At 41.7% G+C, this 124,094-nt stretch overlaps 14 protein-coding genes across 18 annotated transcripts; 10 read left to right on the top strand and 4 right to left on the bottom strand.

Annotated features, from left to right (window-relative positions):
- Positions 1-2,647: 2,647 nt before the first annotated feature.
- Positions 2,648-6,315, top strand: rusf1 (RUS family member 1). The gene is made up of 14 exons (XM_061090021.1): positions 2,648-2,962; positions 3,043-3,120; positions 3,218-3,332; positions 3,704-3,749; positions 3,836-3,868; positions 3,973-4,078; positions 4,319-4,420; positions 4,866-4,936; positions 5,053-5,237; positions 5,329-5,389; positions 5,477-5,541; positions 5,647-5,778; positions 5,884-5,949; positions 6,061-6,315. The coding sequence occupies exons 1-14, from the start codon at positions 2,813-2,815 to the stop codon at positions 6,144-6,146; spliced, it is 1,296 nt and encodes a 431-aa protein (XP_060946004.1). The 5' UTR covers positions 2,648-2,812; the 3' UTR covers positions 6,147-6,315.
- A 403-nt stretch (positions 6,316-6,718) lies between these two features.
- zgc:153292 (uncharacterized protein LOC100003014 homolog) lies at positions 6,719-13,956 on the top strand. Of its 3 annotated transcripts, none has more exons than XM_061089513.1 (12): positions 6,719-6,851; positions 7,788-7,989; positions 8,170-8,202; positions 8,421-8,530; positions 9,371-9,479; positions 9,664-9,696; positions 10,055-10,087; positions 10,274-10,507; positions 11,383-11,486; positions 12,362-12,527; positions 12,623-12,671; positions 12,873-13,956. In XM_061089513.1, exons 1-11 carry the CDS (start codon positions 6,787-6,789, stop codon positions 12,665-12,667), a joined length of 1,134 nt encoding a protein of 377 aa, XP_060945496.1. In that variant the 5' UTR covers positions 6,719-6,786; the 3' UTR covers positions 12,668-12,671; positions 12,873-13,956. The 3 variants fall into 3 exon arrangements, with proteins under 3 accessions (XP_060945496.1, XP_060945494.1, XP_060945495.1); XM_061089511.1 differs by having other exon boundaries at positions 12,869-13,956; XM_061089512.1 differs by having other exon boundaries at positions 12,623-12,675.
- Positions 13,957-14,880: 924 nt separating this feature from the next.
- Positions 14,881-19,303, top strand: elob (elongin B). Its single transcript, XM_061089551.1, has 4 exons — positions 14,881-14,978; positions 16,437-16,571; positions 17,553-17,661; positions 17,866-19,303. Exons 1-4 carry the CDS (start codon positions 14,976-14,978, stop codon positions 17,976-17,978), a joined length of 360 nt encoding a protein of 119 aa, XP_060945534.1. The 5' UTR covers positions 14,881-14,975; the 3' UTR covers positions 17,979-19,303.
- Positions 19,304-20,033: 730 nt separating this feature from the next.
- Positions 20,034-21,805, top strand: LOC133023149 (uncharacterized). Its single transcript, XM_061090108.1, has 3 exons — positions 20,034-20,472; positions 20,679-20,910; positions 21,021-21,805. The coding sequence occupies exons 1-3, from the start codon at positions 20,158-20,160 to the stop codon at positions 21,734-21,736; spliced, it is 1,263 nt and encodes a 420-aa protein (XP_060946091.1). The 5' UTR covers positions 20,034-20,157; the 3' UTR covers positions 21,737-21,805.
- A 122-nt stretch (positions 21,806-21,927) lies between these two features.
- On the bottom strand, positions 21,928-27,515 carry si:dkey-66i24.7 (uncharacterized). Its single transcript, XM_061090110.1, has 2 exons — positions 27,356-27,515; positions 21,928-23,320 (listed from the first exon to the last, which is right to left on the bottom strand). The coding sequence occupies exons 1-2, from the start codon at positions 27,447-27,449 to the stop codon at positions 22,701-22,703; spliced, it is 714 nt and encodes a 237-aa protein (XP_060946093.1). The 5' UTR covers positions 27,450-27,515; the 3' UTR covers positions 21,928-22,700.
- A 356-nt stretch (positions 27,516-27,871) lies between these two features.
- On the top strand, positions 27,872-35,123 carry armc5 (armadillo repeat containing 5). Its single transcript, XM_061089631.1, has 8 exons — positions 27,872-28,109; positions 28,963-29,368; positions 29,462-29,492; positions 29,896-30,006; positions 30,616-31,492; positions 31,613-32,172; positions 32,757-32,889; positions 33,165-35,123. Exons 2-8 carry the CDS (start codon positions 28,970-28,972, stop codon positions 34,636-34,638), a joined length of 3,585 nt encoding a protein of 1,194 aa, XP_060945614.1. The 5' UTR covers positions 27,872-28,109; positions 28,963-28,969; the 3' UTR covers positions 34,639-35,123.
- Positions 35,124-37,085: 1,962 nt separating this feature from the next.
- On the bottom strand, positions 37,086-38,358 carry LOC133022744 (cytochrome c oxidase subunit 6A, mitochondrial). The gene is made up of 4 exons (XM_061089632.1): positions 38,239-38,358; positions 37,850-37,925; positions 37,395-37,537; positions 37,086-37,312 (listed from the first exon to the last, which is right to left on the bottom strand). The coding sequence occupies exons 2-4, from the start codon at positions 37,923-37,925 to the stop codon at positions 37,223-37,225; spliced, it is 309 nt and encodes a 102-aa protein (XP_060945615.1). The 5' UTR covers positions 38,239-38,358; the 3' UTR covers positions 37,086-37,222.
- A 3,722-nt stretch (positions 38,359-42,080) lies between these two features.
- LOC133022928 (spidroin-1) lies at positions 42,081-61,086 on the top strand. Its single transcript, XM_061089831.1, has 26 exons — positions 42,081-42,163; positions 47,000-47,097; positions 48,774-48,821; positions 49,101-49,127; positions 49,511-49,570; positions 49,662-49,694; positions 49,859-49,933; positions 50,037-50,111; positions 50,724-50,753; positions 51,030-51,074; positions 51,945-51,995; positions 53,153-53,803; positions 55,613-55,675; positions 55,789-55,836; positions 55,959-56,003; positions 57,028-57,078; positions 57,277-57,306; positions 57,409-57,447; positions 57,552-57,611; positions 57,899-57,943; positions 58,591-58,632; positions 58,771-58,830; positions 59,205-59,279; positions 60,216-60,254; positions 60,659-60,715; positions 60,994-61,086. The coding sequence occupies exons 1-26, from the start codon at positions 42,081-42,083 to the stop codon at positions 60,996-60,998; spliced, it is 1,935 nt and encodes a 644-aa protein (XP_060945814.1). The 3' UTR covers positions 60,999-61,086.
- A 469-nt stretch (positions 61,087-61,555) lies between these two features.
- On the bottom strand, positions 61,556-65,114 carry LOC133023182 (perforin-1-like). The gene is made up of 5 exons (XM_061090147.1): positions 65,098-65,114; positions 63,482-64,041; positions 63,225-63,363; positions 62,936-63,150; positions 61,556-62,832 (listed from the first exon to the last, which is right to left on the bottom strand). The coding sequence occupies exons 2-5, from the start codon at positions 64,012-64,014 to the stop codon at positions 61,953-61,955; spliced, it is 1,767 nt and encodes a 588-aa protein (XP_060946130.1). The 5' UTR covers positions 64,015-64,041; positions 65,098-65,114; the 3' UTR covers positions 61,556-61,952.
- Positions 65,115-69,407: 4,293 nt separating this feature from the next.
- Positions 69,408-75,067, top strand: paqr4a (progestin and adipoQ receptor family member IVa). The gene is made up of 3 exons (XM_061090870.1): positions 69,408-69,681; positions 73,259-73,477; positions 74,634-75,067. Exons 1-3 carry the CDS (start codon positions 69,408-69,410, stop codon positions 75,065-75,067), a joined length of 927 nt encoding a protein of 308 aa, XP_060946853.1.
- Positions 75,068-80,917: 5,850 nt separating this feature from the next.
- On the top strand, positions 80,918-89,010 carry coro1a (coronin, actin binding protein, 1A). The gene is made up of 11 exons (XM_061090321.1): positions 80,918-81,014; positions 82,161-82,364; positions 83,146-83,268; positions 83,395-83,524; positions 84,842-85,023; positions 85,649-85,768; positions 86,506-86,610; positions 86,716-86,861; positions 87,632-87,689; positions 87,783-87,998; positions 88,684-89,010. The coding sequence occupies exons 2-11, from the start codon at positions 82,167-82,169 to the stop codon at positions 88,774-88,776; spliced, it is 1,371 nt and encodes a 456-aa protein (XP_060946304.1). The 5' UTR covers positions 80,918-81,014; positions 82,161-82,166; the 3' UTR covers positions 88,777-89,010.
- Positions 89,011-90,201: 1,191 nt separating this feature from the next.
- Positions 90,202-91,297, bottom strand: cldni (claudin i). The gene is made up of 2 exons (XM_061090322.1): positions 91,166-91,297; positions 90,202-90,705 (listed from the first exon to the last, which is right to left on the bottom strand). The coding sequence occupies exons 1-2, from the start codon at positions 91,295-91,297 to the stop codon at positions 90,202-90,204; spliced, it is 636 nt and encodes a 211-aa protein (XP_060946305.1).
- Positions 91,298-95,235: 3,938 nt separating this feature from the next.
- ppp1caa (protein phosphatase 1, catalytic subunit, alpha isozyme a) lies at positions 95,236-103,145 on the top strand. 2 transcript variants are annotated; one of them, XM_061089593.1, is made up of 8 exons: positions 95,236-95,361; positions 95,612-95,723; positions 100,247-100,378; positions 100,605-100,835; positions 100,933-101,037; positions 101,125-101,348; positions 102,079-102,213; positions 102,529-103,145. In XM_061089593.1, the coding sequence occupies exons 2-8, from the start codon at positions 95,669-95,671 to the stop codon at positions 102,643-102,645; spliced, it is 999 nt and encodes a 332-aa protein (XP_060945576.1). In that variant the 5' UTR covers positions 95,236-95,361; positions 95,612-95,668; the 3' UTR covers positions 102,646-103,145. The 2 variants fall into 2 exon arrangements, with proteins under 2 accessions (XP_060945576.1, XP_060945575.1); XM_061089592.1 differs by having other exon boundaries at positions 95,236-95,383.
- A 5,026-nt stretch (positions 103,146-108,171) lies between these two features.
- kmt5c (lysine methyltransferase 5C) lies at positions 108,172-120,235 on the top strand. 2 transcript variants are annotated; one of them, XM_061090253.1, is made up of 9 exons: positions 108,172-108,431; positions 108,833-108,965; positions 109,400-109,565; positions 109,694-109,803; positions 109,946-110,109; positions 111,662-111,681; positions 111,899-112,035; positions 112,141-112,301; positions 113,344-120,235. In XM_061090253.1, exons 2-9 carry the CDS (start codon positions 108,853-108,855, stop codon positions 118,710-118,712), a joined length of 6,240 nt encoding a protein of 2,079 aa, XP_060946236.1. In that variant the 5' UTR covers positions 108,172-108,431; positions 108,833-108,852; the 3' UTR covers positions 118,713-120,235. The 2 variants fall into 2 exon arrangements, with proteins under 2 accessions (XP_060946236.1, XP_060946235.1); XM_061090252.1 differs by having other exon boundaries at positions 112,141-112,313.
- Positions 120,236-124,094: the final 3,859 nt, after the last annotated feature.

The following is a 124,094-nucleotide window of genomic DNA, read 5'->3' as shown; positions in this document are numbered from 1 at the left end:
CGTTCCAAGTATTTTCAGAACAATGCACCTGACCTCACGTGTATTATGACTCACCGGCCTCATGGAATGTGTTTGATTTAATATTGCTGCTTACATTCGGAAAAAATAATAATACAGAGTTATCACATATCTGAGCCCCAACAACGCAAAAAGGGAGTATGGGTAATTTTGAAGGGGTTAAAAAGTATCTCTTATCTTGCGAAATGTGAAAACTTTTATTACCATTTTCTGGCTGCTGCTTGGGTTTGTTTTTAAAACAGAATGATGAATAATGTTTTCCCAAACAACTCATCTGGTATCGATTACTTTTGTTTTCAGCTCCCATTTGAAATACAAGTCTAAACACATCCTCTCGAAAAAAAATCTGAATTTCAGTTTCTGTGGAAGGGGTGTGTGTTACAACAGGAAGCAGAAAGCACCCTGAACATCCACAGTTTAAAGTGTCCCCTGTTAACCACAAAAAAACAAAACAAAAACAGCCTGAGAACCTTGTGTCTTCGCACTTTGAACGCGCCGAAACCTCCTGTCGAATTGAAAAGCTGTCATTGATAAATGAAGACATTAAATTCTAATTAAACTTATGTCTGTTTCGATCAGACCACACTGTCATACTTGAAGTGTTTGTCACAGAGTGCACTGCAGCGTGTTGCACAAGGCTGTGAATCATCTGTGTTGAGAAAGTTTTGTTTTGTGGCTTCAGATTTACAGTCGACTGAAGTATCTGTTCTTTAAACGTACACAACTCAAAAGCTACACACATCAACCACTCAAAAGCTGGTTCTCTGAGACGAAAATGATTTAACAAAGACAACCTGACCAGTTGTTTAAACGCTATTAAACATCATTCATAGCCCAAATTTTAACCTGTAAATACAAACCTGAGTTTAAAAGGCACCGCTCTGAACCTGCTCCTCAGTCTCAGTCCACAAGTGTCTCCTTGGTTGATCCAGTGTTTTACTCAGGATAATGTTAAGTCTTAATAAGATAGTTGCCAGGTGTCTCGTCCTCTTGTCCCTGGTTTGAGTTCACACCTGCCACATGAGGGTTGTCTTTTCTTTCCTCCTTTAAAAAGTTTCAGTTAAGCATTCCACATGTGCTCATCCAAACATTATCCTGTCACTGTAGTAGGAGTGAGAAGCTGACCTGTCCCTGTGCCATATAAGTTGTTGAATGACAGGAATGAGAGCCGGGGGGTGAAACTGTGTGAAACCTCCACGCCTATTTTTCTTTTTTTTCTCTCCGTATCTTACCCTCCCACACAGATTAGTCAACCCCTTTGTTCACAAAGATATATTATATTCTGCTCCTTGAGTTTGAACTTCCTCTCTCTCTCTTTCGTTCGCTGTTAGACACTTTTACCACGTTTCTTTTTTCCTACCACATTCCTCATGACCCGGGGAAAGGCGTGTCTACACTTGTCTTGCCTTCTGGGTGAAACCGCCACAGACTCCACTGTGCTGAGTCCATGCTGCAGTCGTGAACAAGACACTGTTCACTCTCTTTTTATGCTCATTACAACAGAAAGAATCCCTCCTGCTTTAAACTCTTGTATCTAATCCAAGGGGTCGAACAAGGCCTCTTCGTGTGCTGAAGCTTTTATAGTCACCTGCCTTCCCCTGGTTTTGAGATAAGGGACAGAGTGTTAACTTGAAACCTCGGGACTGTGATTGATGAATACCTGACTGCATTTTTTTCAGGGCTGACGTCACCCAGTGTTCCCTGTACCACCTCATGCACAGCTGGATCTTCACTCATGGAGAACAACAAGAGCATGGGAGGATTCTTCTGTGGTGTTTCATCCTATCAGCTCCTGTTGACACCCAGGAACCAGAAAGACCATTTCAGTCTGGTCAATATAGCTGGAGGCAATCCCAGCTGGCATTGGGCGAGAGGCAGGACACACCCTGGATGGGTCACCAGCATATCGCCGGCATTTAGAGACAAAACCACTCACACACACATCCATTCCTTGCATGTCTGTGGACTCTAGAGTACCTGGAAGTAACCTCCGCAAACATGGGGACAACATGCACCCCACACAGAAAGGCCCTGGACAAACCAGGATAGAAGCTTCTTCCTGTGAGGTGGTTTACTACCATGCCACCCCTTGTCTTGCATCATTAACAAGTTGACACTCCTTCAAAACTGTAGAAACCGAAACACCAGCCTTCATAATTTTTTCATAATAATTGAGCCAGAAGAAATTAACATAAATAAATGCTGAATTAAGTGTAAATACTTAATTAACAATTGTAAGAGTGCAAGGGTATTTTAATTTTTTTCCTTTTTCCTTATATTTTTGTATCTTTTAATATGTCCTATTATATATTTTGTGTAATATATATTAATATAGTTATGAACACATTTTTCTTCATCTCTCTTCCTTTTATATGTAGTTCGATACATTTTCATCCCATACATTTTATGTCAAATTTGGATTATGACTTTATAATTATTATTTTACATCTCTGTTTGACCTGAGTGGTGATGCAGCTGCACATTTCGTTGTCAGAAATAATAATGGATTTAATAATTAAAATGTGTTGAATGTTGTTTGTAAAGTTCGACTCTCAGGTCACGTGGATGTTGGAGCGCCGCCTCCAACTCTCTCCACCAATGAGCGATTGCCAAACCGTGACGGCGGAAGTAAACACGGAGGCAGCCCAGAGGAAACGCGACACTTCGACTGGCTTCGATACAACCGTGTTCTCAGTCAAATGAACGATAGCTTAACGTTTCCCAGTGTTTGTGAGACCTCAGGGTTGCTTGTTAGTTTGTTCACTTCCGGTCTGCTCCGCTCCCCGCAGCCTGAATGGAGAAGGACACCGAGCCGCCTCTGGCCACAGAGAGATATGGCAGCGCAGGCTCCTGGAGGTACTCAGTGAAAGATGGAGTGGTAGAGAGGAGAAGAGAGGGACGTGAAGGTGCTTCCAGAAGAAACTCTATTGTTGGAGTGTTTAAAGTAAGACAGATTCACTGCATGTCCACGTAGCGAAACTGAGTGTTCAGCCCGTTGCTCACATTTACATCCTTGGGTTTCAGAGTGTGTTTCTGCCTCAAGGCTACCCAGAGAGCGTCAGTGATGACTACCTGCAGTACCAGTTCTGGGATACAGTGCAGGTACCTCTGAAGAACCACTGAGATCATCATCTTCATCATCTTCATCACCAGACTGAAACTCTCCACCCGCTCTCTCCTCCTCCCCCCCCCCCCTTAGGCTTTCGCCAGCTCCCTGTCTGGGACCCTGGCCACTCAGGCGTCTCTCCGAGGGGTCGGTGTTGGAAACCATGAGGCCACAGTGGCTGCAGCCACCGTCACCTGGCTATTGAGAGGTGATCCCTTTAGAAAACAACAAGAAAATACCACTAGAACCACGTTACCCAGCAGAACACACACCTCCACCGAGGGCCCTTGTCTCGCAACATTAGAGAAAGTGATGAAAAAAAAAAATCCTGGATCTGCCCTATGTCCACGCTAAAACTGTGACAGAAAAAGAGCTGTCCTCCATATGAAACCACATTTAAATCCTGCTTGATCCTGATTTTTACTTGGAGCCACACCAAGTTGCACAAACTCATAGATATCAGTCCTCACGATATGTTGGATTTATATCAATTAAGATCCATGAATCATAATCAACCAATAAATTGACAGACTTCTTGGATCGTCAGTGCATCTTGTGAAATTTTGTTCTCCCCTGCAGATGGGACGGGCATGCTGGGAAGAATCCTCTTCGCCTGGCAGAAAGGGTACGATCATGTTTTTGCTCTATTCAAGTAAAAGCTTGACAAGTGTCTCATTGTTTCCTGGTGGAACTTCTTTGTTTCTGTTACAGGAGTAAACTGGACTCTGAGGCCAAAAAATGGAGGTACTGTATGGAAGATGTACAGACACTTTATCTTAAAGACTTATTGAGTCTAAACATCTTAAAACTCACTTGATGTCGAATGTCCTCTGTCATCGTCTCTTCAGGCTTTTTGCAGATGTGCTCAACGACAGTGCTATGTTCATGGAGATATTGGCTCCATACTTTCCTGTTTTTTTCACCTCGATTGTGTGCATCGCTGGGATATTCAAGGTAAGATTAAATTAATTTGGTCATCCGTGATTAAAAACTCAAAATTACTATTTCTGAAGCTGAAAAAGTTAACATGAAGTTTAAATCAGAATGGTCCTAAGTAAAATTTGACATCTACACAAACTATGATCATTTTTGTGGTGTGTTTTTTATATAATTATTGCATTTCTGCTCAAGATTAACTCCCCTAAATAATTTGCAATAACAACAACTGAGCTCATATGTGTTTGTCTTCTCCAGTCCATTGTCGGAGTTGCAGGTGGAGCGACCAGAGCTGCTCTGACGGTTCATCAGGCTCGCAGAGACAACATGGCCGACATTTCTGCCAAAGATGGTAGTCAGGTACTTTTTTTTCAAAAGTTTTTGTCTCTATGTCTTTTTGTCATGGAGCCGTCCACAGTAAACAGTGAGAGTACAATGGCCTAAATCATGTTCCGTGTTCTACTCTAAATTTAGATTATATCAGGAAAAACAGCACTAAATTACCAGATACCATATACACTGTGTGTTCTATGTCATATTTCATTATACACAATGGAGTGCAATAGGCCTCTATCAAAGCAGACATGCCATAGAAGAAGAAACACTGGTGTGATGAATAACATTTACGACGGCTCTGCTCTGTTTGAAAACCCTGCACCAGAAAACCAAACATTTATCGATATATGTTCATGTAAAAATGCTGTTTTGAAAAGCCTGAAGTGCAGCTGTTTCCAAACTGCAGGTTTTACTTAGTTTTTACTGAAAATAATTCAAAACATCAGAACTTGTTTTTTATTTTCCACAGGAGACGTTAGTGAACTTGGCGGGACTGCTGATCAGCTTGATGCTCATTCCCCTCGTCACTAATAATCCAATGTATGTGAGAATTCATTTGAACTTGAAAGCACAAAGACATTTTAATTATATACGGAGGCTGTTGCGTCTTTTATGTTGTCTACCTCTGTTCTCATTCCCTCCATCTGCCCCCTCAGACTGACTCTCAGCCTCTTCTTCCTCTTCACCATCCTCCACCTTTTTGCCAATTACAAGGCTGTGCGTTCGGTTGTCATGGAAACCTTCAATGAGGCACGGCTTTCGATCGTGTTGCAGCAGTACCTGAAAGACAGAAGAGTCCTGAGTCCATTAGAGGCCAATCAGAGAGAGCCAGTTTTCTTTGGTAAAAGAAATTAACCCACATTTCATTATGTAGTTGCAATATGTTGATTATGCACATTGAAAATTATAAAAATTTGTTTTTTCCCCACCAGAGTTCAGCAAAAAAATGGTGCCAATTAGACTTGGAGTGAGGCTACAGGAGATTGGGCAAAGGTAGTTTCATCTATCAGTTCTAATATGACAAAAAAGTAAACACAGTAAAAGCTGAGTACAGATGCATTTTATCTAATTATTCTTTAGCCCAGAGGATCTTCAGATGGCTTTGACCCAAAAGAACATGCCTTACCTCTTAGGAGTGAGAAACGGTACGTCGGCCAGAGAGGACTTCTTCCCTCACAGAGAATCAGTGTGTTCAAGAGTCATGTTAAATACTTTGAAGGTTTTTTAAGACATCTGTCGTCCTTCCGCAGGGTGTGTGTGTGTTTGTTTGGGACCAGAGGCGTCGGTGCATGATGAAATAAGAGCCGTGTGTCAGGCTGTGTGGATCAGTAGCAAGTTGAGCCCTCTAACTTCCACAGAACCTGCTGCACAGCAACAGCAAAGTGAGTCTCTACGGCTAATTCTGTAATTAATTTACATTAATAGAGATTCTTCAAGGTAACAAATGATAAAACACTGCAAAATTTTGTTCATTTTTTTTTTTAAAGGTCACTGGGAAATGGTGCATGAGAGTCACAAGCTGATGGACACAATTTTTAATCCGTTTCTCAAAGGTGAGTCTACACAAAACAGTTTTAAACCACCCACCATCTGCTTGATCTTGTATATTTATCTTTTTTTTTATCAAGAATAATGAATCATGATTTTGCTCATATATTTTCCAGGTGTAGAAGCTGCAGGATGGGACACGAAACGGACTCTGCTGGACTGGGATGAGTGGAGGGTCGAGTGGAAATCTAAGAGCAGCTGAGCTGTGAGGCGTCTGCAGCCGATTCTCACTGTTTATATCCCATTTATTAAACAATTATATTTTTAAGTGCCCCTGTTTGATTCTATACGTTTCATCTTTCAAAATCTACATTTTGTACATGGATATTTTTGTTTTGTTATTGATGAATTAAAATCACAAAATTGTACAATGAGAGAGTAAATGTTTTTATTTTAATGATTTATTGAAAAGTCAAATCAAAAGTAAAACAAAACAAAAACCATTGCATCCGCCAGGGAAAGGGGGCGATATTGAGCCTTCTTTACCCAACCAACACAGCATGAAGAAGAACAAAAGAAAATGGTCATAAAGTTAGCAGCATTCTGAAGGGTAAGAGCGGAAAAAGGTTTGGCATAAACAGTATATAAGATTTGGTGATGGGTGAAGTTGAATTTCGAGGGTTGATACTAGAATAAAAAGATAATATATTCTGCTAAATATGTTTATCTACATAGATACGATGCGTGTTTTCAAACGTAAACCGAAATTTCGAATTTGTCGTGAGGCTTTTATTTTGAAAGTTTTAGCCGGATGTGTACACCATAGACTGTATATAAGGTATACACCCTTTTTGTCAATGTAAACAACTAAATCAGTCCGTCCGCTGGAGAACTGGTTTAAAATGGGGAGATATAAATGTGCCTACAACTGCGAAAGCTCCAGTGAATCAGATGTAAAGTTTTTTAAGTAAGTTTTCAATTTTGTCACCGTTTTTAGTCACAAACCAGCAGGTAGCAAGATAGCATAGTGAGGTGAATGTTAAGCTAGCAGCAATAAGGTTGGTTGGAAGTGTGATTCAGCTCGTCTTTAAGTTTTATTTACAGTAACTACGAGTTTTATTAAGTATAATAAAAATGTTCTAATGTACTCTGTAGTTGTATTGCCTTGTGCAGCCTGGGTAATGGAGGACAAGCCGCACTCCTGCAGGCGCTGTGTTTACTTTACTTTACTCTGTTGTTTTCATTAGACTTGATCAACCAGAAAACAAACATGGTTGGATCCTTAAAAATCGCAATGTAATGGAGGGAAATATACAGTCTAGATTCACTGAGGAAAGAAGGGTAATATTTGAACTGGACTTTCAGACACAAAGAAGTTAGATGTAAAGCTTAATAAAGCTCGTTCGTCACTGTACAAACATAAGATGTTTTTATATTCCTGAGTGAAAAGCTCACTGAGGTCCACAAATCAACAACACTTTAAACTGTGGTTTAACGTGTTGTTGACATTGACTCTGCTATTTGTTTTACATCAAACACACCCGGCCTCACTGTGTGTTCCATCAAGCTGCACAACATTTCACACGCTCCTGGATATGTCAGGTTTTTTTTTAAGATCCATGAATTGTACCTTGGGAAAACACAGTGAAAAGCTATTTCAAAGAAAGTGAAAAGAAAACAAACATATCTGGATCTGACCTCTGAATCGCAACAACATGTAAAGTCTTCTTCCCTGACCCAAAACACATCCTTCCACCAAGTCTCATGGAAATCTGCTAAGTTGTTTTTGTGTAATCTTGCTTTGAAACAAACCAACACAGAAACAGACTGAGGTGAAAACATCAGGTAATCCTGTTCAGGACATGGCTGCAATTTTGTTTCAATGAGTCGTGTGTTACAACAGGTTTCCTATTTACAATCCCCGCAAACTGAAGAAATGGCTCCTCAACATGAAGTGGAAGGACTGGACTCCCTCCCGCTTCTCTGTGCTGTGCATCAATCATTTTGAGGAGCAGTTCATCGACAGAACAGGCAAAAGTGTGAAACTCAAAGAAGATGCAGTTCCCACCATATTTTCATCCCCTGACAAGACACAGACAAGGAAGGTTTGTATGAACTTACTCCGTGTCAGTGGAACCAGTTAGAAACACAAATCAGCTGATCCTGAAAAATTGTTCCAGGACAAAACTTCTCCGAGGTTGCCTCTTTTTAACTGTAAAGTTCTAAACACAAATACATCTTCATCTGTTTGTAATAAATAATATTTAACTTTCTCCCTGGTGTAGGCTTCCATCAAACCCAAAAGTAAGAGAAAAAAGGTGAGATTTGACATTTTCGTTGTTTTTTCTCAAAATGAAACAGCTTTTGCTAAAATGAATCGTACTTAAAACTCGTTTCAATGACAGCAAGATAAGTGCTGTCTTTATTTGAGCCATTCTTCACTTCAGCACAACAGAGTTAATTTAATGTTTTATAAGCTTTATTAATACCAACTCCTGAACATCCTGTGTGTTGTTTCCTTGTTTTCTGAACCCAGACACATGCCTCCCCATCGGATCCTGGTCAGTCTCAAGCGAACTCCACTGTCACAGCAAAGAGAAATGTCGAAAACAAAGAGAGTTTACCAGCAGAGGAAGAGCCTGTGGGGTATGTTATTTATCAACAGAGACACTTTGCTTTACCCCTCCACTATTTCACTTTCTTTATGTGCATTATGTCAAATTTTCTATTTAAACCACACCAGATTAGAGGAAGCAATAATTAAAGGTTCTCTATCGAGCAATTTGTTGTAAATGATCCTAATATGACACACCATCGGAAATCAAGGACACATGATAAGTTGAAATTTGCTGCGACAGCAATGCTGCAGCTAGTAAGTTGATTTCCTTTTTATTGCTTAAAATCTTATGTTAGATTTGGCCTGTTTGAGCCAATAGCAGTTGGGTACCTCAGGGTGACATATAAGATACAAGCCAACACACTGTGGAAGGTAAATGTACTGAAGCTAAAAAGAAACACAACATGGAAAATAAACATACTAGAGCTGGAAACTACAATACAATAAAAAATGGTGCGAGTTCTTAAAGCCAGTGAATCTTCTGTCTTCCACTTTATAAAATGAAATGATTTGATACATATTTACTTTTAAAGGATTAGGTAAAAGATGTTCTACTCTGATTTCATAAATGTTCACATTGTGGATTTTTGAGCCAAATTAACAAAAATACCAAAACAGGCTCCAAAAACTGAAGCTGATCGTAGACTGAAAATAAAGACGGACAAAACATCTCTCCACTTCCTCTCACTATCCAGAAATGAAGCCAAATCAATTATTGATTAATTAAATGAATCTCAGCTGTCAATTGTGATGTATTGCCACGTTTTATATCATCAAATAATTAATTAGACAATTATTAAATTTTACAAGCAGTTCTGCAATAATTGTTTCCTCTTTAATGCGTTGAAGTTGTCTGTTTCTATGGTTAGAGACAAAGACACAATCAAATCTGACAAGTGGAGGATTATAGTGGATGAAGGGCTGATGAAGATTGAGTCATTTCCCCATTTCTTCCATGGAGATTACTGCGTCCCACGGGTAAGAGCTATGAGTGCAGATATGACATTTAGTATAATTCAACTGATTAGTGTAAATGTGTCCTATTTGCTAAATGATTTTGGACAAATCAATGAACTTTCGGTTGTCAGATGTTCAAATGGATTATTAAAATGAATGTTCCAATATTATATTTTGATCTATATTGTCCATTCATCACCAACAGGATATTCAATGGGCTCCAGATGATAATGTCAGTGTAAGTAGTTGACTTTAAACTTTCAAATTACTACCAACGCACTGGGTGGCTGTGGCTCAAGAGGTAGAGAGTTCGTCCTCCAACATGAAGGTCGGCAGTTCGATCCCCAGTCTTCCCCATCTGCATGCCGAAGTGTCCTTGGGCAAGATGCTGAACTGCGAGTTGCCCCTCATACAACAACAAAGTGCTGCTAATAGATGCACTGTATGAATGTGTGTGTGAATGGGTGAATGTAAAACTGTACTGCAAAGCGCTTTGAGTGGTCATCAAGACCAGAAAAGCGCTATACAAATACAAAACCATTTACCATTTAACCAATGTATTTTAATCAAATGGTTTTCTGTTTTTTTTTTCCCAGGCAGAATGTAAAGATCCTGAAAATGTGATCGAGGTACTGTATGTCTATTGCCTGAATGAAAGTATTCCACATCAGCTTTGTTAAATATAATCAGCCGTGTATCTCATTGTATGATGATATCAATCAATTACAAAATGTTGTTTTTATAGCCCATATTCACGAATCTTAGTTTGACTCATAGGGCTTGACGTGGTATGACATCATAATGTTTGATTCCAGGTGAAAGAGCCGTGGCAGTGGCTTGGTCTTGATGTCAGAGGACCCCTGCCCCAAACACTGAACGGACACAAATACATCATGACTGTGACAGATTACTACTCCAAGTGGGTGGAAGCTGTGCCAATAGAGTCGTGCCTCCCTCCGCATGTCGCAAAGCACATCGTGGACATCATCAATCACTTTGGATTCCCACTGAGAATCCTCTCCAGGCTGCCTCATGACATAGTCCACAAAGTGAGTGTATGACTGAACCACAAATATCAGAAGAAGTAGAAAAGTATTTCACATCAACATCAAAATTTTGCCCGAGACTTCCAAACATATATAAATATATTTTTCATCATTGAAGTGCCTGAAAATCAATTAATCATATATGTCTCATGTAAGGTTTTGGAATCATAATTTCATCTTTAAGTGGTTTATCATCCTCTCAAGAACAAGTCTGCTGTCGCACAATATGGCTGAAGATGTCGCTCAGAGGTTGTAAAAACAACAATCTTTCCCATCTCTACCATTGTTGAATGCAGACTAAATCATTTTAAATTTTTCGTGGTGGAAATAAATGACGGGGTTTCATTTCTCTGCGGCGACAACAAGTGTTGTATGGCTGAATGAAAACATTAGAAAAAGACCGTAAGCTATTTGAAAAGACAAATAGTCATGTAGGCTCAGGGGTGTTTCAGCTTGTTTTGCCACGAAATTAATAGGAAGTGCCGCAATGAGGAAAAGAAAGCAGAAGCAAATGTTTGGAGACCAGACAAATTAGTCTGGGGTGTCTTCAGGTGATTTCCAACGACCTTGAATGTTGTCACTTCATCAGAAATTGTCAAAATGAGGAACCTAATAAATTAACCTCGGGAGTGCCGCCATTTTATTGACCCTGTCATTCTCCTTACCGAACCTATCTGTGTGCCTATCATTTTTGACATTGACATGAGAGTGTGCTGCCTGCTTGTTCCTGAACTGGCCACACTGGCCAATCATAACTGAGGAAAATGAACTGTAGAGGAGAGATGGGGGGTTCTTAAGTAAAATCCTGTGATAATATTGTGTCCTGAACTGCCAGTCTCTGACATGGATATCTGTGTGTGAATGTGTCCTCCTGCCAGATCAACAGAGAACTGAAGGATCAGCTGAACGTCAGCGTCGCTCTTGTCGTCTATCATCAGCAGACAGGCATCGCAGATCTGATCACACAGCAGCTGATTAACAGGTCTGTTTTTATAATGTACTACAAAATTCAGTACACTTATTTTATTATCTTATTTAACTTAAAGATCTTATATGAATGATTTATTAAAATGCCCCCAAAAAACTAGACCTATGTTATTTATTTTGTTAACTACTGTACTACATTAATTCAAACAAGAGAATATATAATAATCATTTATTTCTCCCACACCTTGGATATTTGCTGTTGCATCATAAATAAGTTAATATGCAATATAAAAATGAAAATAGAATATACATTATATATACAGTGTTAACAGAATATGTACTGTGTGAGTTCAATGTTCAAACCCAGAGAATTTATTCGAGGTAACTGGATGTTTCATTTTGGTCGAAGGAAAAACACAGTGCTAGTCAATCAGCCAGTCAGCTGTTCCTCTCTTTGTATTGGTCATATGATTATTTACTGCAGTTTGCGGCAAAATGGGATTAAACTTAAATACAGTACAGAGAACATGATTTGATGAATCACTAAACTGTGTTTTTTATTATTGTTTGCATTGAGAGACCTCTAGTGGCCAAAGTTACATATTGTACGTTTAAGGAAATTAAATGTCACAGTTACAAATGTTAAAACTCGCGGCAATATTTCTCATCCTGTGACTAAATTGACCTTGCATTGACGCATGTCCCATCTTAAAATTGACTAAATATTCAGTTAGACACAGGAAAATTAAAATTCAGCAAAGAAGGATCAAGAAATGGGCCCAGAGTTACAGAGTACATACTGATACTGTCGCTCCTGCTCAGTTTTTATTTCAATTGCTTTTGATGTTTCTGAGAAATCTCCTGTGAATGTGTCTCTCATTATGTTTACAAATCAACACTGTAATGTTTCTTATCGCTGCCTCCCAAAAGGATGGTCAGTGATCTGATAGAAGAGCATGCAGCCGACTGGGACGTCTACCTGCCCGCCAAGGTTTTCAGTCTGTGTTTCAAAGAGCATCCGCTGACCAAGCAGAGGCCGTTTTCCATGCTCTGCTGTAGAGGACTGGAGCCTGTCCAATCCCCGAGAGGACTGGATGTAAGTTTTGGTTTTTAATGTTTTCAGTTTTGAGGAGATGTCATTTTATAGAAACTGTTCAATTAATTTTGTCTTCTTGCCTCGCTGTTCCACAGTTTGCTTATTCTAAGATCCGAGAGAGTGCTTTCGTGGTGAGATAGACGGGTGAGTTGAATGGATGACAAGAACAAACCATGTTTATACATAATACTTACTTCCCTCAGGGTGAGGAAGTTGGGTAATGTCTTATGAGTTTTTAGAGGTGTTTTCCAGAAGGGGAACTTTGAAGATAATCTCTGGGAAGCTTGAGAAATTTTACAAACAGGTCTTGAAACTCTAACAAAAACTCTTATTATTTGCAGGTAGATTTAAAGTGGAATACCAATCGGACGTATGAGAAACATGGATGAGGAATATTTTTGGGTCATTATAGTATTCTGACTTAGTCGAGGATCTTCACGCTGAAGTTACTGTACTTCACTTCATGGCTCCATTTTAGGAACTCGGGAATCCTGTTTTTTAAAACCTGGACAAGGACACTGCTGACAAGGACAGATCCTGGATATGAAGCTCCATTAAGTCTAAAAAAGAAAGCCATTTTCAGATTTGGATGTGTGTTTTTTTTTGTTCACGGCTTGGCTCGGGCCTTTCTTTGTAGAGTTACCATGTTTTCTCTGTGTCTACGGGTACTCTGGCTTCCTCCCACAGTCCAAAGACATACAGATTGAGGTTAGGTAGATTGGAGACTCAAAAAGTAGGTGTTAATGTGAGAGTGAATGGTTGTTTGTCTCCGTGTGTTGCCCTGTGATTGCTGGTGACCTTTCCAAGGTGCAGACCGGCTCTCGCCTAATGTCAGCCGGGATTGGCTCCAGCTCCCCAATGATGGCTCCAAGAATAAGCAGTATATATGTTGGATGGATGGATCATATTGTACGACCATAGACTGTAAATATACAAAACCTAGTAGAATGAGAGCAGCAGGCAGTTTGTTACCAAGAGCAGGTGACCATGGATTTCTATTATGACCAAAAGTGGATAAAAGTGATGGACCGTATTACAGTAAGTCTGAGCTTGAGCTATTGGAGGCTGATAGTTACAGCATTTTGTTTTACATTAGGATTTGATTGTGTCTTGTGCGATGGCTTCCTGTTTTCATGAATGGTTCTTCTAAAGCAGAGTCAGTCCAGACATTTGAAATGTCCAATTTCAAGCTGCTGTGCAGGAATTCGTTTTTGAAGTTTTTGTCTATAAAAAAGAAAAACAAATAAAAATAGGAGTGAGACAATCAAATTCATGTGTAATCAATTTGAATTCAAGACCAATTGTTCTGTCAGGACCATGACTTTTCTTTGGCTTAAATGAAGTAAGAATACATTGGTATGATCTGCACCTGTCTGTGGAGTCCATGAGATTGAAGTCCTGCAGTAAAACTACGGTATCTCAAACGAAAGCTTAAGAGCATGTGTTCTTTTTTCTAAACGTCACTCGGTAATCGACAACTTTAATTTAATTTTTTCACAACATAATTATTTGAAATTGTATGTTTAGGTGTCCTGTGACACCTGGCCTGATACGTGCGTGTGTCTGTCGTGCTGATGTTAGCTCAGCTGTCCAACTCTCTGTGGTGACAGCTGCTGTAAGGCTGAGAGGAGAAGAGAAGTCCTCTCACACAAAACACTTGTTTGTTTCCCCAGGGAGGAGGAAGTATTTCCTCCTACTGTACAACCGAGGGACGAATCAAGCTCATGAGAAACCACAGCACTTCAACAATTACTTTCTTTCTTGAATTATGTGGAGTTATTTTGAGTGCTGGGTCAATACCTCATAATTTATAAAAGTCAACTCGATGTACTTCAAATACAGAGAAGGTGTCATATGTACCTTGGTTTTTAATTATTAAAGCCATCCTTAGTAAAACAAATTGTCATTAAATCTGATCATTTAGAAAGGTAATCAATATCCCCAATTTCAATAAGGGGCCTGTTGTAAGATATCATCAGCCTTTCTTTGTCTCCTTGTGACTGCAGAGGGGATAATGACAGAATAGCGACAGCATCGGTTGCAGCCTGCGACAGGGTTTTTTTTGTTTTTTTTAACCACACCACAGAAAACATTGCACCATGAGCAAACTATTGTGTGAACTAGTTAGAATAAATAAAAAGCTTAAAAGTTTGGAAACCTCCGAAATAAATGATAATGTTTGTGGGTACATGTGTATCGAGCTTAAACTTAACAGGGTGATCACATCGTGCTTCAACCACATGAGAGACATTTTGAAAAGTAGATCTAGTAAACACAATAATTATATTTTAACCTCATGCATTATTGACTCCTGGACGAGGCCCTCCCTCGCCCCCTGCTGGCTGGTGTTGGACCCACAGCTGTCTGTGTCTGAAGCCCGATGCCGCTGTGAGCTGTAGTCGCTGCAGCGGAGGCGTTTTTTTCCCTGTGTGCAGCCAGCCGCAAGAAATGGTGAGTGAGGAAAACAGAAACATCTCCTAATGTAGCGTCCTGTTCCCTCGTCAGACCGACTTTAATCCGCCGCCATGTCCTTCGCTGTGGGCTCGAACCTGGGCCGCCAGTGGCCGAACGATCCCTGTCACTAAAAGCCACCGTCCAAGAGCTGCTGCCTTTGTTTAGCTAACCTCTGCTAACGGAGGCTAGCAGACCTGCGCTGGCTCATGTAAACACGTCAGTTCTCGCAAACAGGACGTGACAGGACAATGCTCGGGTCGTTCGTATCGTTACCGGAGAATGTCGAGATAAAGTCCTTTTGAAGACGTGACAGCTCAAGCATTTTTAAATGGCTAACTAGCCGCTAGGGAGCTAGCTAAAGTTGCCATTAGCTGCTGTAGCTCGGCTAGCGTTATTATCTACGACACAAACATTACTTTAGAATATTAGGTAGTGTTTGGAGTTGGATGTGGTGGTTTAACTTGTTTGGGGGGTTTTAAGACTTCGTTGCTTGTGGGGCCTAAAGTTCTCATGTCCTGTTTATTGAGGAAGCGACAGTAGCTAGCAGCAGGCGAATGGCTGCAGCTAGGCTACCTCGCCATGACGTGAGCTAGCAGCTGCAGCAGCACCGTGGGTCTTTAAACGCCAGGGGAGGAGAGACTGTAGTAAGGTTATGGAGCAGAGCTGAACTGTATCTTTACCAACTCACTGAAGCTGCTGTCAGGGTCAGATTCACCATCTGCCACACAGCGTCACCCTGTCACACCTGGCTGATACACGGACCTCTTAGTTATCAACTATCTAGTTTTACTAGTTTACAAACGTTATCTTGGGTTCCATCAAATGGATTAACGATCTGGGTTCTCGGGATCCCTATCTGGTTTGCTGGCTCAGTGGCGAGTGTACTGAGCCGCTTTCTTCGAGATCAGAACCACCACACATCAAGTCTGACACCAACCATATGTTTTCACTATTATTTGTTAATAAACCTTATATCTGATGAAGGCAGACGTTGTGCTGGGATGCATAGTAGATAGTGGTTGTCTTCCTTAGCCTCGGAAAAATCTGATTTACAAACTCAGTGACATATACATATGTCCTGACGATAGGATCACAGGTTTTAAGAGTGACTATAAATAACAGGTCTGAGCAGGTGTATGTGTAAGATTTTAAACAAAGTATAAAAAGTATAAATGACTACATGGCGATATCAACGTATGGGAAGAGGGAAGCGTAAAAATAGTTTTGAATCGTTGTGAAATGGTTGCGGGTCAGAGGAAGTCAGCTGAGTAGTAGATCAATTGTGATCAGATCACTCAGGGCGGATGTTAATACCACGTCTGAACGGGTCATAAATAAGTTACTCCACAGTCGTCATCATATTTGAGAAAGTTTTGTTTTTCTGATGTGAATGTTTGTTTGGTTGTATACTGATTCTGAATTCAACTCTTCATCTGTCCCCTGATCTCACCTCAGGATGTGTTTCTCATGATCCGACGTCACAAGGCGACCATCTTCACTGATGCCAAAGAGTCGACCACAGTCTATGAACTGAAGCGCATTGTGGAAGGCATTTTAAAGAGGCCCCCAGAAGATCAGAGGCTTTATAAGGTAAAATAAATGTACCTGCAACATCTTTTCAGTTGAGAGGGAAGTTAGTTAATCAAACAACACAAATTAAATCTCCAGTGATTCATAAATTTATAAATGACAAAAAAAAAGTTTGACCATGTGTTTATAGCATACAACTTTGTATATTTTGGTTCATACGCCTTCATTGGTTTAACATGTTTAGAGCAATATTAGGTCAAGAAAATGTAGAGGTGTGTAGTATGAAAATATATCATTTGAGGAAGTGTACCATTTTCAATGTTTAAAGAATTATTCAGTTATAATTTTAGTATTATCAGTGAATGATACTCGGCTGATTGTTTCAGTTGTTTTTGTTGTACCTGCTGTTTCTCATTAGAGAATTTCAGGTATAATTCTTTCCTCCCTGACACCGATACTAAAACCTGTACTTAGTGTTTCGGCCATTACCATCCCACACCAGTACTTGAATAATGTATTTTAACAGCTGTTTGCTGCTTAACCTATACAGAAATTATGATTTATATCATTGTTTTATGACACGGCTCAGGCTAAACCCTTTGAAAAGCAACTACATTCAGAGAAAAGATGCCATAGAAAATCACTTCTTCTACACGCTGCTCTAAAAACGGTACTCGTCAGTAGCAGTACAAAGCAACTGCGGTTTTGGAGTGGGGCAGAAGAAGTAATTTCCAGGAAAATTTATCCTGGATAAAACTAATTTACTTAAAAGGCGTGGTATCAGCTCAGTATGTACATACTCACCAAAGACCGATTCAGCATTTATGGCTGTATCTGAGGCCTCTCCAATGCTGTTGTCATTATCGGAATATATCTATTTTTCATCATTGTGATTTAACTTTTCCTATGAAATTACAGTAAATGAATTAGATTATATCATTATATACATCTTGTTGTTACAATTACCAGCAAAATTTCGTAAGGTTAAATGAAGTTAATGAACAACCGGCTCTACTTTACTTTGTTTATTTTCTTCACCAGGATGACGTGCTGCTTAATGATGGTCAAACTCTTGGAAATTGTGGCTTCACAAATCAAACGGCCCGACCTCAGTCCCCAGCCACAGTGGGGTTAGCTTTCCGTCTGGGTGGTAAGTAGTTCACCCTTTAACCAACCCCTATGTAAGACCATTTTCAGTCAGTGTTGTAGCCGTTGCACCAATTAATCCTTGTTTATTTCATGCCACGGTTTTGCGAGCTCCAATTATCTGCTGCCATCTGATTTGGTTTCCACCTGGTGTCTCTTCTCTCCCTCTTCACTGCTGTCACGTCCCCCCTCTCTGTCGTTCTCCCAGATGATTCATTTGAGCAGCTGAGGATCGAGTCCTTCTCCACTCCCCCTGAGCTCCCTGACGTCATGAAGCCCCAGGACTCTGGCAGCACAGCCAACGAGCAGGCTGTACAGTGAAGGGAGGGGCGGTAAAGCAGAGGGACGCACAGGGGGTCTGAGGGCGGACGCACAGGGGGAGTAAGGGGCTGAATTTTGGGGAAGCAATGCCTCAGCGGGGTGAATTTGACCTCACCTGTCTTCAGCGGGGCACAAACAAATTCAAACACTGATTCCCCTTGTTGTAAATGTGGGGGTGGGTGCTTCAAAGTGGTTCATTTGTTTCCTGAAATCGGAGCGCATGCTAAATTGATACTTTCACACAAGGCCCTTCAGAGATACCTGATGGACTTGTCATGACACTGTCAGTCATCCACAGAATTGGTCAAAGCTGAACATTAAGAATCGTACCTCGTATTTAATGAATTCTAGTCTTTATTTGGGGTAAGGCTGATGCTGCCTTACTTGTGTTTTTTATTTGCTGGCTTAAACGTGGGAGTTGATAAGGTGTGATATTTTTAGCCTTATATGTTTGTGTGTTTCTTTATTAAACTATTACTAGAATTTGACATGTTTTTGGTCTTTGGCCTGGATATGTTTTGAGACAATAGGTAGGATTTGTGAATTTCTAAGTTACTATCTGTATTTCAAGACCTTTTGAACAATATGATTCGGAAATGAACTGGATTCACTTGTCAGCAGGGGATCTGGATTTCTTCGTACCTTATCTATCAGTAGTTGTAGTTTTCATCCTGCGACTGCTCATAGAGACTCAAGGGGCTCAGTCGTGAGTATCTCCGACATGTAAAGCTTGTATGAACCTGGTGTTTAAAAGGAAGCGTGCCACAGACAAAGCAGCAAAAATATTGATTATTGATTCATTTCTATATTGACAACGGTTGGATATAACCAACTTTCCTTACCAGTGTTGATTGTAGCCCATGAAATCGAGGAGATTGGATTTTGTTGACTTCAATCATTGGGCCTAATTGATTAGTAAACATGAATTATTTTCAGTCCAACAGAAAGTTGTGTGATGAGTTATGGAACTGTGTCTGTAAGTAGTGGGCTGTACACGTCACGCTCTGTTTTCACCAGAATCACTGCCCTTTTATTTTTAGTTCATGCTGCAACTTGTGTTGTGTCATACACCATTAATCCCAAACTACACAACAGTAAGTGAGAAAACGAAATGAACTATTATGCACAACAAAAAAAATCAAATCAAAGTGTATAAAACATGGTCATGTGAGTCATCTAGAAAACTACAATAAAAAAAACACTGACTCTGGGATGTTGAATGAAATATCTAAAAGAAAAGCATTTGCAAATTGAGGCTGTTAAACAGTGGGACATGATCAAAGTTGCACTTGTAACTGATTTAACATTAAAACAACTGTTTTTCACCATTGTGCACTGTGGTGTTTTTGATTGTGAAGTCCGTGGTAAATATTTGGTGTGTGTAACTGCTGAAATAAAGTTACTGCTATATGTAATTCATGTAGTGCACACGTTGAAGCTAGTTCGATATGTTTAAAATAAAGAGACACCTATTGCCAGTCATAGAATGTTTGCAGTTTGCAAACACTTAGATTGAAGACCAGTTCAAACAAATTTCTATCAATTTACATTTGGAGAATCAGTAATAGACCACTATGCACAAAGATGCAACCAAATTACTAATTTGGTTGTTTCTTAATTAATAGTTTGGTAAATAAAAAACAAATGCCTAATACAATATCCCAGATAACAAATTTATGTTTTTGTCCACCTATAATAATAAATACATTTTATTTGTATCGGGCTTTACAAGGAACTTATAGACACTTTGTAAAGGATTAAAAGAAAAGACTAAAAGGCAAAATAAAAACTGCTCCAAAGCAAACATACAAAAAGTGGGATAAATTACCAATATTCTGTTGGTTGACTTATTGATCATTAAGTGAAATGCTGCTGTTAAAAACACTTAAATATAAGTGTATATAATACAAGTTACAAAGTGTAATAAACATAACGTTTTTGGACGATTCCGTTTTACAAACGTTGAATTATAAATGCCCACGGTTCCTAAACGCACCGCGCAACAACTTTCCCTGAACGGCACTCAAACGCAGCATACGTTAGCTCATTAGCTAACTTAGCGGTATGCTAACAACAACAACAACTGTCCACACCTCGTGTTTGTGCGACAAACGACAAAGCCGATGCCCCGTGGCCTTGCAGACTCGGGGGAAGTGGTGTGAAGGATCGCCCGGCACTGATGGACGCCAGTGAGTGTGTCCTGTCGGCGGGGAGAGCCGTGCTGGACATGGTGGGGCGGGAGTGGCAGCCTCTCTCCGCGGCCGAGCTGGAGCAGCGGCTGGACCTGGCGGTGGAGGAGATCCTGGAGGCTGAGCTGTTGTCCGAGCTCCGAGCTCAGCCTCCTCCGGCTGTGATCGTCCACTTACTGCAGACTCAACCCCAGGTGGGGCCCCAGGTCTCACCCCCAGCGGCGACAGCATGCGGCCCCCAGGTGGAGGAGACACCCGCAGAGCCCCAGGAACGACTGGAGTCTGTGGACAGTGCAGCGGTGAAGGTGACCATGATGTCCTCCATCATATCTGAGACTCTGTAAAGAACAATCTGTCAAAGGGAGCTTGGCTCCACTTGTTTGCACGTACTCTACCCCCCCCCCTCCCCATAAAAAAAGGTTTCATGATTATAAGTGTGTACATTGCACATTATAGGCTGTATATCTGCTGATGTTGGCTACTGTAACAGGATATTTTTCTTTTTCATTAGTACATCAAAGACCTGCTCCACAGCTCCAAATCCCAGGCTCGTCTGGTGGGTCGGGCTCGCGTCTCTCTGTCTCACACCATCCTGCTGTCCCTCACCCTGCTCTCCCAGCGGGTGAGCTACGGCTCAGTGTCCCGCCGCTTCCTCGTGGAGAAAGGAAACATCCACAAGATCTTCTTTTCCTTCTGTGAGCGTGTCAACACGCTGAAGGAGATGCAAATCAGATGGCCAGTTGGTGGGTTAATGACAGCAGGGGGGGGGGGGGGGAGTGATCTGCACAATGTTGTACATGATTGCAGAAACAGAAAATGATAAAGGTTGTGGTATCTTCTCTCTATTCTCCAGGCGAGGAGGCGGTGGACGCCCTTTTCCCGATCTCCAGTCAAGGGAAGGGGCAAGAAGATGGAGAGCAAAGTGTTCCTCAGGTGCTGGGAGTGTTGGGACACACTCGCATCCCTATCCGCCTGCCGATAGGGAAACATGACGTGGAGAGCACAGTGCCTGAGGTGAAGCGGGTGAAGGAGGAGGCCCATCCAGACTCCTGGTTAAACCTGGAGCTTTTATGTGACCGCAGAGGTCGGCTCCTCCATTGCAGAATCAGTAAAGGATCAGACGTTGACCGAGGCTGTGCTCTCAGAGACCAACTGAAACAGCATCCTGAACTGATGCCTCCGGGCTCCTGCCTTGTAGCCAGAGCTGGCTACCCACTCACCGCTCAGTTTTTAACTCCATATGTCACAAGTCAAGGCCCGAGAGAGCAGCTCTTCAACAAGACACTGGAGGAGCACTTTCACATTCTAGATCAGGCTGTTGCCAACCTGAGAGCCAGATTTCAGAGGCTTAGGTATTTGGATATTGGGAGCTACAATCGAGCCAAAGCTGTGGTGCTGACCGCCTGTGTGTTGCACAATGCGTTTTTGGACAGTGGATGGGTGGTTCAAGGAGAAGTGGAGAGAGAGGAAACCGTAACCCAAGAGGGGGAGGGGGACGTGGATTATGAGGGCGTATATAGACGTGACGCCATTTCAGATTTGTTGTTGAAAAGCTTTGAGTCTGGATGACATTTGTAAGGTCATCAAGACTCCGCCGTCAGCTCGTGTCACGACAATAAACTTCTTCTATGTCACCCCTTTAACGCCTGTTTTTTTAAAGTTTTGAGTTTACACATTTCACTCCAGAGAAAATCAAGAAACTGTGGAGTTCTTCAGTGCACGTCTGAATCCGCTTAAGAAAACGAGTGTTCACTCTCCTGTAAAATAAAGTTTTATTTTATCAAAAATCTTTGTCTGGGTCTGACTACACAGACAGAAATACATTTTTCAAGGAAAAAGAGGCTTCTTGGTTAGAATATTTGCGTGACCATGGTCTTTCTGTGTCGGGCTTCCCGTCACAGACAAAGACATGCAGATTAGGGGTTGATTGGAGACTAGTAAACTGTGAATGTGAGTATAAATGGTTGTTGTATCTGTTTGTTAGCCGTGTGATACACCGGCGACCTGTCCTGGATGAACCCGGCCTCTTGCCGTATGTCAGCTGGAAAGAGCTCCAGCCACCAGCAACCTTACAAGGATAAGAGGTACAGAGGGATGGATTTTCACCTTCACAGGAGTTTCACCTCATTTTACAAAGATAAATAAAAATGTAATCTGATCTGTCCAAGCAGAGTTTAGGACTGATGAAAACTTCTGTAATGAACATGGGCCTTTGTCCTGATATTCAGTTCCTCACCTGCTCCTCTGACCAGATCCCCCTGTCCATCACAGATTTCACAGGCTCACAGCGGATGCTATTCAAAGTTCTTCTCCTAACAGATCTGTCTCTAATCAGCCAACCTCCCTTCCCAAACGGTTTTCTTTGAAACATGTTCAGCTTCACAAAATGAACACTAGCAAAACTACTGTATAAACTGTAACAGAACAAATGTGCAAACATGTTCAATTTCTAAAAAAACATATAATACATAGTTTTCTCTGAACAATATCATAAAAGTTTTTGGTAAGAATTTCAGATCCACGTCTCGTTTCTTCAGGCCAAATGTCCGTCCTTCGACAGCTGTGTGCTGTTCTGCTGAGCCAGGTTGGAGATGGCCTGGGCCAGGTTGTTGATGGCCTCTATCTTCCTCTCCTCCAAGGCTTTCTGCTGGGCCCACATGTTCATCTTCCTCTCCTGCAGCTCCATGTACAGCTGCAGGACGTCCTGTGGGGGCCGGGCAGGGCAGGGTGTGGCTGTTGCTGTTGCTGTTGCAGGTGTGGGGAGGATAGGGATAAACTTCTTGCTGGCTATGACCCTTCCTACTTTGGACCCGCTGAGATTTGCCCTGCGCTGGGCTTCCACCTCCTCCCTTCTCTTGCCTAGGACCTCGTGCATGGCCTTGAAGAACTCCCAGTGGACCCTGGCCTCCCCGAGCCTCTTGGCCCGTTCCGCGTTCTTCCTGTAGGTGGCCAGCATGTTTCTCCACTTGAGATCACACTCGTACGCCTTCACAGTGACGTCCGTGACCTCCGACTCCCTCAGTTTGGCATTCACCTTTTCCGCCACCATCTCCCAGAGTTTCTTTTTCTTACACACTGGCTGGTCGAAATCCTGATCCATTTCCAGTCGGGTGTTGATGAGGTGCCACGTGGCCTGCATTGTCCAAATAAATTCTGCACAGGAAAACAAAAGGTGAATCATGTCATTGATAGGTATATAATTATGACCTTGTACTAAACATTTACACATATTTTAAAGTGTAACTTTACTCATAAGCTTTGTCTGAAGTGTCTCTTCCAGGAATTTCAACACATGACTTTAGATAGATAGATAGATGGATACTTTATTAATCCCGAGGGAAATTTAGAACATCCAGTAGCTTATACAGTTAACACTTAAACACCTTACTGACATACATACTTAAATCACATACGGAGAATATATACACAGATACAGGAATGGGATGCAATGATGTGATTGTGACAGTCAGTGTCCAGTAGAGAAGTGTTCTTGTGCTGCTGGAGTGGAAAGTACAATAAAAAAATATATATATATATATATATATATATACAGTGTTGGGAAGGATACTTTCAAAACGTATTCCGTTACAGAATACAGAATACATGCCCAAAAATGTAATCTGTAACGTATTCCATTACATTAACTAATCTAAGTAACGTATTCTGAATACTTGGAATACTTCCGGTTTGTAATGCAAGTGTATGATTGCGGCGTTGTTATAGTCAGTGGAGCAGCAGCAGTTTAAACTCTCTCTCCGCCGATGCGGCGGGCCAGCTGGATGTCCGGCTCCCATCCTCTCCCATCTCTGTGCCGGCCCCACCGGAGGCTGAAGGACCCCCCCCCCCCCTGCGCCAAGGCTGCCTCGCGCCGTGCAGCGATCGTTTCGGCGTCGAGTCTATTTTTTTTTGCGCTTGACGCGAGCGTATCGCTCCAGGAAACACACTGAAAAATGATTTTAAACGATATTGATGACATTTTATATGATATAAATGATAAAGTATGCATCCCATAGTTTGTATTCCCCTTCTGTTGTCCTGGAGTTTTAATTTTACCAATTTTACCGATCACATTATTAAATGCCCCCCTCTGCCCATCCACTACAGACACACAAGCAGTCATAAAGATAAAAAGAGAGGGGGGGGGGGGGGAGAATACGTAATTTACCCTCGACACCCGACATTGAACGGAGCAAACAGCGGAGAAGTTCTTGCAGATAGACAGTGTTGGGGAGTAACGGAATACATGTAACGGCGTTACGTATTTAGAATACAAATTATGAGTAACTGTATTCCGTTACAGTTACAAATTAAATAGATGGTATTCAGAATACAGTTACATTGTTGAAATCAGTGGATTACATGACGGTACTTCTCTGTTTCACGAGTTTAATCACTGTCTCGTAAATCCACCGGAGGCAAAGCCCCCAGGAAGCAGCTGGAGACCAGGGCTGCCGTAAGAGCGCCCGGACCCCGGCGGCGTGAAGAAGCCTCACCGCGACCGGCTCGGGACCGTTACAGGCCCGGGACCATGGCTCGGAGAGAGTTCCGTCGCTACCAGAAATCTACGGAGCTGCTGATCCGCAAGCTGCCCTTCCAGCGCCTGGTGAGAGAAGACCGACCTGCGCTTCCAGAGCTCCGCTGTCATGGCTCTGCAGGAGGCCAGCGAGGCACGCCGGGTTCACACCGGACGCTGAAGCGCCGGGCAGCGCTAATAATATCACCCGTTGACCCAGTAGTATAAAAGCATATAGTCACTTGTTGCTCCAACATTAACTGCAACAGCGTCCCAATTTAATTTCATCCATCTTCAAGAACTTCTCCGCTGTTTGCTCCGTTCAATGTCGGGTGTCGAGGGTAAATTACGTATTCTCCGCCCCCCCCCCCCCCTCTCTTTTTATCTTTATGACTGCTTGTGTGTCTGTATGGAGGGGGGCATTTAATAATGTGATCGGTCAAATTGGTAAATTTAAAACTCCAGGACAACAGAAGGGGAATACAAACTATGGGATGCATGCTTTATCATTTATATCATATAAAATATGTCATCAATATCGTTTAAAATCATTTTTCAGTGTGTTTCCTGGAGCGATATGCTCGTGTCAAGCGCAAAAAATAGACGTGACGCCGAAACGATCGCTGCACGGCGCGAGGCAGCCTTGGCCTCCGGTGGGACCCGCACAGAGGTGGGAGTGGATGGGAGCCGGACATCCAGAGGGCCCGCAGCATCGGTGGAGAGAGAGTTTAAACTGCTGCTGCTCCCCTGACTATAACAACGCCGCAATCATACACTTAAAAAATGCAATACAAACCGGAAGTATTCCAAGTATTCAGAATACGTTACTCAGATTAGTTAATGTAATGGAATACGTTACAGATTACATTTTTGTGCATGTATTCTGTATTCTGTAACGGAATACGTTTTGAAAGTATCCTTCCCAACACTGCAGATAGATGACATTAAATTGGGACGCTGTTGCAGTTAATGTTGGAGCAACAAGTGACTATATGCTTTTATACTACTGGGTCAACGGGTGATATTATTAGCGCTGCCCGGCGCTTCAGCGTCCGGTGTGAACCCGGCGTGCCTCGCTGGCCTCCTGCAGAGCCATGACAGCGGAGCTCTGGAAGCGCAGGTCGGTCTTCTCTCACCAGGCGCTGGAAGGGCAGCTTGCGGATCAGCAGCTCCGTAGATTTCTGGTAGCGACGGAAGTCTCTCAGAGCCTCGGTCCCGGCCCCGAGCCGGTAGCGGTGAGGCTTCTTCACGCCGCCGGGGGAAGGTGCGCTCTTACGGCAGCCCTGGTCTCCAGCTGCTTCCTGGGGGCTGTGCCGCCGGTGGATTTACGAGAGAGTGAATAAACTCGAGAAGTACCGTCATGTAATCCACTGATTTCAACAATGTAACTGTATTCTGAATACCATCTATTTAATTTGTAACTGTAACGGAATACAGTTACTCATAATTTGTATTCTAAATACGTAACGCCGTTACATGTATTCCGTTACTCCCCAACACTGTATATATATATATATATATATATATATATATATATATATATATATATATATATAAAACAACAAAAATATATACATATATAAATATATAAGAATAAGTAGTGGTAAAGTAAAGTCCGTGCATGGGGGTAAAGCCAGTAAAGGGATGGACAGTGGATAGGTATATAATAATAAGATGAGAGGAGAAGAGTAGAGAGTAGAGAGCAGGGGAGGGCAGACTGAGGTAGACTCATGCAGGGAAGATCACTCCCCCCCTCCTCTTCAGCATGGTGTTATATATACAGTCTATGGTTAAACGTAGTGTTTGGAGGCGGGGCAAAGATAAATCTGCACCCCATTTCTCTCTTCCATGCAAATATCAAAAACACACACATACAACATACCAATTAGCAGTCCTAAGTTATCTAGGTTGTCTAGCTTTAAGCGACGAATCCAGTGGCAGACCACACTTTTCAACAGAAATGTGTGAAGTAGAGGGCTTCACGTCTTCTAACACCACAGGTGTCCTGAGTCATTTGAACCTTATACCATGTCTGAGAAGGACTGTGGTCTCGAGCAATACGAAACACAGGCATAAGTGGAGAAGTCCTCTACTTCACACAGCATTTCTGTCTCAGCAGTGTGTGTGTGTGAGACTGAAGCAGCAATGTATGAGGGCATGGAGGGACAGTAGATGATGGGGGACGTCTCTGGAAAACAGACAATGTGTTGGTTCAGGGGTTTAGTTTGAGCATATATTTGAAAATGAGTGCAGCTTTCCAGATTCCCACTCATGAGTGATCCACTTTTGGTGGCGTCAACTTTACAAACTATATTTAAACCTAGACGTCCCAAATGTTTACCTCACGTTAGCATTGCAGCGTCCAAGACAGTTTTAAACACTAAGTTGTGATGTGATGATAAAAACAATTAGACTTATGTGTTTTCAAAGAACAGTTTGTAGTTAAACACACGCAGGTGTCTCTTTAAAGTTCGATCATTTCTCTGACAGTCTATCTGAATGGAGCATCTTTTTGAAGCTGCACGTCACCGGAGGGTCTCTAACTCTGATTCATGTGACTTGCTTGGTGTGAATCATGGTTGATGACTCCGCACCGACCGAGCACAGACAGCGCACTCATCGGGCCCTCCTCGCTTCACGCCATCACTGTTTAACTTCAAGCAGCGAACACGAACCTGCTTTAGTTCTGTCTCGGTCCGCGCTGGACTCCACCGGCTCCTTCCCATCCTGCCCGGTGCTCTGGATCACGATGGTCTCGATCACCTCCATCTCGTTAAAGCGAAAACCATCACCGTTAAAGTTGTTTATTTTTCTACCGCGGAGTTTAGCAACCCCTCGGAGGCACCGCTGCAATTCCTCGCACTGAGTAAAACGATGAAAATAACAACGTCGCTTTGCATCATGGGCCGTGTAGTCCTGTTTTCATTGAAACGCGCGGTCTTCTCTGTATCCGCGTCGACCGATTCAACTACAATCCCTAAACGCTCAGAGTCACTCCACGTCAGCCACCAATGCTCCGCTGCCACTGGGAATGTAGTTTTCTCACAAGTGGAAACTGGTTACTGTTCACTGACGAGCAGCGACTCCACGAACTACAAGTCCCACCACCTCGCTCTCCGCCCCGCCCCCTCGCTCCCTGCTCACTCCCTCGACCGCCCCTGTTTAGTTGTTTGGCTAAAGATGGCGTTAGCGGCTAACGCGGGCGATTGCATTCTGTTTCCTACAGATTGTTCGGCCCGCGGTGACAAAACACTGCCGCAGTAGAGCTCTGGTTCGTCAGGTGTTGTGCAAAAAGATGTTACACTGAGCAAATACACGGCCAGCCCGCGGAATAACGCTCGTTCGGCCTCCTCGCCATGTAGGCCTGCTTTGTAGGGAGTGGACCGAAGCGGCTGGAACTCCATCTCCCGACAGCGTCCGCGGCGTCAGGTGGTACAACTTCTCTTCTTCATGCTGGTAGCTGTAGTTTTCTCACTACAGCTGATTGTGTATTTGTCTTAAACTTTTTTTTTTTTTTTTTTTTTTTACAAATAAGAATGAACTCGCAGTAATACAAACATATTTCGCCCGTTGGGTAATTTGTGACGTATTTCTGAAGGTTATTTTATAAGCATGTTATCTGTGAATGTTTGACTGGAGGCCTCTTCACTGACACCTCACAGTGTTTTACACCTTTGAAAAAACTAGGAACAGGGTTCCTACGGTCATGAAAACCCCTGGAGAAGTCATGGAATTGTTAAATGTTTATTTCCAGGGCTGGAAAAGTGCTTGAAAAAATTTAATCCCAAAAGTTTTAGAGAAGTCATGAAAATTGGTTATATTCCTATTTTCATGTCGTTCATTTACGCTGAGTTTTAAATAATTCATATTCTTTTAAAAGAATTACGCTCAAAATATAAGCAGGCATACGCTCTCATACTAATTGAAAAGTTCGGTGGGGAAGCAGGTGGGAAAATGCACTATGCCAGGGAAGTGTAGATTCAACCATGCTTGGCCACAAATGGAAGAGTACATGCCATGGGTTACAGACAAAGACCTCAATCAAACTATTGTCTCTCATTCATTTGTGTCATTTAAGGTATACTGTTTGCTTTGAAATTCTCATTGTAAGCTTAAATACTACATTTTGTAACTTTTTCATGTACACACCTAGATCTCACAAAATGTTTGGTCATGGAAATTTGGTTTAAAGTTATTGAAAAGTCATGGAAAAGTCCTGTAAATCCATTGGTCAAAATGTGTATGAACCCTGAACTAAGTGAAGCTGTTTCCTGACTTCCAGACGGACCATGGCTGCAGCAGCGGTGCAAGGTGAAGGGAAACAGTCTCGAGCAGCCTCCAGAGAAGGTCATGCATCATCATCATCGTCCCCAGAGTCCTCCCTGTCCTGGTGCTTGGCTCACCTCTGCAAACCTCGACCTGGGGCCGACCATCCCGGCAGTGGCAAGACAGACTCAGGTGGTGGCAGGGAGACGGACAAGAGGTCCAGGACGGCTCAGTGGAGAGCCCTGGTCGCCATCCGCATGCAGCACATCAAGGGCGACGCTGGCATCTCCAGATTCCGGACTCAAGGGGGTCTCCCTCCCCTGTTGGACCTACTCAAAGACCCCGAGTGCTCCAGGAAAACACTGGACCTGGCCCTGAGCATCCTGGCAAACTGCTGCACCGATCTGAAGACGCGTATAGAGGTGGAGCTTAACAAATAACTACTCTTTAAAGCGGTTTTGACGAAAGCAGTAATTCAAATTAAATCATATTAAAATGTTTCTCTTCTATTTTAGGTGCGTAAACTTGATGGAATAAATACCGTTGGTGAGTGCTTTTACACATCCTCATGTCTCTTGAGTCCTATCCCTGAAATATATTTATCAAACCTTTATGACAGAGAAATGTAATTTTGGCTTAATATTTTACATTTTGACTGTAAACTTGATTATATAGAACTATGATTAAAAAGAAAACTAAACGCAGTCAAATTTCCAGAACTTGAAATAAACAACCTTGTTATGATAAAATGTAAACATAAATGCACATCTTTTCTTTAACGTTTATTCTGTCAAATAAATATTCTCGTATCTGATGTGGTGCCTTGTCTGTGAAACCCTTTTCATATCGACCGACGACCAACCAATAAATTGGTCCGGCTTTAGTGTTTCAGACATTAAAGGGATGGTATTTTTCTGAAAAATAAATACATATTTCTTGGTTCTTTCAGTGGGGATCCTGAAAAGAAATGTGGCCCAGGAGACCATCCAGAACCGAGCAGCCCGGTCTTTGGGGAACTTGGCCATGGATCCACAAAGCTGTGCACTCATCCACTCATCTGGTAAGTGTATTGTCAGTGTGTCTCCTCACACCACTTTAAGCCGACAGTTGAGCATTTATTATTAGTATTACTGATTATTATTTAATTGGTTGATGACAGTAATAAGATGTTCGCAATATCAGTCAAACATTGTGTTATCATTTTGGTATTCTGCTTATCGTTAGTAGACAGATATTCATACTGGGTCATCACATTTTTTATTCTTGTCACAGTTTGGCATATTGTGATGAAAGTAACAGATGAGACTCATACTCAAGAATTAAGTAACCTATCCAGCTTAAATTATCAGTCATTAAATTGATTGGTTAATCCAGTTGTTTAAAATGACTATTACCATTTTGATAATCGATTTAAACATGGACTTATTTGGCTTCTGGGCTTTTGTGCAGTTGGTTGACAGGACATATGGAAACGTGTCCATCTCCATTTCCCACAGGCACTTACCATAAATGTTCAGTGGATGGAAATAACATATGTACAATTCATCCAAATGTGTTATTATTTATAATGTTTAAACCTGAGGAGTCCCTGAGGTCACTGGTTTTTAAATTGGAAATGCTTATTGAAATGACCAAAGTCATATAATAAAACATTATTTTTTTCGTACAGGTGGTGTTCCTCTTCTCCTCCTCTGTGTGTCTCTTTCCTCCGCCCCGTCCTCCCCCACTGCTGCTCCACCAAAAGAACCCTGTCCTAAATTGGAGTGTGCTCAGTCGGCTGCTCGGGCCCTTGGCTACCTCTCGGATTCTCCCTCGAACCGCCTGTCTTTGCTCACCCAAGGGACCTTATCCGCTCTGGCTCCTCTCATCGCTCCAGAATATCCCGAGGGGCTGAGGCGGGTGGCACTCAAGACCATACACGAGCTGACCCGGGGCTGTGGCATTGAATGTGCCAGGGAGGTGTCCCGCTCTGGGGTCATCGCTCAACTCGGGGTCATGGCATTAGGGGAGGCTGGAAAACCTTTTGAGGAGTTGGCCCTGAAAACTTTGGCCAACATGTGCTCCCAAGGCTGCCTGCGTCCTCTGGTGGGATCACTGGACGTCATTCAGAAGTTCACAGAAGAAGTGAAAAAGGACCCGCTCAAGTCAGGAGTCTTCCTCAAGGCACTGTGCTTGTGCTGCAAGGAGGCGGTCAACCGGGCCAAGGTTAAGGAGAACGGGGGACTGGAGGTGTTGACTAGCTTTTTGTCCGCCCATCAGAATCATCCTCTTTCCTGGCTCATCATTCTGGCTTGTGTAGACTTTGTTTTCGATGAATCTGCCATGGAGCAATTGCAAGAGTTAGGGCTGGTCCCTCTGCTTATAGCACGACTAGTACAGCTCACCAGAGGAGAGGAACAATGTGCTGAGATAATGGATGTGAGCACGACGTCAAACATGTCTCCCACTGAGCTCCTGCCCACAGCAGGCTTTGACTCTTTCGACTTTCCTGCTCCTGAGAGCTGCAAGAAGGAGGAAGCTGGCTCGTCAAGCTTCCAAAGCCTCACGTATGGAAACAAAACACGCTGCTTTCTTTTTGTATTTTTTCTGTGAATGATTGTATTATCTTTACTTTTCTCTATTGTTCATCCACATCTTTATTGTGCTCCCCGTTGCCTTCTCCCCAGATCCTGGTTGGTGTCTGAGGGACTGATCTCCTCTGAGGGTGACCTGTTGGATTCCTCTGGTGTTGATGGGGAATGGGGCAATGTTCAGATCCCACCACCCTCATCCCCTCAAACCTCAGGCCCAACAAAGTTCTCATCCCCTCACAGAAGGAGGCAGCGGGCTCAATCGTCAGGTTCTGCGACTAAGGTCACTTCTGACACCCTTCCCTCTGCCCCCCGCCCCATGGCTTACCACCACCCTTACCACCCTGAACCCTGGACCACTGAGTCGCCCATCCTGCTGCTGCTGTCGTGCTTCTCCCACGCCACGGATCCAAGTGTCGCTCTAGTCAGCTCAGGCATCATGTCTGGCCTGCTCTACTACCTCACCCAGCACCAGGACCCCAGCAGCAGGTGCTTCCGTATGCTTTGCCGACTGAGCTGCAACCCGAACTGTCTGCAGGCGTTGGTCCGAACGGGATCAGTGGGATTGATTTACCACCATCTCTGTCAGAGAGAGGGAGGGCTCGAAGGGGAAGAGAGGCAAACGTGCCGCGTAAAAAACAAAGTTAAACAACTAGGTAAGATGAATATCTAAACAAGGGTTGAGTTGATATACAACACTTTATATAAATGATTAAATTAGTTAAAAGTTGGGACTCCTTTGTCAACAAGGGTTTCTATTCCAATGCAATAACCATAATATCACAACTCAGGGTTCCTGCTGTGCTTGAGTGAGAACTCTCTTTTATCCCAAATTCAAATTTTGTCTTGGCATTTGTATCTTTAAGGGCCCAAGGAAGTGCAGTGTCGATTTAGGTGCGAGTTGGACGCACAATATGTTGAATATCAATAAACTCTGACTAAACAGGCGACATAGGTAGCGTAGCCTTCATGACAATAACAACTTACTCTGTGTGAATAAACAGTTGAATGGTAGGTTTGGAATTAGTTATTCGTTTTTTTGGTGTTTTAATCCTTTTGTGTGAAATACAGCAGCACTTCCGACCATTGAGCTTTTTGCTTTAAGCATTTTAATCAATTTGTTAGCTTCTAGCTAACTGTAGGCTTACAATGAAGGTTAATGTTGCTTGTAAGCAAGCAGCTGAACATTTTTCAGTTTATACATGAGCAGTTTCTTACAGTGTGCTAAATGTCTGTGTAGGTGTTGCACTTCTCACCAATCTGCGTGTCCAGTGTGAGTCTGGCTTTGGCTCTGGGGTTCTTGCACATGTGATGATGTCAGGCTCCGATTCGGACAAGATGAACTGTGCACTGTCTCTGCCATTTATCAGCAGGTGAGTAGAGGATGAGTGCTTTGTAATCATGAGATTTTTAAAACTGAAATATTAACATTCCTTTTTTTTGTCCTTATTTTATATTTGATACTTTAAATTAAGTTCATATCCTGATAAAACATTTCCCTTTTACCTGTTTTCTGTTATTAAGAAAATAGTTTGCCTTTGCAAAGGCATTAACTAGTGACTGCTTTACTTTGATGACACTTGCCAACAGTAGAAAACCACAGAAAGGGTTGTATCTCAACTTAATGGACTGTCTTTCTCTTCAACAGCAACAAGTCCCTGTTGAAGAAACTTCTTTTGGACAGTGGTGGGCTGCTCTTGGCTCTGCAGCCACTTGGATGTGATGATGATGATGAAGATGATTTGGATGAAGGCAACCCTGCTGAATTTGGAAAGTTGCTTTCTGACTTGTTTAATTCAACCCATGCAGGTCAGACCTCTCAGGTTCACTCACTGTACTTTTCTCTCCTGAGTGAATGCCTGTCTACACTGACAAGTAACATGAAAACTGAAACGGACAAAAAACATCAAGCTGCAACACACTCAGTGAGTAAAATGGGCAGAGTTTTGCCACCTCCCTCAAAAAAGCCTCGGCTAACTGACAAATGTCCTTACAGTCTCTCAAACTTTGACCTGCTCTTGCTGCTGGACGATGGGACTCAGGTCCCAGCCAATAGGGAGGCTGTGGCTGGGGTGGAGGGGACAGAAAGGGTGGGCTCTGAGTACTTTAGAGCTCTGTTGAGAGGCGGATTTGGAGAAGCTCAGGGTAATGCAGGAGAACCCATCCGCATCAAAGATGTCAGCACGGGCATGTTGCTACCAGTGCTGCATTACCTACATGGATGTCGTCTCACCAAGGACAGAGAATCAACAAGGGAAGGTGATGAAGGAGAGAGTGGCAGACAGTGTCAGATTTTCGACTCATTGGTCCTTGAGGGACTGAGGAGCAGAAGCCAGTCAGCAGAAGACTTCCAGAAAACACCTTTAGGTGAGATGATGATTGGAGCTTGTCGATTTTTGGTGACGGAGCTGCAGAGAGAGTTGGAGGATCTCTGTGAGTCGTGTCTTCTGTCCTGCTCCACCAAGGCTGCTGCAACCAGAGCTAATCCGGCTCCTCCTACAGAAGACAATCCTGAAAGAGCAGCAGTTAAAATGGATCAAGAATACCACGAGTCTGCTGAGGAAAAACTGGCTCATCAAACGTCTGAGCTAGAGCTGTCCGGTTTTGAGATGCAAACCGAAGATTTACCAGGAGAGGCAAAGAAAGCGAACAGTTCCCCACAGCAAACGCACAATAAAAAAGCCTCATTTGTTGGAGCAGTTAAAAGAGGACACGGTTTAAGTTCCAAGACAGTCAAAAGTGTGAGTTCAGGTTCCAAATCAAGCTGTGGGGCAATTATGGACAAATCATTTAAATCAGAAGAGTCGAGGTTAAAACCAAAGAACCTAAATGAAAGTTCGGCCCAGCGTCTGAAATCAGCAGCTCAGGAGTCAGACGCTGATTCAGGAGGTGGGGCTCTGGCTTCTCTCCTCCTACAGGTGTACTGGTTTTCCCAGCGCTACAGTTACCCAGCGCTGGGTCGGGCCTGTTTGTCTCTGTTGCTGGGTTGTCAGGACAGTCCTCGACCCTTCTCGACCTCCTCCTTCGCTGCTGATTGCCTTCGCAGACTCGCCAGAGAGGCCGGCTGTGCAGAGACTCTGAAACAGGATATACTAAGTTTGGCAACAGTGGCTCTGAGTTGAGCAGGAAGTTCTTAGGCCACAGATATAATGGGGCTTGAAATAAACTTATTTTTAAGTTATCATTGTATTAAATTTATGAAATAACATCATAGGACATGTGCAGGTCATAATCTGAGGAACATGCTAGTAAAAGAACTGACTCTTGATTTATTTTCATAGTTTTACTGTATAAATGGTATAAAGTATAGCCTGTGCCAGCATGACAACATTTTGTTATAATTTTCCATTGACAGATTAACTTCTAATGACATTTGTATTGTGATTATTTTTAATTTAATTTTTTTGTTTTGGAAAAAGTCTAAGCACATGACTACAGTGCATCTGATAAATGTCATTTAGCTGGAAGTACTGGCATTATCAGGGTTGATAAGGAGCCAGTTGTTTATTTTGTACATAGAGATTATATGGAAAAAGCAGATATACAGTGTATAGGTTTAAACCTGCTGCATAGAAATGTATGCCTCTGAATATATTGGTGGAACATCCCTTTGCTCTCAGTTCCTTATTGTTTGAGTGTGTGGAAGCTGAATGGCGGCAGCAAGCTGACTGCATGTCTTCTGTGAACGTCAGTTGGTCATGACAGTTGTTGGTTTTAACTTGGCATACATCCACAAAGGCCCAACAGTCCCCTTAAGAAACCAACCACATTTAACTTTATCCAGATCCAGATGAATTATTCTTTAAAAAAATCGACAAATGTTGAAGGAATACTCCATTCTTGCAATGTTAAATAAAGTGAGATGTAATTCCTGGATCCACCTCCTGATCTGGACCACCAAACCCTACAATTTAATGGTTTCTTTGCTGACCCATACTGTGTCCTTCCACAAAGTTTTGTGGTAATCTGTCCAATATTTTTTGCACAATCGAACGCAGACAAAAACATAACCTTTTGGTGTAGGTAATAATTGTGTGTGTGCCACAATGTCAGCTTCGATCCTTAATATTACAAATGTCTATTTCATGCCTCACGTGAAGATATATGTGCAAATTGACCCACGTAATTTGCCTGTGAATATATTTACATGTGGCCTGAGCCATTAAAACACTTGTGCTACATGCCAGATAAGTTAAAATGTTTACAAAGAAAAGGTCTATTTTTTTCCTAAATGTTTAAAATATTCAATTCATATCTATGAGTCAGGTAATTTAGAAGCATTCATTAAGACTGAGGTAAAATGTTTTTTGTATGTATTGGGCCGCAATACATTTTCTTTTCTGGGAGATATTGGGATAAACTGTTAAAGTGTCATCCCATGTTCTTCCAATAACTTCCGTGGTGATCCGTCCAGTAGTTTTTTGCTAAATCTTGCTGACTAATAAACGAACAGAGGTAACAACCTCCTTGGAAGAGGAAAATATTTTATATAATATAAGGTCCAAATAATTTATTATAACACAGAACAATGTAGGTAATTTGCAAACATTACTTTTGTGCTTTTGTCAGGGACTATTTTTAGCAGTGGATTGGTGCAATTTCTGTTGTAGTTTGCATTTGCAGTGGCAGGATGGTCTTTGGGACTGACTCTAACTAAACTAATGATAAACTTTAAATTTAGCGTAAGAGAAGATCATGCCTATAAGCACAATCGTCTAACACGAGGAAATGTTGTTAGCATGTAGAGGTTTCACAGACTAGTCGACACTGCATGGTTGTAGACCCGTCTTTCGCCTGTGGGTTTAGCACTGTGCAGTAGTAAGGCAACTACAGCAGATATGCAGCAGGGGGCGCTATTTTCTTTTTGGGACATGTCAGTTCTCATTTATTACTCTTCACACATTAGTCTTGGGACTAAAACAGCAGACCAGAACCAGTATGGTTTGAGATTCAGATCCTTGACTGAAATCAACAGCGTGGAAATACTTTACCAGAGCAAATTAAATATGTGTAAGGCTGCCCTAAAGTTCAACAACAATACCAGTGCTGTGCTTCACCATCTAAATCTACACAGCTTACTGCTAACACTGTCAGCCCCAACAGAGTGGACTCCAAAGACGACAATAGGAGACTCCTCTAAACGTCATGTCACTCCCTCTCACACATTGACAAGGGAAGTAATCTCCCTTGATTAATGCACTAGTCGACTACTTTGTGGGAATAATTGACAACTACTTAAATGCAGTAGTTGTCAATGCCCCATTTGTAGGACTATTTGTTTGTTGGTTTTTGTATTGTCATGGGATTTTGTTATACTTAAAGCAACCTGATGCTCTAAAGCCCATAAATGCTTCATGTGAAAATGTTTGAATTTATCCAACTTCTAGTGGTAGTTTCAGAAAGGTCACAATGAAACCGCAGTCCAATATAACTGCTGAAATAGTTGAACATTGTCTGAATAATGAGATGTAAAACCACTATCTTCCCAGAAACACATTTAAAACCACTTCAGTGTTAATTAATTTGAGTAATACAGTCAATTAAAATAATGAAAAGGGACTCATTACGATGACATAGCACAAAGTAGTTTAATTCCTGTCTGGGTGTACTGTTTGACGGCGCTACTGCTTGGCCCCCTGATCTGGATAATGAAGCCGAGTACACTGCAGGCTGGAGTTTAAGCGTGCAGCAGGATGTGGCTGCTCCTCAGTGATGGCTGCTCTCGTAGCCGTCAGGCAGGGCATTAGCGTGAGGGTTGTGGAACAGAGAGTGGTTTCCATCACCCCAGGGAAATTTCTAAAGGGTAGAGAGCATTTCCTTGTTACTGGGAGTAAATCATGCTGAAAATGTGAGAGTGCGAGGGAAGGCCGAGACTCACCTTGGTGCGGATACGCAAGTGGGAATACGGCACAAATTCGGCCTGCTCATGTGAATGAGCCTGGCCCTTCATGTAAGAGTTGAGCCAGCACACGGAAACACCAGGTATGGCCAGCACGAAGCTCATGACCTTCCAGGTCTTTGCTGTGTAAAAAAAAAAAAAGTGAAAGAACAAGGCTGAAGCACAGAACACAGCCTGACATCTACTGAAACAATACAATTTTTTGTTTAAAAAGTGGCTGTGTCTTCATAAAACCTATAACGGTAATAAAACAGGTTGGTGCCAAAGTGCAGGATTGTGCAGGCTGGCTGCCAACTCTGCAGACATTTCACTTAAGGCAAAGACTACAGTAAACAAGACTCGGTGCAGCTGCTGCAAGTAATAAGCTTTGGATCTGGAGACTTTGTCCCATTTTGGTTGCATTTGATCGAGCAAGTCGGTGAAGACACACTGACCTTTTCCCTCATGGCTTGAATGTGACGCTGCAGCCAGTGCGCGACGAGCCACCACGGCAACTGGTGGCACAGACATCTGTAGAGGACACAAGAATCATATGCTCTTTGAGGTGTAGATATATGTTAAATATGACACTAGGATAGTGAAAGTGATGTCATGTATCAGAAAAGTAAGTTCATGCTTATGTATTTTTAATATAACAGGAGCCATTATGAGCTTTTACTCTGAGCCAGAGACAACAGCTGAAATGTCACGTATAAGGAAGCTGCCTGCACTAGTAACAATATCTCTATCTAAGGGTTGAGGCGAGGCATACTGGTGTTGCTGTGTATCAAGAGTTGTAATAACTTCTCAAACTCAAATACAAGAAAGTCGATTAAGAACTTACTTTACTCAAAGCAGGTAGTATTCCCAGTGTTTTGATCTCCTCCTGTTTGCCCGTCCAATCCAACTTTTACGCTTGTTTGTCCTTCAGTCTGTCCTGAGCTGAACTCACTGTGTCAAACTCCTCCCCATTTCAATCTGTCCCTGCGCCAAGAAACAGTTTATATTTGGGCAAGTGCAACAGGCAGGCTGATGTGTGACGAAGAGGGGGAGGAGGTGTGCTGGTGCTGTGGAGGACGTGGAGCATGCTCTTACAGAGAATAAATAAAAGACAGAGGCCTGATAAAGCCTTGTTAATGTCCCACGTTCATGAATAGATTGCCTTACAGGTCTGTTTGTCATGGTCCGTGAGTCTGAAGTCACTTTTGGTTTCAGTTATGGAGCAGCGGTGACAGACAGTCCGTCCTCAGTCGTTCACTGAAGCACTTGGCTCAGTTGTGGGGCACAGATGCAATGATGACATTTTTTGTCTTGTATTGTTGAATTTATTAGTCAAACATCAAACTGATATATGGTGTCCCTCAGGGTCAAAACAGTACACTGGCTGATAAGATTGTGAAATATGAGCCTTTCACTGACGTTTATGGTTTCTCTGTTTCCTCTAGCTGTGGCTGAGGGGGTAGAGCGGGCTTCCTCTAACGGTTCAATCCCAGTCTTCCCCATCTGCTTGACAAAGTGTCCTTGGGCAATATAAATGCTGTCCATAGATGCACTGTATGAATGGGTGAATGGTAAAAAAACTGTAAAGTAATGCTCTTTGAGTGGTCACCAAGACTATAATAGCACTATATAAATACAGACCATTATGTTTATCTTACAGTTTATAGTATATATTTGGTTGTATATTGCTTATAGTCACTCATAATAAAGTTGAGCTTTAAACTGAAAACTATTAAGCATGAAATATAAGGGTTTGACAACAACATTTAGGAATTATTGCCAATTTAAAAAATATAAATATTGACTAATAAATCTGTATGCAATTTGTACTCCTTACTGTCACTATCAGTATCAGCCCAAAAAATCCACATCAGTCAGTCTCTAAAACAACATGCATTACAAATGATAATTTATAAATTATTGATTTAAAGAAGTTACAGTTCCTTATTTTTGATTAGATTAGGTTCAGTTTCATGCTTGTTAGTTGGTGACAGGGGTGGGATGTAATGAAGCACATTTACTTAATCACTGTACTTAAATACATTTGTTATGTGTCTGTACTTTACTTAAGTAGAATTATTTTTGGATTCTTTTCACTTTTACTACATATATCAGCGAATATCTGTATTGTTTTTTCAATATTTTTCAAAGTAATCAATAAGGAGAAGATTCCAATCAGAACAGGCAGGTAACATTAGACCCCGCCTCCTGCAGCAACAGCATCATCGATTGGGAATAGGTTACACTCAGGAAGTGCTGAAAATAGATAATTTCAGGATACTTCAAAGTACTTTAAAAACACTTTTCTCAATAAGTTCAGAGAGAGACTGATATGCCTGTGTTCAGGACCTCTCTGGCTACCTACACACTGAATAGCAAAGATTTTTTTCATGTATAGATTTGGAGATTTTTCAAAGTAAAGTCCAACATTTTCACTGTGGAATAGATCATTTCAGAATTTTCACTGTAGAAAATAGATAATTTCAGGATACTTCAAAGTACTGTAAAAACACTTTGCTCAATAAGTTCAGAGAGACACCGATATGCCTGTGTTCATGACCTCTCTGACTACCTACATACTAAATAGCAAACAATTTTACTGGATAGATTTGGAGGAGTCAAGGCCATGATACGTCAAAGGGGCTTGATTCACTGGTATACATTAATACATATCCGCATTGGTTACTTTTGCACACACAGTAGGCACATGCATAAAAAAGATAAATACACCCACATGTAAAAATCCATAATTTGGTGGGAACAGAAACCGATGCATACCTTCACTATTGAAAGGGGAAGTAAACAAAACACAGGCTCATCAACAATATCACACGGGCAACAAACTTATTTCAGTATTTCAGAGTTATAAAAGCGTCACCCATTCCAAGTGCTGACACATAAACTGGACGGGGCAGATACTTGAGAGGGAAAAGTTTACTATAATTTTATGAGAATGACATAGTGAGAGTGAATTCTATGAAGGTGGACCAAGTGACTAAATGTTTGACGAGTCTTGCATCTGTTATATCTGAGCATCTTCAGCGGGATAAAGGGTAGTACGTCTCTGAAGGAGGGGGGGCCGGGGTCTGTCTGTCTGTCTGTCTGTCTGTCTGTCTGTCTGTCTGTCTGTCTGTCTGTCTGTCTGTCTGTCTGTCTGTCTGTCTGTCTGTCTGTCTGTCTGTCTGTCTGTCTGTCTGTCTGTCTGTCTGTCTGTCTGTCTGTCTGTCTGTCTGTCGGTCTGTCGGTCTGTCTGTCTGTCTGTCTGTCTGTCTGTCTGTCTGTCTGTCTGTCTGTCTGTCTGTCTGTCTGTCTGTCTGTCTGTCTGTCTGTCTGTCTGTCTGTCTGTCTGTCTGTCTGTCTGTCTGTCTGTCTGTCTGTCTGTCTGTCTGTCTGTCTGTCTGTCTGTCTGTCTGTCTGTCTGTCTGTCTGTCTGTCTGTCTGTCTGTCGGTCGGTCGGTCGGTCGGTCGGTCGGTCGGTCGGTCGGTCGGTCGGTCGGTCTGTCGGTCTGTCGGTCTGTCGGTCTGTCGGTCGGTCTGTCGGTCTGTCGGTCTGTCGGTCTGTCGGTCTGTCGGTCTGTCGGTCTGTCGGTCTGTCGGTCTGTCGGTCTGTCGGTCTGTCGGTCTGTCGGTCTGTCGGTCTGTCGGTCTGTCTGTCTGTCTGTCTGTCGGTCTGTCGGTCGGTCGGTCGGTCGGTCGGTCGGTCTGTCTGTCTGTCTGTCTGTCTGTCTGTCTGTCTGTCTGTCTGTCTGTCTGTCTGTCTGTCTGTCTGTCTGTCTGTCTGTCTGTCTGTCTGTCTGTCTGTCTGTCTGTCTGTCTGTCTGTCTGTCTGTCTGTCTGTCTGTCTGTCGGTCTGTCGGTCTGTCTGTCTGTCTGTCTGTCTGTCTGTCTGTCGGTCTGTCGGTCTGTCGGTCTGTCGGTCTGTCGGTCTGTCGGTCTGTCGGTCTGTCGGTCGGTCGGTCGGTCGGTCGGTCGGTCGGTCGGTCGGTCTGTCGGTCTGTCGGTCTGTCGGTCTGTCGGTCTGTCTGTCTGTCTGTCGGTCGGTCGGTCGGTCGGTCGTTCTGTCTGCACTGATTCAGGCTGCAATGCAAACAGGAGCCAGGGCCAGAAGTGATGTCAGCCAGTCATGCAAGCTGCCAGTCTGGATGTCTAGCACTTGTGTTATTGTGGGCAGATGTGAAACACCATCTCACTTTGATGGCTCTGTGCACAGACGTGCACTGGCGGACAGACAGAGGTCCAATGTGCATGTGCAGCAGGTGAGCTGCTGAGGCTGAAACCTCAGGCCCTCCAACCATTTCAGCAGATTTTCTCACGTGTAATAATTGATGTTTGTGCTGCAATATAGGATAGTGAAACTGGTTATTTTGAAATTGAGAACACTATGATGTGAGCTAGAAGGGAACAAACTGAGAACCCTGTATTATTCATGTCACTTATCCTTTGAGAGTATCCGTCGTTGATGTACCCAAGAGCACATAACATACAAACTCCACAGACTGCTCTAGCTCCAAATATGCAATATGTCCGCATTCGTATCAGTGTATGCTTGAACCCAGCCTTCTTGCTGTCAGGCCGCAGTGCTAACCACCGCCATTTCCTTTAACTGTACTCGTCTCCTTATCCACATCTTCGTCCTGAGCTGACTTTCTCTCCAGTGTTGAGCACAGCAGCTCTTTTGTCGCCAGGATGACGGGCGGCCTCGTGCAGAACGAACGGATTCAACAGGTTTTCCACCTGAGCCGGATGATGAGCAGCACTCCCATCAGTGGGTGAGTTTATACGCACACAGCAGCCGGAGGAAACGTGGTAGACTCAACACAGCAGAGTGCAGACACACGGAGTGATGTGCAAATAAAAAGCAATCACACAACTCAAATACAGGTTTATTTTTTTCCAAAGGCATAATGGTTTGCTTTTCCTGACTGTTCCTACTTATACGTATTTCTTCTACCAGAAAAAAGGTATTTAAATCATGCATTAATTGATAAAAGTAAGACTTTAAAACTGGGTTCATGTGGGGTTTCTCTCTGCAGCATCCCTTAACACCCACACTACCCTGTCTGTATACAACTGACGCCATGAGAGAGACAACTGTGGACTGTGTGCAATGCAGTAAGTGTGTGTGATGTTGGACGGGGGTGAAAGCAGCCTGTGCCAGTCGCAACAGTCTGTCCCATCTCTCCCCTAGTAAGACTGTGTGGCTCTCACTTCTCTGGGCACCTCACCATATTCCTGATTTCACTTCAGAGGAGCTCACATCTCAGCGCTTTGTTGAATTTGTACTGGGGTTGGACGGCAGCGCCATGGCAACCATTCTTCTGGCGCTTTGAAATGGCTGGGATTACAGACGATGTGTTTGTATTTTTTCACTTTGCCTTTGGAGAGCAGAGTCATGGTTTCTTTTCACAACACAATGTTTAACTGGAAGCATAATAATATATATTTTTAAGTAATTTAAATCGGAAGTTATTTTAGAATCATTCATGAGTTTGAAAGATCCTAAGGCCGGTTTCCTCTTGTAAAATCTTCCACCTCATGACACTCATCATCTTCTTTCGACAAAAGGACAGCTTTAACTTACTATTGTGAAATTACTTTGATAATGGGTAAAAGCCAACTGACTTCCTGAATGAGTCGATTTCATGATTTCTTTAAGACCAAAATTATTGTCATTATAAGTGGATTTCAGCCCTCACCACCCTCTGACTTTAACGAATGCAACAATTTCAATAGCAGTAATACAAGTAGAATAACTCTTCCAAGGCCCAACAGTCCCTTTATGGAACCACATTCAAATTCACTTAATACAGATTTCTACTAGATTTCGAAATTGCCCACACTCATTGATATTTGTCCCCTCAACATTAAGTTTCATGAACTATAATCGGAGAAATCAATGAAAATGTTGAAAAACGGCCTATCTCACAATGTTAAAGTAAAATAATAATTCTGGATTGGCCCTCTGATCCGCTCTTAAATTTGATGTGTTCTTTCCTGACCTTTACCTCATCTTTTTACCGAGTTTCATGGTAATCTGTCGATTGTTTTTTGTGCAAGTGTGCTAACTATCATAAAAGCAAACAAACACAGAGGAAAACCTCCTTGGAATGTAATGTTATAATTAAACAAGATTAGTGTAAATTGTTATATCTGACATGTTTTGGCCTCAATAATCAATATGTGGAACGCTTGAGACACCACCTTATAATGATGTCTCCCACTTTCACCTCTCTCCTTATTGCTGCTGCACTGAATGGGTGTAAAAATGTAGCCACTCTGTTAATAATGTTACGACATTAACGACACACACACACACACACACACACACACACACACACACACACGCAGTTTTTGATTCCAGCAGTTGCACTAACACCTAACACCTGCACAATGCTTTTCTCCTGCATGATCGCTCTGTAGCATTTTGGATATGCTACATGAACCTGAAGGCTAAACATTAACCAGGAGGTGGCCCACAGTCTCTTACAACAGCATTAAACCTGCAATAAACACTGATGCTCCAAAAACAAACAAAACAAATGACCAGGGAATTCAAAATTAAACCCCAAGTCCAGTATGAAGCTTTTTTCACTGGGATGAGCCTGTTTGGAGATTCACTTCACGTGCAGAGGTTATGAATGTTTCCAACCTCCTGATGAAAATGTCGTGGAAGCCATTTATGTTTATATTTACACCTGTGATTCACTGAGGTTTATCATAAATGTAATTAAGGAAGTTAAGATGAAGGTACTTTATTAGAGACTGTGTTACTGTGCACTGCCCAGTCCTTGTTTATTTTCCTATTTGTGGTTTCCAACTCTCTGGGGAACATTTTGGTTTATTTTAGGTGAAAATGGAACATTGGAGTCTATTTCAACAGCAACCGGTGAGCTGTATTCAACTGTATATTACATCTAACTGGGTGATTTAATGTAAAATCAGATGAAAACAACCTCACTCAGGCGCAAGTGTAGGAAGTAGTCCCTAAAAGAAAAAGAAAAAAAAAAAAGGGGCACCATTACTCTAGAGTAAAATTCTATAAATATAAAGCTTGGCTCAATATAGTATGGGTCGACGATAAAATAGTTAATCTCAATTTATACCAGAAAAGAAAATTATCACTTATTCGCTATATAGCTTTATAGGAGCTAACCCATCCAATCAGCGCCCCCACTTTACCTCATAGTCTCCCTCATAATTGCATCTAAATTGCCTGATTAAAAGTACGCCTATGTAATTGTTTGTCCTTGGAGCCTCAATTGCAAATATATCCATGTGCAAATTGCTTGGGTCAATAAGAGGGTCTGGGCAGTCGTGATGTTAATCATCAAAGCTGAGATTGTGGCACTAACTGTAATTATGACCTCCGCCAAGGAGCTTTTGTTTTCATCCATGTCCATTTGTTGGTTAGCAACACTGAGCATATTTGCACCAAACTTGGTAGAAGGATGGGGAATGGGTCGGGAAAGAATCCACTACAGTTTGGTGCAGATCCAGGTCATGGGGTGGATCTTAGTTTTAACTTTAACATTGCGAGATAGGGCATTTTTCTATATTTTGCTGGTTTCTCAGAGAATAATTCATGGAACTTGATGTTTAGGGGACGGGTAAGTATGAAATATGGTTTCATAAGGGGACGTATTGATGGCTGTTTTAGTTGGTAATCGAGTCATTATCTACCATAAGCCATATTTAGTCAAATCTGTAAGTTTACCAACAGGATAACTCCATGTTAGCATATAATAGGTTAACATAATCCTGGCTCTATCCTAAACCCTCTAGCAGTAACCAAACAGTGTCAGTTCAGGACAGCTTTTCTCCTCTTTTATCCTTAAAGGACATATGAGGACAGGACACACAGAGTTTAATCCCTATACATTGGGGCGAGAGTGTTTCTAATATAAAACCACAGTGAAAACTGTCATCCAGATGTTCATCTGTTTTCCAGTTAATGAGCCAACACTGTCTGAACCTCTGTCTTTCTACCATCTGGTCTTCTTCTTAAAGCTTTGACATCTCGTCTTGAAAAATCGACCATCTTCTTATGGATCGTTTTCTTTTAGAAAGACATCTCAAACATGCGGACCGATAAATGTTTAGAGGTGAATCATGGGTGAGGGAGTCATGAGTCAGACGCTCAGGCTGCTGTTATTGTCTAATGTTCGGTACCACCAGGGAAGACGATGCGGTGGTCTGCACCTGTGACTACAGTTCTCCTCAGGTGGCGGGAAAACAACCGTCGTATGTGGTTCTTGCATTGAGTGCTCGAGTTTAAGAAGCAAACTTAAACATTACACCGAGAAAAGGCTGTTGAACAACAGACCTCCCACACTATACGATATGAAGATCCCGCAGCTCAGTGTTGATGCCACCATGGGCCGCTGGGTCTCGTACACACTCTCAGCAGACTGCAGTGACACACTCGGATTTCCCCGAGACCCCAGTGAGGGTTTACACCCACCATGTTTAAAGTGAGATTACAATGAGCGTCTCTAGAATATTATGGAAAATAATGGTGTTTAAATTGAGGCCCTACTCTGATGTCCCTCAACATACTTACAAACACCATAATGATGTTATATTTACTCCGCACTTCCCGAGTATGTTTTCCTCAACTGGATATTTGCGCTCCATAAACACATTCTGATTGCTCTCACTAATTATTTACCTTACCTGTTTCCACAAGCCTTAGTATTCACTCAAAAACCCAACAAAACTCGTCTGTTGTTAAGCAGGTGAGTTTGTTTGAGTCAACCCATACGTCATAAAAAAATATCCTCTTTGAATTTTTCTGTTTTGGTTTTCTAGAACAGTGTATTTGCTTTATGTTTTTGGAGATCCTCGGCTAAGGTGCTGTGGAAACATCCTAATATGGGTCATCATCAACTGGTCTGTGAACAGTTCTGCTAAACCATAGGGCCTCACAGAGAGCTACGGTAGTGCGGCTGTGGCTAAGGAGGTAAAGAGGGAGGTTGGTGGTTCAATCCCCGACATCCTCCAGTCTTGAATTCAAGGGACCTGTTGGGCCTTGGCAGAGGGAAGTGCCATACTTTCTCATTAGTCTCCCGGAGCACGCCACACTGCGTTTAACCACACAAATATATTGTGAAGCACGTGTGACAAATGAACTGTTGAATGACTCCTTGAGTTCCTTTTTGGTAACAATTAGTGGCAGAAAAGCCAGACAGTTACAATAAGGGTTTGCTTTTAATTGCTTTTAAAAGACTGACGGACTATGAGATACATTTTCATTGACCTGAATTGCATCTGTTATCTCCAGTTCTCCATGTGCTACATGCCAAACTAACAGAGGGTGTGAATTTTCAGGTGCAGGAGAAAATAATAAAATTCAGTTCCCGTGTGTGTGTGTACGTGTGTGTAAGTGTGTGTGTAAGTGTGTGTGTGTGTAAGTGCGTGTGTGGTTTCTCAGCTAATGTAAACGGACCAGAGTTGGCACAATCAGGCCAATGTTTGTGTGTGTGTGTCAGTGGGAGTGTATCAGAGGGAAAATCGTATAAAAGGCATTAGGGGCAGTCTTGTGTTAAATACCCATCCTTCAGTTTGCCTCTCGGTGTGTCAGCTGGTTCCTCTGCTCTCTTGCAAAGTTTTCGTTTTTTGTCTCCGCTCTCCTCCATCATGCTGTTTCGAGCTCTGCTCCAGACGTCGCTGGTTCTCTGGTTGGCTCAGCAAACTCTGCAAGGCGGTAAGTAGAACTTGATATTTCAACACTGGTTATATCCTGAAGAAAATCACGGTATTATGATCTATTCTCTTCAGTTTTTGTCTAGAATATGGTCTTACAATACAATATATATGCCTTTCTTTGCTGTTGTTGAAACACATCTTCTACTGGCATCTAACACACATTTGATGGAGTTTGCGTGTGGAAAAGTTGCTGAAAAACAACAAAATAATTTTGACCTTAAAAAAGAAATTAATAAACACATAATTACAGTCGCAAACCTAAATCTAAATAGCCTGGATTATTTAACATCAGTGTCTTACCATATTTGTTTACTGACTATATCAAGTTATGGCAACATAACAATGTAAAATTAGCCAAGAACATTTTTTTTGCAGCCAGACTGTGAATTGCATGTTAATTTATTTATTCATTGTTCTGATAAGGTCAAAATGATTGGTATAATTATTTCCCCCTAATCTTCCAGAAAGTTAATTATATATTCCTATTATAAATGGCGAGAAAACAGTGCGATTTGGACACTTGAAGCAAAGTGTGTAAAAAGTAATGTCTCTATTTATTCTAATATGTTGTTTGTAACATATAGTAGAAATATGATTTCATGCAGTCACAGTTCTGTTGGATCACTGTCTTCAATGACTCTCTCTCACTCCCTTGTTAAATATCACTTGTGTGAGATGGAGGCAGGGAAAACTGCTGGACTCTGTGACTTCAGTGATCCCTGCGCCAAGTCCCCACGCTTCATCTCCTCTAATTTATTTGCAACCTTTTCATTGGATCTTTATGATTCAGAGGTGGGAAAATGAATGTGACGACCAAACGTGAGAAGAACTAACAGGCTCCACAGGGTCGTTCAGATTTTTTCTTTTTCCGTCAAAGGATCTCTGTCTGTCTGTCTGTCTGTCTGTCTGTCTGTCTGTCTGTCTGTCTGTCTGTCTGTCTGTCTGTCTGTCTGTCTGTCTGTCTGTCTGTCTGTCTGTCTGTCTGTCTGTCTGTCTGTCTGTCTGTCTGTCTGTCTGTCTGTCTGTCTGTCTGTCTGTCCGTCCGTCCGTCCGTCCGTCCGTCCGTCCGTCCGTCCGTCCGTCCGTCCGTCCGTCCGTCCGTCCGTCCGTCCGTCCGTCCGTCCGTCCGTCCGTCCGTCCGTCCGTCTGTCCGTCTGTCTCTCTGTCTCTCTGTCTCTCTGTCTCTCTGTCTCTCTGTCTCTCTGTCTCTCTGCCTGTCTGCCTGTCTGTCTGTCTGTCTGTCTCTCTGCCTGTCTGTCTCTCTGCCTGTCCGTTTATCTCTATGTCATGATACACCTTATTGTGGAAATTGTAAAGTTTGCCCCTTCTCCGACATCATTGAGAACAATTCAGAAAACAGATCGTTGTAAGAATTCCTTGTTAGGCTTCAAATGAAAGTTAGTTATCACTTTAAATGGAAAATTATACTGAATGCAAAGAGAATATATCTTGCTTACTTAGAAGAATTTCTATTTCAGTCTTGAGTATTTTTTCTCTATATCCAGTTTTGTGCACACATGCACATTGCATTTACACAATGAAGTCAGTATTGTTTGCTTTCTAAATAAATGTATCACTCAGCAATAAAAAAATGTTTGGCTGTGTTGATGAATTTAAAGAGAATATTTTAACCAACTTTGATGGTACAATGTTAATGTGTTTTTATTTTTTCAGGGGTTAAACCTCAGAGTGTATCCTGGAGCAGAGTGCTGCCAGCCAGAGGTACGTCACATGCTTGTTTTTTTTTTACTTCTTCAAGCATGTGGGTTAAGCGCCATGACAACTTAAAAAACTTTTCACCCCTAATCACTGTGTATTTCATGAGTTGTGATGCTAATTATACTCAAGTCAAAGGTCTTTTTTGGATAACTTTGGAAAGTATTTAATGGTTGTGATTAATATATGTACTTAATTAAAGAGAATAATAATAATAATTTTCATTTCCATGTGAAAGTTGCTCATGAGTGCATCACCTGTGTCTGTGTTTTGTTTTTTATTCAGGTGTCGGCGTTGGACTTAGACCAGGAGGTCAGTTGTATTCTCAACATGCATTGTATTTATTATTTATTATGATTATTGATCTGCAGAGATACATGTATGTGTCATTAAAACAAAATACCATAAAACAATTAAAATTACCTCTTTTGACTTCCAATAATACTGTCATGCCACTTTTTATTTTCTTATATATTGACCTATAACCGGACCTTAAGTGTTCTGATGAAAAACATAAAAAGATGATAATCATGTTATTATGAATATTAATTATTGAATAAAATGTCATAATAATTAGTTTAATTTTTAAATATTTTCATTACTTTGAAGCTTATTGTTTTATTTACATACAGCACATGATTCGTTCATGTGATAATTTCATATTTTTATAATATATTGAACATTTGGAGCTTCAGTTGCAGGAGCCCTTGGAGCTATGGGGAATCGTTATGGCAACAAAGCGATGAAGGCTGGAAGTACGTCAAACTTTTTGCACTATGCATACCTGCACATTCATTTTACATCAAATCAGTCATTTTTGTATTTTCTCTTTACTTCTAACATTAGTTGGTCGTTATCCTGGGGCTCAGCTCGGTCTTGGTAAGTTTCATCAGTTAACCTGTGTGACCAACAGCCCTGAGAAGCAATGGCTCCTCCATCCAATTCTGCTGCAGAGATTTATCTTGTCCTAATTCTTAATGATGATACGTGTTGTCAGATTCTGCTGTTCAACAGCAACATTTTCTTTGTTGTGATTTTCACAGGGGGTTACAGATCTCTTGGATTAGGAGGAAGAGCAGGCATGAGGCAAGGTGGATATGGAGCCCAGGGAGCCTATGGTACATCAGATTATAAAACACCCTACTGTCTTATTGGAAATTATTTTGACTTCTGTTGTGTATGAGTCCCATGTGGTTAATAGTTAAATGTTTGTGATTGCAGGTGCCAGCCTGGGCACAGGAATGGGAATGGGGACTGGATTTAACGGACTGGGCTTGGGCCAGGGAGGGAAACGAGGTAAGAATAATGTTTAAAGGACAATACCTGAGTTGAGGTGATTGTTGCGCTCGTTCAGGTGTCTTCTCAGGGAAGCTTTTTTGGACACCCTCCATTAGAGGTTTTCTAGGCACACGCAACTGGGAGGAGACCCAGGGGTAGAGCCAGAAGTCACTGGGGGGGTTGGATAGCATACCTGGGTAGAGGGGTGTCTGGCACAACCTTTGGAAGAAAATAGACAAATGGATAGATGGAAGTTTTATAGAAAGTAAAAGTGAATAAACACTAAACACTCACTGTAGGCTTTATAAAGAAAATGTGACTGCCCAAATGCCCTTAAAACCTTTCATCGTCCTTATCTTCTTATTTAAAGCAATGAGGTCTTAGCTGAATATGTAAATCTTAAAGGGTGAAAAAAACCCACTTATTTCATTATTTCATTAAGAGAAAAGGATTTACTGCAGTGATTTACTTTAAAACACTAAAGCATGTAATTGTCAAAATGTAAAGTCACTGTGGGATCTGTGAAGTTTTAGAGGAAAAAGCAGAATATAGCAAAAACAGTTCAGTAGGTCTTCAGCCATAGAAATCTTTGTAAACAGAAATTAACTCTTTGTTTTTCTGACTTTGCAGTTTATGGGGCTGGCCTCGGCACTGTGCCAGGTGAGTGATCCCACAGTTTGTTTGGTGATTTCTGTGCAGTGTTTTCCCAGATGAGAGTCTACACAGAGAATTACAACCTCTGTATTCGCTCTGCTTGTTTGTTTGATAAATCTCAGCTGAGTGGCACTGAACACGATGTCTGGGGCAGACTGCATAAAAAGATGTGTCCTCATAAAAACAGGGGAACATCCAGGGCTTCTGGTGCTCAAGTGTGTTTGTCTGGTTTAAAGATTCGCTCCACGTCCTCTGAACTTGGCTCTTTGTTTGTCTTGCCAGGATATGGGGCTATGGCTGGCATGGGCTATCCTGGAGCCCGACCAGGTAGGTGATGAATCCTGAAATGAAGCATGACTTCTTCCATTCAGTTCAGATTTGTACAGAGACACTGGGGTTGTGATGCTGAGAGAAGTTCTATAAAATGCCACGTGCAATATTAAATTGAATGCAGCAGTGCAACATTTATGATTATTGTTTTCATTCGAATGGTCAACTATGAATTAAGTTTATTATAAGTAAGTTTATTAAGTTTAGTATTAAGTATAGGTTTATATTATATATTTTTGGGGGAGATTTATATCTAACCTTAATAATACTAGAATGTTTGCATGTAATATAATCAATGTCACATCCTTGTGCACAGATAGAAAATACACTGAATGTTATAAAATGAAATCAGATATTATGAGAAAAAAACTATAAGCCGAAGAACTACATTGAAAATGCTACTTAAGAATATCTTTAAAATCTTTAAAAAAAATTTGAACAGATTGGTTCAAAGCTTTTTTGACTTGCAGTTACAGCCACTTGCAGGTAGAGGAAGTAGAGAGTGCTGCAAACCGAACAACACTCATTCTGTTTAAATGAATTATGGATGACATTTTCTTGTGTCCTCTCATCCACACTAACTCACACTCATGCTGTTTCATGGATAAACATGTTAATCAGGTTTCGCAAAGCAGACTTTCAAATGAAATAACTTATCATATATATCTAAACTATATAAAAAAATGCTTCTTTATTATAAAGCCCTGTCTTGAAATGAAATGGATGCCTCTTATTTTATCACTGTTACAGAAATGCTCAGCTTTTTAAACCTTTTTTAAGTCTAGAGACTGTAAGTGTATGTGACCACAGTGTCCTCCTGAGTTTTTCAGTGAAATCAGTGACAGTCCCCTTGTCTGCTGTCATTAGGAATTGGACTCGGGTATCCCACTGGACAGAGGGCTGAGGAACAAATGCCCGGTAAAGCCTCTACCATAGCCACCTGTGGTGTTTTTGTGTTTAATCTGTGTTTAATCTTTGTCCATTTGTCTGTAACCTGTCTGTGACATTGAAGATTCACATGCTGATGTGAGTGTTTCATACAGTACGTATTGCATGTTGCATGAGTTCTGCAGCTCCTCCACAAGTCCAGTCTGAGTCTATCAGCCTTAATGATTGCGGTGCACTTAGAGCTGTGGTTTACACAAACCGAATGGGTCAACTGGAAAACAGGTTCTGTTGAATACATGCACACCATAGACTGTATATAAAGATGGCGGGGTTGTTGTCCTATACTGCAGCCAGCAACCAGGGGGTGTTCGAAATGATTTGGCTTCACATTTGGGGAAGGGCCATGTCATCCATCTTTATATAGAGTTTATGAAGCACACTTATAATCTGACGATGGTAAGACTAAGATGATCCTGTGATCATTGTGAAAGACGCATTTTGATCCATTCAAAGACCTTTTATTTGAGTGTATAGAATATCTGGTGTCTGTTCTGGTTCTGGTTCACAGTCACTGATTATAATTTGAATTCAAAATCTCCATAGTTTCAAAAACAGAGTGAAACTTTGTTGTGAAAACTAGAATTATTTTAGACTATTGTCAAATGTTTTGACTTTTAAAACGTTTGCTGTGTTCCACTGCAGTTTTCTGCTTTTATGTCCCATCAGTGTTTGTAAAGCATTGTTTCTGTTGCACACTGATGTTGTGAGTCAGGCGGTGTCTTTGTCTAGTGGTGTTTTTTATGGCATTTCAACTGTTTGAGGTGGCAACACTTGTTGTGAAGTCATGTTGTATGTGTTGAAGTCATTGCACCTATGCAATGAGAAGTACAATATTTGCCCTTCCAAGGCTTCAGTTGCGTCTTCTTTCCGTCTCAGTTCCACATTATGCTGACGATTTTGTCCTTCTTTATCTGGACTCATTTCAGCCATAATGGACTCTGTTTTTTCTCGATTCGGTCTTACCACCATTTGAGTGATGATTACTCAATGGATGATGTGTTAAATTGCATCGAATTGAAATTCAAAGTAGACTTTGAATCAAAAGACATTTCTGCCTCTGGCCACTACAGTGTGCTGTTCTCTCTGAGCCACGAAGAAGTCACGAATGCATGATATTTCTCTGCCAGGTGTGTCTGCAGCAGAAATGGGGGGACCAGAGCTGGCCAGTCTGGGCCAAGCTCTTCAAGATCTGAGGAGAGAAAAGGGCAGAGTACTTGGTCTCTTGAAGGGGAAAGGAGACAAAGGTTTTGTTCCTGAAACACCAGTTGGAGGTGGCAGTATTCTTGGTCCTACTGCACCTGAGTTACTGGCTGGAGGAGTCCACAGCCTCGAGCCGTTAGTAAAGTCATCAAATCTTGGATCTACGAACCCTTTTGATAAACCGAGTAAAAATCTTGGTCTTGCTGCTTCACAAGCACAAGGAAGAGACAGTCATGAGCCTACTGTCTTGAAAAGAAAGATCACCACAGGCCATGGAGTCACACTGGCAGCTGGAGGAGTAAGACAGCAGCTGCCTCTGAATCAAGACAACATCAGAAACCCGATCTCCTCTCAGGCACAGAGTGCTGGACACTACGATTTATTGATTCAACAAAATCAGCGACCCACAAACTGTGGATCCACTCGTGATTTGTCCGAGGTATCAGGAATCAATCACCGTGAGATTTTGGGATCAGAAAGGACTCAGCTTCACTTTGGTAAAGGCAACAAACATCTCGGACATGCAGATCCACAAGCACAAAGAGAGAAAGCCTATCCACTGCCTCAAGATCTCCCAGGTAATATACTCTCTCATCCAAAGGGTCAGTGAACTGGAAACTATTGATCTGCTACAGTGGATGGGCAGATGGTGTCAGTCACCTTTGGCTTGTGACTAAAGACATAAATGGGCTTAGAATCTGTGGAACTGTTGCTGTAGAAAACCTCTGTTCATCTTTGAGGAAGGTGAAGCTATGTACTGGTACTATGTACAATAGAACCCAAAGGTTCGGCATCACTGATTTTTTCCCCCTTTAGATTAATTTATTACCGTCATCTTTTTTAGGCATCTAGACAAATCTATTTTCAGATTACCCTTCTGACGTGTTGGCCTTGTTTTTATATAAGTTATAACCAGTTAATAGATCACATTGGGCCGATCAGATCCCGACCAGGTTCTGGAAATAACAAAGTGTAAATGCAACCTGGAAGCTTTCACATGATCCATGCGAACACTCCGGCCTTTACCTTAGTTCAGTCATTATCCAAGGCAAACGTATCCTATCCATCTAATAGAGATGTTTGAAATGAGTTGAGTGTAAATAAAAGAATATGAACTTTATCTGGATATTTATGTGGATATGAATCCCATGAAAGTGACAACCTGAGAAACAGACATTGGTGTGGTATTTGTACCTTCAGGCGTGTTTGCGTGTCACCTTTTGTTTTACTAGCAGGTGGACGTCCGATAAATGGTAAAACTGTTGCCTGGATGTGTATTGCTTGGTGCGTGGAAGGGATTCCCTGGCGCAATTTTGCTTTTACATGGACAGAGACTCACAGTAGTCACTCAGCATTAATGATTGAGAGGTTTAAGCCTCCAACAGACCCTTGGCACACCCACTTCATTGATTGAATTGTTGAGTGTTAGTGTTCTCGCTGCATTATCTCTTTCTGTAGTCAAATGTGAATGCTACTTGGTGACAGAATGAATGTGGTTTCTTATCATACTAAATCATCTGCTGGAAGACATGAGTTGATTTTATGATTTCTGTTGGAAAAATCCAGCTAATTGCTAATATTTTAATACCTGTCTGCGATGCAATGATTAAAAGCTCTCAGCTAAAGATCCTGTCTGATTCAAGATCTCATTCATCACAAGAGTGGTCTGTTGTTACAAATTCCCAGATGGTTGGTTTTATTATCGTTGGTAGACATTTGGTTGGTGAAATTTGTTTGAGTTTGAGTTTGTAAGAGTGAACACATCCAACAATACTTCTGCGTCTCATTGTCTGGTTCGCCTAAGTTTCAGGGAGTGTGTTTCAGGGTGTCAGTCTTTTATTTTAAATGGAGGCGCTGCAAAAAATGTTGAAATATACAGTGTGTCTCTTTGTCCTGCTGTCACATGTCAAACTCCCATTTAGGGCAACCTCTGCATATCATGTTAAATTGTGTGTACATGTGTAATGGCAGCAATTCTTATTCAAACCTGATTTTGATATTTGGTGTCGTAGTAAGGCTTGGTTTGTGTCTGTGGGTAGCTGAAGAGACTCTCAGCCAAAGCCTCACTGTGTGATGATCAATATTGTATAATTGTGATAATAATCAAAATGTATTCATAGAGCAACTTGAATGAGAATACGGCAAAAGAACCCAAGCACAGGATAGAAGAATGAAGAAAGTCTATAACCTCAAATATAGAGAAGTTATTATATATTCATAACAAAACCATAAGATGTGATCTGGGAGTGACCAGCAGAGCTCTGTTTTAGACCATGATTATTGTGTTTCAGTATAAATATAGTAATAAACTAGTGTTTCTTTAAACTGTTAGACATCATATCCCTCTGGGCCACAGGTGACTGAACTTGTGCAAACTTTTTCCACAGGTTATATGGGTGGAGCGGGAAACTACCTGGGAGCCAGCCTGGGCGCTGGAGGCTACGGAGCAGGTAACGTTGGGCACTGACACGTCACACTAGAACAGTCTTTTTTTTTAGCAGACTGAGATGTTGATGTATATTTACACTACCTGTGGTAAAGATTTCCAACGCACTCTCCTCAGGTTTGGGGCAGGGAGCATACCTGGGTGGTGCTGCTGGCAGACATGGAGGTAAACACGCACATTTTCCATTTTCACCATCCTTTCCTTTGTTTTGACTGAGGGATTTGAATGCTCATTTTTTCCTTTTGCACTTTGTCCTAACTCTAAACTGTCTGTGAAACACATCTTAGCTGCCGCTGCACTCGGACAGGGTGGGTATCCTCAAGGTGTTCCAGGCAAGTCTACCAGTGAGGCGGAGGAAAATCCTTCCATCTGTCGATATGCATCCTTTCATTCTTCGGCCTGTTCTACTTCAGTTTCTGCTGCAGCTCTTGAATTCTTAAAGGAATCGTTAAACATTTTTAGAAACACCCTTATTTGCTTTCTTAGTCAACACCACCCTGGGCAATTTTTTTCAATCTCTTTGTTTAACTCCTGGCATGAAAGCAAACACATTTGTTACACAAGTGTTCTTTTGAGCGCCTTCCTTCACCGACCCTATGCTGCTCAGATATGATTGTCTGAAAACACAGATTTGAGATAGTCTGGGTTTTTTTTCCACCTTGGAGGCAACAACGCACAATAGATCATGTATCACACATCAGAAAATAAGCTCTTACTCTTATTCCATATTCACCTCAAATGCAAAGCCAATTCCCATGTTGTGTACTTGTATGAATTTGGCTACAGGATCAGGGCCCAGTCACACATAAGCAAATGTTTCAGTGGTGATCCTATCCTCCCGTTCACTTCCGATCTGTGCAAGCGAGGAGACACATACAAATTTCACTTCCTGGTGTGAGGCAAATTGCAGCGTGGTTTTGCGTAGAGTTCAACTTTGGTCAACTTTGACTCAAGCTATTTGCCTCACATTTGCGTATGTGTGTGTGCAATGAAGCGATTGACTGTATGTTATATCGTTGCACAAAAAGTTTGCTTCATGTGTTGTCTGAATGCACCATTACTCTACTTTAATTCGATCACTTGTAAGTCCTACACATGTCTTCTTCACCTTGCTGTAAATGTCACACAACAAGCTGCTTCACTATTTTCCTTCACTTTCTTGTGAATAACTTGCTGACAAAAGAAAATTACTGCCAAACTTTTTCCTGTAAATCTTCTTTTTTGCATGCAAGTCAGTACAAGGAAATAGTCGTGTTTCATATTTGCCTTCGGCTAAATAATGATGCTTTTTGTCAAAGAAGTGTAATAAATGTCTGTCCCTTACATTATTTTCGTTCTAAATGTGTTTTATCACAGGCTATGGTGACGGAGCAACCGGGCTGCTTGGTGCTGTTGGAAATGGCTACGGTAAGTGGCAACTCATCAGTTGACAAATTCAAATCCTGTGCAACACATTTGATACCAAAATATTAACATTGAAATGTGGGCGGCCAAGGATCATTCTTAATTCTGCATCGCGGCCCTCACGACAGGAGCGATGATTTTCAGTTGAGACATGTTAATCCTTGTTGTTCAGTGGCTGTTTTTGTTCTGTTCTCTTTGTAGGTGGCGACGCTGCAAAAGCTTTGGCTGCAGGTAGTGGGCGTGCTTTAGAAATCCCTGTCTTTTCATCAGAAATGTCAAAAACTAATGTGAATTGAAAATAAAAGCTTCAAATTTCACTGCCCTTCGTCTCAGCAGGTTACGGGAATGGTTACAGCGACGGTTACGGAGCTGGTGAGTACTGTCGAAACAATGTGGAGAAGAGGCGGAACTGAGTGTACTTAACGAGTCAAAGGCTCACAGACGTTGTTATAGTTCTAATTAGAACTATGTTTCAGGGCTTGGTTACCCAGCACACTTAGCTGATGGGGCTGAGAACAAAGCAGGGAAGAATAAAGGTAATGGTTATAACCAGTTATAACCAGCTGACACCCACAACAGGGGATGGCATTAACCCGTAGATGCTTAACCTGCTTAAATAAGAGGCCATGAGGGGAGCGACCCCTCTGCTTAACATGTCCAGTTTGGTGGTTCCTCCACTGGGTGTAGCTGTTGTCTCTTATTTCTAATAGCTGACCACCTTAGTTTCTAACTTCCTGCGCCTGTAGATGCTTATTCACGCAGTTCTGCTGTGATCCGGTTAATGAAGCAGCAGAGTGTGACCTACATGTTTATTTTTTTTCAGCCCTCAACACAGGAGGCTACGCCGGGCAGGCCCAGGGAGGATATGGTAAGAGATTTAAGAATGGGACATCATATGAACGCACATAAACCAACACGTGGAAATACTGGAAATCAAAATTACTCTGATCTGTCAACAACACACACTGTGAATAAATATGGCAGACATTTCTCCACTCTCACCAAATGAGGCCAAATATCATAACATGGGTGTCATGTTGTTCATATCATTTCATTTGGAGTTTAGGTATCAAGGTCCATGATACACATGCTTGACCTATCACAAGTCAGTTTTGACTGTCTATTGAGACATTTCACGCTGTTTTTACAGCATCAAATAACGACTATGGAACACAGAGAATTACTCTTATGAAACCAAATTAAAAATGACTCAACCCAGATTCTTATTTAGATCTGCATCAAATGTCACACCCTCCTAAATATCAGTCCCATAAACATGCCTGATTTTTTTTCATCAAGACCCATGAATTGTGAATGAGAACATGAGAAAACGTCTGATCTCACAATGTTAGGCAGAAAAAGAAAAAAAATTCTCTCCTGAGTCCTGACCCATACCACATCCTTTCAACAAGTTTCATAGAAATCGAGTCAGTAGTTTTCGGGTGATCCTGCTAACTAACTTCAAGCACTGTTTATCATTTTAAGTTAACTTCCCCCTCTCTCGTCGTCTTTCAGGAGCACTTGGTGCAGGGTTAGAATCAACTAGTGGCAAATATGGTGGACAGTTCTGACATGACTTTATCCGTCTGTCACACTATTAGTTAGAAGCGGTTTCCATGCATGAGTCATTGATCCTCCGAGCACATGTCAGGGTGAATGAGTCAGTTTGATCATGATCATTTTTCTTTTCCACAGGAGCAGGAGCTGCTCAGGTTCCTTATGGGAGCGCTCCAGTGATTCCTACTGGACTGGAAGGTAGGAGGAGTACATTTGTGTTGCACCTTACGTTAGGTGTTATCACACTCACGCACATTAAGCTCCACCACAGTCAATGAAAATGCTACTTTCGGATTGACTGGCGGGAAATCAAAAGACCAACTAAATGCCTTCAGTATTTGATAGATTGTAAACTTACAGGAGATTTGATTAGTGAAATAAAGTCCGGCATTTTATTAGCACAGCCAGTCACAGTGTCATAGGCCTCATGATGCTGTGAGAGATAAGAACAATAAAACCAGCAGCTGTAGCAGTTATAAAAAGTCACAACCCTACACTTTTTTCACACCTCACCCCCCATCCTGTTAGTTAACCATGAGCTCAATGTTTTAACACACCTTTTTTTCTCTTAGGTGAAGGGGGCTATCCGTACGGCGCTCAGTCGCTCAGCCTCAGCGCTGAAGGTGCTAAAACCTCTAACAAATATGGTGAGAAAGACTTTATGTGAGAGCAATTACGTGTGAATAACGGTGTGATGGAAAAAGTAGTGCAGTGTGTTGCCTTAGTTTTCATGTTACACAAAGAAGTGAAAGCTCTCGAATGCAAATAAGTATTGAGTTATGAGCTTAAAACATTAGCCACCAGAGTCATTTAACACAGATTTTATAAGAAGTCATATATTCTGGTAGAGATACGAGATTCTCCGTGAACAAGAAGAATTTGAAGAATAGTGGGACCGAGAGCAGATTTATGTGAAATGGTGTCCTATCACCTGTCTGTCCAGTATTTCTGTCTGTCAAAGTCAAGTAATCACTCTGAAGTTAAAGTATCTTCATGTTGGGTGTTGTTTCAGGAGCTGCTGCAGGATACAGAGCTCAGCAAACAGGTGAGTTGCCATGCACTCTTTTGCCCAAAAGAAAAACGGCCACATATTTTCCTGGAGACTTATGGCTCTTAATGTTTAATGCTGTCTCAACTTTCTGGTCCAAACTATCCAAAAAGGTTTTCACACATCTGAATGTTTTTGTTGGATCCATGGTGGTCCGTTGTTCGAGACAATAGTTCTCGGAACCTTTCACACCTACTTTGGTTTCGAACTAAACTGAAAATAGGGTTTGAATCTATGGTTTGACCCAAACAAGGTGGATGTGAAAGGCCCTTAATCCTACCATAATCTTGTACTACTTGCCAAACTCTATCCCTTATCTTAACCTTGACCTTAGACCCCCTCAACATCATAATACACACACACACACACGCACACACACACACACACGCACGCACGCACGCACGCACGCAAAATAAGCATGACCAAACTAAGTATTCCTAAAATCAGTCAAAACAGACCCCAGGCATAACGGAAATATATTAAGTTTGTTTGTCCTGGTCTTAACACTTAGTATCTCTTGCATGTGTTTGATCAGGTTATGGTGCACAGCTGGGAGCGACTCAAGATGCGATGGGTGAGCAAGAACCCCCCCCTGACTTTGTCTTTATATTAGTCATCAACCACATTTTCACATCAGTTTGTTCTGTGTGGTTAATGTGTGGGTGTGTCTGAATACTTGTGTGCTTTCTTACGCACATGCACAGTTTTCCAGAGTAAAACAAATGAAGCACAGCTATTTTTGGAAATGGAACTCACAATTGTCCTTGTTACATACTCTGAACATTTAATATGAATTGGTTGCACATGAAAACTTCAGCTGCATGCATTATGGATTATTTTTGCACTCAAGGGTATGGAACCTGCACACTAAGTTGGCTGAGTTGTCTAATAAGAAAAAGGGAAGAAATTGGGTGTAAGGCAAGCTGTCAAACCTTGTTTCTTTGGCACATTTGTAACATATATTTGATCCGTTCACAGGAGAGCAGGCTGGCAAATATGGTGGAGTTAACGGTGCCCTTGGAAATGGATACAAAGGTGAGAATGAAGGCAGGTTCACAGTGTGTGCATGAAGATTATGCTCCAGTTAAAACATCATAAATAGGTTAAAAGATTCCACACAATGGGTGAAACTGGTTATTTCAGTTTCTTTTTTTTCTCTGTTATTTCCTCTCAAAATGAAGTTATAGATAGAATATGAAACCCAATGATTTGTTAAAGAAGGACATTGTGTGCTTTTTATGGTTTTGTGTTCATCCCCATCCAATCTTTTCCTAATTATGTATCTGCCCTCTTTGTCTCCCCTTTTCAACCAGGCTAATTCAAATGACCCGAACCTCTTCAAGTGGATAATTTCCCTGATGTGTTCACTGTAATCTGTTCTAAAAGCCTTTTGTGTGTGTGTTTCGGTCCATTTTGTCCTGTCCTGTTGTCAGTTTTGTCCTTGTTTTATACTCCTCGTCTTTTCTCTGTAAGGGGACATTTGTTACCCGTGTCTGTTTGTCTTCCTGGTCCAGAACCTGCAGTGCCCCACCAGTCTCATCTTTCAATGATGAAAAATATGGTGGTGAACATAAACATGAAATTTGTGGCAATGTTTTGAGATAATGGTTAAGATTAATCTTTTATTCCAAAAGATTATATGTCCAGGGATACTGATTTGAAGCTTCTGAGTCACAACATTTGACCTGTTTACCTGAACACTTTGTTCCTCTTTAGTCGCATCAGCGTAGCCTCATTTGCACACAGGAAGCTTTACCACTTCCTTTCTCATGTTGGGCAGCGCTGTCTGAGATAAACGAAACACCAGCGCTCACATTGAAACTTAAAGAAAGAAGATGAGACATGAAATACCACACGCAGATCAGATAAGATGCTTTTATTGGGGATAAATAATGATCGTGTCAAGATAAACAAAGTGACAGCGTGATTAATGCATAAAACAGTCCAGCACATATTATAAATGTTTGTGCTACAGATTCATTACACAAAATATGTATCAGACCAGTGTGTCTTTGATGAAATGGGCACAATGTATTACATATACATGTATTCATAAGGAATAAAAAGATCTTGTCTGCCACAACTTTTATTTTTGTATTTATTGTTTTATACATTTAAAACATTCAATTTCAATTATCTATAAGCTTCATTTACAATGCATGCATAGAAACTGCTAGTCAAAGGCTTTAATATAGAATATACTGTAGCAAATTGAACATAATATTAGGAACGTTCTTCACAATTGAATTGCAGCCGCTACGTTGGCCTCAGATTACACCACGTCAAACATGTGACTCTCAGCTGGAAGACTCTGGTTCCCCTGGGAGCTTGATGCGTCCACAAACACCCCCATCTCTAAAAGGAGGGCCTTTGGAAGGGGGTGGGCATGACGGGACACATACAGCCTCTTCAGGCTCGGACTCATTGGTGAAGCCTTGTACTCAATGCATGCATCTCCACCCAGGCTCGGGGCACATTTCACCTCCCATTTGTAGAACAGCCAGCCGTGCTGCAGTTTGCACGCCTCCGCCTTGACACCAGCAGACAGAACTTTCTCACAGTCTCCCAACAGGTCGTCGTCCCATTTGCTGTCCTCGTCCCACACTTCAAATCTCACCTTAGGGAGTGAGGACAAATCCTGAGAGCCCAGGGAGAGCACCATGGCCCAGTGTGGGTCGTTGTTGTTCCAAATGACAGGAGTCTGCTGCACGAACTTTCCGTCGAAATACACCTTCACGTAACCATCTGTGGAAGTCGTGCTGTCACCCCAAAGACCAGTGGCCCGCTGTACGGTTATGGTTACCTGTGCCATGCCCTTACGGGCCGGGCAGCAGTCTCGGTTTACAGCAGGATCGTTGTGGCACTGGCAGACACACGGATCTCTCGAGTCGCTCTTGATCCCGGCCTGACAGCTTTCACTGCAGTTCCTAAACAGGCCTTTCTCCAGGATGTAATGGCTGATGGCTGAGCGCAGGTTCTTCCGGAGAGGTGTGTTAACAGGCAGCAACTCATGAATTGACTTCAGGGAATATGAGACGATGTCTGGATTCTGTGGCAGTGTGGTTAGCCATTCCTTATAGGCTGATGGATCTTTGTCAGCAGAATAGAGAAGATCAGGCTCCGTGGTGTGGCCTCCCTTTATTTCTGTGAACCTGCAAAGAGAGGTGAAGTTTCAACAGATGAATGGAAAATATGAGTTTAGAGATGCAAATGAAAAAAAACGATTTATTTAATACATGAAAAAAATGTACCTACCTGTCACTGAAGAGGCTGGAGAAAGATGATTTACTGTCCATATTGTTAGCGTCCTTTTTGCAGTATTTACTTTGAGCTTTAGCCGTAGCCACAGCAACGCTGACAGAAGCCTCAACCTCCAGGCACGACTGCACCTCTTCTGTGCTGAGGCCCTGCAGGCTGACCTGGCACTGCTTGATGCTGGTCACAGATTTGACACTTCCCCCCAACTTTACCTGGAATTGTATGATAATTTTTTATTATTAAAGCATTGTTTTTGCATAAAATACCTTTTTGGGGTCTCCTTCACCTTAGTGATGTAATGTGTGCCGTAGTTGTCAATCAGGCTGTAAAATCGTTGCTTGGATTCAGGGCTGTATGCTTTGGGAAGCTGTTTCAATGCTATTTTAAACTCTCTGTGCAGCCTGGGACGGCCGCTCACTCTGTAGCTGTTCCCAGTGAGAAACCAGACAAGAGGGAAACACAGACAAGAATGAAAGAAGTGAATAAGAGAATTTAATAAGGAGTCTGTAGACAAAAACTCAAGCTGATTTCTTGTCTTCTTACCTGTAATAGTCACAGGAAATGCCTTGACTTGAGAAGCTGAACTTGTCGTCCTTGGTCTTTTCGTTGGAATACTCAGCCAGTTTAGAATGGGCACCGGCCAACATCAGTGAGCCCTTTCTTTTGCCCAAATCAACATCTAGATCGACCTGCCAGTTGTTTTCAATAGAAGCAGAGCTAGAACTGACCAGAGACTCGCTGGAGTCGTGGAGTTGACTGGCCACTTTACTGCTGCAGGAGTGCGTTGCCCTCCAGTCCACCACAGACAAGGGGAGCTTCTGCCATTTGTTCTCCAGGTAGGGGTTGCTACACAGTGTGCACGTTTTGTCTTTGCGTTTCCACTGATTCATGTCGATCACAAAGGCCCCCATACGCTGCAGTTTGGTGATGTCGAAGCCTTCCCCAGCCAAAGTGGTACCCGGCATAAACTCAGCCTCTTCGCACTGCCTGGGTTTCCCATCGGTGCATGACTGATGCGTGCACTGAGGGAGGGACAGAATGCAGCTGGCACAGATGATGATATTCAACAGAAACATGTTGCTGAGACGGGAGATGGCTTTACCCTGAAAACAAGTAAAGCAGTTTAACATACCAAAAAGTGGCTCACTGCATGAGTCACACTCCTTTTTTAAATGCCACACACTTCCCACCTGTCTTAAAACTGTGATTTTGGTCCACAATCGTGTTAAAAGCCCTTTAATAGGACTCTGATGTCTTTTGATTCTGTTGTGTTGTTTATTAAGCCGTTTCGCTGCTTTTGCTAAGGTGTACAATTCTATTCTCCTGCGCCATCCATCCATCCAGGGGGAGAGGTGGGGTAAACCCAGGAAAGGTCGCCAGTATATTATGGGGCCAAAATATGGAGATGAAAAACTTTTCTGACTTGTGGACAATTTAGAGTCTCTAATTAACCTAACCCCAAGTCTGTATGTCTTCTGACTATGGGAGGCAGCTTGACGAAACCTACGCAGACTCGGGGAGAGCATGCAAACTCCACAAAGAAAGACCCCGGTTGAACAATCTCAATCAGGTTTTTCATATTCAGGTCTGTGTCTTGGTTAGACTCTTATCTGCCCAATAAATCAGTTTCGGTTTTGAATGGGAGCTCTGTATTTCGCTTTGATTTCTTCACTTGTGGTAAGGCCACATTTTAAGACCAAATTTATGTCACTTGGGTCTGGTTTGATGAAATATGGCTTCCTATGGAGTTTTGCCAATGACACATGAGGATGGAAATGCATATAACAAATTAAACCATCAAGTAAAGCACCACTGGTTCAACAAATGACAAACACATGAATCACCTTAAGAAAACTTATTTGAAAAAGCTGCCTTAAATATGAGACTTTACAGAAGTTAAAAAGTTCAATGTTGCTTTTTGAGCTCAGAATAGAAAAATTTACTAAGTTGAATAAAATTCAATGTACTCACGATAATAAGTTGATGCGACTGTATATGGAGAGTCATATTCAGACACACTTTCCTCTTACATCTCTATTTATAACATTTATCTACACAGTAATGGACTTAATAACTTAACATGATATTTAACAGGCCCCAGAAAAACCAAGTAAAAAGTGCAAGAATATCTTAATATAAACAGTTTAGCACAGACTCACCTCCGTCTTGCATGGTAATGCTGCCGAAACTGACTGCGAGCAAGAATATCAGAGCTTTTACTTTGTACGTTTAGAAAAAGCAGCGAGGGGGGTGTGAGGGGGGCGAGGTGATGGTGGTCTACAAGAGAACAGAGGGGGGAACAGTGGTTGGACAGTTTCTTCGATGTTGAGCAGAAGCATTGTTGAGTGGGAGGAGCTGACAAACTCAAACTGATCGTGACAACATGAAAGTAAAGGCTGGCTTTCCAGTCACTAACGAACCAATGACCACAAACCTATCATTTCTCTGAAGTGGTGGTGGGCTGTGGCTGAGGACGGTGAGAACTGGAGAGTGTGACACACTGGGGATCAATTTCCACAGAACAATGAAATATGACTATGACTAAAACAGATTTAGCCAAATAAATTTAAGTTGAGGAAACAACAATGGCACTATCTAAGGGCTCTTAGACATCCGGCCGTTAGACATCCGGCCTGCCATCTTAATCTGTGCCAAAAAATGTTACTGTGTAGTGGGCGAAAAAGCCTACAACCCCCATGAAACCACCATTTAAATCCACTCTGTCTCCTAAATGTGGTTTATTTTCATTAAGATCCACAAACCATTCCCTTGAACATCAATGCCTAGCTAATCATAAAAATCTGATCATAAATCAGAATTATAAATACTATTTTCTTTCTCTGGTGTAAGAGTTTTGGACCATTGGAGAAACCATTGAAGGACTGACCTATTGTTTTAATCTATGAAATCTAACAAATAATATTCTATAATAATACTTTTTCAGATGATATTTAATGCTGTTAAATCAGTGTTGGCATTTACACAACCAAGTCGGTCAATAGTCTGTCAACCAAAATAAGACCAGAAGTGGAGAGGGTGCACCTACAAAATAAAATGTATTTGCTAAAAGAAAGTATTTTTTATGTGCTTTGAAAGACTGGGCTGGATGATGCCAGGTACATTTTTCCAATGAGGTAGTACTGGTTCACAGGTTATGTGCACAATAATACAAAAGGCAGGACGTGGAGAGCAGAGGGCGTCAGCTGTCAAAGGTGACTAATTCTCTAAGCTTTAAAGTTGCAGTGTGAAGAGTTTAGTGACATACAGTGGTGAAGTGTCATGCTGCAGCTTCATACCCTCACCTCATCCTCCCCTTCCAAACATGAAAGAGTACCTTTGGTAACCTTACGTTTTCATAAAAACTCAAAGGGTGTTTAGTTTTTCCAGTCCGGGCTACTACAAGAAACATGGTGGCCTCCATAGATAAGACCCCCCCATGTAAATATAAATTATTTCAATACAAAGGGCCATTCAAGGGTAAATAAAACAACAATTTGTATAATTTCTATGCAACACACTCGTGAAAACATCTCTATGATTATTTTATATTAAAATTCTGTCAATAGATCTCTTTCACCTAAATCTTACACACTGGACCTTTAAGTTATGTTGTGTGAAACCTGATAAACCTCCTCGGTGAATACTTTTAGTTTCCTGAAACTGATAGGTGATGGAAATTTGACCTGGTTAGACTTCTGAAATAAAGAGATCAAAGAATCATAGTCTTTTAAGTATACTTTATTCCTTGCAAGGAAGGTCAGACAATCATACAGCATGCGAAGAGCATTCTGCAGAGGGAAGGACAAAGAAACAGTTGCAGGCGTGCCTTTTTTATTCAGATGCGGTGAAGAGATATGTGTGTGTGTGTGTGAAGAGTTGACCTATGTGTGCGTGTATGTATGTGTACTATGTGTGTGAACTGAGTGAAAAGTAAGATCCCAGGAGATAAGACCCAGACGCAGGCTTCTTCGAGGTCTTGGTGGGTGAAGACGAGCACAGTCTCAGATTGGTGGCCCTGATGTCATCTGCAGTTACGACAGCAGAAATAGTATGCATAAGCAGAGATAATATATAGTGTGGTATGATGGTAAAATTTTTATACAAATATCACAATAAACATCAGACCCAGAAATTCACAAAGATTCAATCTAGGACATCATTAATATGGTGAAAATCGTATGTTTCATCCAAAATAAGCATTTCAGGTCATCTGAAGAGATATAATGCATCACAAAGGTCAAATGTACTATTTTAAAATCATTTAGTCTGACTAACAGTTTAAAATAAAAGTCTGAATTACTGTTGCTAGCGATGATTTAGATGTTTTGTAATGTCGAAGGGGCATAAAAGTTGGGTCTTAGGGTCAAGGTCTAAGGGTGAAAATCTCAAGTTAAATTCTTAGTTTTCTCTTTATCTTCCAATTCTAAAACTAAATTAATTAATGAAAATTACAAAGCATTTCTGTGTGGAAATTGCTTCTGAGTCACTGCAAATTTGTTCTCAGTAAAAAAAGAAAGTGTTTATTATTAATTAATTCCGATTCACAACATGCAATTCCTCACCAATTTTGATTGGATATGTGTAACAGTGCAAGGACACCTCTAGCTTGGTGCACTTTAAACAATGTTATGGTTGACCTGTCTTGATAGCAAATTTTGTTCACCTTTTCAAAAAGCAATGAACATTACTCATATTTGAATTTTATTTAGAAATATTAAAATATCCTTGATGAATAAAACAATAAAAACAAATAAAATAAAAACACTCATAACTAAAAAAACAGTTAAGATGGATTTTCTACTCCGGTTCACAAAAATAGCTCTTGAATACATATACAAAATTTGACACAGCATATATGTTACCAGCTCAGTAAACTGCTTCTCTAATTGAATTGTTAAATTCCAAACAATTATATTGTATTATTACAAAATTAGAGGGACATTTACTAACTGTGCATTTTAGACCTTCACACCCTTGGGATAAGAACAGAAGATATGCTCAAACATAAAGTTAAACTTGGAATTTAATATTTTAATTCATTACAAAGTAATAAAAATAATTAGTCTCAGAAAAGGTTAACAGTCCTGTAAACCATTTAGAAAGTCTTAATTATCTATGGAGTTAAAGCAACAGAAACATTATTATTAGAATTATAAGAATTCACTGTCTGATTACTAGAAATCACACTTGTAACAGAATCATGGAAAGCAGTATGGGTTTGTCTCAGGTAGAAACAAACATGGATGGCCTCACAAAACAGGGGTGAAGTCCTGATATCTACATTATCTACGTGTTTCTCTTTGCTCATAGGGAACTCAGAGGTGCATGGTCTTAGTCAAGTCTTAGTTCTTCTGCGTCTGTCAAGTCTCTGTTCTGCCTCGGTCTATCTCAATATGTTTGGGTGAGAGGGATTTGCAATTTATATTTTTCACATGAAACATTGGCGTGCGTCATGATTAACTTGCGACCTTGCGTGTCTGAAAGGGCTTTTGAAAAGGGGTTGCGACTTGAACTACTATGTGTAAAAACAAGAGAATGGGTTATATGAGAACCAGAATCAAACCTCAGAGTGGTGCAGATTCACTGTTTCGGGCTTTATTTTGAAAGTGCTGACCGGAAGTGTGTACTTGATGGATGCAGAGAACTTGCGGTGTGGAGCGGTGCGGGAGAGCTGAGGCCGCCGGGAGCACTCCGCGCTGCGAGGGACACAGACACACACACCGGGATAATGGCGGCGCCTAATCTCACCCAACTGCTGCTGGAGGAACTGGATTCAATCTGTCCGGACTTTACCGCCTGTGCTCGGGGTCAGTCGGCTCAAACCTCCGCCCGTTCAGCCCCACTCACAGGACGTCGGTAGCCGGCTTTCCGGCTCGCTAGCCCCGCAGTCATTCCCCAAATCTCCGCTGCACAATCACGGAGCTCATCAGGTTTTTTTTTTTTTTTTTTTAAATAGCTTTATGAAAGCGAGTCCCCATCCCACCGAGCGGACCCGGGCTCATGCGAGCTGCCATTGGGGTAACTCCGGTGTGACCTGGTAGTCCTCCAGTGCAGGTGTGACCGCCAGGACCGAGCTAGCATCCTCTGGAGGCGGATGGACCAGCGGCTCCCACAGCCTCCCTGCCCGGGACGTGTTCGAGCCCGCGCCGCTGCAGAATGCTAACCATCGAGGAAGCGGCTCTAAAATGACGAAGAACCTCCAGCTTCTCCTGAAGGTGCCACGCTTACTCTCAGTTTTTTAAATGCCCAGTGTGATGAACGTGCCGAGGCTGCAGCATGTACGTGGCGGCCCGTGTCTGCCTCCAGCCCCGCGGATGACACTCGCACAGGCACCGGCGGTTCAGAGCAAACAGCGCCGGCGCGGACACACCGCCGCCGGGTAGCCGAGAGACACTCGACGGGAGTCCGCTAGCGCCAAGCTAAGCGGCTAACAGCACAATCTAAAGAGCCCCAACACACAGCAACACCAATGGTATCCCACAAGGTTTTCGTCGCAATAATCTTACTCCACCTGTACATAGGCATACAGTCCGTTTTCTACCTGTTCGGCGGCGTCATTTTAACCGCCCTGTGTGCTATGGCTTTCTTGAACGGACCCAGGCTGCTGGACTGGGCGAGTTCACCTCCGCATCTCCAGTTCAACAGATACGTCCTGACGGGGTACCGGCCTGTCTCCTCCGTGCAGGAGTGCGTCCGGAGCCTGTTCTACCTGCACAACGAGCTGGGGAACATCTACACGCACGGTGAGTATGAGGACACATGCAACGGAGGAAAGATCAGCCCGTGTGCTGGGGCTGCAGGCAGGAGAGATGTCTGTGTGACTCTGAGTGTGAAGCCCTCCTCTCCTCCTTTCCTCCTTTCCTCCTGCAGCCACAGATCCATCTGTAGCTGCAGGAGGAGAGGATGCCAGGACTCTGCACTGAAAGCCTGCACCTCCTGCAAAGTGTCCATATGAGTTTAACCTTTGCGATTTGACCACATATGCGTGTGTCATGTCGGTCAGCAGAGAACGTATGGAGATTGTTTTGGTTTATTAATCAGTCTAAAGCAATCCAAAAACTCAAATTAACTTCATATATCCAAGTGTTAAATATCCTCCAGAGAATCTTAGAGTAATAACAAGTTTTACATGTGGGCTTTGGATTTTGGTGAAAGGTGTTTACTCCTGTGCTGTACTGTTTTTGGACAGAGCTGCAATATTAGACGATTAATCAATTAGACAGTTCCCTAAAAATGCATCCGAAACTATTTAGATTATGGAATATTAATTTTAATGGTGCTGCTACTTTATTTGCTTCTTTTCTTCTTTTGTTTTAGTATGGACAAATATTGACATTCAGAGACATGTTATTTATCATTAAGAGAAGAAAGACATCAATCGATAATGAACATATCCTTCACATCAATACCTGTATGCATTTATTATATTTCCATGTAATTTTACTGCACATCAACGCAAAGAAAAACATTTCACCTGTTACTGAACTTAAACTTTAACTGACATACCTTAACAACTTGACACTATTCTAGATACCTGATTATGTTTTTACAAACAAAATAAATAAACATGTGTGGTAAAATGATAAAATGCGCCGCACTGTTAAAGACTGAACAACCCGACAGGAAATAACGTGATAAGGCTGTAATTATTTTCACGATCGCTCATTGTGCAAATAGTCTTTTAGATTAGTCATTTGGGTTTTCGTAAACCTAAAGCAAGTCATCTCACATGAAATTGAATATTTGACTTTTTATTTCCTACAATTTTTGCTTTAAATTATGGAAAAACAAAATTTAACTGATCAGTGTAATAATCCTCTCAGCTCATTCATATAGTAAAAAATGTCTCCAGCCATAGTAAATGTAAATAATTAAAATGTAACTTCCACATTGACACATCTGTAGTATTTACATATTGCATAGCTTAATATGTATATATATATATATATATAAACTGTACAGGATTTTTTGCTTTTTATAAAATTAAAGGTCAAAATCAGTCTCTCACACTTTTCCTAGAAAGAAAATTCTGGTGATGAAGGAAACGGAGAAGCACTTTCTAGATAAAATCCATTATAGATTGTATATTGTGTGTGCAAAAGTGTTCATTTTAGAACATGAACAGCTTTTGTTGCTCAACCAACAACTGACTCATTTTTTTTTTTGTGTTTTGTTTTTGTGTTAAATCTGGTCCAAAATGTCATAGTTACACAACAAGCATTCCTTTAATAGGTTGGAGCAATCAGAATTTAATTGCAGTAATGTGTCAGTCTGAGCAGTCAGAGGTGAAACTGACGTGTCAGCTTGTTAGCGATCTGCACGTCGTCCTTCTGACCTGACATGATAAGACTTCCAAGAGTGTGGCACACAGTAGCCAGACTTGTGGGAGTGTAGCACTTCATCTGTGCTCGCTGATTTCTGAGAGTCTGGCCACTTCCTGGCGGTGAAGGTCGTTGTTTCATTGCTCTTCACAGAATGAAGCACGGCAGTGATCATCGGGGAAGTAGCGCTGTAAGTCTTTATCACACTCCAGTGACGTCAAACGCACCATTAACATCATTGCCTATTCAAGTCAGTGATGTTTAATCCACCAGGCTTTTGTCTAATTTCTCAAAATTCGGAAAAACACAATAGTTTTCATTGTGTAACAACAATTCAGCTAAGATAAATGAGCTGGTTTGTTTTGCACCTGAGAACTCCAGCCCCTCAGCTGCTCCACCACGTCACCATGCTGTGGGTCTCTGGAGGAGGTCCTCTCCAGCCGGTCGGCTCAAGACAGGTGGGGGGGGGGGGAGCGCACATGACACACTTAAAATAGATGTGTTACAGTAGATGCCGTGGCCTGTACCACCTGGCCAGGACCAAATGCCTCGACATTGGGAAAGGCAGAGGGGGCGGAAATAGGTGGAAGGCAGTGGGATATATGTGTCGCAGAGTGAAAAATGATCGTAACAACTGTATGTGGATCAAATTTCAAGGTTGCTCGTAAAGCAGTGACAACCCCCCCCCCCCCCCCCCACATACACACACACACACACACACACACACACACACACACACCCCTCTTGCAGAATAGAGAAGATCAAATTTGTCGCCATCAGCAGAATGGGCCCTTTGCTGCATCAGAACATGAGCTTAGTGTGAACCTTGCCTTTCTTTCAGGGTTACACTGATACGTTTGGACCAATCATGTCGCATTTCTCTGCACTCCTGTGCATTATTCTTGCTGGTGTCTGCACACACTCAGCACGAAGGCCCTTCACACCTTCTCATGCTTGTGCAGTTTTTAAAAATACAATGTCCACAGGCTCGGAGAGAGCCAGACAATCCATCAAAATAAACATGACAACTTAATTTGCCTGTGTCATAGTTTCCTTCTTATTTAATCGGGCTCAAGCCGATGGTCTTCATACCAGCATGCACGTTACTTCAGGCTTTGGTTTCTTGTCAATCACAGGACGCCCCCAAGAAGAAACCTCCAACAAGATTAATCCTTCAAAAGTTGTTGTACAGATTTTATTGTAAGAAATGTATAATAACACACAGGATATCTTGCAAAAAATAAACATCATTTGTTAAAGGTCCAGTGTGTAAGATTCAGGTGAAAGGGATCTATTGGCAAAAATGTAATATGAAATAATCCTAGTGGTGATTTCTCTAGTGTTTCATCTAAATCGTACGAATTGTTGTTTTATTTACCGTAGAAAGGACTTTTATATTTAAATACTTTATATTTACATTGGGAGCAAGTCCTGTCTACGGAGGCCGCCATGTTTTTTACAGTAGCCCAGACTGGACAAACTAAACACCTTTTGAGTTTTTAAAGACAACTGAAGGCCACCACAGGTTCTCTTTCATGTTTGGAAGAGGAGGGTGAGGTGCAGCTGCAACATGTAACTTGGCCACTAGATGTAACTAAATTCTACACACTGAACCTGTAAGTGGCTGCCTTACAATCCCTTTAATACTCCGCCGAGGCCCAACTGTTCCTTCAATTCAATTAAATTGCACCAAATTAAACACTCATAGATCACAGACCTCATGAAAAGCCTGATTTTCTCATCAAGATCCAGGAATTATTCCCAGGGAAATATGTGAAAATGTCCCAAAAATGTCCAATCTTACATTCTCGTAGACTTCTAAAGAAACTGATCTCTTTTAAAACCACTGCAGTTGCTCTCTGTTGATCATTCCAGAGGATACAGGTTTCAGGCTTGCATTGGCCTCACCTTCTGGATGCAAACAGAGCCTACGTCCATTTTTATATTAAGTCTTTGGTAATAACCTGTGTTGTTGTGTCTTCACCTTTCTGTCCCTCAGGCATTCCCTTGGTTTGCTTTCTGGTGCTGCTGCCTCTCAACATCCCCTGGTCTCAGATCAGCGTCACGTGGTTGGGCGTGGTTCACTTCCTGGCCTGCCTGTCACCCCAGCTGGGTTCTGTGCTCTACCACCTCTTCATGAACCACGAGGGAGGCGAGCCCGTCTACCACACCCTCCTCAAACTCGACGTGTGTGGAATCGGAATGATCAACACGCTCGGTGAGTGTCCTCCTCGGAAGCTCAGCAGATTTCTTCACCGTTTATCATCTCTGGGCATCGTCAGCTGCTGTTCCGTCTGTTTACTTTATGAATGCAATATTTCTTTATTGATTGGGAATGATTTACCATGGCAGTATTGCTTACATGCTTGGAAGTATACCAAAATTGTGTCAGAACACATCCCACTGCTTACTGCTTTGTTAATTCATATGGCCAATGCAAGCAATGATCCAAGTTCTGAAATGATTATTGATCTCTCCTTGCTGCCTATATTACCATGACAAGTGGATTATTTTGCATAAATGAATGTCTACTATGTAAAAGCTTTATAGATTAGCTTACTGTCCACACTATACATATAATACAGTAGTTATTAATATTGTGACATGAGATTATATCTCTGGTATTTCAGTATGATAATTTAACTTAAATGCTAACTTTTCCTTTAAGGCACACGTTAATGTAAAGCAGCTGCACCAGTTCTGAAAAATTAACAAGTGGGCTGGAGTCGCATCAATTATACTTTCAGCCGACGAGACTTTATTAGGCCTCATATATCTTGGGATATGTTCGTTTCATATAATGTAACCGTCACTGCCGGCAAACTTACATGAATCTTTTACGTTGGAATGGTTGTGAAGCAATTCACCCACTAGAGGGCAGCCCAGATTCAGTTAGTTTACCTCTTCTCTCTTATTAGTTTGTTTTCAAAGTATTTGCTTTTCTCCAAAAATATATAAAACTGACATTTACATAAATCATTTAGTTATTAACTCTGACATGAGAAGTTGGCATGAGAAAATACTTGGCAAATTTTTTCAGAATGTCTTAAATGATCAGTAACAAATTAGTTACCCATGAACAGACTGCTGAATAAATCAGGAAGATGAACCCATTTTATACATTTTAGCAAATCAAAAGCTCTCGGCCAGTGTTAAAGCACCCTGCCTGTGGATGTAGTGAAGTTTATCAGGAGACTGTGAAGGAGCTTTCCCATGAAAAGACCATTTAGAACATGACTGCACATCAAAAGATCTGAAAGCTGCAGTGTGCCAAGGTCCAGACAGTTTGTCCTCTTTTGTGCGTAATTGTGTTGCTGTTGAGTTGAGTCCTCTGTGTCTGTGCTGACTCTCATGTGTGTGTTTCCTTGTCTCAGGGGCTCTGCCCATTGTCTACAGTACACTGCTGTGCTACCCGTTCATCCGCACCGTTACCCTGGTAGTCTACATCCTGCTGTCCAGCCACGCCATCTACTCCGCCGTGACGGCTCGGAGCAGCGTTTGCCGGCTGCGCTCCTTTGCCTGGCAGGCCCTTTTTCGCTTCTCCTTCTTCCTGCTCCGCTGGGTGGGCTTGGGTGGCGGCAGCCCCACGTCGTTACGCCACTTCCTCATGATGGACGTCCTGGCTGTCCTGGGCGGGATCATCAACATCACCCGCATCCCGGAGCGCTTCAGCCCGGGCCTCTTTGACTACTGGTGCAACAGCCACCAAATCATGCATGTTCTGGTGGTGGGCTCCATCCTTTCCCTGCACTGGGGCGTGCTGGATGACCTGCTGTGGATCAACACTTACGACTGTCCCTCAGACTGACCCCACCCGCAGCCCCCTGCCCCCGAGCAAGGAACACCAGGATTTAAGATTACAGGACCTCATGGGGGGGAGGGCTTGGGGGGGTAAGGGAAGCGGGAGGGAATCTGGGGGAACTGATGCTGCGAGGTGAGACGATGTGTCGCCTGTGCTAGGGATGCACGACATGGATTTTTCCGTCCGATATCGATAATTACATGCTTCACGTGGCCGATACCGATAATAATTTCATGTTTCTTAAAAAGAAGTTCATGGCCTGTAGTAAATGCACACCTGAGGGTAATATTGCAAATTATTGCAAGAAAATATGGATGAATTAATATTCCATTGTTAACACAACAAAAACTGTTCCGACTCAGTTCTGAAGGTTTGTTTAGTTTTTAAGTGAAGCACATATTCACTTAAAAACCTCCAAATTTCTCCTTCATAAGAATTTAAATTCAATATTTTGACATCTCAAATAAGACATGTCAATGTATTGAAATTGTAATTCAGATACTGAGCTGCAAAGCTAGTCGCCAGCAGCTTTAAGTTCAAGAGTTTGTAAGCACCTCGTATTCTCGCCTTACGTCGTCGTGATGACTGACTTTAAGGTGACTTATGAGATTAATAGCATTTAAATGTTTCCACCTCTGGAAACCTTTGCACATTTGTTGCAAACTGCGATCATACAGTCGCTCTCAGAAATTGTGAAAAACTCACACCAACAACACAGTTTTCAGTTCCAACATTAACACATCACAGACAGGCACAGGTATATGACGTCTGTGTTTATAGGACAAAATTCCAATTATCAGTCCGCTATATATCGTGCATCCCTAGCTTGTGCATGTGTTCATCTCATGCGCTCAAACTCAGAATGTTCATATCTTCGTCCAGCTCAGTATTGTGTGCGAATGCAGGCAAAAATATGTCAAGCAACACGCACAAGCATTTTGTCTGTCACCTGCCACAAACATGGACGCACAAGCGCAGACACCCTCACACACAAACATTTCAAACAGTATGTATTAAATGAGTAATGAACACTACATAGTTTAAAGTAAAGGCCCAGGTCAAAGGTTACTGCCTTTACTTAATAGTACAAGATTGATTGATTGACAGTCTGTGGCTAAATGGTATCATGCGTTTGAGTCCTCTCAGCTGTCACTGTTGCTCCCTATGCAGCACATGCAGACTTTAACCCACACAACACAGACTCCCTCACGCCTATATTTTTAAACACACACTACACAAAATGTAGGTGCTGCACAAAGCACTCATAGACTTTTCACTTTGTCCATCTGACTGAATTTGACTGTTTCTGTATGTGCTCCCTTGTTTTCTGCCGCTGCCTCATTCTGTTTGATTTGTCCTCTCTGTCACACGATGAGGTGAGGGGGTTCATTCCTGAGAGGGACGGCATTTTGGCACTGAGTGTACTTCCTGCCGGTGTCCTGGCATTAGAATCGATCGGTCAGTGTTGTCTGGTACGTTTGCACCCGAACACAAGTGCCAATGAAATTAAGGCATTTATCATCAGGACATAAATCGCACACGTTTACAAACGGTGTTGTTCAGGCGCATTAGTGTTTGCCAAACGTCCTGTTCATGGTACGCCATGTCCTATTTATTAATTGTTGTTCATCTATGACAGCCTTGCATTGTGAGGAAGATTGTTCACCACTATTTGGTTTTTATTTAAAAGACTTTCATGTGTTTGTAGAAAACCCATTTTATGTACATTTTTTAAAGTGACAGTATATTATGTGATAATAGTATCCAAAGATGACACTGTTAATGTTTAACACTGACAATGTTACTGTGTGTACATTCAATCTTAATGTACACATGGCAGCAGCGTGCACTGAAAGTTGAGGGATTTCCTCATAATAACTTTTACAGCAACTTAAATGCAATTAAAAGTAAATATGAAATGTTTGTATATTTTAAAACTCGCAAAAATTAACCTATTGACACAATATGCACAATACTGGAGTTAAGGAATATGTGCTATTTATTTATGCTCTCTATTGAGTCGTGATTATTCACTGATACAGCGTGTGTCTGACAGCTGTTGGAAAAGTGTTGTTGCTGTGCAGGATCACAGACTGACAGATCAGAGTAGAGGTCAGAGAATATCTTTTGTGCAAATCCTGAGGATTAGCTCCTCATACTATGGATTTTGAACTCCTAGGTCACAGTAATACTGTAGAAAAAGACCTGTCTCTAGGCATATGCCATTTTTAATATGCATGAAGGCTTGACTGAACACAGCTCTACTGTATTTGGATGTTTACTTTAACACAGACTCTAGATATTGAATGTTTACAGGGGTTGATTACTTTTGCCGCTTTCTACTTTCTTGTTTGAATGCACTGCTTTTGCTCTGCAACTTGATTTGTTTTTTTGCACTCTTTAAAAATGCACCGAGGTTCAGATGCTACTGATTGTTTTTAAGCCGACCTGACTGAGCAGGAATGAACCCCTACACCCTCTTGTCATGTGTATGTTACTGTGGAAGCGTTCATGATTGCTTTGTCTACTCTTGAGTAACTGTTGCTCAGTTCCTTCGTAAAGATGGACGACACGTCTCAGCCTCCTCCCAGTGTACAAAAATTGATCTAAATATCAAACATACAGGTAGATATCTTATGATTTTTACATCATATGGAGCCAGGGTCTGTGCAGTACTGGTCATGGGGTGGTGTGGTGTCAAGGTCCAGCTGATACACACTCTAACCCTAACCCCAACCAACCGTGATCTCTATTTTGCTGCATCAGATAAGTTATTTAAACCAAACTCATCAGAATCAAGAACACTTGAACATGCATCTGTGTGATAAGAACTACCTTAAATAATTGAAACCATCTTAAAAAAAACAATTTTGCATGTACTTTTTTTACTGGGTTTGTTTTTTTAACTTATACTGCAGCCAGCCACCAGGGGGAGATCAAGATGTGTATGTCGTCCATCTTTATCTACATGCTGAAGACTAGTGGCTGAAGCCTGATTTCTTTTCTAGTGTCAGACCCTTTTAATGACATTGCACTTGTCTCCCATGCCAACAGTCGCAGCCGCCCACTGATTAGTTGCCAATCCCTTCACACCCACTCTTGCCAAATTAGCGTCAAGTGAGGTGTAGCACGTCCACTGCTTCCTGTGGTAACACTGACTCATAGAGGAGGAAGGATTTCCCTCAGTCTTCATCACGTACATAAGCCTCAGACTGCACCCCGCCCCTGCCCTCGCCTTGATTAAGAGTCAGAAACTGTGCGTCGAGCTAAGTCTCCCTCTGTCACACTGATTAACTCCTGACCATGACCGTGCTGCAATGTAAAAGCTGAAATTAATGTATTTCTGGCCACTGAATGAAACTGACAAAAACTGCATGAAAGCTGCTGTGAAGCAGAAACTGATGTATCATAGTGTCACCTAGTGGTTTGCTCATCGCAGCCATCCACAGGCCGTTCATTCGCTTCTTGAAATGACTTTGTGGTTAGTGATGGGGGAGGGGGATGGGGGGGTTACTAAAGGAAGCAGATTGAACTGAGCGGATCGGAGGCAACACATCACGATCAAATAAACTGCACTGTTCATCGTTCTCAAAAGGGCTTTGAATCAAAGTACACTATTCTGAATCCTATTTAAAGTCCATATAAATAATGTAAATATGCGTATGTAGATTATATACACATACAGGGCAGAAACTATACCTTTATTCATTTTTGATACATACACAATACGTTAAGAGAGACAAGTGAGAAGACCACAGAAGAAACCACTGAAATCTGTTTCAGTGCTGATGTAGACTTGTTTGACCTTTTGTGACCCTAACTAAGAACGCTTTTGATCATTTAAATGTGAGCGCTCTTTCAGACACGTGGGTAAGACATTTGCGACCGTCGCGGGGGGGGAATCTTGGCGGGCTTGTGAATACCTCGTGACTGCCACTGGTCTATCTATGCATTATCAGCCGAAGGATACGTAACAGTGAAGTCCACCTGCGTCTGTTCAGAGCAGCTCTGTGATCCGCTCTCATGGGGGGTGTCGCTCCTACATCCTGGGTCTCCCACTTCTCAGGGTGCCATAACAGTAGCTGTAACATCCCAGGCCTGACCTCCGCTGTCTGAAATGTGGCTGCGAGACTTCAGTCTACCTCCATCTGCCTTCTTTGTCCAGACTGTTCACATAATGAGCAGATGGTGACAGGTTGGCCAGAAGGTCAAACGGAGGAAATCTCTGAAAACCATGTTACAGTAGTGGATCCTGGCCAGAAAAATTGGTCTTGTTCTTTTGTCTGTATGTTAAATGAAGAAAAATGACATGATGTAATAAGAAAACTAAATTCTGATTTTTTAATATAACACAGGTGCCGGATAGCCTGTTAGCGACCTGTTTATAATGGATTACCTGTATTGTTATATACTGATTATTATGATTACTGTAATTCTGTGGATCCTAATAATGACACTGGTCTATATGTACAGATAATGAGACGAGCCCTTTCCTTTAGGATGAAGGGAGCTTTCTGGAGGGTCTGTCTGTTATCGTTTCTTCATATCTGCTGTCAAGGGATTTTTGAAATGACAAAAGGAGTCAGTGTGGCTCCACCTACTGGAACTTCATGTGCACTGATGTAGGCATTACTGTAGCCATACTGCAGCCAAATGACAGGAGGTTGAACTGTCGTTGCTGGTTTGCAGTCATCCTGCAGCGTTTTTTTCATTAACATTTCCAGACCATGTGTGTACACGTGTGTACAGGCCCATTCAAGCATGAAATCTGTATGTTGTCCAGTCCATTTCTCCCGTTGCACTGAGGGGATTCTGATTGCATCCCCTCAGTGCCTCGTAACCCAGTATGTGTGCTTGCAAAATAATGTGCACGAACACAGACGCACAGTTTGTCCCTTTCCTACAGTTCACCCGTCTGTCCATCGTTAGTGTCCTGTGTAACAGACAGGCTCTCACACTCCTCCAGCAACGATTGTGCAATAAACTGAAGTCTATATTTTTAAAAACTGCATCTAGTGAATCTGTTATTTACTGACAAGTGTGTGTGTGTGTGTGGTCCAGGTAGTACTCGTGTTCTGGGGTCCGAAATCTGTTTGAACAGTCACATTGTTATTGAATTTTAAGGTGAAGAAATGATAAGGTTAAGGTTAGGTTAAGATGATGGTAAGGGTTTAGGTTAGTAAAGGAATGACTCTACGATTAAGGTAAGAGTAAACTTCCAGGAAATCAATATAAGTCCTATGAAGGACATTAAATTAACTCTCCACTAATTCAAGATTGAACTTCATTAAGTTAGGCAATTGAAAGAAGATTTTAATTCCAGTAAAATCAGGAATGCTCTTGATAAAAGAAATGACTGAATCAGCCGACCTGATTTCCTTAGGTTCAAATGAATGCAAAGAGGCCAGCAGGTGGAGTATGGCTCAAACTCTACACTAAAACCAAACACCGGGTCCTACATTTACCATAATTAAAAAAAAGTCAACTGTGATCATGAAGTTCTCTCAGCAGTTCCCCTACTGTCTCGTCGTTATGTTGTAATGATCAAAACCTTTCCTGTCAGATTTAAACTTCCCCTCCGCCCGACACGGTGCATCTCAGCAATGCAGCATATCATCTGAAGCTTTTAAACCTTTTTATGATCATTCAAATGAAGTCCTTCTGACACCAAGGTGGCCCCTGAACAACTGATATGACTGAACTACAACAAAATTGTACAATATTCTGATCTCTTGAAACCTCCCTTCACTTGCCTCCGGCAGTTTTTCAAACCCCAAATGTCAGAGCAGGCACCTCCCACTTCCACCTTCGTTTGTAACTCTCACTTCCTCCATGTCTTTCTGTGATGTACTTTAACCTACACCATCTACTCTAAGTCCTTATTCTGGTGACAGGGTGTTTGGTGCAGCGCCGGAACTCCTTCAGCTGTATCGCCCCCCCGCACAACTCCCAGGTAGGCCTGCAGCATCTGTCTTACACTCGCAGAGCATCCCTGAACATATCTATTGTGTGTATTAGATAGATTTATCATATGATTTGAATTTTGTCTTTGTTCCACACGATCACATGAGTTTCTCCTATTTCTAGTTTCCTACTTTGTAGAGGGAAGTGCTTTCCATCACAACAGAGAGAGACAGTGACAGGGAGAGATGATTTACATGCATTTAGGCTCCTGATAAAATTAGGGCCCACTCTATAAAGGATTATTAAATTAGAGCAGAGCAGCCGGAGAGGTCTTGTGATGCACATGCAGCAAAACTGTTGCAGGCTTCTTCTGATTCCGAGCTTCTAAGATTAGGCGCGGCTGCATGTTTCAGGAAGTAAAATCAACAAATGGAGGTAAAGCAAGACATATTCAGTGTTTTTGATTGGTGGCTCTGTTGCTCGATGATGCAGGATTTGTTCATTTCGCAGCAGGTAGCGATTAAAATGCTTTATTGCTAGATTTGATCACGTAACTCATTCAAGTTCGATTCCTGCTTTGATGAAGGGTTCATTCATTCTGCGGAATGTGTTTTAAGGTGCAGGTTGAAATGATTTAAATATTTTAAAGTGTGTAAGCCTGTGACAGCACAGAGGAAGGTGAAGGAGAATTCAGAAGGGCTCGTGGTTTTGCTCACTCTGAAGGATGTGGTATAACTGTCGCTTTGGGAAAGTTGATCTACCAATTTTAAGCACACAGCTTGTGCAAGTCGACTTTTGAAAAACAGCATTGCATTTCACGTGTGTTGTCTTCACACTGCTGTCTTCTATTCTTGTGTTCAGCATATGCACACTTATTTACGCAGTGTAGAGCAGGAGAGAGGGCCAGTTTCAGACAGACGAGAGGAAGGAGTTGTGAAAGCTTTGCCTTCCTCTTTTTTTTTTTATCTGCCGTGTATTTGAACTGTGTCGTCAGCTTTTTGCCCGTCAGTTTATTTCCACATTAATTCCTAGATAATAAAAGGTAAGTGACATCGGTGGACCTTCTACAGGTCACTGTTTTCATTCAGCTTTCAAATGACAACTGTTGATCAGATCTCTCACTTCAGCTGGCCTGAAACACATACAACTCTGTTCCTTTTAATCTCTTTCTCATATGGCTCTCTTTATGTCTCAGTTCACCATGTCCAGGAAGGTTGTGAGGAGCAGTAAGTTCCGCCACGTCTTTGGCCAGGCTCTGAAAGCTGACCAATGCTATGATGACATCCGAATCTCCCAGATGACCTGGGACAGCGGCTTCTGCTCCGTTAACCCCAAGTTTGTCGCCATGATCGTGGACGCGAGCGGCGGAGGATCCTTCATCGTGCTGCCCATGGGCAAGGTATATGTCACAAGGCCCGTCCATGGTTACATTGGCACAAAGAAGAAAAACATCTCTGACTCCTCATAGCACTTTTGTTTTTACTCACACTTATAAATACTTTTGATCATATCAGATGCAGGGTGGTGTGATGTGTTTTTTTTGTAACACCAAGCCAAGGCTTTAAAATTTGAATACTGCCAGTCACCTTCACACATAGAGCTGAATAAGGAAGTTTAGTAGTGACATTGAGTCTTTGTACACGTCACTCGCTCTGCTGCTGAGAGGTTTTCACCATATTAGGAGTTTGTTGTCAGTTCAGTCAGGGCAGGATGTGGCATCATCATGGTTTCTCTGCAGTTCTCTTACGGCATGTTGGTCGCTTTGCAACTTCGTTCTTCCGTTTTATGAGTCTAAAGAAGGTGGAGACTGGGCCACAAACCCTGTGACCTTGTCAAGGGTCAGAATTGTCACGATATGAGGCTTGTGAATTGATGTGTTTAGGTTCTCTGCAGGTATTGGAAAGCCCTAAAAAAAAGGTCTTAAATTTGATTAAGAAGTCTTACATTTAATTTACAAATATCTTAAATATTTCTCTTCCCTGCTTAAGGTTATAATGAGGATATATATATAAATATTTTTATTTGACTTTGGGCTGTTATGAGTTATTACATATATATAAACTAAAAGAAAAGATTATTTTTATGTACTGCTTTGTAGCTGCCTCGTTGGTGATTGTTGTATTATTTGTGTTGTATTTATGTCGTATTCAACATCTTTCTTGCTGTTTCTCTCTCTGCAGACAGGGCGTATCGACATGTCTTACCCCACTGTGTGCGGCCACACAGGTCCCGTCCTGGACATCGAGTTTTGTCCACACAATGACAACATCATCGCCAGCGGCTCTGAGGACTGCAGCGTCATGGTAAAGCATCACAATGTTTCAACAGCAAACATGAATGTATTTTTTTATGTTTTTCCAGTGCATGGCATGACCCACATTCTTGTGATGTACCGTGATTCATGCCCTAATATCTTTGTGAATAAATAGATCTGGGAGATCCCGGATGGCGGGCTGACATCCTCTCTCACAGAGCCCGTGGTGAAGTTGAACGGCCACTCCAAACGTGTTGGCATCCTGAGCTGGCACCCCACTGCCCACAATGTGCTGATGAGTGCAGGTATTACCCACGTTTCATCCTCACAAACCCGCTAAAAACACATTCACGCTGAGCGCCTGTGCAGAAATGCATCCGGTACATGAGAGGAACCAGGGGGGGATAAACATACGAAAGCTCACAGATGTTCTGTTGAATGCGACTCGCACCTTCGTGGAACAGGAAGTTCTCACAGCTCCACCCACAGTCTTCATTCTGAGAAACGATCAGCCCTCTTTTTGACTCTGGTTTGACTTTGAACCGCTCAGTGTGTGTGTTAGACTGTGAACTCATGTAGAGATAATACTACAATAACAGCTGAGGGCTGCAGGTACAGCAAAAAACACACAATTCAACAATTAATTTGAACCACAGAATAATGTGATCAGGACCAGAGTAGGATTATCTCATCATCATGCATTTCTATTGAAATTAAAATATAGACTGAATAAAAAGGATGGAGCAGTGGTAGCACGGTCTTGCCAATACACGCACTCAACCAATCATGAGTCAGTGTCAGCTGTCAATCATGATGCTTCACCTCATTTTTTAAAGGCATCAAATAACTAATCGAAACCAAACTACCAAACCATACTGGAAGATGCACACTTGAACAAACATCAGTGGGATAAAAACTACCTAAAATGACAGAAACCAACTTTGAGAAAATACAGATTATTTTTAGTTTGACTGATGTCTCATTTACTAACATAGAAGAGGTGGGTTTTCTAACCTACACTGCAGCCAGCCAGCAGGTGGCGATCTAAACGTTTTGGCTTCACTCTTGGGGAGCATCATGTCATCCTTCTGTATGCACAGTCTATATGGTGGAAAGTAAATATGATATTATGTTCATTTAGCTTTCTCTTACTGCTGCTCACACACAAACATTTGATTCTTTAAGTCTGCGATAAAGCTTTCATGTTTTCATGTCTAGGGATTTGTGGCACAGTCAAGATTTATTTAGATCTGTTCAGTGTGCTTGTTTCTTCTTTCCTTAGTGATCGAAGCAAACATTGCTATATAAATAGAGAAGGCCCATTCTAGGATTAAGAAAACAACAATTTATACATATTAGATGAACCACACTAGTGAATCAAATATAGGATTATTTTATATTCAGCTTCTGCCAATAGATCCCTTTCAACTAAATCTTACACACTGAACCTTTAAGGAAATGGAGTGTGATGCGTTTACTCAGCTTGCTCCAGGTTGAATTGTGTCTGTTTGTAAAAGATAAGGCAGAATATGAGCTGAAATGAGTCTGGATTCGACTTAGACTGTTTATATTTTATATTATACTTGCCCATCTCTCCATTTGTCACTGTTGTGTCCATGCAGGCTGTGATAACGTGGTGATCCTGTGGAATGTGGCTCGTGGGGAGGCGGTGGTGAGGATTGACACCGTCCACCCAGACCTCATCTACAGCTCCAGCTGGAACAGGGACGGCTCCATGATCCTCACCACCTGCAAGGATAAGACCATGCGGGTGCTGGACCCACGCAAGGGCACCGTCCTCTTTGTAGGTTTACTGCCGGGCATCTGTACCGACATTTAACTGTCATCGTGATCAGGGCAAAAAGCCTAAAAGATCACATAATAATGAAATTCAACATTTCCAATCATTGATTTTTGTTTGTCTGATGATTAAAGAAAACAGATTATCAAATTTGTATGACTGGAAAACAGCTTACATTTTTAAAAAAAAACTGATTTACTTTCTATTAATGTTTTCCATTTCAGTTGACGTAAAAATATGACACTTCTTCTTTTAATAACATTTTTGAGTATATATTGTGAATAAGTTCATTAGATGGTATATTATAAACAAAAACACCATTGGGATATAAGAATCACTGTGTTGCTGCTCTTAATGGGTTTGTCCCTCTGCTTCTCTTCACATGAACATTTTACGCACTTGGATTTCTGTGTGAAACCTGAATTTTGGGATTAAACTGAATGATTCTATATATTTAATATAGTTTTCTTCTAAATATTTAATGCATAAGAAGAAATCATTTCCATCATTTATTTTTGTTTGACAGTTTGTTTCATAAAAGTCATGATAATAGAATTACTGCAGTTGTCATGGCCCTTATAGAAACATTGAGTGGTGATGAATTGGACTGTGCCTCTCACATCAACAGGAGAAGGAGAAGGCTCATGAGGGCTCCAGGCCGATCAGGGCCGTGTTCGTGTCCAACGGCAAGATCCTCACTACGGGTTTCAGTCGTGTGAGTGAGAGGCAGGTGGCGCTCTGGGATCCGGTAAGTGTCAAAACCTAAATCTCAGTATTTCTAAAAATATATATCTATATATTAGGTTTCACAGGAATTCTCAAAATAAATCAGGTGGTTACTATAAATGTGAGATTTGGTTTAAGTTTTGTTGAATTCTGAATAGATCGAATAGAATAGTCATGCTCCCATAGGCTACAGTGACTTTAAGGGGGTCATATTTTTCCAAGCCTTGAAGGGAGATCCACAGTCTTAGACTTAAAAAGACCCTGCTCCAGAGCATTATCACCTGTCAGCAATTAGAAAAAAATACATGTGAGACATTGTTTATTAAAAACTGTTATGGATATGTTTCTCACTTAAAGTTCACCCTCAGTGTTTGTGTGCTGGAGGTTCCAAGTTGTGATTTGACTTAATCTGGTTCATACCTTCACTTCATAAATTCAGCATGGACATTACCGAAGTAGCAAATGCTTGTTAGATCAGACTTTCAATCGTAGATATGGTGAGAAAATCTCTCCAGTTGTACTTTGTGGTGCATTCAGACTGATAATTATTTGTCTTGGCACTTACTTATTATATTGCCAACATCTCTGTTTCACAATAGCCTCATTACAGCATTTAGGGCGGTGTTGTTCAGCAATAGCTCACATCATTAAATCCTTGGCTTACCCGCAGACTGCCTGAGCCTTATTTGTTTTTATATGGGATATTGCATTAAATGTAATGTGATTACTTATTCTGTGTATGTGAATGTCTTCTCACAGAAGAACTTCGGTGAGCCGCTGACCCTGCAGGAGCTGGACACCAGCAGCGGTGTCCTTATGCCTTATTTTGACCCGGACACTGGCATCGTCTACCTCTGTGGCAAGGTTAGCTTTAGTTGATGAAATGAGGTTCCCACTCTGCGGCTGTCTCACTCTGACGCTGTCCCACACGTACAAAGGGCTGACTTGTTTGTCATGTCTTCGTCACAGGGGGACAGCAGCATCCGGTACTTTGAGGTGACGGACGAAGCTCCTTATGTTCACTACCTCTCCATGTACAGCAGCAAGGAGAGCCAGAAGGGGATGGGATACATGGCCAAGAGAGGCCTGGAGGTCAACAAGTGTGAAATTGCCAGGTTTGTGCGTCTATAAAACCAACAGTAGCAATTTGAGAGTTTTGAGGTGTGTTGGCTGCATGACTGTCTGTGTTTCAGTTAGCTGATGCAACCTGAAATATCCCAACATTAACTGCATGTGTTGTCACAAGATCTTGTACAGATGGTCATAGTCACCAGAGGATATATCCTGATGATTGTGGTCAGGCCCCACCCCTCCCATGGCAGATTTGGTGATCCTTAACATTTGGACCAGCACCTTAAATTGGCCAATTTCTATGGTTTATGACCTGCAAAACAAATCAGGCAAACCCGGACATTTAATACTTATAAATAAACTAAGCTGGTAACACATGGTCAATCAGTGACATTAGTCTTTATGAGCGAGTTACATTTCTAATTGTAGCGTTTAGATCAATTAAGATGTTGTACAAGTGGTTTTACTCTTAAAATAAGGAAAACATTCCGTCTGCTAGAATCATTTGCATATCATTGTTATATCTTGTTTCCCATAAATGTTCTATTAATGCACATGCACAAACTCAGATTTTACAATTTGAAATTTGCTTTATGATAGTCAAAGTTAAATATATTTTTCTTAAAATTGGATTCCTTTTCAAATGGAAAAGATGCTTCTTGAAATTCCCTTTCTGTACTGAAAGTATTGCTGTGCAGTCTCACAGTCTACTGCTTTGCATGAGTGTAGACTCTTAGTTTTGTTTGGTGTGTCCAGTATTTGGAAGAACCTGAGTTGTGAAGAAACTGATTTGAACAAATAATTCCCCCTTCAGGTTCTACAAACTCCATGACAGGAAATGTGAGCCCATAGTGATGACAGTACCACGCAAGGTAAAGTTCTTTATCAAGTGTTAACCAAGCAAAGTTAGTCCAGAATCATTTCAGCATGTTTTTGGTCTGACCCTGTCGTCTCCACCTGCGCAGTCTGACCTGTTCCAGGAGGATCTGTACCCGGACACCATCGGCCCTGAGCCCTCGGTCGAAGCTGACGAGTGGTTTCAAGGCAAGAATGCCCAGCCCATTCTGATATCCCTAAAGGATGGGTTCGTAGCAACCACCAAGGCCAAGGAGTTCAAAGTTCACAAGACTCTCCTGAAGACCACGGTTGCTTCTGCTGGGGGTCCACCAGAAAACAGCGGGGTGAGACTTTTAAAACCATACACCAACTTATATTGGGATCAAAGTGTTATCTGAAGCTTTACATAAATTATCCACTAAAATTAAATTAAATTAGCATTTTTATAAAGTTTTCTTATATAAGAATAATGGATACTATTTTTCAGTATAATGAGTACTTTTACTTACTTACATACTTAAGTACTGATTATAATTCTGTTGTGAATGCAGAACATTTTCACCTTCACCAAGGTGGATTATGTTTTCATTGTTGTTTGTGAGCAGGATTATGCATAAACCACTGACAAATTGAGTGGATGGATGAACATGGGCCAAGGAAAATCATCTTAACTTTTTGGGCAGTGTCGTTCTGTAAAATTGTGAGATAAGGGGGTTGTTTTTGTGAAGTTTTTTCCCCAATTTCCCAGAGAATCATTCATTAATCCCGATGACACATCAGGCATATGTAGACGACTGATGAGCGTGTGAGATTTGGTGCAGCTTGACTGAATCAAAAGCGAGTGTTGGTCCTTGGCAGAGGTTCCACTCTAGTTAAAACTGGGATATCGTTGCTTTAATTGAACTTCATCAAATAACGATTAGTAGTAAATGTTTTTAGTGCTGTTTTCAATAGTTGGATATTTAATTGTTGTCTACTTTTATGTGTCTAATGAGTCTCCATCAAATCCCAACTCTGTCTGTTTCTCAGGAGGTCCAGTCGTTGAGGAAGGAGGTGAAGGACCTCACTGCAGCGATAGAGGAGCTGACCCAGCGTGTGAGGGAGCTGGAGAGCAAGCAGTAAACTAGAGAAATAAATCAAAAGACAAACAGATGAACAAACAACGTGAGGGAAAGAATGGTTGTTACCTTCTGATCCTTGTGACACAAAGGGAGAGATTAGGGCAAGAGATGTTATTCAACATCCATCTTTAGACCTTGAAGCTTGAATTTGTTTATTTGGTTTAATTGTTTGTTTTTTTAATTCCTTTTTTAATATATGCATTTAGTTTGAAATAAAATCTGTATTTCGATGATTTATTTTTGCCTTTTTCTTTTTTAAACAAACACACAATACACCCATTTGAATGAGGCAGACTTTTAATCACACTTAATCAATCTTACAAAACAAAAGGAGCAATAACAATTGTTTCATGAAAAGTTATGAAATATCACAAGACCGTTTGAGAATGTGTCGTCAGAGAAGTGCACGCAGATGCTCCCTGAGGCCTCCTTAGGTGCCTTTGGTTAAAAACAGTTTTTTACAGTTTTATAAAAAACGATTAAGGAGAAACAGAAGACTGAAGACAATCACAGAAGGGGAATGGTTGATCCACACTGCATGAGAAACATCAGCCAGTAGTGCATCTAAAAAGGTCAATTCCCTCTTTTATCTTTGAGTAGACCAGATCATCTTTTCTTCTCACAAACACATTTTCATCATCTCTTGAAGGTTTAATTTCCACTTGTTTGGTTCATTTCGAGACAATTGGGAATTTAGAAAAGGAGAATATTGTATATTTCAAAGCAGTAAGCCAAACACATTTTTTATTCTATGATTACAAAGTGTTACATGTGTGTACATTTACAATCTTTGGCCTGTAAAGTATTTGTCTTCCATTTACAAAGTTTAAGCATAACCCAGCACCTAACAATAAAACAGCTTTAAAGGTTCAGTGTGTAGGATTTTGTGACATCTAGTGGTGAAGTTGCATGTTGCCTCTAAATACCCCTCACCCACCAATCCCTTTTCAAACATGACAGAGAACCTGTTGGAGCCTACAGTTTTCATAACAACTCAAAAGGTGTTTAGTTTGTCCAGTCTTAACTACTGTACAAAACATGGCAGCCTCCGTAGAGAGGACCTTCTCCTGATGTTAATATAAATTATCAAAAATAATAGGGCCCATTCAAGTATAAAGAAAACAATAATTTTAACAATTTAAATGAAACACAAAAGTGAAAACATCACTAGTATTATTTTATATAAAATGTCTATGTCAATAGAAACCCTTTCACCTAAATATAACACACTGGACATTAAAACTAAAATGACACATTTGAATATAAAAGAAATAAACTGGAGCCAGTTATTATCAGAATTCAGTATATTTACACATTTACTCTGTTTTTCTCCCCTGGTGTCGTCTACTTTGCTCCTTCCCAGTTTTTCTCCAACTAAATCCCCCTCCCATCCTTTCTCTCAGACTCCAGTCCCTTTCATTAGGCCCTACACATAGTTTTTGTTAGGGGCTGAAGCGCTGTTGCTGTAGTACTTGGCTGTTCCCCCTGAACCACCTGATTGGCGCCTGCTGAAGCAGCACAAGAGACCTCCAGCCAGGAGGAGCAGAACGCCAGCCCCCCAACCCACAAAGACGCACGCTCCCAGCTCCATACTTGGAGAGCCGGTCGACATGGGATTGTTGAATTCTCGCACAGTGACGTGTGCGGACCAGCTGACGGGGATGATCACCAGGAGACCGGCCAGCATCAGGCCCACCCCGGCCACCAGGCTCATCTTGGGTTTGGCCTCTTCGTTCTCGACGCAGGTGGTGAAGTCAGCGCCACAGAACAGGATGAGGAGGCTGAGGAAGCTGATCATGCAGGCGATGATGGTCAGGGCACGGGCGGCTTGCAGGTCAGAGGGCAACACCAGCATGGATTCAAAGTTCTTGCACTGCTGCTGGCCTGTGCTCTGCACCACACAGGTCATCCACAGGCCCTGCTGAGACCTCTGTTCACACACACACAGAAAGAGATCAGTCTCGTCATGTCCAGTGGTTAAATGTAACTTGTGTTAAACTTTTCCATTTTATTAGAGATTTTACTTCTTCTCCTCAACAGTTGAGAAAGACATTACGTTTTTACTCCACTTTATTTATATTACTCTTTTAGTTTAAAAGTCTGACAAAGTCTGACAAAAAATATAATGAGCTTATAAATATGATGAACTGTTATAATTAAACCACCCAACAGTAGATTGAATAATAATAACAATACAATAGTGGGAAAAATTGGAAACATTTAGTCAGATAATTAAATGAAGCTCAGATTAAACATTGTTGTGAAATTTCCCCATGAAAGACGTTATAGGAGATTTCATTCACTGCTGCGCTTTCAGAAAATATTAAGTGTGATGTCTTTTTTCCCACTCATTAAGATTTGTACCATGTCGTTTTTTAAGTTTTATTTACCTGTGCCGTCACAATGTTGGATCCTGTGAAAGAGGTGACCTTCCACTGAGGGAGAGCGCAGCACACGATGATCCCGATCAGGCCGAGGAGCCCGAGGGCCACACACACAATATGAACTCCGACAGATCCCATCCTGGAAAAGACAAAAGAGATAAAAACCACGGTATGAACAAGATCATTGTGATGTTGTCTCAGGCCTACTCAATAGGTAATTCATCTGAGGAGGGTGGATCCCTTTAAATCCAAAAAGAGATGTGTTTCGGTTTGTTTCTGTCCATAAACGTGAATTAATGATGAATGTATCAACAGTATAAATCCTTAAAAATCACTACATGCTTTTATTTCCTAGTTCTTTCAGTGGTCCCTCTTATTGTTACAGAGGAGGAGTTGTTGAAAGTCTTCCACTGTTTTAGGATGTAAGAGCTATTTATCTGTTGTTACTGTAGTGTTATGTGTGTGTGTGTGTGTGTGTGTGTGTGTGTGTGTGTGTGTGTGTGTGTGTGTGTGTGTGTGTGTGTGTGTGTGTGTGTGTTTGTGTATTTGTGTGTGCGTGTGCGCGTGTGTGTGTGTGATCACATAGCTGAGCACACACAACCACTCCTAAGACAGAAAGCTGTTCCCTCCAACAAGCCTATGGATAATGTTACTTAGGGCTATATTTTTTGAGACACTCATGTCCCGACAGGCCTTCGCCTCCCGAATCTCCGCCCACGACCTGCCTATCCACTCCCTCACATCTCCTTACTTCGAAAACCTCAGCCTCACTCATTTATTAACGGTCACTTTACGATTAATCTTCATACAAATAATAAAGTAAAGGGAGCTCGAAGTCAATCTGAGGAACAGAAGACTTCTTTGCATTAAAGTGATGCAGTGCGATAACCTGAACTTTAATTACGTTTTTAATTTGTTTAATTGCAGTTGCTTTAGTTTTATATATGCCGCATTTTGATATCTGTGAATTGAAAACAAAGCTTAAGAAATCACATATCATGAAGGAAAATCTGAATTTAGAATTTGAGTTAATAAAAAAAAGGGAAAACACGAATCCCTTTCTTTTGTTCTCCACCAACAGAGTTTACAGCTTGTCCTTTACAATCTGAAAACACAAACTTTTTGTTTCTTTTTATAAATCAACAAATGTCACGCAAATAAAATGACTATTAGTTACTTACGATTAAATCTAGTCTACTAATGTGAAATATCAAAGCGAAGCTAATAATGGAGACATAGGGACAGCAGGGCACCTCTGCTGGAATTAGGCCGGGACAAAAATATCTTACTTCCAAGCATATGTGACCCACCCCACATCACAAACTTCCAGAGCAGATTAAACACTGGAGACTAATCTGATGTGGGTCAGTGGAATTAAAATCAGATTCAGGTTTTTTTCTGTCCCTCAAAGATCTGCAATTTCATCTTAAAAAATGAACTGTTGTCACATTATGCATATCATTCACAGACACAGACAAAAAGGGTGTCTCGGTTTAAAATGAAAGCCTTGAATAGTTTTTTCCCTTTTCAACTGTTAATTTGCATTTTTTTTCATCCTTTTTACTAGTGCACATAAAAAGATATTAAACTAATCCTCAAACAATCCTCTCATCCTCGCTCTCTTCAAGCTTTTGCAGACCCAGAGTTCACGCTGAATAAAGGAATTAAGTGATGCTTACCTTCTATCCTTGCCTCCGAACCTGATGTGAAAACTTGAAAAAATTGGGGTGAAGTTTTTTTTTTAGTGGCTCTTCTTCTCTTGCTGGCTGTGCGTTGTTTTGAAGATGCTGTTTTGTGATGTACAACAGTCGTGTGGAATAAGATGGGGTATTTGTAGAGGAATGTAAGGTGTAGGGTGGGGCTGAGCCTCAGAAGGAGGGGAGGACCTCAAGACCAGACTGGACTTGTCTTGTGTGTGTGTTCCCCTCTCTTTTTTCCACCTTAGTCCTGGTAACAGCTCGGAGGGAAAAACTCAGTGTTTCTATGGGGATTGTTTTTTTTTAAGGTGTGATGTTTTAGTATCAGTTTCTTTTGGTGAAAACTCATAAAAAAACACTCAGAGACAGTGTTGTGATTGCACCAATGATGATGATGACGATTATGAGTGAATCACTCCAGTTGTATCCATCACGAGTTGCCAGAGAAAGAAAAAATGAGTCATCTGTTTTTCTCTACGCTCCTGCAGTCTAAACAAATAAATACCACCTGGGATTCTCTACCTGGACCCCCCCCCCCCCTCCCTACACCTACGAACATGTGTCGAAACCTGCGATGACGAATGTGAGGCGACTGGATTTAGGAAACCGAGACTGACTGGGTGTTAGGATTTTGCGTAACATTACAAGCTGGGTCTTTGTAGGTCATGGGAAGTGGAAAAATGAGGAAAAGGAAATCTTTGGAGCCTCTATGAAAAGTCAGACAGGGACACATGCAGAGAATAACACAGGTGCTAGTTGAGATCTTCTCTCTGAAGAGAAATCACATGTTTAGAATAACACAAACTTAACATACATCCAAAAAAAATTGTGCATGTATTGTATTGTAATATAACAGATGCTGCTCAAAAACGGCACTTTTAAATACCAAATAAAATATAAATATATCTTATTCACTATAAAAAAATATTTCATTCAGCCGGAATGAATGGGCTATTTTCGCTAGTATTTTTATAATCTTACATCACTAAGTGAATCAAGTATTATTATTCTTATAAATATTATTATAAGTAGTATTATTAGTATTAGTATTAGTAATAGTAGTAGTAGTATACGTATTACCACTCCTAGTGGTAGTATTGCTGGCATTAATATCATCATTATTAAACTTCCCAAATAAATAAAATAACTTTATTATGAATAAATAACAGGATACAAGTTTCAGCATAAAAAAATTATAAATAAATCTATCAAATATTTACAAATTTCTTACACTGCACTGTAAATTTCATCCTTTTATTTCATGAATTATTTATTAAGTATGTATTCACATTGTAATTATTTTTAGATCATATAATACAAGACTGGATTGTTAATATTAGCCAATTTAAGTATTTATGTGTTTTAATCATGTGGGTAGTTAAGGTGGAAATAAGGCTTATATGATGATAAAATGATGTAAATGTTTTGGGAAATTTAATGTAAACTGAAATGGCAAACGTATAAAATGCTGTAAATTACTCATCCCAAGGTTCCCTGTGATGTCAGCTGAGTACTGTACATGTTGTGCTAATTACTAGCAAAAACAAAACCATGGTCATTATTTAATTATGACTAGTACAGGATTGATTTAATGGATCTTTTAATCGTTTTTAAAAGCTAGACCCGGCTCAGGGCCCCATTACCCATCTGAACTCCTCTGCCCCCCTCCCATCCCCAGATCCCTTTCGATCCTCAGACCAATTCAGTGCCCACCCTCTGTTGAGACATATAAACTAAAGACCCACCTGTTCTGTCTTTTGATTGCCCTAGAACAAGTCTCACCTATTAATCCTATCTTAAATGATCTTGTTTCTTGCTCATTTAGTCTCTCTGTAAATCAAAGGGATTGAATTGTGGATGCACGTTAAGCTTATTGGGTGGATTTTACTATTTTGTGTTTTGTTCTTATCTTCTTTCATTCTACTGTTATTTTTATTGGCTGTTGCTATTAGTTTTTTTTTGTCTTCCCTTATTCTATTGTTATTTTATTGTACAGCACTTTGGTCAACTCTAGTTGTTTTAAAATGTGCTTTATAAATAAACTTGAGAGGATTATATTCAGGGTATTCAACTCGATTCAATATTTAAATTCTTGATTGTAATCGACCATTTAAATCAACTTCAAATGTTATATGAAACAACCTTGTGGTGTTGTTTTAGGCTCTACGGTGTAATTCCTACTGTAAACACACGGTGGCGCGCTTCCGGCTCTGACTGAAACACCGTGATGACGTTGGAAACGGCTGGGGGCGCGGTCTGAGACGGACCCAGCGTGCGTCCAATCAGATGCGAGAATTCTGGCTGTAAATGCTGGGACCGACCAATCAGGTTGTGAGAAACGTAGGGGGAGCTGGGTTTGATTCGGCCTCCTCTGGCACCGTAGACACTTCGGAGAGAACCGATCCTCCTCTGAAGTTCCTGGGGGGAGAGCGAAGGGATCCGGGCGAACCGCGGGAGAGGGGCCAGGACTTACTCATCATTCACCCAGAGGGCCGCTGACACCAGGTTTGGAGGACTTCATCTCATCGTGAGTCGTGTTATATCGCTAGCTGCAGTTCCGTAGCTTACGTTACTTGGCTAGCAGCTACCTAGGCTAGCGCAGGCTCGCATGAGCTCATTGATTGTTCCAGTCCGCCTCCATTGCTCGGTTCTCCCTGCGAGACCCCCGGCGGCTCCCCGACCGGAGGCGACGCGTCTCCTGTCAGCAGCTGTCTAACCAGTCCGTGTGTGTTTCTCTCTGCTCTCCGAACCCAAGGTGCCGCGCGGAAAACCAAGGTCTCCACCGCCCGAGGAACGTCAGAAAATAAAGAAAATGGCGGAGCCGGACAAATTAAACATCGACTCTATAATTCAGCGTCTCTTGGAAGGTGAGGAGGACCGAGCCCAGTGTGCGGCTCTGTTCGCCGCTTAGACAGAGAGTGATGTGTGTTCCGGTGAAATGTGTGTTTTATTGCCCAGGTGAGTGGGTCGAAGTTGAGGCGGCCACGCTTTGTGCTAGCAGCCGACCTCGCACTGGTGGGGCTTGGATGAAAGGTTGAAGTGAAACCGAATCCAGTCTTTCCACATTTACTTTGCTAGGTGATGTTTTTTTTTTATAAATGACAGTCGTTACATACAGTTTTCAACTGAAATGCATGCATGTGTTAGTACAGCAGCTCCGGGGAGGTAGATGACGCTCCATCACTGGCACCTTTTGATGCCCATTCTCATACATTACTGGCTTTTTTTTTTTTTTTTTAATAATTCAGCTGACTTTTCTTGTATTTCAGCTCAGACAAGTTCCAACTCTGAAAAAGGGGTTTAATTTTTTGGCCTTTTAAACGTTTGCTTTCATTGGTACTTGTTTCCTGGGGAACCATGGTGTTGGGTAGTTCTTCTGCCCTTCCCCATGAGGGCTTCTCAGTTACTGGGGTAGACTGCCCTGTGTTGTGTTCACTGTTCCAGTTGCAGTGTGTCAGGATCTGATTTCAGTTTCACAGCCACCACCTTCCCCCAGAGTGACTTAAAGAGGTGTACGCACGTGTTAGCTATTCTATCGTGTGAATCTCTTGGTCATCTTTCTCTGCAGTTTTAAGCGGTACCTGAACGACTAATACACAACTTGTTGCAGTGAAGCAGCGTCATGTAGTCCCGTGGTGGAAAAGCCTTACATGTTTACAGGGGAGCTGTTGCAAAACACCTGGATAATTCAAGGTGCAAGCAAATGCCGTGGAATGGTTTTGACGTAGAAACGTTTCACGGCAGATACAGAGTGATTGTGAGATGGTGGCCCTGCAAGTTCAACACAAACCATTCCTTCCTAAATAGAGAGTTTTAAATGTCCAACTGTGTAGAGTCTGTGGAGACAGATTTGTTATGGTCGGGGTTTTGTGTGTATGAGGGAAGACAGGGCTGTTTTATTGTCACAGCCACATGATGATTGTGTAACAGGAGCCCGCAGGACAATAAACAGAAGCATGAATCTCTTCAGAGTCGACTGTACAGTTCATCTAAAGAGCACTGGAAATGCGCGTGTGACCTCTGGAGTTGTCCTTGCAAGGCCGGTGTGCTGGGTGCGAAAACTCTGCCCGACTCACACGCATGTACGTGTTTCCCCAGTGGAACTGTTGTAAAGAATCATCTTTGCGTGACTTTCACAGGAGCAGCATTGTATTTGTTGGCTACGGCTCTAAATTGCACATTTCGTCCCAGTATCAGAATCTGTTTTGGTCAGTAGCTAAGGAGTGTAGGGTACAGAGAGTTTTCCCAGACATAACTCTCATAACAAATGTGACCGTAGCCCCTGTGTCTTTACAGTCTTAAGTATAGACTGCGTGTGACTGGCCTAAGCTGAGCTGGTGGAGGTAATTGGGATTATTGACAAATATGCATATGCACTCATGGTGCCTACACGGAGTTTGACTTTGACTGTGGACCAGACTGGAGTGTTTTGTACACGGGTTGTTATGGTCAGGTTTGTGATAAGGTTGTCTGCCAAACACAGAAGAAGACAAACAACCCTGATAATGGCAGTATTTATATCCTCTTATGTAACTCACTTGACCTTTTCCAGCATTAGCAGTTTTATTACTGAGAGCAACCACTCGCCAGTTAATGTTACTCTTACGTTGATCCACTCTAAGACTACAGCAGACTCCAGAACAGCCGGCCCACTGCAGGTGACACGTTAAGAGATTGGAAAATTATCCCACAGCAGGTTGATTTCCTATGTGGACACAGAGGTAACCCCCTTGCTAGCTCACTGTGTTTCCAAAATAAACCATTTAAATGTGTTTGGATAATGAGCAGTTTCAATTGGATTACTTGCGTACAGCTAGAGTTAACTGTAAGGAGTGAGAGTTGTTTACAGCATGTCTGAAGAAAATGGCCTAACATGAGCCCGAGCTGAAGGCCCAACACTGGCTCGGGAGTACTGGACCAAACCAACTGTTGATTACAACACCCCTGCAGCAGCTACAGCTTTTCTGCCGTGCTGGTCCAGCTCTTTGTTTTCTGTCCCCTGATCAGCGCAATGGAAAGCCTTTTGTCTGTACCCCGCATGATAAGCTCACTGTTGCCCACTATGTGGCTAACTTTGGAGTAAGCTCTGTCAGGGCTTAGCCCTCTGTAATCCAGGTTAAAGTGACATGCAGCACTGCAGTATTTATTCCTACTTTTCACTTTTTAGGACCTTGTTTTTTGGTGTCATGCCAGGATAAGCCAGTTTTCCTCACCCATTTGTCTATTTCTACTCTCAGCCTCTCCCCCAAGTGCTTTGCAAGCACCATTAAGACAGGTGCATTTGCCATTAAACAACATATACACGGGACGGGAAAATGGCTGCTGTGTCAGTCTGAAACAAGCAAACACATTTACGACGTTTGGGGTGATAGTCCTGATGGTCAGGTGCTTCCTGTAACACAATAAGTAATCTCTGACATACTCCAATCATGGCTTAAAAACACAGTCTGTGCCTCTGTTTACGAGAACAATTTCTTAGTCAGAAATTATCTTGACTATTATCGCTTGAGTTCAGAGTTCTTACATATGATTCACTCCTCCATTGTCTTTTTTTATAAGGGGCTGTCATTAATGGCATACTTAATAAGATCAGTGAAGTAACAGTTTAAGATATCGCAAGTTAAATCAGTCATTCTAAATTTATGTTTGTCTTTGAAGGGTCTGCTCTGGTTCATCCAATCAAGTGTTCTTTACTCACATAAATGACTTTACAATATGGCCAAAAATTAAAGTGTTAATTTTCCTATTTTTGCCCGGCTGAATTGCCCACTTGAAAGACAAGTTGAATAATGAAATGGCAAGTTAAAACCCACTCTGAAGGTGTTATTTTGCTCATGTTTAGTTAAAAAAGTGATATGAGCTTGATCTGAACCTGGACTTGGTGGCATTGCTCTGTTTGTTCAACTAGAGTCTCTTGTTTGTGGATGGATAACCACTTTGTAACTCTGATCTCAGTTTTGACCAAGAAGCAGTTCCCATAACGAGCAAGCATTTCGTGAGTTTTGAGAGAAACTCCCTTGTTCAATGCTGAAAATACTTTTTTTTGCTGTTTTGCTTTACTTGTTTACATTCATACGTCTGTTAATCTGTGACTGTCTGTTTAATCCATTTCATAAACATATTTGAGAGAGCTCTGTTAACAAAGTCACTGAGATAGTCGGAGGCAGTCTGTTCAACACTGCACGTACATTAACTATTCAGTAGCCCGTGTAGGATTGGTGAGGTGGGACGGAGGCTCGTCACTCTTGCGGTTTGTGTCGGGAGGTGCCTTGCTGTCATGTAGCAGATGTAGGGATGGAGGCGCGATTGATTCTGTCGATGTTACAAACAACCCCAAATCCAAACTCCATCAGGATCAGTCGTGCACAAGGCCACAGTGCACACTTCACACACAACACCACAGTCAGACACAAAGGGCAAATATTTGATCTGAATTTTGACCGGCTTCATATATTGACGATTGATTGATATGGCAAATGGTCTGTATCATTTACTAGACATTAGAACAGTTACATCAAGCACAGTTTTACATTCACACACACCTTCATACACTGCATCTATGTGCAGCACTTTGATCTATGATTTAGAGGACGTCCGCCATGACCCCTGAGCCACAGCGGCCCATTGTATTTCTACCTTTTAAGAGAAGATTTCTGTCAGGAAATTAACTTATGTTCCAGACCTGATCATTTGTTTGACTCTATTCAGTGTATGTGTGTGTGTGTTCCAAGTGTAAACAGAGAGAGACCTGATAGACCTGCTCAGTTCTGCAGATTGTATCAGTGGACGTCTCTGGGTGACAGCAACAGAAAGTGTTATAACAGCCCGTGGTTTGTTATTTCTGTGTTGCTCAGCAGGCTATATCACGAGCGCCCTAATTATGTGTGTGCATTGTCGTTGCTGCAGCTACATTTGCCAGAAGGAGGAAGTGGGTTTTACATCTTCCACCCAGCTTCAAATTGAACTGCCACTTTAGCAAAACCTTTTGCAGCTTTCATCAGACTAGTTTCCACTGGTCATGTTTTTTTTTTTATGTTGAATCTGTTCGCATACGACACAAGCGCATCTTGTTGTGTTGTGGTTTGATGAACAGTAAAAGGTGAATCTCTTGTGATGGTGTATGGTTTCCAAAATTACAGACTATAGAGTTATACCTCTAAATGATATGGTTACCTGCTCAAGTGGCTGTTGGAAGTCGACGGCTCACAGAATTCACTAGCATTTGGCTGGTGGGAGGTGTTAGCTTTCCAGTCCGGTGGAGGGTTCAAAGTCCCAGCTTCAGATTTCATTGCTATTCTTTATAGGAGTCTTTCTTAAAGCTCTGACCACCGCTGTGTCTTTGTTGTGTTATTGTGTCTCCAATAAAACACCTGTCTCCTTTTCTTTTCAGTCAAGGGCTCTCGGCCAGGAAAGAATGTCCAGCTGTCAGAAACCGAGATCCGTGGCCTTTGCCTCAAATCCCGTGAAATCTTCCTGAGTCAGCCAATCCTGCTTGAACTAGAGGCTCCCCTCAAAATCTGTGGTGAGTAATGCTCAGTTAGTTTCTGTGAAGCTTTAAGTCTGAAATACCAAGTTTATGAGGCGGGTAGGATGGTCATCATGTGAGGTTTTATTCACGATCTGCCTGGTTTCATCGTCTGTTATGACTACTTGTATCACTTGGTAAGTGTCGACTCTGCATGTGAAACCAACTACACCCATCAGCGAAGTACAGCGTTTTAATGACTCTTCTCTGCTGCCCCCTGCAGGTGATGTCCACGGTCAATACTATGATCTGCTCCGACTCTTTGAATATGGAGGCTTCCCCCCAGAAAGCAACTACTTGTTCCTGGGTGACTACGTAGACAGAGGGAAGCAGTCACTGGAGACTATATGCCTGCTTCTAGCGTACAAGATTAAATATCCAGAGAACTTTTTCCTGCTGCGCGGCAATCATGAATGCGCCTCTATTAATCGAATCTACGGCTTCTACGATGAGTGTAAGTGCACAGAGCCTGTTGATAGAATAAAGCATACAATTCAAATCTGAACTGTTAAACATTACTAAATTCTTTTTTTCTCCTGTTTTGTTAAAAGGTAAGCGACGGTATAACATTAAGCTGTGGAAGACCTTCACAGATTGCTTCAACTGTTTACCTGTGGCTGCCATTGTAGATGAGAAAATCTTCTGCTGTCATGGAGGTGGGTCTTAACAGAAGATGCAGTGAAGCCCCCATTAGCTAATGAGAACCAGACTAAGAGTGTGTTCCGTGCATGTCCTCGTTTCAGGTCTCTCTCCTGACCTCCAGTCGATGGAGCAGATCCGAAGAGTAATGCGACCCACAGACGTGCCTGACCAGGGTCTTCTGTGTGACCTGCTGTGGGCCGACCCAGACAAGGATGTGCTCGGCTGGGGGGAAAACGACCGCGGCGTCTCCTTCACGTTTGGGGCAGATGTGGTGGCCAAATTTTTGCACAAACACGACATGGACCTAATATGCAGGGCACATCAGGTAATGTTTATGATTTACTCTGTAGAGATTAAAGCCTTAGTAAGGAATAAAGATACACTAATGATAGATAACAATAACAGTTTTTCCATTTACATTGTCAGGGTTATTCATACAGCTGTATGTTGAGAGATGTTTCTTATATTGTGCAATTTCCTCATTTATAAACATGAAGCCGGGGGGGAATGTTAGAAGGTGATTATTGATAATAATTCAGTCCAGTCCAACATCTTTAATAAACACACAGTTTAACTAGAATGTCCCTCAGACTGCATACCCCATGGCCCACAGTTCCTATATGAAACTGAATTTAAATTCACCAACATGTGCAAACTCATAAAGTCCCCTTAACATTCCTGATAGTTTTCATCAAGATCCAAGAATTCTTCTCTGAGAAATCAACAAAAGATTTAAACGTCCTGTCTCACAATGTTAGAAAAGGGGGGAAGTCCAGGATCTGCCCTCTGATTCAGAGCCACAACAAAATATAGTGGGTTCATCTTCCTCCAATAACTTTGCTTAATCCCGCTAATAAATGCAAACGAAAACATAAACTCTTTGGCGTATGTAATTAACACAAAAAATTTGCATTAAAATCTTATGATTAAACCTCAAAACCACCTGGACAACAATGGTACTTACAATCCAAGTGACCGTCTGGCATGTTGTATTTTGTCTTGCTTCTTATTCATTACACTGTGTGCAGTATTGACTTTTTCATCTCCATCCTAAGGTCGTGGAAGATGGTTATGAGTTTTTCGCGAAGAGGCAGCTCGTCACCTTATTCTCGGCTCCCAACTACTGTGGAGAGTTTGACAACGCTGGTGCCATGATGAGTGTGGATGAGACGCTCATGTGCTCCTTCCAGGTGTGTGTGTGGGTTAGGAGATGACTGTATTGTTGTGTGAACATATCTCTGTTTCTGTGTGGATTGTGAACAGGCGGAGGAAACAAATCTCCTTGGGGAAATTAAAAGGGTTATCTTATCTTCAAATGGAGCGTGTGCTAATACTTCTCATTGTGTAATGAACCTAATTTGCTGGAAATGTTTCCCTTTTTCACACTATCTGTTTTACTTTATCTTGTTTACATTTATTGTACGACATAAATACTGAAATACTGGTGTATCTCTACTAAAAGTTAATTAATGTAAACCTAATTGTTGCTCTTGTCTCTCTCACAGATTCTGAAACCAGCAGATAAGAAATTGTATCCTTATGGCGGAGGGGGAGGAATGGGATCTGGGAGACCAGTCACTCCGCCGCGAAATTCAGCCAAGGCCGCCAAGGCCAAGAAATAACACCCACTGGGTTCACCTCCAACAACCTGCCACCCCCCTGTCGGCCCAGTGTTCTTTTTTCCCCCTCTACCTCCCAAACTTGTTTCTCCCTTGTCACCAAACAGCAACAAAAGCAAACAAGTGTCCAGGGTTCAATCATATTTCTTCTCTCTAAAACTATTTTTAACAGTTTGTTTGGCTGTCTGCGTGTAATTCCTTGTGTGCAAATGTGTATAAAAAGTGCGACTGATACAGAAGTAATTTCTATATTCTGTATATGCGTTATTATAATTTTTTTTTCTTCCTTCACTAGGCTACCCTCTGTTGTTTCCTGTCATTTTGTAGAGGTTGGTTGGAGCCTATCTATGATGTAAATTCAAACCTGGGTGCAGGGGGAGAGGAAGGGGCAAGAGAAAGGAGCCTTGGCTGTTTATGTTAAGGCCCTGCACTGTTTAATGCTAAACAAAAGCTTTTGTACATCCTGTTTTTCCGAGGTCTGTGTGTGTCTATGTGATGGGGTTGGGCAGGGAGGGCACATGGGTGGGCACGTGGGGTGGGAGGGGTCAAACAGAAACGGCACATACAATACACTGGTTGCACCGGGGGAAATATGTGCAGGTGAATCCATGAGACATGTTTTTTTTGTTGTTTTTTTCCTTTTAGAAAACTGATTTGAGAACAGTCATGGATGTGAAATGGTTTTGCTTCTGTTGTAGATATATGAAACCAACTTGGTTTAATTCTTTTTCTTCTTCTTCTTTGGTTTTTAGTTCACTGAAAGTTAAGATGAATAAAAACAACCATTTATTTTAATTATGCCACCACGCTGATCACTTTGTGTTCGCCATTGCTTCTAAGGTCGAAAGTGTCATTTTTAGCCCCAGTTTGCCTGCAGTTGAAGCAAAAGGGCATTTCACATGTTTAGAAACCTGAGGAAGATACAGAAGCTCCGTCACTGAGCTGCTGTTGCTGCTAATTGCCTCGTACATACTATGTGAGACCTGACAGCTCTCAGTTAATTGGTATTTATTCTGCTCTGATCTTAAACAGTGCTGTATACTCCAGATGGCTACTGGGGAGAAAATGACTTCAAGCTTCTTCATACATTTAGTTATGATCAGGAGCTTTCAAAAGGAGATGAGCTGGTGAATCCTTTTCAGTCAAGTCCTCTTCATTTGAATCCAGGAAAAAAAACATCCAGAATGGGCTTGTTTAACCATGAAGCCAAAGCAAACCATGCACGATACAACAAAGTGAAGACAGTTGTAGACACGGCCCTTTAAATCTGATGGAGAATCTGAGCACAAATTATTACTGAAGTTGAACATGATTTAACAAAGAACATCATGTGCAGCAAATCCCCCTCTGAATGTATCTCAAAGTTTTGGTTTCAGTGCCAGATTATTCCCAGACAAAAAGCTTCTGCCGCTCGGCAATTAAATAAGTGAGATGTTGCTCTGTAAAATCATCACTTTTCACAAAACCATTCTCTTTCAGCAGCTCACAAGCAAACAGATCAGAGACAACCGAACCCTCATACATCACTTTCCTTGATTCAATGCGGATTTGAGAAAATCTTTTTATTTAAGTTAATATAAGCTATTTCTCTCCATCGCTTCATAGCACGTTCTCCATTTTGCACCCCCCCTTTAACTTCAGCTGGCGTACAGGGTTTCCCCAGTGAAAGCAGTCCATGGGTCAGCACAGGCTGTTGCAACTGGTGGGAAAAAAACAGTGTTTCAGGGTCTTTCACTGCTCATTTATAGTAACTCCTCCCATCATTACATAACTGGTGTGTCTTGTTTCATTTGCCTGCTGTCGGTCCTCACGCTTAAGCCCTCTGTCCAAGTGTAAACACAGACTCACAGCTCTGCAGATTGCTAAACCAGTAGATGTTGGTCCGGCTGAGCTTCGTGCACACTTGAGCAGAGGGTTTTGAAGATGCTCCGGCTTCACTTCCATTTTCTGTGCCAGACGTTTTCACCTCAGTACCTCAGAAACTATTTGTTTTTGTTTTCTCTTAATGAAATTATTGTAAGTAATGTAATTAATTAGAAAGTAAGGAATCCTGCTGTGCTTTCTAACAGATAATTAACACTCAATGCTGCGTCGGTTGTTGTGTCGGGGTGGGGCAGGTGAAGACAACATTATTGGAAATAGTAATCAATTTGCCTCCAGTTAGATCAACTCAGGAAGTGATATTTACATGAGAATGAAGTTCAGTGGTGAGAGTTCAGTAAAGTATGAAAAATACATGCTTAAAACACCAGTATCACAGAATGTGTACAAGTCAGATGATTGCAGATTTGAAATTGAATGAAAATTGAATTAAAATGAGCGGAGCCCAGTCTTCACACGCTGGCTAACCTTCACAGTGATCTGTTGCTTTGACGCTTTTTTCTTTTTAAGTTGTAACTGATGCAGACCCACCTTTCTTGGATAAAGTGACGTATCACCTATGATGTTTAAGAAAATGTACAGAAATGTCGGGTATTAAAGTCTGGTAGCATAAGTCGATGTTAATATAAGGCCTGAGCATTATGATGTTGTGGAGAAGATCTGCATTCACTAATTCAAAAATAATGAAGTGACTCATCCAGGAGTTAATATAGTGCTATAAAAGATGGAACGTCTCTTGTCATCCGAATATAAGGTCCAATAAAGGCCACTTCCATTCCCATTCCCACAAGTGTATAACCTCTGCTTTATTATTTTTTATTTCTATATTTACTGTTATTACCAATAATCTGCTCTTTAATCACCCTTTTCATATTTTTAAAGACAAATTTAAATGCTAGACACTGCAAAGCTTATAGTGTAGGGTTTTTTTAATCAATCAGGGATGTTTTGCACCAGGCACTGTCACTGGTTAGATAATATGAAATAGATTAATACAACTAACAGAAAAACGAAAACAGCAGATATTAACTGTATTTTTTATTTGATTTCAGATCAATCACAAATTGTCTCTGTTACATGGTAGAAATAAAAACATAGAATTTGTACATCTGTGTCTGCTTTTCCTTTTCAAATTCAATGTAACATTTCACTTTCACCAGAAAAAGTGAAAGAAGCCACCGCCTGCTGGCTGGTATTTGTACGGTGTCACTGGGAGTGTCGTTTCCCCGCGTCTTTTTTGCCTCAGGGCAGACAATTCACCCGTCTGGTTTTGCAGAGGCTGCCTCTACTGTCTGATAAACATGTCAGTGTGATATAAGATTATGAGGTTTTATTATTTGTCACATGCACAGAGATTTGAGGGAAAAACCTTCAGGGAAATGGGGGGGGGGGGGGGGTCAACAATAAACTAGATGAATTAAGGATCAATAGTGGTAGGGAAAATACATATTTGCAAAACAAAGTTATTTCAAAGTTATTTCCAAAAGCAGTAATTTTTCAGGGTAATCGTGACAGATAAAGTGACAAAAACAGAAGTGAGTGCAGATATTGCAAGTGTGTTAAGAAGTGAGGTGTGTGCTGGAGGTCTGGTTGGCCTGAGGGTACAAACTCTTCTTCAGAGTTATATTTACCGATGTATTTCTCAGATGTGTCCTGCTGAGACAGCACATAAATCAAAAAGAATCTTTCAGTTGAACATGCCCAGCGTAAACTGGTCCGTAAAGAGTAAAAATAGCACGGAAGACAGTTTGTCTCCATTCATGTTCCCAGCATATTCCTTCCTCAGATTTAAAAGTGAGGCTGGAGCAGGAGCTGGGCAGCAAGTCCGTCCTTGCACTCTTTATCTCTTCCCTTTTGCTTATCTCTTATGGTTTTCTGTCACTCGCTGGGGAGGAAAACATTCAAAGCATGCTGTGAGAAAGTCTCTGAGGCAATGAGCTTAAAACAGCTGCATGTTTAATAGTGACTCAAAACTTGGCATCAGTTTATTGCGATCACATGAAATGCAGCCAGATCAAAATCTACATTGTTTTATGCAGCCCAAATTTCTGATGTAACATCTGTAACATTTGCATCAGCTGGCTGAGCGTTGCCAGTGGTGTCGAGCTGCTGATTTATAACAACTTGGCCTGACATATGTCCTCCACTGGAAAGTCACCACCCATCGTTAATCCTCCGGCTGATTTATGAATCAGACTCATGTATGAGACCGCAACATTAGATCCCATGCATCCCCACACCAATCACCAAAAAGAGAAAAAAATAAAAGGCTGTACATGAGCTGGGAGTGTGAACAAGTTCAAAGACAACCACATATCTACAAATCACTTCCAGATAGTGATAATGTGTTTGCATATGATGATTACCTTAAGAGTCATCAGAAACTTGGTTTGGGTCTGTCGTGAATTCATTCAGGAATATAAAACACTTCAGCGGTGCCTTTGGGTTCCTGGAAGCTTGAATTGAATTACGCCTTGTAAAATATGCAGTAGCACTACTCTGGATTGTTTACCAGTTGAAACCTGTCCAGCGAATGGAGGGGGGGTGGGAGTTAGGGTACAGGGAGTTTCTTGATCTCGACTGAAGACATTCCAGATGAGCTGATGGTCGAAATACACATTTTCTTTCCCGAGTATAACTCTAGATAAAACATAATTTAATGATGATTTAAACCATTGGATTGATATCCGTGGTCACAGAGCTGCATGTACAGTAGAGTATATTAAGTTCATTATATCGTAGCCACCCAAACATCTTCCTCTTAGGTAAAAATATATACATTTTTCCAAGAAAGCATTTTCTCAACGTTTCAAAAATAATGAATCATTCAGAATGGCAAGAATCAAACATAGGATGTACACACTTTTTGCATTTTAAACCGTGTGAAATGTAATATTGTAAATTAATTAACTTATACCTGATTAAGTAATACCAGGAAGTATCACTGCGAACTGAATCTCTCAATAATTGTATCTGACGTTCTGTTGGCTCTGTGTATTGTCGTGTATTAAAAGCAGAGTAACAATCTCGAAAATGATCAGTTGAAAAATACAAAAAACAAGATGCTGACTTTTTTTTTGTTTTATGAAAAACTTCCATATAAATTATATTACATTCTCTGTGGCCACCATTAGACCTGGCCTATAACAAAAGCTCAATGTTTCACTCTAACACACATCACTTATTTATATTCATTAGAATTTCTCCACTTGAAATGAATCTGATCCTCTGGAACACGAACCTGGTGTATTGAGTCACTCACTTATTACAATTTAATGCAAATGTCCTGAATAATCTCAACCTTCATTTAACGATCTGTAGTTAAATGAGCGCTTATACAGTCTATGATGTTTACATGTGGTGGTTTCGCTCCCGCTGAGAGAATCTGATTCACTCAGTAAATACTCTGCTCTTATCAACATGGGAAACCTAACCGCATCGGAAAACTCCGCCCCTTTAAGAGTCTGACCAATCATCGGGCAGCTCTCAATTCGATTTGTAAAATTGACCTTGACCCCAGCGAATAGCGCAACGCGTGGGCGTGGCCTGCTGATAGTTCGGCTGCACCGTACGCAGCTCATCAACTTTTGCAACTAAACGCATCCTGTGCAGCTCCAGGAATCGAGCCCCAGACCGCGGACCCGCCAGGCCCCCGGGACCCCGTGCGTGGCGCGTTCCCGCCCCCTGACGTCCGGGTTGGGACTTTTCAAACGTCAACAAACCAGCAAATTCCAGAAGTGACGAGGAGACTCCATTTTCGCAAGCGGCTGCTCGGGCTAGCAGGAAGCTAGCTGCTTGTGTTGCTAGGCTAACTTTCCCTGCTAGGCGGACGGGAGCCAGAGCAAGCGACGAGCCCTCGGTTAATTGTCCATCTGACGAAACGTTCGTTGCCCACACAAACCTCCCAGGTATGTTCTCGAATGCCGCGGGTCCAGTGTGCATGAGAGCAGCAGCTCGGCTCTCGGTGCCTGGGTGTCGTTAGCGATCGGGTGCAGTCCTGTTACGTTAGCTGCACACAGCTGGTGCTACCATGTTAGCTTTCTCATACGATAACCCATTTCCCCAGCTAGCGGACATGCTAAGCTAATATGCTATGGATGCTATCGGGGAACCCAGGCGCGTTCCTAACTGATACTAACCGTTGTGATTTATTGGTCCCAGTGAGCGTCGTGGCTCTGTGTGTGTTAAACCAGAGAGCAGGCAGCTAATGCTTTGTTATTCACAGGCTGGATCTGCAGGGATGCACAACTAGTGGTTGCTGGTTTGTTGTTGTTGATGTAAGCGCGTTGCTTTGACCCTGTGTTTGCAGCATGCTGATGGTGGGAGGCAATGGACGGGTGCACTAGAATGAGTGTGAAGGAGCTGTGTGAGACCGATGACCTGGCCACCGGTTTGGTGCTGGACCCCCTGCTAGGCTTCAGCACGCACAAGATGAACATCAGGTAACGTCAGGTCAAATTAAGCAAACGGACAGTCCAACGCTTCCTCAGATCAGTCCTAACCAAATAACCATTAAGCCCTTCTGTTTCACATCGATACAGTCTTTGCTTGTTTACTCTGACCGGACACCCGTTTGTCAGACTGTTTGTTACACTGAGCCAAAGCTGGTGCAGTCTAATGCAGATTGTCCTGCTAGAAATCCCACGTTACTGAAGGTCACAAAGTTTTGTTTTATTGTAATTGTTTCAGAGAGTTGTTGATCCAACTTGATGTTCATTTTACAGGATGCACTTGGTGCTGCCTGACTAAATTGCATTATATGAACAGTTGTTAAATACCAGGAGTGCCTCTTCGTATAATGCAGCAACAACAGCGTAAACTAGAATATGGTACTCTCCTCTTCTTATGTGCTGTTATTTGCTTTTCTCTCCTCAAGTCCCCCACCAGAGATCCGGCGATGGGGTAACCTGAAAGAGACCCTGCTGCGCTTTCAGCGTACGCATGACTTCAATGCCACGTTCGAGGCGCTGACAGTGGGTGAACTGGCTGGTGACTACTTCAGTGCTTCGGGAAACCATCGGCAGGAGCTGCTGAGACAACACGTAGGCTCATGTTTAAATTTACACATCAGTATCATATAACATCACAGGTTCACTGGAAGCTACCATAAATTCGTGAATTTGTCACTTGAATGTGTTAACACAATCTACCCCATCTGTGATGTCTGCAGGTTTATCGCTACCTCAGTGCCTTCCTGTTGGATAGCGGTGTGAAAATAGACTCCTGTGACAGATACTCATCAGAGACCAATGGGGCGAAGATAACCTCAACAAGGCACTGGTAATAACTCGGAAATTGAACATTGCATTTGTTAGGGCAGCATGTTGCTGAATAGCAACTGTCGCTGCCGCAGCAGAGTTTCCTGGCCGGGGTGTTGCTTTTTAAATTGGAGATTTGTGAAGTTCAAAATGTTGCTCCTCAGGTTTCCAGGAGAGCGGGTGGAGGTCCTGCTGGGTTGCATAGCAGAGCTGAGTCCCAACGACAGTGCAGTCCTGAGGGCAGGAGTCAACGACTTCAGTGTGATGTATTCTACACGCAAACGTTGCGCTCAGCTCTGGCTTGGACCTGCAGCTTTCATTAACCACGGTGAGTGTGTTTGCATTCGAGACTCATTTCCTCCAAGGACACGCACATATATACACAGACTCAACTCAAAGTTGTCATCGCTGATAGGAGTACTGGTCCGTGAGTTTAATCAGCACTACATTTCACTAGAAGCACCTTTTTTAAGATGCAGTCTGTTATCCAAATGTTAGAAGAAATTAACATACATACCAACAATCAAAACACAAGGTGGGAAATTATAATCACAACACAATTAAATTGACTGACAGCTAAAAAATTTAACGCAAGAACACAACAACGAGACTGAGTAAATTATTTTCTAATGCTTGGTGAATACTGTAGTTCATGAAAGAGAGATAATGTCTGCCAATTTAAGGAAAAATCTTTATAATAATTTTTATTATGTATTCAAAAAGTTTTGCATTATATATGGTTAACAATTGATGATTTGATCTTTACATGTCATGTTAATGTTTCACAAATTATCAAATATAATTTGAGAGCTAGATTAAAAAACAAATTCTTCTTACAGTAGATACTCTGATATATTATCTAATAAATATATAGAACATAATTTATTCATATATGACAAATATATAAAAACTTCCTTAACTTCAGGAGACAATGCTGTTCCCCAATCTGACACGTGCAGTTCCCTGATTACCTTCAACCTGTATTTTATGTCAATTCTTACACAGTTCCCTGTTTCAGTTTGGATAAGAAATCTACTTTACATAGGTAAACAAGTGTGATGCGTAGTTACACTTAAAACTCAGATTTTCCGTTAATTAATTTTTGTAAACATCACTAGCAAATGTGTAATTAAAGGGCGGTAGAGGAAGTTTTTTATTGTCATGACTGAATCTGACTCTTAAATATAATCACGAATCAAACTGCTCAGTGTAGAATAATTACTTTGTAAGGTGGTTAATACAGAATTAATTTCAAAGTTATTTGATTGTTGTTAAATAGTTTAATGGTTTAAGAAAAAATGCACCAATGCCATATTCTAAAATGTGAGTATTTGGTGGTTATAGTATAATAAGTTGAATATTTTTGGATATTGGACTAAGTAAAATAAAACAAGACATTTAAGAGAGTCAATTAGGTTGCTGTGGACACTTGTGGCTTAATATTTATTGACATTTTGTAGACAAAATGAATTATCGGTTGATCACACAAGATGTAGCAGCCTGAAAAACTCATGTAAAATTATTATTTGAAATAATGATTTGATTACGTGAATATGGAATAGAAGTCGGGCCATGATTACATCAGCACAAGCAGCTTTCTTCTTAGGCCAGATGTCAGTCATCATCGCGGCCTGAATTGTAATTTGTAGAAATTATCCAGTGTAATTTGAGTTAAATCTTCCCACAGGTCAGGGCAGTTTGTGACAGCATATTTCAATAATGTTTGAGGGTAATTCAGCTTAGCCTTTGAGACTTTGCAGAAAGGAATAAGTACATGGCAGCTGATCAAAAATGTGTCATTCGTTGCTGTGAATGAAGTGATTAATTTGACCAAAAAATGTTTCTCTGTGTTTGTCTCTCTTTGTCCTTCTCGCCTGAAGACTGCAAACCGAACTGCAAGGTAATCATCAATATTAATTTATCACATTCAATAAAAATGTTGACGAGTTGAAGGAAAAATATTTATTACTCCATATATAATCTTATGTTTTTATTCATTTATAACTGTATGTTGGAAACAGTATTATGTTCTCAGTGTGCTTCCTATCGGCTGTGTTGAAGTATCCCATGGGGGGACCAACCTTTCTTTGTCTTTCTCTTTCTTGTCACCCACCCAGTTCGTCCCTGGTGAGAAGAATAACGCTTGTGTTGAGGTGATTCGTCCCATCTCACCTGGGGAGGAGATCACGTGTTACTATGGCGCCAGCTTTTTTGGCGAAGGCAACGAAATGTGTGAATGCTGCACCTGTGAGAGGTGTGTCCATCATTGCATCAGACATCGTCTTTATTGTACTTTGTTTTATGCTCGATACTGAAGGTTTTCTTGCATCCAACATGGAAAAAAAAACTTGTTTTCTAGGAATGGAGAAGGCCACTTCAGACACAAAGGGAAACAGCCTGAGTGTGAAGAAACAAAAGACTCTGTGGGCCAGAAATACCGCCTGAGAGAGAGATACCTTCGTCACCACAGAGAGAAGAGTCACTTTCCTCCGAGGCCGATCACACCAGGAACACACCCAGGTATCTTTAAAGGTAACCGAATAGGGATTTTCTTTCTCAGATCAGTCAAAAAAAAAAATATTGATGGTCAGCTACTTCAAATAGAAAACAAGTGTCTTTAAAAAACCCAGTCAGCACCACAGATGTATTTCAAAACTAATCCAACTGCAAATCACAACGTATGTTTTATATATTTTAGAAATTACAATCCTTTGATGACATGTCCAAGTTTATCAAGATTACAGCTTAAATTCAGCTTTGCATAATCTCTTTTTAAACAGATGGGAGTGTTGAGCTGCTTTGTAATTAACTGTGAATGTAATCATCCAGAACCAAATACATTGGAATATGATATTCACCTGGGACTGAGTATTTGAACTAGATATAATGTTTTTTTGATCATTTAAAAGTAGCACACTGCAACAGAAGGAGGATTGCGTGCAACATGAGAGCTGTTTTGGCTGTTGCATGTTTTATTTTCAGCTGCTGGAAACGGCACTTCCTTTGCAACAAGCTTTACATTTCTAGTTCCAGATGAATGTTTGTGGTCTTTGTGGTTTCATCCAAATTATAAACTGATGTGTAAGTGCTGCCTCAATGTTTTCTTCTCTAATTGACATGCTAAGTTGTTTCTTTTAAAGAAAAATGAGCTAAAACATGTATTGTACAGTTAGTGTAGTGATTGTACACTATTCATATTTGTTAACTTTAACTCGCACCTTACTGAACATCATATACTCTGTTAGCACTACCTTAGCATCTGCTTTGCATTAAATTGCTCACAGGATGGACAATTATTTAAAGCTATTTAATGAGCAGGATTCTTGAAATCACACTGTTGTGTCTCCACAGCCACATCTTGGCTCAAGGTCTGTGTTCAGTTACTTAGATCATATCCATGACATGGTTGTTTGAATTATTTATTTTTTTGGCTACTGTTTAAACAAACATGATTTTCACGACCTTCTTATGTTGCATATGTACACATCTGCAGAAGAAATGCAATTTACTATAGAGCAGCTTCAAGTTCAACTGTTGTTTTGTCGTTCTCTTTCATTCCTAGCCATCCCCTCAAGGAATTCCTTTACCCAGCAGATGAGGAGAAATGCCTTGAAGAACAGAAAACTGAGTCAAACAAAGAAGTGGAGACGAGAGAAACACAGACGGTCAGGAAAGTCCCCATTGAAGTCCTCCACAGGCAAGCAGCATCGGACGGTTCCTCTTTTGTCCCAAGTTACACTGAGAGACCTCAGAATCAGACTACGGCATCACTCAGTGGATTTCTTACTCTGCTGTAAGGATCCAAAAAGCAAAGAAAGGGCCTTGCTGGAGGAATTGAACCTACAAGATAGCCGGCTGAGTATTCTAAATTCTGCTGGTGACGAAAATAACAGCAGTGTGGTCAACCTGAAGCCTTTCACTCTAAATACCTCTGCATCAGATCAACAGAAAAGTAGACCATCGGCAAATAGAGGTGGTCTAAATCGGAAGTCTGTAAAAGTTGTGGACAAGCAGCCAGTCCAAATGAGGACCTCTTCAAGAACAAGGAGCATGGTTCAAGTTACGCTCACTCAGCAAACTGGATCCAGTAACACAGCTAACAATACAACAGTCTCTCACGCTGTGGAGATCGAGAAATCCTGCGGTGCAATAAAACAAGAGAAGATTGCAAAGGCACCCACAGACAGTCAAAGTAACAAGTGCTGCAGCCTTGAATCTGCTCAAAGTCCAGCTGCTGAGCAAACAGCACAAAAGACCATCAGCGCGCCAACCTTGTTAGAAGTGGATCAGAATGCCACAGGTGGCTCAAAGAAAACGGGGGACAATCCATTGATATCCCTGAAGCAATACCTGAGAGTCAACCTAAAAAGGTTATCAGTGTCACAGATTGAAGAAGCAGTAAAGACATGTGAAGAAAGGGAAGCAGGAATGGAGATAAGAGGAAGGAGCAGGCAAAGCCAGTGTCCTAGACCAGCGCCTCTGACTGTAAAGTCAGAAAAAAGAGTGTCGAGATCGCAGCAGAATCAGGGAGGAGCATCAGAGGCCTGCACAGCTGAAGGTAACAGAGGGGTGAGGGAAATGTTTTTTAAGGCCACCGATAGAGTAAATCTAAGGAAGCGACATGCAAGTGAAACTGTTGGTGATTCCTGTCACAGCGAGGAAAGGGGAAATGACAAGGTTATTGAGATACAAACGGTGTCAAAAGAAGAGAAGATTTTTGCACAAAATGAGCAGCAGCGTATTGTACAAGGCAATATTGAAGGGGAGAAAGTAGAGACAAATGATGCAGCTATAGTGATAGAATATAAAAGTAACAGAACCCCAGAAGAAGTGCAAGAGTCTGAATGTAAAATAGCGTCCGGTGAAAAAATCACAGAACAAAATAACGTCCAGTGTGTTACAAATGAAGTCACAGGCGCGTGTACAGAGGAAAAAGTTGTTCAACTCTCAGAACAATTGGCGAGTAGTGCGAGTAAGTATCCGGAAAGTCAACAAAAGGATATCGTCATTAAGCAGGCAAAGGTACTGCTATCTGATATTTTAAGAAGAGATAAACCCTTAATAGGTATGAGATTACAGGAGGATGTTGTTGGAAGAAGTGTATCCACCCAAGCTTCTAAAGAAATGCCAAGCGCTGAGGAGCAAGCAGAACAGGCCGAGATAAATGGCACAGAGCAGAGGACTTGTAGGAGAAGACAAAAGCTGAGGCCCAGATCAGCCAAAACAAAAGAAGATAAACAAATCACCCAGGGACCCTTGAGCAAAGAGGTTCCAGCTACAGCTAAGACCAATTTGAGTGATGATAGTTTAGATCTTCATCCAACACAGAGGCATAAAGACCCACTGGCCTCCTGCATCAGCACACTACCTCATAGCTCCCTCAGCTCAGCAAAGGCTACAAATAGTTTGCATCCAGATACCAATCCACAGGCTCACATACAGTCCAACATACCTCTGAAGAAACGCACATTTCGCAGTTCTCTGGAGATAGACTCTGAAAATGGTTTGAATTCTGCTTCAGATCAAGCTTCTAAAGAAGGCACTGAGTTAAATTCGTCTCCGTTGCGGATGCAGGACTTGACGTCGGTTTCAGGGAAGGGTACTAAAGTGAAAAGAGAATTCAAAAGAAGATTTAGAAAAACAGAACTCCAGAAGTTAAACCCCAAAAGCATCGCAAAACACAACTCCTTAATCAGAGTACTACGCCCCCGAGCTAATGAAGTTCATGTATCGAGGAAGATTCGAAGGTGTAAACGTGAGAGGCGAGATTATGACGTCGACAAAGATCGGACACTCAAAAGTCACAAGCTTGCGAAGAACAAAGAAACTGAGAACCCGGTAATGATCCAAGACCATTTAGGTAAAAATTCCAATTTGAATAAATTTCTAATAAAAGATGAGGGGGAAATATTAATCGATCAAAGTGATCTGGAGGACACGAAGCCTGGCATTAATTTTAAGATTCGTTTCAAAAGGAGGAAAGGGAGAGTGTGGGAGATGCAAAGTGCAGGACTTGAAAATATGGCTTTAAAAACGGAGAAGGGGAACGAGCTGGTGACATGCGATCCCTTTAAAGCCATCATGGATTCTGTTTCGCTTTTAAACACGGAGATGGAGGCAGCCCAGGCTCACGTGCAGGCTAGTAAGAAGTCAAAGAACAGACTGCATCGTTTAAAAAAAAGAGGCAAGAGGTTGTGTGAAAGGCAAGAGGTTAATGTCTCCACAGAAGCAAAATTAGCGAAAGATGAAAGAGTCCTAGGCCATGTTGAAATTGTACGTGAAACTCCTGGTGACAAAGTAGAACTCAGGGAGAAGCGTGATGGGGAGCTTTTGTCTGGAGTTGAGCAGCTGCCTGAAAAAATGGAGTGTCAAAAAAATGACAAGGCATCTTTGCCAACTGTAGTTGAAACAAAAATAGAAGATCGCTTTAAAAAGAATTGTTGCTTGTTTGAAACTGCGTCCCAACAGAAACAGGAGCCAGAATTCGATTTTAATGGTTTTTCGCTACCAGTAATTAAACTACGTAGAAAGAAGGAAGATATTTGGGAGGTGGACAGCAAAGAGGAGCTCTTACACACTGAGCTTAAAGTAGAGCCCATAGTTAAGAAAGAGATGAAGGGTCACCGTTTAGGAAAAGAATGTCTTGAGTTTATTAAGCCCAAAGAAGAGTTCCCATCCTCTCAGAGACTGAACAACCACGTTGCCCTGATGAAAACGGAACAGCCAGCGTTTTCGTTATCATTGTCACCGCTGTCCCTGTCTTCCCCGCTTAATGACAGTAAAACTGAAATGATGTGCTTGGCTGCAGATAGAATCAGTGATAGGCCAGAGGTCAACAGTGGTGGAAGGAAACAGAGGCACAAAATGGAGAGAACTCGCAAGTGTGGGCCTGTGGAAACACCCACCACTTGTCTTAGTCACACTCTCCAACAAATTGACAACAGCCTCTCCAGGCTCTCTGAAGGCTTGTGTTCGTCCCAGACTCTGGAAAAGCCGACAGCCATTTCCAACGCTTCTAGCTCTGTCGTCCAGCCCCCATCCCAGTTTCCTCTATTCACAACAGCAGATAACATGCTCTCTGGTGAGCCCAGCTTCACAAACTGCTGCGATGATATCCTGGACTTTCAGTGTCTCAACTTTGAGGGTTATTACCAGCCACAGAACATCCTTCCATCTTCTCCATCAGATCTTTGTTCGCTGGATCCACCCACAGATCCTTTCAGCAGTCCCCTCTCTCACAGCCCGTCTGATACATGGACGACCGAGACGCCGTACCTTGGCCCTCCCAGTCCAGGGAATAACTTCACCAGTGAGGATCTGCAGTTTTTTCCTAGTCTAATTTCTTCCAAAAGTGACTCTGTTCCCATGGAATGTGAAGTGAAGGATACCTCAAATTACAGAAACCCCCCAAATCCCAGTTTCAGTTTCTCATCTCTTAGCAACTCTGACTTTACTGCGAAAGATCGAGGTATGAGTAAATATCCAGCAATGAGGCTGTCCAAAGAAGACCTCAGACCTCAGTCCTTGCCTGTTGTTGGCAATCATCGGCCATTTGGTGCAACGTCGTCCTCTGTTACGTCTCAACATCCTGTTGCTAAAACACAGCCGTCCATCTACGTCAAGCCGAGCACAAGCCAGTCAAAAGGCCAGACTAACCATAAAGCCCCAGCCCCCTTCCATCGCATGGCCATGCCGAATAGAACTCAGTCTTTTTCAAGTAGTAGTCAGCCAAACCCAGTCAGAGGATTGTCCCACAGTTGTTCGACAAAGTCTTTTCCATCACCTCAGATGTCTAACAGACTCTTATCTCCACAGCTCTTCACTGTGAAAAATCCCAATCCTCCAGACAATCCGTTCAACTTCCATGAGAAAACCTCATCAGTTATTCACAGGGTGCTCAAGTTTCAAGGGGGGAACCAGAGTCAGAACTTGTACAGTGCTCCTTGTAAAGACACCCTGGCTGCTGGCAGCCCGACCATCGCGTCCAGAACACTCGGTACAAAATCAGGTGCTATTGAGAAACCCCAGCAGAATCAGAGACTTGGTTTTAATATAGACGGCAAAGGTGTCATGTCTGCTCAAGGGTTTGGAAAAGATTTTAGCCACCTTGTTACGCCCAACACCCCCAACCGTTCCACCCCTCATTTCAACCAATCCAGCACCTCTTTTCCTCAGTCTTTTTGTAAAAGCAAGATGTCATCTGATAAACATGAAAGTGCTGAATCCAACATGACATACAAAAACTTTTCAACCATGCCAAGACCCTTCTTCTTTCCGAGCAAAGTAACACATAGTCATTCATTACCACAAGATAAGAGTTGGAGACATGAAAAATCCAACCTGCCGACTTCGGACAAACACCAGCCATGTTACACCCAGCAGGACCCCTTTGACTTCAGCTTCGGCTCCTCTCTTTCACCCATGACTCAGCACAACAGCCCCCAAGTGAACCACAGTACGCAACCTGGTACGCCAGCAGCTGCGCACAAGAGCCAGTCCTCAACCTCCTCAGCCTCTTTCCCCTATGGCTGTCAAGGTCCTCCCTACGTACTCAATTTCAGTGGAGACCATTCATTGACCCTGGGTCTCAGGGATGGGCCTGACGGTTACCCAGGACTCGGCTCAACGAACTACACCTACCATTGCCTGATGGAACCTTCGGGCACACAAGGGCGGCTAGTTCTTGAGCCCCGTGGGCCCCAGCTTTCAAGCCCAGCATCTTTTTCCTTGGGTGGATTTTCAGGACACAAAGGTCAGGACGAACACTGCAGGAAAGACATGCAGCAGCAGTACCCACCTGGGGAACAACAGGGCGCACCCCACTTCGCACCTGTTGCACCATCTCACTCCATGGGTCCCACAAAACCCAAGCGGGTGAGGTTAGTGGTGACAGACGGCACAGTAGACTTAGATCTCCAGTACTCCGACTGATTTATAGTCCCTGCAAATATTCCGATTTCTTGTTCAAAAGGGATCATAGTGTCTCCCACAAAATGTTTTTGGTAAACATGGTAATTCATAGTCTACCCTCTATTAAAGCCCACTGACTGACATTTTTCTAAATCATTGTTTTGATGGATTGTTTGAATGACTTGTACAGGGTTTTATGTAAAGTTGACCTATCATCAGTGTGTTTTAGCTACTGTATGAGTTAAAAAAAAAGACCCTGTCATGATAGATTTGTTGAGAATACCTAATTTAAGAAAACAAAGTATTAAATATATTTGTGAGTAGGAGTTTGAAACTAGATGACCTGTAAACACTGAACGCCCTCTTACTATACTGTAACATAGTTGTCTGAATCTTTCTATGCCATGTATGGCAGTAGAGACCAGAGATGTGGTTGCTGGTACTTGTATTGTTGGGTTTTAAAAAGGCAGCTTTGTGCCTCAGTCTTTGATATGTTCTTTGTGACTTTTTGAAGTACTTGTTTGAAACAGTCCGCCCTCGTTTTTTATACTCACAGTAAGCTCTGTTCTCACTTTGTGTGTGTGTGCATGCATTTAGCAGGCAGGTCTTGAGGGATCAAAGTGAGGTGTGTAGTCGTCCCTGATAACGTTACTGTTGCTCTGCCAGATGTAAGAAAGACCATTAGTCATTAGTGCATAGATGCGAGGTTTCTGCATGAAGAGTGTAAAAAAAACAAGTAAAGATTCCCATACCTGAAACTGTATATCTAGACGTCTGGGTGAACATGCGTGACAAAACTTTTCACAGCTGCTCTTTTGTTGAGTAGTCATGCAGACGAGTGAGTAGGAAATGTTTTTCAGGTTAATAGATGGAGGGATAGAACAGAACTTCAAGTTCTTAAATTTGAAAGTTCAAGGCAAATATTTACGAACATGTTACAAAACAAAAAGTGACAATCTTCTCACAGAATATCTCACTTTTTTCATTTATTTGGTCCTTTTTTTTCCCCCCAGGCAGAGAACGGAAGAATAAGTTGTGCAACATCTAATACAGTGACACATGATGGACAGCTACACATTCATCGATTTTTATATTGTAACTGTAGTTATTTTCAGTTGATTGTGGAAGTCACGTGAGCATCACCCTCATGTTATGATGCTCTGTATGTTGAACCCCTGTTTGGTAGGAGTGCTCAGTGTGACTGCATATTCCTCACATTACTACCATAACAATGTACTGTCTTGATACGGAAAGGCCAATTATTTATTTTAATATCCTCATTCTTGAAATGGTGCTTTAAAGTAATTTATATTTCACATTGATTGTTGGAAGATGTAAACATTTTTATTATTTAATGGGACAAAATACTGAACTAATTATTTACATTGACTATTTAATTTCACCGCCTTTGACATCCAGTTTTTGTCGGTTGTTACAGGTTACACTTTGTCTGTCCTCTTTTCTAATAAGCAGTTAGTCTTACTGAAAGTCTGCTGTAGAAATGTACAAATGTAGCCTATATCATTAAAGAAACTTAATTCATCTTTGTATTTTCTCTCTTTGACTCTTTTAAAAAAGGTTTTCCAACAGAGAAAAAATTCCTATCTGTTAACAATATTTCTGCGATTTTACAATATAAATGCACACACTGCAGTGGTATGTCTTTTCTGTTTGAAATGATAAGAGATTATGGATTAAGAAAATGTTGAAAAATGATTAATAATTAAATAAATGATCATGTTTCTGGTAATAATTTTGTATATTCAACTTAATTTTTTGTTAAAATATCTTCAAATTCTCCCCTGTGAATTCACCTGAATTTAGTTTATAAAACAATTAAAAACTAGAATATCACTCAACATTGATCAGTTTATTCCTCTTATTAGATTATAAATGCCCTCTTTGGTTGGCAGCACAAAGTTAGGGCGAGAAGGCAGGATGGAGTCGGCCGAGACAGAGAGCAAGAAGAAGCAGGTGAGTGAGAAGTGAAGACCACATTCACTGCAGTGGAATCCTCAATGATTTCACCTGATTGGACCTGATTCTGAGAATTGAAGCTATGACAATCAGTCAGTTCCAAACTTCCCTCGGGAGATCTTACCCACTCACCAAAGGTACATAGAGCAAAAACAGATGTTTAGAAATGAAAGGGGTAAACATTCAAAGTAATTTTAATCAATCTGCTGTTGCACAGTTGCATAGCTAAATTTTTCCGCTGTTGTTGTGTGTGATGTGTCCACCACTGTAAATCAGCAGAAAACATGACCTGGAGTCAAGTGCACAGAATAAGTTCTTTTTTTTGCGCCATCATTTCCTCTCAAAGTTTTGGTTTCGCTTCATTGCAGTCTCCTCCTGCTCTCACACATTCAACTGGTTAATTTTTTTAAGCCAAACGTTCATCTTCCTGGTTCATTGTTCGGCCTTTACCTCTTTTCTCCTAACAACCTGTGTTGTCATCCAACTCAACCAGCATTTGTTGATCATCTTCTGCTTTTCTCAATCCTCTCCCTTCCTCCAGCACATGACCCACTTCTGCTTTTCTTTTTAGCTCTCACGAGCAGCCGAGCAGTTAATTCTGATGCCAAGTGTAACAGTTTCCTCATAATGAGGACGGAAAGAGACGGATGGAGAGATGATCCATTATAGCAGTGAGGGACTGGGTGTTTTGGACATGGTTCAGTTAAAGGGGCAGGCTATAAAGGGGGTTGGGGATAATGAATATTTACACCAAAGTAAATAAAAATATTCCAGATTAATAGTCCCTGTAACTGTTTTACTATTATCTGTGATCTTATTATAACAGTGATTTAAGATAATATGCACCAGTTTAGGTAGGTCCTAATCTTGTTCACGTTTGACTTAATTCAATTTTTGCAAAAGAAACATTTTTCTAAGTAATTGTGCAACTCTGATATTTCATTCATTATGGTCATAAAAAGCTTACAATTTAACTTGTGGAAACTTGGAAAATTACTATATATCCCTCTGAGGTATTAAAGACCATTGACATGGTTCAGTTAAAGGGGCAGGCTATAAAGGGGGTTGGGGATAATGAATATTTACACCAAAGTAAATAAAAATATTCCAGATTAATAGTCCCTGTAACTGTTTTACTATTATCTGTGATCTTATTATAACAGTGATTTAAGATAATATGCACCAGTTTAGGTAGGTCCTAATCTTGTTCACGTTTGACTTAATTCAATTTTTGCAAAATAAACATTTTTCTAAGTAATTGTGCAACTCTGATATTTCATTCATTATGGTCATAAAAAGCTTACAATTTAACTTGTGGAAACTTGGAAAATTACTATATATCCCTCTGAGGTATTAAAGAGCACAAGTATAAAGTAACAGAATGATATTTAAGTTCAAGTACCTGAAAATAGTATATTTGTACACCTCTTTTAATAATCACTCCTCTGTGTAGGACAGTGTCATACAAAATGCAGTGACTTTCCAGTTTGTGCCACATGAAATTCTTTCCTACCATTTAAATGCTCATAGGCTCCTATGTTTTAATTATTTATTTCCATGTCACCTCACCCACTCTTCATCCTGCTCTGGTGTACATCATAATACCATTAAACCCCGTAACCACATGCATGTATGTGGCCACATGACTCCGTGTTCCCCCATGTTCTGCACTCCAGGGATTATAACCCGTCAGGGGATTGAAGTGTTGCACGGCAACGGTGCATCCTTGTGAAATGGCTGACTGTGTCGGGTCGCTGTTGGGAGTGTAGAGTGCTTGAACCACCATCGCCATCAGCAGTGTTGAAGCACCGAGGAAGCCGAAGCATATGTAGCGCTGAGAAACAAAGCTCTGAAGGAGGAGGAGAAGGAGAGAGCTTTAGAAAGGTGTGCTGGAGTTGTGCATTATTTCCCAGGTGGCAGAGGCTCCTAATGACCGGCCACTGGCTGAGATGTCAGTGCATTAGTGTAAATTATGACTGTAACCAAACCCTGCGTGTCTGACAGAGGGGGCTGAATAAACATGTCAGGGATATTGCTCTTATCATTATTATGGCCATCTTTCTTGATTTAGTCTGACTCCGCTATTAAGCCCACTTCCCCTGTCTCCTCGTACGAGCTGCAGCCGCACGCCTTGTTTTGATGAAGCACAGCAATCCTTTTATACATTTTTTTTTACTTGCTGCCACTGCTCAAACAATTATTACAATGGGTTCAGCTTGAGCCTGGTGAACAAAGCAAAACAATATAAACGCAGCCTCCTCTGCTACATGCAGACTCGAGTCGTTCAGAGGAGCAGTGCTGGCACATGCAGGCCGACCAATCAATGCAAACCTCATTTAAACAACCCAATAGAGCAGATCGGTGTAATACTTTTAATATTCTGTCAGAAAGTTGCCTCCGCATGAGTCACTGGCTGAATGAAGAGGTGGAAAGGCTCCTGCAGTGTGAGTGTGTGTTTCATTCACATTCAATCCTAAATGCTCAGGTTGGAGCTAATGGATGTTATGTTAATGAGAAAAAAACACGATGAATGATGTGATATTTATAGTCATTACCCTGGAGATCTAAGACGTCAGGGTTTTCCTGTCAACGGAAAACAATTAATTCAACAGCCTCATTGATCCTGAAATAGATGCCCTGACATGGAATTAGCGGCACTAATGTGGACATGCAGAATGGCATTTGTAAAATGTAATGAGGTAAATGTTGTCCAGATGCGTGATGGATAATTCAGTTTAAATAACGAGGCAGATGATGTCTAACGCTGCAAAGAGTATAATCAGTAAATTAATCAAACATAATGTGTAACTTTCCTTCACAAACGATAAACAAAACTGCTAAATAGTTGATAATTCAAGCATCTTCATTGTGATACTTCTACTAAAACAACACACTTCGTGGTAAAACCCTAGATAAAAATGTCAGATGTAAGAACGGTAAAAAGTTTAAAAAAGAAAAATGCTATCCCTCCACAAAGTGTTTTCTCTCCTTACATTAATAAAACGAATCTCTACACCGTCAAAAAACAAGCCATCTGTCCACCTGGTTTACACTATTTCCCATCTGCTTATCTAAAGGAGGCGAGGTTTATGACTTGTACTGCAGTCAGCCACCAGGGGGCAATTGAGATGCTTTGGCTTCTTTTTTGGGGAGCAGTCATATCCATGTTTTTTGGGCCAGAAGATTAATAGAGAGAAATCAATTGTCAGATGTATTGATTATAATTGGAATAAGATTAGTCAGTTGCTGAGTTATAGCTTGTGTAGGTTTTTGAACTAAAAGGCAATGTTTCAATCTGACAGGATGTGTACTGGAATTTTCATACAAGGACAAGCAAAGCAATTCTTGAACTGGAGTTTAATTCTACCATCTGCGGATGGTGGGTCAAAGGTCAAGTCATGGTGACAGACTTGACTCAATGGCAGT

The sequence above is a fragment of the Limanda limanda genome, chromosome 17 (assembly GCF_963576545.1).
Source record: "Limanda limanda chromosome 17, fLimLim1.1, whole genome shotgun sequence".
NCBI classification, from domain to species: Eukaryota; Metazoa; Chordata; class Actinopteri; order Pleuronectiformes; family Pleuronectidae; genus Limanda; species Limanda limanda.
This window is presented reverse-complemented; position numbering and strand designations above follow the sequence as displayed.

Bases quoted from the DNA above. Each gene is read 5' to 3' on its own strand.
- rusf1 (XM_061090021.1), top strand. From the start codon at position 2,813: ATGGAGAAGGACACCGAGCCGCCTCTGGCCACAGAGAGATATGGCAGC. The intron at 5,542-5,646 runs GTACGTCGGCCA...GTCCTTCCGCAG, and splicing joins CCTCTTAGGAGTGAGAAACG to GGTGTGTGTGTGTTTGTTTG. The intron at 5,779-5,883 runs GTGAGTCTCTAC...TTTTTTTTAAAG, and splicing joins TGCTGCACAGCAACAGCAAA to GTCACTGGGAAATGGTGCAT.
- zgc:153292 (XM_061089513.1), top strand. From the start codon at position 6,787: ATGGGGAGATATAAATGTGCCTACAACTGCGAAAGCTCCAGTGAATCA. The intron at 7,990-8,169 runs GTTTGTATGAAC...TCCCTGGTGTAG, and splicing joins ACAAGACACAGACAAGGAAG to GCTTCCATCAAACCCAAAAG. The intron at 11,487-12,361 runs GTCTGTTTTTAT...GCCTCCCAAAAG, and splicing joins ACACAGCAGCTGATTAACAG to GATGGTCAGTGATCTGATAG.
- elob (XM_061089551.1), top strand. The intron at 16,572-17,552 runs GTAAAATAAATG...TTTCTTCACCAG, and splicing joins AAGATCAGAGGCTTTATAAG to GATGACGTGCTGCTTAATGA. The intron at 17,662-17,865 runs GTAAGTAGTTCA...TCGTTCTCCCAG, and splicing joins GTTAGCTTTCCGTCTGGGTG to ATGATTCATTTGAGCAGCTG.
- LOC133023149 (XM_061090108.1), top strand. From the start codon at position 20,158: ATGGACGCCAGTGAGTGTGTCCTGTCGGCGGGGAGAGCCGTGCTGGAC. The intron at 20,473-20,678 runs GTGACCATGATG...CTTTTTCATTAG, and splicing joins TGGACAGTGCAGCGGTGAAG to TACATCAAAGACCTGCTCCA. The intron at 20,911-21,020 runs GTGGGTTAATGA...TCTATTCTCCAG, and splicing joins GCAAATCAGATGGCCAGTTG to GCGAGGAGGCGGTGGACGCC.
- si:dkey-66i24.7 (XM_061090110.1), bottom strand. From the start codon at position 27,449: ATGGAGGTGATCGAGACCATCGTGATCCAGAGCACCGGGCAGGATGGG. The intron at 23,321-27,355 runs GTTCGTGTTCGC...TTTCCTGTGCAG, and splicing joins CCGAGACAGAACTAAAGCAG to AATTTATTTGGACAATGCAG.
- armc5 (XM_061089631.1), top strand. From the start codon at position 28,970: ATGGCTGCAGCAGCGGTGCAAGGTGAAGGGAAACAGTCTCGAGCAGCC. The intron at 30,007-30,615 runs GTAAGTGTATTG...TTTTTCGTACAG, and splicing joins TGCACTCATCCACTCATCTG to GTGGTGTTCCTCTTCTCCTC. The intron at 31,493-31,612 runs GTATGGAAACAA...CCTTCTCCCCAG, and splicing joins TCAAGCTTCCAAAGCCTCAC to ATCCTGGTTGGTGTCTGAGG.
- LOC133022744 (XM_061089632.1), bottom strand. From the start codon at position 37,925: ATGTCTGTGCCACCAGTTGCCGTGGTGGCTCGTCGCGCACTGGCTGCA. The intron at 37,538-37,849 runs GTCAGTGTGTCT...TTTTTTACACAG, and splicing joins TTCAAGCCATGAGGGAAAAG to CAAAGACCTGGAAGGTCATG. The intron at 37,313-37,394 runs GTGAGTCTCGGC...TCTACCCTTTAG, and splicing joins ACTTGCGTATCCGCACCAAG to AAATTTCCCTGGGGTGATGG.
- LOC133022928 (XM_061089831.1), top strand. From the start codon at position 42,081: ATGACGGGCGGCCTCGTGCAGAACGAACGGATTCAACAGGTTTTCCAC. The intron at 48,822-49,100 runs GTACGTCACATG...TTTTTTATTCAG, and splicing joins CAGAGTGCTGCCAGCCAGAG to GTGTCGGCGTTGGACTTAGA. The intron at 49,128-49,510 runs GTCAGTTGTATT...TTGGAGCTTCAG, and splicing joins CGTTGGACTTAGACCAGGAG to TTGCAGGAGCCCTTGGAGCT.
- LOC133023182 (XM_061090147.1), bottom strand. From the start codon at position 64,014: ATGTTTCTGTTGAATATCATCATCTGTGCCAGCTGCATTCTGTCCCTC. The intron at 63,364-63,481 runs GTAAGAAGACAA...CACTGGGAACAG, and splicing joins ATTTCCTGTGACTATTACAG to CTACAGAGTGAGCGGCCGTC. The intron at 62,833-62,935 runs GTAGGTACATTT...CTCTCTTTGCAG, and splicing joins TCCAGCCTCTTCAGTGACAG to GTTCACAGAAATAAAGGGAG.
- paqr4a (XM_061090870.1), top strand. From the start codon at position 69,408: ATGGTATCCCACAAGGTTTTCGTCGCAATAATCTTACTCCACCTGTAC. The intron at 69,682-73,258 runs GTGAGTATGAGG...TCTGTCCCTCAG, and splicing joins GGGGAACATCTACACGCACG to GCATTCCCTTGGTTTGCTTT. The intron at 73,478-74,633 runs GTGAGTGTCCTC...TCCTTGTCTCAG, and splicing joins CGGAATGATCAACACGCTCG to GGGCTCTGCCCATTGTCTAC.
- coro1a (XM_061090321.1), top strand. From the start codon at position 82,167: ATGTCCAGGAAGGTTGTGAGGAGCAGTAAGTTCCGCCACGTCTTTGGC. The intron at 83,525-84,841 runs GTATTACCCACG...GTGTCCATGCAG, and splicing joins CAATGTGCTGATGAGTGCAG to GCTGTGATAACGTGGTGATC. The intron at 86,862-87,631 runs GTTTGTGCGTCT...TTCCCCCTTCAG, and splicing joins AACAAGTGTGAAATTGCCAG to GTTCTACAAACTCCATGACA.
- cldni (XM_061090322.1), bottom strand. From the start codon at position 91,297: ATGGGATCTGTCGGAGTTCATATTGTGTGTGTGGCCCTCGGGCTCCTC. The intron at 90,706-91,165 runs GTAAATAAAACT...GTGTGTGAACAG, and splicing joins CCAACATTGTGACGGCACAG to AGGTCTCAGCAGGGCCTGTG.
- ppp1caa (XM_061089593.1), top strand. From the start codon at position 95,669: ATGGCGGAGCCGGACAAATTAAACATCGACTCTATAATTCAGCGTCTC. The intron at 95,724-100,246 runs GTGAGGAGGACC...TTTTCTTTTCAG, and splicing joins AATTCAGCGTCTCTTGGAAG to TCAAGGGCTCTCGGCCAGGA. The intron at 102,214-102,528 runs GTGTGTGTGTGG...TCTCTCTCACAG, and splicing joins CGCTCATGTGCTCCTTCCAG to ATTCTGAAACCAGCAGATAA.
- kmt5c (XM_061090252.1), top strand. From the start codon at position 108,853: ATGGACGGGTGCACTAGAATGAGTGTGAAGGAGCTGTGTGAGACCGAT. The intron at 108,966-109,399 runs GTAACGTCAGGT...TCTCTCCTCAAG, and splicing joins ACGCACAAGATGAACATCAG to TCCCCCACCAGAGATCCGGC. The intron at 110,110-111,661 runs GTGAGTGTGTTT...TCTCGCCTGAAG, and splicing joins TGCAGCTTTCATTAACCACG to ACTGCAAACCGAACTGCAAG.